The sequence below is a fragment of the Carassius gibelio genome, chromosome A18 (genome assembly GCF_023724105.1).
Source record: "Carassius gibelio isolate Cgi1373 ecotype wild population from Czech Republic chromosome A18, carGib1.2-hapl.c, whole genome shotgun sequence".
Taxonomy (NCBI): domain Eukaryota; kingdom Metazoa; phylum Chordata; class Actinopteri; order Cypriniformes; family Cyprinidae; genus Carassius; species Carassius gibelio.
The window spans coordinates 23,628,981-23,773,159 of NC_068388.1; the positions used below are offsets into that span (position 1 = coordinate 23,628,981).

A 144,179-nucleotide genomic window follows, 5' to 3' on the forward strand; every position below is an offset into this window, starting at 1 on the left:
CAAAACTCCTAGTGTTGTTTTAAGTCCAAGCTATTGCCCCACTGTTTTTTTTTTTTTTTTTTTTTTTTTTTTACAATTTGGTACAGATCCTGACTTTATAAATTCTGTCCAGTTCCATGAGGTACAATGACAATTATGCCATTTACTGAACATTACTTTTTTTTTTAGTAGGCTATTTAATTCCATCGCTTACCAACTTGTCGCAATGTTTGTAAAATATCTCCATCTGCTGGACAAAGCTTAGCATTACAGCAAAGATGACTTTCACGAATCTCAGAGAAAAACCAAAGAGACTTTCTTCAAGCATTTCAGTAATATTTATATACTACTGTAGTTTTACCCTTTTTTCGTTTTGTTACATTTTAGGATTTTTTTTTTTTTTTTTGCAATTAGCTTATTATTAAACTAAATGAAAATTTGTTAAAACAGTATTTTAAAATGTATAATATTACATTAAGTTTAGTAAATAATTACCCTGCCATTTGACATAACATTGCAGTCATTTACAGATTTGATAATCATTTGGTTTAACTGCTAAACATGGTTTAACTGCTAACTGTAAAACATCACATATGCTTGACCATACTATAAATAAATCGAAACTGTGATGTTTGAAATCATGTCCTTTCCCAACACAACCACAGCAGATAAGCAACGGCAAAGAAAGCAAACATACTCTAACCTTGAACAGCTTTCGAGTCTCCAGTTCGTATAAAAACAACCCAATGAGCTTTACACATCACACTTTCATAATGAGGTCTTCTCGCTTATACAAAACAATGCATATTTACCCAAGTCAACTTTACTGTTAAAAAAGTCAAATAATAAATTAATACTAATAAACCCTTCCCACCCTTTAAAATCACTTGCAGGGTTAGATCAGCAAACAATGAATTCACATTTCTGAAAAAAAAAATAAAAAAATTAAGGCTTAAAATTCAGCATTTCTGCAGACTTTGGTCAACATTTGCGTCACTAAAATGAGTGAAGAATTACAATGAACAGCAACAGTCTCTAAGGGTGTGTGAAAAGTCAATCTTTTAATTTAAATACAATTTAAGCTGTAACATAAATGCTGATTAAACAAAAGTCTTACAGAACAGTACTTGTGCATTCATATATTTAGTCATATATTTTCCAATTTCATAAAGCAAGACTGAAGACATGTCTAAACAATATGGAGAACCAAACCTACAGTGGTTCCATCCAAATAAGTTTGGGGCTGTTGTATAACAAGTCTACATGTCTAATAGACAGACGCTGGCACTTTCGAATCTTTTACATTAAAACAATCATCCTAAAGTATGCCTTTGACATGTAAAAATGGAAAGAAAACAATCTGGACCATAAACTTGTAAAAAAACAGAGTGGATCTATTGTCATATATATCATCACCTCCAAGGATTTAAAAGCCAATGGGTTACAATAGAAAATATAGTGATCTGTTTACTTGTAATAAAAATCTATTGTGTGTCTACCCATAAAGGTTTAAATATACGTTCCCAATGTAAAACTTTCCTTGTTCTCTGACCAAATCCACAAAAAATATGTTATAGCATCATATGATACGACAATATTCAGCATGTCTATCTTTGGTGTTCTATTCATTCAAAGACTTAGTGGTACATAAAGCAACATAGTATCAAATCTAGAGATTGCACATCTATAACCATTGAACGGGATAATTCTTGTACAATCTACACGGAGTAAAAAACATAAAGCTATCTAATATACATGCTGTATCAAGAAGCAATCTGAAGGAAGGGCTTTTAGCACTTAGTAATATTCCTGGACTATTTAACAGTTTTATGCAGCATAGACGACAGCAAAGACAAGAGCGGGCCTGTAGTCGGTGCAGTTCTGTGATTGTAAAGGAAGCGGCGCTTCCAAACACGCTTCCCGCTGTACAATCTGCATCTGTCTGGTGGATTGAAGCACATTCTGGGAAATCACCCCACCGGATCTTTGAAATGTGTGTTTTTTTATTCTCTTCTCATAGTCAATACAACACAGTAGGTGAACCTGGTTTTGGTTTGCAGACTGGAAGTTCTCAAAGCGCTGCTGAAGAATCGATGTGGACCAACAAATCTGAAATAAGTGCTGGAGGGTTTAATACGTGGGCATCTCTGAAGAGAACAATGGCTGTGTTCTCCATGGTCTCAGCCGAAACAGAGACAGGGGAGAGAAGGAAAAGGGGGATTGAACCAGCGAAAGGCAAGAGGAGGCCGGGGTGGATGGAGGAAGAGGACCGTCTCTTCAGTGCTGACCGCCAACATCTAGAGGGCTCAGGACCGCACCTCCCTCAGAGAGAGCTTTGAGTTCTGTTGGGGAGGCATTAATATAGACAATATATTAATAAATAACATCTATATACACACACCCACAATTTCATTCAAAAGTTTGGAGATTGTAAAATTTTATATTTGTGAAAATATTCTCACCGAGGCTGCATTAAAAAAAATATATATATATAGTAAAATTTGTAATTTTCTGAAATTTCCTTACTGTTTTCTATGTGAATATATGACACAATATATTTATTCCTGTGATTTTTCAGCATCATTACTCCAGTCAGTGCCACGTAATCCTTCGGAAATCATTCTGATATGCTGATTTCTTATTATCATCAGTATTATAAACAGCGGGGCTGCATCATATTTTTGTGGAATTTTTTTTCATGAATAAATAGTATGATTTTCATATTTCTGAAATTTCCAGAAATCTTACAAATGTCACTTCTGATCAACTCAATGCATCCTATCTGAATAAAAGCGTGTTATCAAACCTGCTGCTGGCCGTTAGGGGTCTCTTTCCTTCTTCACCTTCACATCGCCCGCCAGGATGGTAGAGATCTCCCCTTGCATGAAGGCCCACGGCACGTTGGAGCCCACGAGGGGGCACTTCTCTCCACTGGGGCAGTACACCTCATTCCCTGAGCCCTGTCTGCAGATGAAGTCCCGAGTGCAGGGGAAGCAGAACTTGTGCCCGGGCACCGACGGACACTGGACGAAGTGTGTGTCCTCCAGGCGCTCGTGACAGATGGTGCAGCACAGAGGAGCTCCTCCTCCTCCTCCAGCTCCTCCTGAGCCTTCGCCTCCCATGACGGCGCTCTGGTCAGAGAGGGATGCGGTGACGGTCGTGGTCGGTCCTCCTGTGCTGCTGCCTGCTGATGGTTCTCCGTTACGTGACGCCAGCCGCCGCTGAGCACCTGTAGGTGAAGGGCTTGTGCTGTTTTGCCGCCCTGTGTTGGCTGAGTGGGCACCACTGCTGCCCGGAGCATCTTTAGGGGCTTGGGTGGCCGTGCCGACATTGTCAGCCACACTCATGAGCGCCGAGATGGGTGACGGGTCACTACCGTGTGCCCCCATGCCCTCTGAAGGCTGGCCCACGCTGGCTAGCGATGTTGCGGGCATGTGGCCGGGCAAGCCGGGATATGCGGCAAACGACCAATGCTGGCGCATCTCCTCTGAGGTCATCCTCTCGGCGCCATCCGGCTCGGGCGAGGCTTTGCGTCGGCGCACTCTTGGCTGTGTGGGACGGGCGATGTGGCAGAGCGCGGTGGGTAACATGGAGCAGCTGGGGTCCAGGTAAGGCTGCGGGAGGGATTCCGGGGCCGGAGCGTCTTTGAACGCCCGCACTCCATCGCTGAGCAGCTCCGACAGGAGGCGCCAGTCGCCCGTGCCGTGCCTTTTCTCATACTCCACGTATTTGTACCCCGAGTTAATGACCTTGCCGGTGTCTTTCTGAGAGTCGTGGAACATCTGCTTGACCAGCGCTAAGATGCTGGAGAACACGTTACCGGATCCACACGGGTACTCGATGAAGACCTTCAGCTCAAACTCAACCATCAGCTTGGCGTCAAAAGCGAACACCCTTCCCAGCAGGCCGTGGTCTTTCTTAAAACGCACATTGAACGGGGAGCAGCCGGAAAGTGTGTGCAAGGCCTCGCGCATGTGTTTGGGGCGTCCAGCCCAGTCTTCGGCGCGATTCCGGATGCTTTCAGAAAGCTCACCGAGGGCTTCGGCGGTCCTCTGCTTCTCCTTGAGCTCCTTTTCGAATTCCGGGCTCATGAAAGACGCCACACCCACATTCATCCCCATGCTCATGGCCTGTCTCTTACTGAGCTCGTTCAACATGGGGGCAGAGATGGTTAAGGGGGCGCCAGCTCGGGCGTTCAGACCCGGTACAGCAGTCAGCAGGCCGTGAGGGGCTCCGACAAGCCCTTGCGCCATTAAATTGGGTGGCACAGCCCCCACTAAAGTTCTCCTGGCGGTAGGACTCTGTCTACTCACCTCAGGCGGACCTCCGTCTTCCAGTCTGGGCAGCCCATTGGGCAGCCTGTATTCTCCTCTTCCCCGTTCATATCGCTCGGAGGGCGGTCTGCCGGTCTCCACGGGACCCTCCTTCCCCGCGGGAGCGTGTTTACCGGAGGCCTGCGGACCCGGAGATCGGCCGTCCTGCATCACATGTGTTCTCTTGAGCTGCCGCGCCGCGTCGATCAGCAGCTCGATCCGGTCCGCGCCCTCGTAGTTCACGCAGCCTCTGCACACGGCCTCGCTGAAGTCCCAGATCATCGCCCACGGCATCTTCGGCAGGTCGCAGAGGTAGCACCACTGCCGCCTGGAAGACGCCTGCGAGGAAGAGGACATGTTTGATAGGCCCTCGCGATCTTGCGTTCTCAAATCCACCGTGAATCTCTTTCACAGCCAGCCTCCGAGCGCCTGCGGTCGATGATCTCCTCGTTACGGGCGACTATAAGCAACTCCGTTGGATTTTGTGTCATTCAGAATCGAGGTGTTTGATGTTTCTGCCAAATCGTCAGGGCCGCAGAGGTTCTCCTGGAAGACTTTCCGAACGTTACGCAAGTCTGACCCGCTGAATTCTGGGAAGTGTAGTTTTGTACAACCGAACGCGCTCTTCCCTCGAAATGCTTTTGCCCAAAGAAAGTCCTTCATTTGTAAAATAATTAAGGAAGAGAGCCATCGGACATCACATAATTATTATTATTATTATTATTATTATTATTATTATTATTATTATTATTATTATTATTATTATTGAGAAGCTCACAACATATATGTAAAATAGTACTTATTTAATTATGTTTATAGCTGAAATAATTAGTATGCATTTATTTAAGCAATATTTTCTCTGATCTATATAGAATATATTACAGTATAGTATATTTATAATGTAGCTTTATTTGCTGTATCTCGAACTATAATGACTTATATTGGCACCTTCATTTATCATTAACATGTATTTCTTTATTATATTTTGATAATAAAACATCATTGTAATAATCATTGCTTAGTCAAAACACTTATAACCAGACTTGCAATATTAAATGTTAAATGTGAAAATGGCAACATGTTCTTGCAAAAGGTTTGGGGACTGCAATTCCGATTTTACAAATAGTTGACGTCACGTCCGCTATTCCCAACTGCGCGTTTCAAAAACTTCCGGTGTTATATTACAGAGATGATGACGTTCCGTTTAAATATAGCAGAGACTTTTGTGAATGTAGTTAATGCTGTTCTTCCGTTTATTTGTTTAACATTTTAATTCTGTTCATAAGGTACTTGTGATACTTTTTATAGGCTTAATGCTACCTAATTAACACAGGAAACGTCTTATTATTTTTAATATTTTATTTGAATTGTAGGATTTCGTAACTATGCTAAGTACTTATTTTAAACAGATTTGTATACGATTTTAAATCGTAAACAGGAAATGATATCACACAACAGTATGCAAATACACTGGATGAATAAATAGTTATTCAACACACAACCTTCATCTTTCTTGAAAATCTTTTTAACCTTGTAAAATCTAAATAATCATAATGTTCACAACCTGTGAAAAACGTAAAGTACACAATCTACTACATGTTTTCTGCTATCTGATTAATAGTTTATAGTTTTACTTTAACTGTAATGTTCAGGTCAAGTGTTGCAGTTCATACGTCTTTTTTATTAAACGTATTATTGGGAGATAAGGAGTAACATATATTTTTATGCATTTTATGGAAGTAGCCTGTTATATTGTGATAAAGTCACTGATTTACAATTTATCAGAATTGTATCTTATATTTTGACCACAGAAATATCAGAATCTCCACCAAATGAAAACTTACATATATATAATAATTATTTTTTTCTTTTTTTATTCTTACTATCATTTCATATAGGCTTATATTTCATTAAGTTCAGTGTAGTGAGAGTTCACTTGTGTCTCAGTGTCCAGTCCAAGGGCTGAAGTGTCCACCACAACAGCAGTAAGTATAGTTGTAGGCGTAAGAGCAAAAAATGTGTTAATACCAAAAGTTAGAGCATAATACTCAATAGAGAGGTTAACAGCTATCTGAAACCTTCCAGCAAAAAGGGGCAAAAGAATAAGGGAAAGGTTAGTCATGGAAAAAATACCCATATACAGGTGATGGTCATATAATAAGAATATCATCAAAAAGTTGATTAATTTCACTAATTCCTTTCAAAAAGTGAAACTTGTATATTATATTAATTCATTACACACATACTGATATATTTCAAATGTTTATTTCTTTTAATTTTGATGTTTATAACTGACAACTAAGGAAAATCCCAAATTCAGTATCTCAGAAAATTAGAATAATGTGAAAAAGTTGAATATTGAAGACACCTGGTGCCACACTCTAATCAGCTAATTAACTCAAAACACCTGCAAAGCCTTTAAATTGTCTCTCAGTCTAGTTCTGTAGGCTAAACAATCATGGGGAAGACTGCTGTCTTGACAGTTGTCCAAAAGACGATCATTGACACCTTGCACAAGGAGGGCAAGACACAAAAGGTCATTGCAAAAGAGGTTGGCTGTTCACAGAGCTCTGTGCCCAAGCACATTAATGAAAAGGCGAAGGGAAGGAAAAGATGTGGTAGAAAGATGTGTACAAGCATTAGGGATTACTATTAGAGGTTTTGTGTTTAAGTAAGACTGGACAGAGCATGGCCTGATATGACTACGTCCAGATGGGGAATAGGCATGAATACGTCCTGGATGAGTGGAGGAAAGAAAATAACAGGAAATGTTTCGGTTAATGATTAGAAATCAGTGCCACTATAAGACTCACGAGGCATGTGTATAGCTTGAGTGAGGCATCATTATTATATTAATCACTGGAGAATGTCTATGCAGTTAACCATTTTTTTTTTTTTTTACTAAAGTTCTAGTTAAATTTTAAGATTCTGAAGTTTAAAAAAAAAAAAAAAAACAGAGGAAGGTCTGGTTAAAGAACTGTTTTCAAAGGCACCTATCATAATTAAATAAAACAAAATTATGATGGACAAGGGCCCCTGATGAACTAAACATTAATTTATCATTTCCATTGTAACAGGAGTATTTGCCACACTAAATTATCAGTATATTATGGAGTAAATTGTACGGTTATCTGTCTGAGCAACATAAAAATATGAAGAAAAAAAACAACAATATACTCACCACTTCATCTGTGATGGTTTTGGGTCCCACCAAGTAAGGAGTAAGGGAAGGTTTATGATGGAGACCTTGACCTTTCTGTGTGCATTTATAAGCCTTGATCGTGTGTGTGTGTGTGTGTGTGTGTGTCTGTGACAAAATGTAAAGTAAATCGAATGCTGATTAAAATCATTTAACCGTATTAATTCACGTTTATTTGTATAGCACTTTTTTACTATACATATCGTTTCAAAGCAACTTTACACAAACAAACAAAAAACAAACAAAAAAACAAACAAACAAACAAACAAACACATTTTATGACCCGGGTTAATAATAATAATAATAATAATAATAATATTATGAAAAAAAAAAGTGACTGTTTTACGAGGTGGCGATTTCGTATGAATTCGTATGTTTGTCTTAAGAAAACGAGCGAATTCACAATTAAACACTGCGCTAAAACTTTATGTTGAGGGGAAATAAATAATTAAAACAAAACAAAATAAAATAAATAAAATAAACACGCAGAACGTGCGCATGCGCACATGCGTCTGGTCACCTTGGTAACGGTTTGTTGACACCGTCTTCTTTGGCGTGATGAGACTGAAACGGCTGCACATACGATACTACCCACCAGGTAACATACATATTTAACACACCATTTACCTAGTTAAGGTTTGCTGAGTGCCTGGTTTGTTGTTGCTCAGGAATATTCCTGGACTATGAGAAAGGGGGGCAGCTAAGGACGAAATCCATCGATCTGCTGAACTTGACTCCAGAGTATGACTGACAAACTAGCTCACTCACTGAACTAACGTTACTGACTGATAAACACTGATTAACTGACGACCTCTTTATGTGACAAACACTTCCCTTCTCTAGGACTGATGTGTCTGAGTTAGTGTCCGACATCAGAGCAGCTGAACCTCTCATCAGCTCATCCTGCGCTGAGCAGCTCAAAGTCCTGATCGGCAAGCTACAAGAGAAAGTCAGCCAAAAGGACGACCGCAAGTTCTACCTTTTCAGGGTAAATACTGACCAGTTTCAACACTTGCTCATTAATGGATGCTCTGCAGTGAATGGGTGCCGTCAGAATGAGAGTCCAAACAGCTGATGAAAACTTCACAACAATCCACAACTAACCCACAGCACTCCAGTCCATCAGTTAATGTCTCGTGAAGAGAAAAGCTGCATGTTTGTAAGAAACAAATCCATACTTTAGAAATATTAATTTCAAACTAGTCCTCTATCCATTTCTCTAGTAAAAAAGTTGTCTCATCTGAATCAGGAGAGAAATTGGACTTATTTTGGCCAGATGCGACAGTTAAAAGTTAAAACACCTTATGATGGGATGCATGCAGCTTTTCTTTTCACAAGACATTAACTGATGGACTGGAGTGGTGTGGATTACTTGTGGATTATTGTGAAGTTTTTATCAACAGTTTGGACTCTCATTCTGACGGTACCCATTCATTGCAGAGCATCCACTGGTGAGCAAGTGACAAAATGATTAATTTTTCCAAGTCTGTTCTGATTAAAAAACTCATCTCAATAAAAAAAAACAAAAAAAAATTGGGGTGAACTATTCCTTTAAACAGCATTTTATATTTATTATACATGTACTTTTTATGTTCCCTCTTATAATTTAGAGACATGGCATTTGTACTTTTATTAATTCATTTGTTACACAGCACGACTATTTAAAAGGACTTGTAAAGACACTACAACACTACATCATGATTTTGTCCAAACTTAGATTCTGCTGCTTTCGTTTATTACCACCACGATTATATATAAACTAAATAGTCGAATGAAATGCTTTTAAAGACATTTACTCTGATCAGCAACTCTTATATCGATATTACCCACTAGGTGGCAGCAGAGGGTAAACTGCAGTTTTTGTGCATAGTAATTATGTATGGAAATCACACAGTCATGCTTATAGATCTGAAATGAATGAATGTGGTTAAGTGCATCCCCCCTCGGAGAATTCGTCTTCTCTGTCTTCCTCTACAGGCACTCCAGGCTCACATCTTGCCCCTGACGAATGTAGCCTTCAATAAATCAGGATCGAGGTGAGTTTATCAGCCGTGCTCACATGCCTGCTCCCCCTCCCATCCGCTAATTCTGCCTCTCTCCTTTACTTTCCGTCTGTTTGCAGTTTTATAACCGGAAGCTATGACAGGACTTGTAAAATATGGGACACCGCATCTGGAGAGGAGCTGCACACTTTGGAGGGTCACAGGAACGTTGTGTATGCCATCGCTTTCAACAACCCTTACGGGTAACAGCAGGGCTCTTATGCATTTGATCACTCATGCCCTGAATCATTCAGAATGGCTTACCCTTCATCTTTTCCCAGTTTTTTTTCTTTTAAAGCCCTTTCCATCACCTGTCTGTCTCTTTCTGCAGGGTTAGGGCACTGCAGGGTAACTGGAGTTGTTATTACAATGGGACTATGTGTCACTTTGAGTCATAACAGGAGCCCTTGTCCTTTTTTCTTGCTCGCTCTCTCTTGTTTTCGCTCTCAGAGACAAGGTTGCCACTGGCTCATTTGACAAGACCTGCAAATTGTGGAGTGCTGAAACAGGAAAGTGTTTCTACACATTTAGAGGGCACACAGCAGAAATCGTACGTTTGCATTCTCACTGTTTTCTCCCTTCATTCACTCTTAGTCAGCAGTTTAAATAACAGTTCACCCCAAAATGATAATTCAGGCCTCATTTACTCACCCTCATGTCATTCAGACCCGTATGACTTTTCTTTTTCAGGACATATTTCTTGTCATGAGACACACTGAGACCAATTGACGTCATTGACTTCAAGCATGGCACAGTGTGTCTTGATATGCTTCAGTGTATCTGATTTAAGCCATTTCATTTTCAGTCTGTTCCTCCCACAAAGGCTGTGAAAGACTAGAAATATAGCATGAGTAATATGCTTTTATGTTTGTTGCCCTTTTTCAAGCTCGATAGCCCAGTCCCAATTCACTTTATATTTGCCGGGACATTCTGCAAAACTTGTGTTCCGCAGAAGAAAGGAAAACAAATAGGTTTGGAATGTCAGGAATACAGTGAAATGAACACACTACCACCCAAATGTGGGTATTTGTATGCAGACAAATACCAAGTTTTGGTTCCCATTGACTTCTGTTGTATTTTCTGTCCATTCAATGGATGTCAATGGGAACTGAACCTCTTTGGTTACCAAAATATCTTCTTTTAAGTTCCACAGAAGAAAAAGAAAGTCGTGAGAGTTTAAAATGATACGAGGGTGAGTAAATTATGACAGAATGGTCATATCTCGGAGAACTGTACCATTAAGACATCTAGGACTGAAATGCTGTCCCTCAGGAGCAATAATGCATGCTTGATTTGACACTTTAAAAAAAAAAAGAATAGTTTGTTTGTTTGAATGTTTTTATTTGTTTGTAGTATTTTAAAAAGAAGTACAGTAGGCGGGACTTTTAAAACACAATTTAGGGGGCGTAAATCGGATTTCAAAAGACAATAGTGTAAATGGAAAGTTATCTGAGACCGTAACTAAAGTGGACCAAAATGAGATCCAATCCACCTTCAAGGCCACTGAGAGCGTGATTGCTTAGAACACATTTGTCTAACTGAAAAATAAATGGTTGGTGAGCAAAGCCATTCAGCTCATTAGGCTACATTTATCCAAACTTAGCGTCCCATCTCTTAAGGGGCACCGAATTAAGTATGTTGTACAAATAATGTCTAGAGGTTTGAATTAGGATGCCAGATGGGACAGAACCCTGTGCATTTATATTGTGCTTTTGGAATTTGGTTGATTAATCTCAAATACTGTCTCTGTTTTCTGTGTGTGCCTGCTATTAGGTCTGCTTGGCCTTCAACCCTCAGAGTACCCTGGTTGCTACAGGCAGCATGGACACTACGGCTAAATTATGGGATGTTGAGAGTGGGAAAGAGGTGTCCACATTGGCAGTACGTCTCACCCTGTGGTTTCTCTGCATTATTGTTCATCATCTTGCTTCATCATTTTCCCCCTCGTGTGCTCATCTCCTACAGGATTTTTAATGATTTCTCTCCAGTGATCAGTGAAAATTCATCCATGCATGTATTTAATAATAGATTTGGCATCAAATCTGTCATTACGACCATTTATGGGATAATTCAAGCATTCCACTTTGTTTAGTGGAACAGCAGTGTGCTGAATACAAATGGGTGTGTCATGTGACACCGTCTGAACCGGAGCGGTATAGATGTGAGAAACTTGCATTGATTCAGTTCAGTTACTGGAGTCAGTGGCTCTTAAATATTTTAGTCACACTATCTAAAAAATTTTTTTACCATCTAAAAGAAATTCTACAGTCACCCCAAAAATCTTGTAGACACCCTGAGCAGTGTGTGTGTGTGTGTGTGTTTGTGTGCGCGTGTGTACTGTGTAATTACCCCTCTCAACCCTCTAATTATTTCTCGGTAGCACTTTATTTTACAGTCCTGTTCCCCATGTACATACTATGTACTTATTATAGTAACAACAATAACTATGTAATAACTAGGTACTTACCCCAAACCTACCCCTAAACCTAACCCTACCCCATGTAGTTACCTTGTATTACCAGAACTTTCTTAGATAAATACACTGTAAGTACACTATAAGTACATGTAAGTACATGTACTGTAATATAAAGTGCAACCTATTTCTCTATGAATCTAAATTATAAATAGCTCAGTGAGTTCTTACAGATGAATTGGGGAAATTCATATGAAGTGAAAAAGGCTGCCTTTGTATTAAAGCATCCTCTCTCCACTCACAGTGTTTCTCCGTTCAACACTTTCTCAGGGTCACTTCGCCGAGATCATCTCTCTCTCCTTTAACACAATGGGTGATCATTTGGTGACGGGGTCGTTTGACCACACTGCCATTCTGTGGGACGCTTGTTCTGGCAGGTTGGTGTATACATTAAAGTTCATGTTTTAACTTCCTTTTCACTACAATACCACAACAGCCAATTTTTAAATCTCTTCATTTCCTTGAGCTCTGATATAGACAACGCCGTAAATAGAAAACAGCAAGATCTAAATCAGTCGTATCATTCTTATATATTGTCATAATGTCCATCCCTCAATCTAAGGCAATAAGGCATTACAGACACACCAGTATGACTTTCTGTAAAGTTGCGTTGAAATGATGTGTTTTATGAAAAAAGTTTTACATTTACCAGGGTTTTATTAAACTTAATTTAAGGCTTTTTTAAGACAAAGTAAAGAAAGTTTAGGCACCAACTTGAAAACATTAATATGTTCTCTAAATAGAATTGTCTAGGGAGCTCAAAACGAGTTGCGTAAGCAACAGTTTGAAAATACAGGTTTTGAAACAATCTCAGTTACTCTTTAATTCATTAAAATCACACACACACACACACACACACACAAACACACACACACACACGCACACACACACAAACACACACACACACACACACACAAACACACCACACACAAAACTTTACTAGAATACGGAAATAAATTTTACCATACCTTCTGATCACACACACATGTTAAAATGCTGTCCTTCCTCTGTATTTTTGTCTTGTTATCCAGTGCAAATGCTTAAAGTTTCTTTAATTAAGATACACTGAGAAGCAAAATAGCAAGATACAAAGTCTTGTTTCATACCTCATGAGAGATATTTGTCTTAGTTTATAGCATAAACTCACTTAATTGTATGGGATTTCTCAGAAAGCAAGTCAACTATCTTCAATTTGAATTTGATTCTATTTCAGTTTGAAGTAAATATATATCTTAATTTAAGGTTGATTAGAGAAAAATACATTTAATACCACAACTTTCCTGCTCTGATTTAAGGCCTTTTTAAGTCTTTAATTTGTGCAAATTAGAAGCCCTGGTTAAATGTGACTTGACGTCCCACAGTGTGTACTTTGTCTGTCTCTTGTAGCAAAGTTCAGGTTCTCACAGGTCACCGAGGAGAAATCAGTTGTGTTCAGTTCAACTGGGACTGTTCCCTCATCGTCACGGCCTCTCTGGATAAAACCTGCAAGGTTTCTGTCTCTCTTCACTCTGTAATTCTCATTCTGTCTTGTGTAAGAGCCTCTTAAATTATGATTTTCCCCCTGAGGTCCATTTATGATAATTTTAGTTTTTCCCTTCCCAGTTTATGTCAGTTGCATTAGAAGCAGTGTGATAGCAAGATGCTGAATCAAATTAATTTGGTTATAAATTCATATTTATGTAGCAAGCAATCTGGAGCAATATGTTTTTGCAAGTTCTGAAACTGTTTACATGGTACACGACTGAAAAATGAAGAACAATTCTATTTTTCATGATGTGACCTCTTTAATGTTACGTTTCTTTTGCATTCAGTGTTATATGACAGATTGTGTGTGTGTGTAGGTGTGGGCTGCAGACAGTGGTCAGTGTCTGGCTTCTCTCTTGGGTCATAATGATGAAGTGTTGGATGTGTGTTTTAACTACACTGGTCAGCTGATCGCTACGGCCTCTGCTGATGGTGAGACAATCTGATTCAGACTCACATTATCTATCATATATTTGACAAAACCAGTCATAAGAGTCAATTATGTCAGTTGAATAAATAAGCTTTCCATTGATGCATTGTTGTTTGTTAGGATGGGACAGTACTTGGCTGAGATACAACTATTTGTATGTTATAAAATAAGACCTTTTCATTTTTATTTTTTTATTATTATATATTTTTTATTTATAATTTTTTGTTTTCATGCATTACTGTATAATTCCATTACCATATAATGAAACTAATATGACAGTTTACCCCTACGATTAAAGATGATAGCAGACATTCTGAAATATAATTAGAAATATTAGTTTTACATTTCTCTTCTTTGCCTGGAGGACAGCTTAAAGTCATGACAGATCTTTTTTATTGTGACGTTGATCCGGGTGCAATGGATTATTAAAAAAGAAAAGGAAAGTAGAGCGGGGACATGGTGACGTTCGGTGGTTGTTGATTGGATTTAGTTGCAGTTGATTGCGGAGGGGCTGGTTTAAGTGGACTAAATGATTGGAAAGAGAAGTCTTTTGTTTTCACCAGAAGATTTACTTGTGATATTTTGATTAAAAATGACAAGGTCATTTTTGTTAATATAACTGAAACATGTATCGCTGTGAGGTCTTTAACATGCATTCACAGAATCACAGAGTTCTGCACATGACATGCAGGAACAAAAAGAACTGGTTCCCACTCCTGGTGAATTCATGGCCATGATTTACTAATCGGTTCTTTAGATTTAGTTTAGATTAAGTCGTGGCCAAATTTGACTGTTTCTGTGATGGAACAAATGTAATAACCACAAGTAAACCAGTCGTGTGAACAAATTCTTAATCCGTGGCCATATTATCTATATTTTTTCTCCCATCTCACGTGCGGGGCTCTGTACAAGACAGATTTCATGCCAACTTGAAACACAACGTGACACATCTTACCCCACTCACATCTAGTCTCACATGTTGTTGTGAGATGGATCTATAATCGAGTCTGATCATGGGTTTTTGTGCGCAGGTACATCAAGAGTGTTCAGCGCAGAAACCTTCCAATGTTTGTGTCAGTTAGAGGGCCATAAAGGAGAGATATCTAAGGTAAGAATCCTCCATCCTCTGTCACTCCAGCCTCAGATTTAATAATCCTCTCATATCTCTTCGTCTAAGTCTCTTTCTTACCGTTCCCTGTCTAGATCCCTTCCTGTTTATATCCACCTGTTGTGCCCTCTTGCCTCCTTCCCCGTATCCTTCCTGTCATACATCATCATTTCTGCATATTCATACATCCGTTTGCATTCTGATTGCGCTCTTCATCTATTCTTTTCTCAGTCCTATCCTTAAAGCATCTTGCCTTAATATCCTCTCCTTTTTTTTCCATCCCCCTCCTGACCGTCATCATCAGAATATTTCCATTTCCTGTATGAATGTGATAACTCAAGTACGCACATGCACACTCAGTTCCTCAGCGCTATAATAAACGCCTGTCATATCAACACGGGTCAGATTCAGTTCAGCTGTCTTTCTCCCATTCTTCTCATGCGTGTTGAAGTAGGATGTCCCATATGCAAAACAAAAAGTAATTGTTTCATGATAGAATATGATGTATCGCCGTCCTGACACATTACCATGACAAAAGGCAGAAATATCATTTGCTTTTCACTTTCTCGCCCTAGGTGTGTTTTAATCCGCAGGGGAGCCGTGTTTTGACGGCGAGTGTGGATAAGACGGCTCGTGTGTGGTGTGTGAACACGGGAGTGTGTTTGCAGGCGCTGGAGGGACACTCTGATGAGATCTTCTCCTGCGCTTTCAACTACGAGGGAGACACCATCATTACAGGCAATTACACCCACCTGCGTAACACTCAATAATGCACAGAAGTAATCATTCTTCAGTAATTTCATGCCTTGTTGTCAATCTTTCTTCAGGCAGTAAAGACAACACCTGCAGGATCTGGCACTGAGAGAGCGGCCTGAACTCCCGCACCGCTTTTGATTAAGATATTGTGTGCATTCTTGTAACACTGCCATAGTATTTCAATTCACAGAGAACATGGAAGTGTGGAGGACATTGTGGTGACCCTTTACTTGAAGCCTTATGCATTATAAAGGTATTCATGATACATGTTGTGAATGATGCATTATATCTTTCATGAATGACTGGAAGTAAATTTAATGCATTATTAAATGCATTATAATATTGTCAGAGTCTAAAATTGGTCGTTTGTCAAATTTTAATGCATAATTATTTTTATAGGTGTAGTGATAAATAGATAAGTATTATAATTTATTATACCTGTGATTATTCATGAGATCATCCAATGTATTGTAATTAATGCATTAAAATACTTTTATAATGCATTATATAAAGTGCTTCAAGTAAAGTGTTCCCAACATTGTTTGCTGTTAAGTTTAATACAAGCCAAATACAAGTTTAACTCATGCTGTCAGTTATCACAAGAAGTGATTTTGATTCATATAAAAATAAACCAAAAATTATAATATTTTATGGAAGTCAATGGGAGAACTGTTACTCCAAGTCTTTCAATTTAAGTGCATTTTTTTTTTTTACTTGTACAAACCTGGTCAATTATTCAATATTAAGGCTTACTGTATTAAATCACAATTTTCTAGTGTATTTTTCCTGGAAAATCTCCTTTTTAGGTTAAAAGAATAGTTCACCCAAATATGAAAATTTGCTAAACATTAACTCACCCTGAAGACATCCACGATATAGATGAGTTTGTTTCTTCATAAGGACATATTTGGAGAAATGTTGCATTCCATCACTTGCTCAATGGATGCTCTGCAGTGAATGGGTGCCGTCAGAATGAGAGTCCATAAAAATGTCACAATAACTCACAAGACTCTGATACATTAATTAAGTGAAGAGCTGTGTGTTTGTAAGAAACAAATCCATCATTAATGTGTTTTAACTTTAAACCATCACTTCAAACTCATCTACTGAGGGTGAGTAAATGTTCATGTTTGGGTGCACTATTCCTTTAACAGCTGCCTGAATGTGTATATAATCAAATGTATTCAAACAATGAAATCGTTCAAATAAAGGCTGTTGACATCAAACTCACTGTGCGCAAATTTTATTTTGAAAAGATAAATACATTCAGGTATATCGAGACAGACTGGATACAGTTGTGTGCCTTCAACGCTGATATTAAAACACATTACTATTATGTTAATATGTGGAGAAAACCATAACGCCACCAGATTTCACATTTACACGTCAACTTTTACGTGACAAAACTGTACTTGTACTTTACATACTCTATACTCTTATACTGGAACTTTAACAGTGGTCTGGTGAGACTTTTAGTGCTGTGATCCTGTCTGTCTGCATGTCTTTGCGATCATAAAACACAAAAACTGAAATTTCCATTTGCAGCCGAAAGGAACAGTAGCTCACAGTCTAGACTATTTACATCTAGCCAAAATAAACTCTCTTAAATAACAGTAGTCACACAAAACTAAACATAGACTTCAGTCTCAGAGCTACAATAAAATGACCGAACGTGTTCGCCAATGTAAACTTAAAACAACAAACTGTGTTTGGAATGGGATCTCACTATATTTGACTTTAAATACAAACATTTACATATCTTTAAATCCCTACACCAGAGCTCGCACGTCCACTATTCTTGATAAAAACTCATGTTGTGCATTCGAAACGGGTTTGTTGTAGAGTAAAAATCCGCAAGCTAAAAACGTCAAGGCTGATTGGTCGGTTTAAAGCATGTTCATCTAACCAGCGCAGGCTGGTGACCGGTGGATCTAACGTTGCGTGCGCGTAAAGACAGGAACATGCGTAATTTAAAGGGAAATGTCCTTAAATCACTATCTATGTGAATGTGCATCTCTAGCACAAAGTTATGGACAAGGCATTTCTTCCTACAATACATCCCATAATTCCTGTGAACTAGCAAAGACATATACAAGTGTGACAGAGATGGAGGTCTAGGAATAAAGGTTTATGAAAGCTCAGCTGTGAATTTTAAGGAAACCAAATGTGGATGTGCTGGTGGTCAGAGAGGGCAAGTTGGGAACTAAGGAAGCCTCATGCTAGGGATCTCGGGTTCAGGAGCCGTTGTAAACCTTGCTATCCTGTGATAAACAAGCGTTTCACAGCTGAGCTCTAGAAAAACGTGCTGATGTACAGTCATGGCGGTGGCTGTGGAGGAGTCTGTGGGATCTAATAGTCAATAAACTGTTTGGTTGTGTGAGGGTCTATTTGCAGCTCAAATGGGATTGGTGTTTGGTGTTTTCACAGACTATATACGTGTGCTAGCTCAGGACGGCTATGTGGCATCTCCAGCTCCTGGTGCATCGATGGGTGGCGCTCTAGCGCTTGGTCTTCAGTATCCAGTCGAACAGACTGGGCACGGGTCGTCCTCTGTGCTCCAGGTCCTGGTGGAGCTGACAGAACTGAGCCACAGCGCTGAACAAGTCACCGACACGCCAAGCCTTCTGACCTGCCAACTGCACCACTCTGTGGAGCTGAGAAACAAACACACGCTGTTCAGTTCTTCACCAGCCATGAGCATCTTTATCAACAGTCACTGCAGTTATACCAGTGTTGTTTTACTCTCCTTGATATTTTAAATTCGATTTTATTTTTGACTTTATTTTAGTTAAAGTATTGTTTTGTTATGGACCATACATGTTAGCACTAACATACATGCATATTTATGCATATGCATGTAACAACTAATTGCCAAAGCCATGCAGAACAAATAAAGGAAAACACACTACGTATATGGACAAAACTATAGAGACACCTGACCATTACACCAACAATAATTTTAAGGTGGACATCGATTGCAAAATTCACTTTTACATGGTGTTTTCATATAAATGTACCTTTGCAGTGTGTGGAAACAACCAACTTACAATGATAAAAATCCATTTAGTTTTTTTTTTTACCCCCCAAAATCTAAATTATGTAGCCAATTAGATTTCCTGAGCAGTATGATATCATATTGCTCAGGCCCCGCCCATGACTGTCTCGTTTTAGCATATTTCCATATGCTGTGCATTGTGCACCATTTTCTCCACACTCGAGCAGCTGTAGTGACAACATCTCATTCATTCTTTCTCTAAAAACAGTGTACTTTGTGCACTGTTAAAATGTTTTTAAATTGTATAATGCAACATTGTAGTCACATGACCTTACTGCATTCATGTTCATTAGTAACATGAGAATAATGGCCCAGATGGATTACATGGTTTTATTTATTCATCTTGTTGTTAGAATTTTCTGTTTTGATTCTGCAGGATGGATTTAAATATTGTAAAATGTAAGCAGTGTTTACTCAGTTAACCACAGCTCAGATTATTAAAATCTTATTGCTAGCTCTCACTAAAATCAAATTATAATCATAAATATTTAACCATGGAGAGCCTGGAGAACTTTATGAATGAGAAGTGCTGTGCTTGGACCTGGTTAGTTATTCTGACCAATGCATGACCTCCGTTTGTCCTCACCTTAGCGAGGTTGTGCTCCTGAGTCTTTCTGAAGTAGAGCGCCGGCACGCCGAGCTCAGACGCAGCGATCCACTGCAGCGCCGCTCTCAGCTCTCCATCCACACACTCCGAATCCAGGTCAAAGTTCAGCACCAGGAGCTCGCGCTGACAGCTGCTGCCGGCTGTGGACAGACCCGACGTCACTTCTGTCAGACAAAACCAGACCGCTCACTTTCAGCCACTTCTGTGCATGCTACTCTTTAGATTTCTGTAGATCTAATATTTTGCAAGCAGAATTGACTGGAAAACATTTGCTGGTGTAAAAATGCGTAGCTTCAACAGGCATTTTTAATTTTTTAATTTTAACCCTCTGGTGCTATGTGGTAATTTCTGACTGATTTGTAAAAATATAATAATAATAAATTAACATCCTTGGCATGGTACGAAAGTTTTGGCACTTGCTATGTGAACACACCAAGAAATTTGATTGTTGAAAAATTGACAGCACTGGAAAATAACGGGAAGTCAGTTTCATCTAGTGGAAATATTACTTTTAATGGTACTGCATCCAAACAATTAGAAATAAATGAGACTTTTCAGATATCAACCTAAAATTTGGAACACATCTAGTTAAATTTATGGCTTTAATTTACTCAGTTTTAGAGTAAAACGTTTTGGAAAATGTCTTATTGTGCATTTTTCACAAGTATATTTTATTATTTTGTATAAAGGCTAATATGAATCAGGTTTTTAGTCACATTTCAGTAACAATGTTATTAACAATCATTGCTTATCTTATGGCACGAGCCAGTGATGAGCTGTCATCAGATGATTGATGATCTCATATGCAACTTCTTTTTCGTTTTTCGATATTTATATATTTATATCCTGATATGATATATTTATATCCTGAGAGTTTATTTAAACTATAATGTTACATTATGGTGCACTAATGAGTTAAAAAATATAACTTGCATTGTAAAATAGCAACATATTAGTATTTTAGAATCATTAAGATTTAAAGATTATTATAGGTTTTATTAACAGTTTGCTGTAGTTTTCATTTTTTTTATTTTTCATGTATATTTTAAGATTTGCTTGTTTTATTAATTTTGTTTTAAATGTTTTTTGTTTTTATTAATTTGTATTTTTTTTTTTAGTTCATCGCCATCTTTAAAACCAACAAAAATAAAAATTATAAAAAATAAAAACACAAACTGTTAATAAAAACTAAAAGTGACAAAATACTAGTCTTAGTATTTCCTTTTATTACAAAATTACAATTTTGTAATGGTTTTATTTTGGTTAAGCACATAACATCATAATGTACATAACGTCTTGATTGTAGACTCTGAATTTAATAAAATTATGGTATGTTTCATGGTAAGTATTGGCAATTATACAATAGTATCACTAGCTAATAGAACTGATGTCAGATCATGTTGTGATGAAATTACATTTACGGTACACCCCTAGTCCTTATGCATTTCAAATTCAAATTATAAAGGCACATTTTAGGGCAAGTTGAGGACTTTAAGTTTTTCTGTAAGATCCACTGTTCTATATGAATGTGGATCAGTGTGAATGATGAAGAGCTCAAGTGGGGCTTATTCTTCCTCCCACTTTTCTCGAGCTCCAACATTTTTCTTGGTTTTCAGCTTATCTCTTTAAATGCAATTCAATCTGTTCTTTCTTTTTTATTCGCCTTAGTAATATTTATTTCATCATGATATCTCTATCATCAAAACATAAAGATCTGTTCCTAAACGATTCTGTCCTCTGTTTTCTTGCATCTTCCCATCCTAACACCCTCTCCTCATCCCTCCATCCCTCTCCCAGCAGGATGATGCTTTGCTGTCAGCTCCTGTGTCTGAACGTCTCTTTTGTTCTCCTGCATGTGAATGAGTCATTTGTGAGGTGTGAGTTTGTGCTGGCAATACAAAAGTCTCTTTCTCTTTCTCTCTCTCGACTCGAGAGCGTCTGTCCGTCTGCCAAAGACTAGAAGCACACTGAGCGATGAGGGGCAGAGGGCAAGCAGTGCTGCTGCAGTAAGACTGTACGCTGACTCAAGAGACGAGAGCACATGTGCTGTAGATGTTACTCAGATAGAGAGGTCAAAGATTAAAGGCCACTCAAATAAACAGCAGAGAGGGAAATGCAGAAAGGTCACGAGCAAGATCAACTGAATCACAACAGGGCTGTACAGAACCACATTTGAAACACTATTTTAGGCCATTTGTATGTGTGAGGTAAGTTTCATTTCTGGCACTTAGAAAATCGACATAGAATAGTCTAATGCTTTGCTTTTGCCAAATCCTGAGTGCTCAAAGAGCTGTGGCGCACAATTTTAGGCAGAGCCTAAGAAACAGAGCAGTAGAAACTGAGATGATCAAAAAAAAAAAAAAAAAAAAAAAAAGGATATATATTACTCCTGTAATAATTTATAGCACACCAGTAAGACACAATCCACTATTAGGCTATTTAGATCAGAGGTTGACTTAGGTGGGTTTTCCAGGGGTCTATTCTTAGACCATTAGAAATAATGTTAATAAATTAGGCTAGAAAGTAATATTAGTTCCCCAATACATAACAAATAAAACAATTCTGACCTTACTCTTTTGTGCATGTTACAATTTGACTTTTAAATAAAAGGCTTTTCCCTACAAACCAATCTTTTTAAATTCAGTTCGGTGATGTTCAGTCTTTATGGATCCATACACTACACATTTTTAACCATATTTTCTACTATTACACTCATTTTGTTACGTTAATATACATACTCTTATCTGAATTTAACATGCAGAGCAGATGTAAGTGATCAATGTCTTGAAAAGTTTCAACATTATATAGCCCTTTGATTTTTCAAACCCTGCAATGTAAGGCTGCACGACTTAGAACTGCAAGCTGTCTGATAAAAATTGCTATTTAAAAAGCTATTAAAACACCCTTCAAGTTTCCTTGTTTGTAGGAGCACATAACATGACATCAACAATAATAATTATTAATATTCTATAACTAATCAAATTAATCTTACTATCCTATAGGGGTGTAACGGTACGTGTATTCGTACCGGATCGTTTAGGTACAGGGCTTTCGGTACGGTGCACGTGTGTACCGAATGACCGTATGCAATATTTTGTACGCGGAACATAGGTACATTTTCGTGTTTCCAAACGAACATATTAAGTGGCGGAAGTCTCCGTGTTCAGCGCAGGCGGCAAGGAAGTCGACCGGAAGTTGAAGTCGGCTGCGAGCTGCCATCTTGTAGCAGAACTTCACTTGCGTTAGCATCCCATTGACTCCCATTCATTTTGGCGTCACTTTGACAGCGAATAACTTTACATCTGAGCCGTTTAAAGACTCCGTTTGTCCATTATTTATTTCTAAAGATACACAACATTGTATAAAGGGCTCCATTACCTTCTATGTTACATTATGGCCCCGTAGAAACAGTTTTTGTAAAAAATAGGCTAACGATTGCGTCATAACCACTCGGCTCTCTGTCACATTACCGTACAGACAGGAGGAGAAGCTCGCAGGCAATTAACTTAATATGGCGTACTGGCGTTACATTTTAAAATACCATACAAAATAATTAATCAGAATACTTACTCCTGCTCACTCACGACAAAGAACTCCCCGCTCAAGCTCGCCGTTTCTGCAAGATTTCTTTTACTGTCTATGGTTCAGCGCAAATCCCACCCTGCAGCTGATTCTAAGGCCGGCGACACACTGGCTGTGTGGCGTGAGCCTACGTTTCTGCTGCGTGCCAGTTGCGTTTTCTGTGTCTTTACACACCAGAATCGTGCCTGACGCGGCACTGGCGTGCTGCTCCTTTTGTAGGTGACATAGAGGGAGACCGCCAACAGACCAGGATCCTGTCTTCACGACAACAATATCTATACTTCATGTTGAGCATAAATATAAAGCCTATTGATAAAGGACACCGTCAACAGTATTGATGGCAAAATAGACTACGTATGTTTGACAGGTGCAATATGCCAGTGTGTCACCGGCCTAATGTTTTCAAGAGGCATCACGCGAGTGTGAACATCACTACAACTAGGAAAAAAAACGATTGTAATTCAAACGCAGCTCCCATTGGCATTCAAACAGACCTTTGCTCTTAATTCTGATCGGTCCAACGCAATAACGAAATCTGAGCATCTAAAAACTGAAACTGTTGATGCTGCACTTTACACTTGGGAAAAGTTTTATATATATATATATATATATATATTACCAATCCCAGCATGTAGGCCTGCTCATATTTAATATGTATATATATATATATATATATATATATATATAATATATACATATAATATATATATATATACATATTAAATATGAGCAGGCCTACAAGCTGGGATTGGTAATGCTGCACTGTAATCACAGTTATTTATTTATATTTTTCATTATATTTTATTATATGATATTGGTTTGAGACTGAGAGTATTTTATTTAGTGGATAACTTTGCAGCAGTATTTTATTTCTTATTCTTTTTTTATTTTATATATATTTTATTAGAAAAGTATATAAAAAAAAAGTGTAAACAAATTGTTAAAAAAATTTATAGTAATAAACAACCTGCAGTTTAATGTTTGCATTTCTTTCCCTTACTGTACCGAAAATGAACCGAACCGTGACTTTAAAACCGAGGTAAGTACTGAACCGTGATTTTTGCGTACCGTTACACCCCTACTATCCTAACATTTGATTTGTCATTAAAAAGTATTTAAGGAAAACAATAATATAATTTTTTGTTTGTTTGTTTGTTTACAGTGTACAATTACAATGCTAATATTTATGGCCCTGTCTTCATTTTCAAATATCAAACATTCAAGCTTCTTTTTGGCAGAAAACTGCAGGGAGCTTTTAAAGCTTCTCTTTGTTGACAACTGCTCAAGTGTTTCTCAAGCATGGGGAGATGGTTGGCACATGTTGTGTTCCCAAAGACATGTTAAATGACCCAAACTCAGAGCGGATGCAGAGATGGGTTCATGTGGAGCAGCATTTACTGTGAACCGAGCCACTCAGAGATGCAGCAAACACCTGCAGATCACGACCTGCTCATGTGTAAAGGAACACAGTAGCACATATATTGATCGAATTCATTCACAGCCTTTGCATGATGTTGGTTTTATTTTGACTAATCTCGCAGGCTATTGCAATTTACAGTCCAATATGTTAACTCTAGAAGAGGCTGAAAGCCTAGTGCATTTGAATAATTACATTCAGTAACTCCCAAAATCAAGGTCTATCCTATCTTACATTTGCATGAAGAACAACTAAAGTTGAAAAAGTATCTCATCGAGGGCACCAAGTGAGCCTCTGGTGCCCCCTAAAAATCTAAAAATCCTCATTCACAGAGAAATAACATGAAGTTCACTCTCGAGAAGAACATGTAGCATTTATATAAAAGATCAGACTGACAGAAAATGAGAAATGCGAACTGAATACATTAGCGCAGAAGTGTGAAGAGCAGTGATTTCCTTTCAACTCCAAACACAGTTGTGAAGTTCCAGCCATGAATGATCTTGCATTCAGATGTGTACGTGTGCATGCAGAGGGTTGTAAGAGGACGTGTCACTCACCGTCCGTCTGATCCTGACAGTGTGATGCCTTCCTCTCTCTGTCCTCGCTGCAAACAGACACACTATCATTATCACGCTGTACAGAGCAATGCTGGCCTTGTTCCAGACGCCTCATGGAGCCTTTCAGGGGCCACTCATCTAATAAGAGCTCAAAATAGTAAATGACTGAAGGCTTTTGGCGACAAAGCCCATTACAACTGCCCATGTTTGAGACGGTTCCCAGACACGTCAAACTGAGCACATTTACATACTTGCAGAAGAAGATATCGCTCTAGTATGACAGAATGTGATCCAAGTTTGACCCAAATTTCTTGTGCTCTAACTGTGGCCATAACCTCTGGAGGGGAGCTGCAGACGTAAGGATTTGGACAGCACTCTGGGATATGGATGAGTGCTTAACAGCCATTAGCTCTGCTGCTCTGAGCAAGTTTCTCGAAGTGTGCCGCAGTTAGCGTGTTGCTGTTGGATACCTGATTAGGTTGCTGGAGATGGAGTAGTCTAGAAAGCCCTCCAGGTCTGCCAATCCCAGACTAGAAGCGCTGCTGTTCCCATTTCTGAAACACACAGATATGCACATAAAAAGATAAATGTGTAGCAGGACACTACCAGTCAAAGGTTTGGAATAATTATGACTTTTTAATGTTTTTGAATGCTTTTTTATGCTCATCATAGTTGCACTGATTTGATAAAAACAACAACAAAAAAAAACAATAATATTGTGAAATACTTTTACAGTTTAAAAGAGCTGTTTTCTATTTGAATATATTTTAAATGGTATTCTTGCAAGGGCAAAGCTGAATTTTCAGCATCATTACTCCAGTGTTCAGTGTCCTTCAGAAATCATTCTAATATATGACCTGGAGCACAACAGTCTTAAGGTGCTGGGGTATATTTTCAGCAATAGCCAAAAATAAATTGTATGGGTCAAAATTATAGATCAAGTAAAGTCAAGTCACCTTTATTTATGTAGCGCTTTAAACAATATACATTGCGTCAAAGCAACTGAACAACATTCATTAGGAAAAAAGTGTGTCAATAATGTAAAAATGCATGTTTTATTCCAAAAATCATTGGGATATTAAGTAAAGATCATGATCCATGAAGATATGTTGTAAATTTTCTACTATAAATATATTCAAACTTATTTTTTTATTAGTAATATGCATTGCTAAGAACTTCATTTGGACAACTTTAAACGTTATTTTCAGAACTTTAGGTTTTTTTTTTTACCCTCAAATTCCAGGTTTTCAAATAGTTGTATCTCAGCCAAATATTGCCCAATCCTAATAAACCATACATTAATAATGTATTAATAATGCTAATTTATATCAATGTTGAAAACAGTTTAAAATCCCACCGGTCACAATCGTGACCGTAAAAAAGGTTTTCATTTATAAAGCTCTAAAAACCTTTGTATTCCTGCAAATATGGAAAAAAAGGTCTCAATGAAATATGTGAAGTCACATGATTAATGCAAACTGTCACATGACCAGAGCAGTTAAAATCCGGTTTGTACCATAATAAGCTCCAAAGCGAAAGGCTAGTAAAATATGTTAACATAAGTATATGACAAAGATTTTTTGTCATCTTTAAGGTGTCTAGTATTAATATATTCATTGACAATAATTCAGTTTTGTTGATTGATGTCACAGAATGAGTAAACATGTGGATGGTCACAATATTGACTGGTGGTATAACAGTGGATGTAGGTATACAATATAAATCCAGTTACAGTTGTTGGTGAAGGTTGCACTAAAATGTTGCAATGAAAAAATATTGCACTAAATTAAGAGTTCACATGTTACAAATAAGTTACAGTGCTGATGTTGTAATACTGGTAGCACTAATAAACAACTAATGGTTGTATTTTTTAATAGTATTCTTAACAGTGTTGTATATGTTTTTTCATGCATAATAATAACCCTAGAATGTGATCAAACTGTTTAAATTAGCTGGGCTAAGATATATAACTATTTTTTTTGTGACAGCAGAGATGTGTTAAGTCAGTATGCCCACTATCCCACCGGCCACAGCTGTGACTGACCATGAAACACAATTTTCCACGGACTTTAAAAAAAAAAATTATATATTATAAAAATTATATATACACCTACACACACACACACACAAATTAATATTCTTTAATGAAAGTTCAAAAGAACATATCAGTTTAATGCATCCTTGCTATATAAGAGTATTGCTTACCTCAAACTTTTGAATGGATTCAACATTGATAATAATCAGAAATGTTTCTTGAGCATTAAATCAGCATTTAAGAGTGATGTCTGAAGGATCATGTGACACTGAAGACTGGAGTAATGATGCTGAAAACTCAGCAGTGCATCACAGGAAATAATACATTTTTTAAATATATTCAAATAGAAAACTTTTTTTATTATTATAATAATGTTCCACAATATTAAGTTTTTTATTGATCAAATAAATGCAGCATTGGCTTCTTTCAGCAACATTAAAAAGCATTAAAAAGTGTTCCAAATTTTGACTGGTGCTCTTTCTCTTTCTATGTTTCCTCTTGTTGGACCTTTAAGGCTGTGAACAATGCAGAAGCTACAAGTTTTCTCAGCGATGATCACCAAGCCGTGGACAGCAGCGGATCTTGGAGTGGAGCGAGTAGACATGAACATTAGCATGAGATTCATTAGCATGGACATCACCAGCAAGTCAATGCCAGCTGATGACTATGAACGTGAGACACCTGTGCCAATACCAGCAACAGCCGGGAGAACAAGCAGAGAATAAGCTTTCCCCCTGACAGGGCAGAAAGACAATGAAGTGGGGGTTAAAGCCAGATGGAGGCGAATGGCCGGATACCCAGACTCGGGTAAGTGAGGATGGCGTTGAGTTGGCGCAGGTTGGGAAGCGTTGGTGAGTGTGGCAGGCTGGGCATGATTCAATCAGCAAGAGGGACTCGCACACCCATTACATCCTTTTCATTCTAGAGTCAACAGGATGTGACATATGACACCTGCCTGTCAGTGTGGGGCACATCCTGTCAGGACTTTAAGCACTGGCTGCTGTGTCTTTAGATGAAAGCTCTGCTCCAGACTCCAGTCATGCTGTCAGAGCCGTTTACTCACACAGCTGTGCTGGACTAGACTCACAAATGGAATCACTCTCACTTCTGAGAGTTACACTAGCTCAGGCACTGGCTTAGGGTGTGTTTATATATGTGTGTGTGTGTGTGTGTGTGTATGGAAGGAAATAGTCCGATGTGAAAACAAAAGGGTCATTCCTGTTATGCAGAACATTTTCATGTCTCTATCTTATATACTTTAACACATAGCATAACATTTAATATATAAATAAAAACATAAATTTGAATAATATTTTTTTATTTTTAAACTTTTCATTATTTTTTTTGTCATTTTATTGTGTTTTTGTCATTTTTATGTGTTTACATAGTTTTTATTCAAATGTATTTCACTTTAATTGGAGTAAGTACATTAAGTTAAACTAAATGTAAACGAGAACTGCTGCCTTTGCAACTATCTGAAATAAAAATACTTTTTTTTTTTTGTATATTTTATTTTATTTCAGTTAATGCTTATTTAATGTCAAGTAACAAAAATATTTTTTAGTTAACCACACTAACCCTGGTTTAAATTGATTGCTTTTCTTACTTGAGTAGATATTGCCATTTTCCCCATATACTGTAAATAACTATTTATTGACATATATCAGATGTTTCATAATTTTTTTATTTATTTTTTTTACTTCTCCAATCAAAAGGTTTCAAATAAATCATTTACAGGCATGGTTTATTCCCAATATTGTTTTTTCTATGTCCTCAACTTTGCTTCCACTTTTGTAATAATTTCTTAATGACATTATCTTCTACAAAGCGACATTATATTTTGTGGAAAAACAACACATAACACTTGATTATAATTTATTAGCAAAGGATTTGATTCCGGTTAATTAAACAATCCATATATTTGTTTCAATTACTACATAACACAATCAGGGCTTCAAAAGATGGTTAAGAAAACAATCCAAATGTACAAAGCTTCATGTAAGCTAACTATAAATCAACTATATTTGCACCCTTTTGTTCTGTTAGATATCTTTAATTCATTTTCTTGCCACTGTGTATATAATTACATTAAAATGAATCAACTTCTTCGGTGTAAGTAGAGCACTACTGATAATCTGGTATAAACTATAAATCACAACACCAGGATATTCATTTTCTAAAACTAACTGAACTCAAAAAGTGTCGCATAACAGTAATGACAGCAACATCTAGTAAGAATTTTTTGTTATATTTATTACAATACTGTATGTGCATGTCTCGACAAGCCATCAAATCTCATTCTGTATCACTATGTCTGTGCATTTGAGTGATCAACAGGAATTAAGGGCAACAGCTACAGACTTTAAAGATAACATCATTATGTGAGTGTCTGGCTGATGACTAATCACACAAGCCACATCACATTAATATCAATTAAGATATGTCAAAACTGTTATATTAGTTATACAGTGAGGGCAAAGTTAGTGCTTTAACACTTAGCTCTCATCAGAGATCTAATTAAATCAATTGCTAATGTAAAGATGAGAGAAGCAGGCTCGCATATGGGTGCTACACTGCGCTCTGGACATGCCCAGCACTGTCAAGACTTGCATCTAGCACATGTAGCTTAATGGAAAGCCAAATGGAGAAGCACACTGTCCAGCAAGGCATGATGGTCTACCGGAAGACTGACCCCTCGCTTAGCTGGATAAAGCTACTGGTGGTCTCCTCCTGGGGGTCATCTTCAGGGACAATTTGGGCCCAGCTGCCTGAGCCACTTTCCTCACTGCTAGCGCTGAGAGAGCGTCGCTCCACCTCCACACCTGCAGAGGGCGCTGTGGCCACTGAGGAGGCCCTGTCTTTGTCACTGCTTAGGGGGTAAAGACGACACATGGCAAACCTGCAGTGTCACAATGAGCCAGTAATTCTACTTGATGACTGATCCTGAGGCAGCAGCTGATGATCTTTTCTATGTAAAAATGCTCTTTATTTTTAATTTGCTAACTTTGCCCCAAAGTGTCTATCGCTGCCCAGAGCCTGGGTCAAGAAAAGTAAAAATCAAGGGAACATAGGTAAAACCTATTTTTCCAATTTATTAATAAATTTTTTAGCAGTGTAGAAAATTGTCGGTAAAAATTGGTGATCCAGTGGAGAACCACTTTGCAGAGATCTGCTATTTGGATATATAAACACCGTGTATGACCACACATGAAGCAAAATGTTTTATCTGTGTTAATCTGCTGAAAACGTCTAAAAAAGAAGTCATGAATTGAGAATTCTTCATGATCTAGAAGAGGTCACTGTACTTTAGGAAAACACTAAGTTTCGAAACATGCTTTTTAGTCCACAAAACAGCTTTTATTGAAACTAAGCTGCCAGAACTACTCATTTTGTAATTCCTTTTCTTCATTATGTAATAAAGGTTAATACATCAGCACAAGATTGCCTTGACAGGCACAAACCAAAGCCTACTTCATCATTCTCACTTTGGTCCACCCACTGGCATGGAAAATTTAGGGTAGAATACAATAATAAAAAAATACAATTCATGACATCTTTAACATTTGTGCATTCTTTCTCTCGCCCCCCCCCCCAACTTTACTCTTACACACATTTTGCTGATAAGAATTAAGACTTAACCTCTGAAAGAATAAAGGTTGTGGGTGCTTTTATGTAGACTTACCTGTTTTTGTTTGCTGTTTCATTCTCTTTGCCACTGTGTGGCTGGATCTGATGGGGTGCTTCTGTGTGGTGGAGCTCAATCCTCCCCCTGTCTTCTGAGGCCTCTTCTCTTTGATCTGGTTCAATGTGGATCAAGGGTACCTCCCTCTGTCCACGCCATGCTTGCCTCACACAGGACGAACTGTGAGAGCTACCACTATTTTCTTGATGCTCTATACTTGGCCGGTTTCCACTATTTTCACGACGAGAATGTTTAAAGCCATGTCTCCTTTCTCCAACTGGAACCTGTGGCTTACAAGCAGTCACAATGGCATCCTGCTGGCCTCCAAGCAGGAATTTGCCACTCTCTACGATGTCTGCCGCTAGACGGTTAGCAAAGAGCTGAACATGTGGTTGGAGGTCTGCTGAATCGAGCTCAATACTGTCCTCGGAGGGCTCCGCAATGATCTTATTCTTGCGCATTAGAGACTCGATAGAGCTGGCCCAGGTTTCATGAATTAGCATGTCTGTGATTTGGTCCGTTTGGCCACGCTTATACAAGCATGAATCTGACTTGCAGAGTCCTGTTGATGACACAGAGTTGGTTGGATAGATGTTGAGCGAGTCCCTGTGTACATTTCTTGCAAAACCATCAAATGAATTGGCCTTGATGGGTGAATTTACACTTAGTCTGGAATCTGAGGATCTCCTGTCAGGAACAGACGACTGACGGATACAAAATGGGGTTCTGGGAGACGGGGGTAATAGGTTATTACTCCACTCTTTGGTCTTGGTCAGACTGTAGTCCATGTTCTCTTTGTCCATGTCTCTCAGCATGAAGCGATAAAACTCCTCAGTGATACTCTCAGTACTGGACTGCTTAGAGAGACAAGATGATGTGCGCACATTGAGGTGTCCATTTTTTTTACTGGCAGCTTGCTGAACAGCTGCTGCAAGGATGTTGCTGGCATTTTTCCCAGCATAGTAGTCCAGTAGAAGGTCAAACTCTCGACCTTCTGTCTCCATCTGGTTAAACATAAACTGAGAGAACTCATCCGTAATGCTCTCACAACTGGACTGCTTGGAGATGGAGCTACCTCTGCTTAAATTATTCCCAAGCCGGTTTCCCGGTCCCAAAGTGTTTGAAGTTCGAGAGGGATCTGCATCCTCCTCTGGAATGCTCTCATAGCTCGATGGTTTCCCCCTGCTGCTCCACCTTTCACACTGTAGGCGGCTGCGAGATGACTGTTCAGATTTGGAAGTGTCAACCACACTCAGTTCTGGACAGTTCATTATCCTGGCTGTTACCTCTGATGCAAAGAGTGCAAATGGATCAGAGGTGGTAGGTTCGTCTAGATTGACTGTTTCGTCCACGACGCGGTTGACCAGGCGCTCCATGAGTTCAGGCTGTTCTTCGGTTTTACGTTTGATTTCACTGAGACGTGGAGGTCTGTGTTTCTTGGTGACTGCGGTGCCATTTTGTGCCTCTTTCCGGCGGAGGGCTACGGCTGTGCGGCAGGGCAAAAGCAGTCCCTCATGACCTTCCAATCCACCCTTTAAAGCGCAGAACCACGGCTGCTTTCCACTCGAGTTCTCCAGGCATATCGCTGCCAGCTCTGTAGCCATGGAGACCACTGTGGTCGCCAAGTCTTCAGCAAAGCATGTGACAGGAGTTTTGGACTCACATGAATCCATTTGAAGTGCCACAAGTGCTCCTGAAGAGGGTGATAAAGACTGCTTCCTGGTCTCAGTCTCTCCTCCTGCCCTCCCTCGTGTAATGTGAAGTGGAGAGCTTTCAGCTGAAGGGAGCACAGAGTCTGTGTTCTTGTCAGTCTTGCCCAGCTGCCATTGCAGGTCAAATTGCTCTTTGACCAGAGGTGCAGTCACTCTGTTCAGAGTAAGTCTGTAAGGTTCTTTCTGTTTTAGCTCATTTTCTCTCTCATCCTGTACATACTTATGCTCTCTCTCTCTTTTCCCTATGAGTGCAGACAACGTCTCCACACTGCTTTGCCTTTCCCCATGATTATAAGCCTGGCTATATTTTGAAATGTCATTTATTTTCATTGATGTTACACATAAGACATCAAAGAGCAATTTATCCACACAATCCAAGAGGAAACCTTCAATGTTTGGGGCATCTTTTCCTGGACCCTCAAGCTCTTTTCTCTTCTCAGCCTTCTCAAGGGCATACTGAAAGATATGATCTGATATTTCCTGGGTAAAATGATCAAGATCCTGTTGCTCCTGATAGAGCCTTCTTGAATTTGTGATGCCATCCACTATTTTGTTATGTGTGGTCTCAAGGAAGTTTGCAACACTTGAGTAACTTTGTCTGTGGGTGAGTACTGCCGAAGCTTCCCTGAGGAGAACTTCAGCGACATTGGCTCTGAAGGACTCAACACTGGTACCCTCTGCAATACTACAGTGGAGAGGAACTGCAGTTGAAGCTTGGGCAACTGACAGAAGTCCCATAGAGGCAGAGTACATGTCTGTCGAGTCGTCATTATCCCCAGAGTCTTCTGCAAGATCTACTGCGGCTACGGCACCAACAACCTGAGACATTCCACATACTGCGGAGGAAAACAAATACTCTCCTTGTTCGGTCTCACTCTCTTCTTCTTCATTCTCACACTCATCATCTTCTCCTGACTCCAGTGTGAGTTGTTCTGTGACCTGAGGGGTGGTAATGGTACCAATGACACTCGCAGCACATGCCAAAGCTATTTCTACTGGCTTAGTGGCATGCCCAATTGCTGAGTTGTGCTTGGGGTGACTTCCATGCTTCATTTTGGCATCGTTTACTCTATCATGCTCTGATGTTCCATGTGACTGAGTTTCTGGCCACTCTGTTACCTCCTCACTGTTGTCAGGACTCTGTACAATCACGATTTTAGGAAGTTCAAAAGAGCAGGCTCGAGCCCTCAGTGGCTCTTCACTGGAGTGGCTTACTTCACTTGAGTGCTGCGAGGTGGTGGACACACTCACAGCTGCCTCTGTGACAAAAGAAGGTTCATCTTGTGACAAATGAATAAAAGCATCCTGCAGGACTGACTCAGCCAGATTGGTGGCATAGTGACCGGCTGACTCACTAGTGTGATGATTTACTTTTTTTGGGGTAGCAGGTGGGCCTCTTGAGGAGGCAGAATATGTTCTCGAAAGCCTTTGGGAGTTGGAAGAGTTGCAGAGGGTCTCAGAGTCCTCACTATCCTCTCTCTCTATTTCACTCCTCCTTCGAGCGTGGGCTGCTCTTAACACCTTAACCGACTCGGGCATGATAGAAATCTCAGGATCTGCAGAAAGAAAGACATGTGGCAGGGTTGATGAGGAATATGGTGGGGGATACAAAGAGAGAGAGGAAATAGATTAAAATGGTCTCTGAAAATGGTTTTATAATCCAACACAAAAAGTCAAATTTAATGCACATGTAAATGAAGCCCATTCACAAGCCAAGTCAGAAATTAGTCTTACAAAAAGAAAGACAAGATATGAGGAAGAGTGAGTGAAAATAAAGGACAAAACTGAGAAAGGGCGTAAAAAGTATCAAGATCTATCCGCTCCTGTCGCTTGCTATGTTCAATGTATATAGTGAGGGTCCAGTCAGAGCTATTCATAGCACAATGTTGTATTTGTATCAGTTTTTCCTTTTCCATAATCAAGACAATACAAATGCAGATCCCTTTCTTGGCAGATCTGATTATGAATATTATATTGTCTTTGAGGAGAGCATAACCCTCACTCAGTGTTACTTCTAATTTCATATGAGAGATTAATTATAGATTAGCCCAGCAGAGCCCAGTGTGTCTTGTCTCTTTAATATTAGACTTGGGGTGAGTATGGACGCATGTAGACATTCATGGGTTAGGCTTACTGTTAGAGGCCAAAGCAGTAGCACAGAATAATGCAAGACAAACAAGCTTTCCGATATGCACAATGGAAATGCACAAGACATTTTGGGGACAGTGCTTCTTTGTTGGAGAATCATCCATGGCATATTCCCAAAAACAACCTTCATAAAATGTTTTGGTATTCTTCCCATTTGTTTCTCTTTTCGTTTCACACACATACTCATTAACATAGACTGAAGTGAATTAATTGTTTCACTGCTGTATGTTCTTGTGCATCCATGCTGTTGCTTGGTTACTTTGTATCTAAACAAGTATAGCAGATTGCAGTTCTGATTAAGATTATAACCAGTGCAACCTAGACAGAAGTCCGGATCCAAATTATTTCCAAAGGCAAAACTAAAGACTTTATTAATATGCTATTTATGGAATGAAATTTATGTGACATGCCCAAATTGTTTTGAAAACCATAATCTCATTGGTAGCGACTAGGGCTAAATCCTGTTACTAAACTAAGCAATAGCCTCGGGGTGGAAACACTCCCATACAGTCCTCCAAATAGGGCCACTCTTATCGAAGCAGGCTCACAGATACCAAGAAAACGTAAATGGCTGAATGCTCTTTCAGCCATAATTCAAGCAATTTTCCATCTCTATTCACAAGGTGGACTGGAGGAAAAATGCAGTGAAAGTTGAGTTTTCTCATTACATACGCACAACAAGGATATAGAAAATACCATTCAGAAGATAAGATATGGAATTTTAATGAGATTGCTGACTGGATTTCTGGATAGAACTGGATTTCTGGGTTGACTGGGAGATGGATACCATTTCTGAATGGATCCTCCTCGCTGTCTTCCCCAAGCTGTTCAGAGGCAGTGAGGAAGTCTTCTTCTATGGATGACACAGAGCGGTTGGTGTCATCTTCAGCAGCCCGCTGACCAGCCAATCGGCCATGCCTCTGCCTCTCTTGCCCTGACTGTAGTCCAATCAGGAATTTGTTGATCTCAAAAATGACACTGTTGGTTTGGGCTGGGCGGCGGCCACAGGAACAATGCACCAGACAGACATCCACTGTTCTCTGGCTCTGAGATACACACATAAACACAAACACAGGTCAACCAGGCAGACTGTAAGCTGTAAAATTATGTCAGTTGTTCTGGTCTGTATTCATATCTTACCTGTGGGTGGCTGGGGTCATGCTGGCAGGAGTCCGGTGACTCTAGGCTGCTGAGAAGCAGAATTTCATTTTCTTTGGGTTGCTGAACTCCGAGAGACTCAATTAACTGTGGCAGCTCTGGGCACACTGAGGCTAGTTTCTGTGGGGAAATGTACGCTTATATTCAAGTCACATAAATGTGGGTCTTTGCTTGCATTATCTTGGTAATTTGTGTTGTTTCTAATTTCCCTTTTAATTAGATGAAACATTGTTTATGTCGTACGCTAATGAAATGATGTTAGACATGTTTGTTATTAACTTTAAATGAATTAGAAATGGGAGGATGGAGGGGGTAGATATTTATTTGGATATTGATGAAATGTCAACTGGTAATGTTTATTGCTTACAATATTGCAGATGTTTCCATTCAAAACAACCTATGTTTTTTATAGCAGTATATGCATGCAAGGAGAATCTCCCACCTTAACATAGCTTTCGTCATGCTGATCAGGAGTATGTCTGTCCAGGTTTACGAAGCAAATCTGGGAAGAGAGAAGCTGAGCTTAGAGAAAAAAAACAGAAAAGTAAAGTACAAACACACAACAGCAGCACTGGAAATCTTCTCATCTCCCGCGGCTTTCGAATGTCATGCTCCATTCCGCATTTTCATCTCTTTCATTTACAACATGCCAAATCTTCTGCAGCGTTGCCTGAAAGTTACATATTTGCTATGAATGCAGTGAATAATGTCTCAGGTCCACAGATTTTCAACCAGTTTTGTTTTGCTACAAAGTCAGTAGTATATGAAAATGAAAAATGTGTATTGTTTTCTCAATGTTACCAGCACATTTGTCTGCTAAAGTTCACCGGATGACACAAAAATGTGTAATTTTATGTCAAATGGTGCACTTTTGACAGCTCCAGGCTTTTGATAAACTTACACATCAAACATCTGCATTTTTGTATACCAGATAATTGTATACCAGATCAAGATAAAAAAAAAAAATCAAGATAAAAAAAAATCTACTGCATAGACAGTCAAGTTTGATTTAAAGCCCATCTTGCCAGCGGTGAATTACCCAGTAAAATGTTAGTCTTATCCTCTCACAAAGCTACCGTTGGGCTTCAGAAGACTTAAAGTGTACATGTCACACAGACCATTTCATGGCAATTTTAAGTTGATCACTATGAACTGCCATCAAAATGACTGTCACTTCCACTAACAAAAAAGCATACAGGTTTAGAATGGCAAAAGGTTGAGTAACTAAGACATTGCATATAAAAAGATTTGTCTCCTTTTTCGCTCATGTTTACACAGCTTGAACAGCACTTAATATCATTTATTTATCACTCTTTACTGTTAAACAAGGCTTTCAGGCTCTCTTTTTTTCTTCTGTGTTCATCTCACATCACTCTATTCACTTGACATAATTTTGATTTTGAGAGTTTTAAATGGTTCTTCAACGTGGGGACACACTGACTCTTCCACATACACACACTCACACATACCATGATGACTCATAGATGTCTTAAAAGCATATCATGTTGCTAGACACATTTATTTCAAATGTGTCCTTGTGGATGTGTGTGTGTGTGTGCGCTCTTCTTTAACTCTTAATTTAAAACACTTAAGATCACATTAGTGACAAATGTCTTTGGAATCTGTACGTTTCTCTGAGCAAGGATGGATTTCACCCTCAGGTACAACAGATGTAGCAATTCATCTCTCTTATTCCAGCTGCTGGCTCTTAATGCAACAGTAAATGACCTAAAGCATCCATAAGGGTTTATATACTAAGTGTATAAAGTATGTTAATAGTTCTGGCCTGATGACTGCATCTGCTATTGAAAGATAGACAATAACAGCAAGAGAGAGAGAGAGAGAGAGAGAGAGAGAGAGAGAGAGAGAGTAACCTGCCACAATAACTGTCATATTCACATAAGAACGGATCTTGCGCTGGAGGTTTGGAGCGTCTCAGCTGTCAGGTGGCACTATTAATGTATTGTGGTGCTGATAGGTGGCTCAGTTACTGCTTTTTTCTGACACACAGGTCTAAATAAACAAATAAATAAAAAAACACAATGTGCATTCTTAAAATAAATCTAATTAGATGTTGTTGTTGTTTTTTTTAAGGTGATATGCATTGTGCTTGCAAAAGATGCTACCACAATATTAAGGTGCCGGTTTGCGATTATTCTGTATGGTTGCTAAGATGACTTTGTTAGGCGACTGTTAGGGTGTTCTGAGTAGTTGCTAGGTACCATTTTTAGAGAGGTAATTAGCTTGTTTATGATACAGCAAGTGACACAATGGTTGCTGTTTGTCATTAACATGCAATGTAAAATAAAGCTTGTTTTTAAAAATAAAATTGAGGAAATATCATGTTTGGAAAAAATATTTATGACTGGTTATGTTATAAATTTAAACAAATAAGGTCATTTTGTACTGTACCCAATTTAGTTAAACATGATGTACTAAAAAAGTAAAACTGAATAACTATTATTATTTTTTTATCAAAAACTATATTAACAATGGCAAAAACACGCAAATGAATTACTTAAACTTTAACAATAATTAAAACCAAAATGGAAAATATAAACATAAAAACAAACTCAGAATATTAAAACACGGTTGAGATGCATGCTTCAGGTGAATATAGTGATGTTATGGTGATGACTTTAGTATATTAAATGAAATGAAATTATAAAAGGAATGGAGGAGGTGAGACCAAGCAGGAGTTAAGGGAACACATAAACATTTTCCAAATCCCCTAGAGTTAAACAGTTGAGTTTCACCATTTTCGAATCCATTCAGCCAATCTCGGGGTCTGGCGGTAACACTTTTAGCTTAGCTTAGCATATATCATTGAATCTGATTAGACCGTTAACATCTCGCACAAAAATGACCAAATACTTTCTATTTTTTTTTTCCTATTTAACACTTGACTCTTCTGCAGTTACATCGTGAACTAAGACCAACAGAAAATTAAAAGTTTTGATTTTCTAGGCTGATATGTCTAGGAACTATACTCTCATTCTGGCGTAATAATCAAGGAGCTTTGCTGCCATACCATGGGTGCAGGAGTAGCAGTGGTATTACACAGTGCCTGAAAATAGTCCCCAGCAACTTTGCTATTGCTGCAACTACACAAACTATAGCTGGGGACTATTTTCAGGCAAAGCTCCTTGATTATTACGCCAGAATGAGAGTATAGTTTCTACCAACCTAGAAAATTGCAACTTTTTCATTTTCCGTTGAACTTACATTGTAACTACAATAGAGAAAAAAATGGTAAAACTCAACTGTTTAACTCTAAGGGAGCTGGAAAATTAGCCTAATTTCAAAAAGTGTCCCTTTAACAGCTGAGCCTGAGTTAGACTCTCACTATTTGAATCTCAGTAATACAATATAGAACACAATCCTCCCCCTTGCTCATTCTTGTACTCTTGCACATTACGTCTGATCGCCCATCTGTCCGTCTGGATTTCTGTACCACACTATAACATTAATTTACTTCAGTGTATTTAAGCACTACATACTGGATGCTCTCTCTCTCACGCACACACCAGATATTTGTTTGTGTATCATGGTGAGAACTTTCCTTTGACGACTTCTGTTCCTACTGTGCTAATGATATTTTCACCCAGGCTCATTGGAAAAATTAGCCTCTACCAACATTTCAGCAAAACTCCAACAACATACCTATGCATTCAATTGACTGCAGTTTCCAGATTAAATGAACACTAGAGACAGTTAAAATTCAAAATTTTTTATTCCTTTTAACCCAAATTATGATTGATTTTCATGTGGTTCCTTGCTAAGTAAACTTGCTCAGTAGCTCACCTGGTAACTGATGTGGAGCACTTGGGTAAAAGTCACGATAAACAGTGATTTTTAAAGTAAAGTAAAGTGACATTCAGCCAAGTATGGTGACCCATACTCAGAATTCGTGCTCTGCATTTAACCCATCCGAAGTACACACAGAGCAGTGAACACACACACACACTGTGAACACACACCAGGAGCTGTGGGAAGCCATTTATGCTTCGGCGCCCGGGGAGCAGTTGGGGGTTCAATGCCTTTCTCAAGGGCACCTACGTCGTGGTATTGCCGGCCCGAGATTCGAACCCACAACCTTAGGAGTCAAACTCTCTAACCACTAGGCCACGACTTCCCCGTAATGATAAAAGTGAACAAATACTTGAAGAAGAAAGCTAAAATGGCATGGTTGCTTTAGCCATTGTGTTTTTATCTTAAATTTGCTTTATCACAGTTAGGTGGTACTTTATTTTTATGTTATTTTTATTTTATTTTTTTATACATTTTTATTTATAGTTTTATTTTTTTTTTAAACACAAAAACAAGAAAAACAAAACAGAAAAGCAACGGAATAAAACAGCAATATATATATATATATATATATATATATATATATATATATATATATATATATATATATAAATATAAAAAAAAAACAATCCCCTCCCCACAAAGCAATATATTAAAAAATCATAAAGATAAAGATAAACAATAATAAACATAGATTTACATCTAGTCTGGGGTCATATCAAGTTGGGTCAGGATGTTCAGAAAAGGAGTCCAAATAAGTTCAAAGTCATCTAGTTTTCCTCTAATAGAATGTCGAATTTTTTCCGGTGTGCAGTACGACAGGAGTTCGTTAGCCCAATGTTTTTGGCTGGGGGGGTGACATTCTTCCAATCCTTCAGGATACACTTCTTGGCAGCTGTTGCTGCTAGTAACACAAAATGCTTCATATTTGAGTTCACCTTCAGTAAGGTTACATCCCCCAGTAACCAAATCCTAGGGTCGGCATCCAGAACCTGTCCACAAACCCGAGAGGTTACTGCGATGATGTGAGTCCAGTATGGCTTCAAACGAGTACAACTCCATAGCATGTGAGATGGTGCATCTTTGACATTGATCAGATGTCATTTCCTAATTTATTTAACCTATATGGCGTAAAATATGTTCTATGGTAAATATTGAATTGAATTTGTCTGTGTTTAGAGGACACCAATTTTGTTTGTGCCAATTCCAATAATCTGTTCCAATTCTCCTCTGCGTAAGTGCACTCAAGATCAGACTCCCACCTTATTTTATTTTTATGTTATTTTAACATTATTCACTGGACATTTAATTCCCGAACTGTCACAATACTTACAACAACCAGTGTCATCATAATACTTTGCCACATTCACATTCACTGAATTAAACAGAACACATTTTAGTGCCACTCACTGGACATTTTACTAACACTGAAAATGTGCATAAAAGCAACAACCAATGAGCCGTTCAGTATCTTTATGTTTTCAGTAAGATGCAAAAAAAAAAAAAACTGTAAAATAAAACAAAAAACAACAACAACAACTATGCCTTGTTTTCCTCTATAGTTATTTGAGTTTTTTTCATACCCTACTGGGAAATGTAATCTGCCTTAATTTAGGATATACTGATCCAAATTCCAAAATATATTTATGTTTTGATGTGATAAGAACTTAAATATATGTAGAACTATACAGGAATCTAATAACCTACTCCACATAAGATAGTTTCGGGCTGTCAGTGTAAAATCCCAGTATAAATAAAGTTATTACCAGGCCCAGATGAAATCTGCTGACTTTTTTTATTGTGCATTTTATAGGCTGACTCTGGCAGAAAATCTGTGTGATTCTATGGAATGGATTTATATGTTGTAATACGTGATAAACATAGTTGATTACTTCACTCCTTTACAGCGGCAAGTATAATCAAACTGTCAAGAATACTTTATAAACAAACACATTAGGAATGGGAGAAGCATAAAACTTTGAGAAAGGTGCAAGATTCAAACCTGTGAAAATCAGCAGGGATTTCTGTGGGTGCAATCATGCCCTGTTAAAGCCACAAAGACTACAAATCGAGTAGTTTGAAATGCTTCTCACATCCTGGTGATTTGCTGTAATACTACATCCCAATCATAGTGCACCAGACTGCGACTAAACGGTCGCATTTTGAAAGATCTGTTACAAACCTGAACAGGAACACCAAATGACTCGGTACTTAAGCAAACATTAACAACTCCGACAGTCCAGACAGGATTTATGGGGCAGACAGGAGAAAACATAGATTAGAAAGGGTTTCAAAACACCATTTTTACCCCGAATTTACTATGCATTTGTAGTTAAACTGTTTTGACAGAGTACAAATTCAGTGAACCTGAAGACCTTGATTTGACCTTGTTTAGGTTTGCTTTATTGGGACTGAAGCTAAACTCGACTTTATATTACCATGGCTGTTGTATTTATTTGAGTACAAATATCAGTATTTGTTAAACTATATTTATATCTAACTATAGAAATAATGATCAGTGCATGGTTTAAACTTTAAAGCTGCAGTCGGTAACATTTGACGCTCTAGCAGTTAATAAACAGAACTACTTGCGTCTTGCGGAAGAACATCGTAGCCGGAAGTACTTCTCTCTGTTTATGTTTATGAAGAATCACAAAGGTACTGGGTTACTCCGCCGCGGTATCCCTGAAGCAATCTAAAATAGTCCGAATATAAACACTTATTATAGGTGCACCCTAGTGATTCAGGACAAGCTAAAAACACGGTTTGGAAAATGGATTCATGGTGTACTCGCTTATTATATACATTTTGTATACTTTGAACACAAAAAAAAGTTACGGACCGCAGCTCTGATTGGTTGTTTCTTAGCGGGAACTGCAAGCAAGCAGTTCTGTTTATTAACTGCTAGAGCGTCAAAAGTTAACGACTGCAGCTTTAAAGGATGCTTATAATTTTTTTTTTTTTTTACAAATACCATGGTTAAAACAATGCAAAACTGTGGTATATTTTCAATGAGGGTAAGAACAAAGTAGAACGATGAACTTAAAAGCCTCACGGTTATTTGTCCTGTGTAATATATGTGCTGTTCTAATGAACTGATGAAATCACTGGCTCTGTTTGCCTTCAGAAACTTCAAGCTGTGACTGAACTTCAATAATTAAGATACCGATGAAGCTAAAACATTATCTGTTAAAAAGTCCCAAACTCAGTCAGCCCGCTGACAGAATAATTTATTTTTCAATCCTATATAAATTATTTGCTAATTAAAATCTCAAAACCACTGCATATTAATGGGTCTACTGGATGAAATATGTGAACGCAATGGAAATTTCATTATTATTATTGACTTCTGTTCTTAAAATTATCATTGTATCATTTCAAGCCTAAAAATATTAGGTTTGTTTTGTCACATGGTATGACAACCCTAGTTCAGACGATCTGTCACTGTCTCACATATGCACACGCAGAATGAGTCCTCAAAATTGCTGGGTTACAGAGGTCAACTCACAACTTTGAACATTTCACTCTTCACTGGAGTGGGAGACGGCAAGACAGATGGGAGAGAGAGGAAAGAGGAGGGAGGCCGAGAAAGAGTGGGGGAGGAATTTGTGAGAATGAGATATCGAGACAGGGATGGAAGGAAAGAGATGGCTGAGCGTCGTCCTTGTCAAGGACAAACTCATTTCACCCATTATCATCAGAGGGGAGACGGCAGACACTTGCCACCATGGCTAAAAATTACCTCCGCTGGGACGCGCTGCCACCTCGCTGCTCGCTACACCACTGAGAGAGAGAGAGAGAGAGAGAGAGAGGGAGAGGGAGAGGGAAATGAAAATAATGGAAAGGGATGGAGAGAAGCGGATAAAAGAACAAAGCTGGGGATCATGGGAGTGGAAAGATGTTGTTTTGAGATGTTGCCATATTGCACTACTAGAACAGAGCATACGTACTCTTTATCATTTCCGACTGAGTGGGTTCACACACAGATCTGCGCTTTCACATCCACTGAGGCTCTAAATGGGGCATGGAAGGAGTGAAAAAGCAGACACACGGACACACACTCATGTCCAATGGCAAACCTGTGATGTGTCCTGTCATTTGAAGTTATCAGGGCCCTTGACAGACACGTGCGTCACAGAGAGCTCAGGTTCTCCTGGTTTTGACATATGTGTGTGTGTGTGTGTGTGTGAGCGTCACCCAGAGGCCTCAAGCCTTGGTTTGCTAGGCGCGCAGTGAGGAAGCAAATACATCGGTGCCTGTGGTTATGACCACGCATGGCTGTCACATCCTGAAGGCGAGATCTGCCAGCAACCATTAACCAGTTAAAGCCCTTTCTTAAAATACTTGGACACTTAGTTGACATTCTGGAACAGATATCACTGTGCATTTTTTTTTTTTTTTTGCAGGAATATTTGTAGCATACACTGTGTTATATATGAAAATACATATTTCAGAAAAATGAAAGAATTCTAAAGAATTCTGATCTGAGGACAACTGAGGATATTTCTAATCAAAACATCAAAAATGTCAATTCTCAAATCCATCTGCGCCTTAAAGGGCTAAATATCATAAATCAATGTATCTTTCAGAACACTTCCTCTGCAGTTCCGAAAAAAAAACTGCAAACACATCAAATAAATGAACACACTGACATTTAAATACATTTCAGTGCAGAATCTTTAATGAATCGGTCACAATGTAATACAGGCTGGTGAAGTATGGTGTAGTGGCAAATATATTGGACCTCATTTTGAAAGGTCATCAATGGAGAAAGATGCTTTATGGGTCTAGATGGTGTAGTTACAGCACCTACTACTTGCAGATATTAACAACCTGTTAAATTATAAATGGACAGAGAGAAGATGGAGTGTGTCATAGACCTAAATTATGTCTGGTTTTGAAGCAAAAATACCTTTTACTGACATTAGAATCAGGCCTTAAAGAAAAGAAATTATATATATATATATATATATATATATATATATATATATATATATATATATATATATATATATATATATATATATATATATATATATATGAGAAATGAACTGTGACCAACACAGGAGGAGACCTAAAGCTCAGCTAGTCTGTTTCACAATCTCCTAGATCATCTGTTACTGACTTATATAATGATAGGTGTCGTTTCAGCCCAGCTTTAAGGGTCAGATAAGAGTTTCAAATAAGTCCTTTCATATCACTGACTTTAAGAAAGAGGTTATACAGATACACATGGTCTCTGTCATGTCACACTACACACAGTGCCCTCCACACAAACCCTCTGTCTGTCTCTCAGGGCCTTACATAACTTCCTTGGCGCTGTACAAGCCTTCTGCTGCAATGAGACCAGATGACATGAGAGACAAGAAGAGAAGGGATGAGAATAGATGAAACAAGATGGGATGAGAGACAAGAAGAGATGAGACAAGACAGGAAGAGATGAGAACAGGTGAGAAGATGTGGGAAGAGACTAAAAGAGTCAAACAGAAGCAAAAAGAGAAAAGACATGATGACGTGAAGTGAGAAAAGATGAGGCAAGAAGACATGAGAAAAAAGGCGAGGAGACACAAAGAAGAGGCAGGAAAATATGAGCTGAGAAAAAACAACAGATGAAAAAAGATTAAAAGAGAAGAAAGACAAGAGGTGCAGAGAAAAAAATAAGTCAAGGTGATTAGAGAGACAAGAAGACATGAGTAAAGTTGAGACAAGGTGACAAGATCAGAAAAGAAGAGACAAGAAACAGACCAGATGAAAAGAGATGAGAAAACTTGAAACAAGCTGAGTCAAGAGGGGAAAGGAAGAGAGACAATAAGACACTAGAAGAGAACACGAGACAAGGCAATGAGACATGAAGAGAGACATGAAGACACAAAAAGAGGACATGAGACAGGTGAGGAGACGAGAAGAGAGACAAAAAAAGCACAAGAAGAGGACACAAGACAGGTCAAGGAGACAAGAAGAGACAAGACGAGGAGACGAGAAGAGATGAGATGAGAAGAGAAGGGTGAAGATAAGACATTGTGAGATGAAAAAGAGTCAAGAGACAAGAAGACACCTGAGAAGAGACGAGGCGAGTCAAGGAGATGTGGAGACAGAAGAGACAATAGATAATAAGAAAAGAGACAATGATGTGGAGTCGAGAAGAGATGAGAAACAAATGAAAAGACAAAAAGACAAAAAGACAAGACAAGTTGAAGAGACGAGAAAAGACAAGTTGCGAAGAAGAGACGAGATGAGAAGAGGCAAGAAATGAAAATGAAAGGACAGAAAAGGTTAGAGCAGACGAAACAATAAGAGAGGTGAGGAGACAAACAAGATGAGAAGAGAGGACAAGAGACAAGACAAGTCAAGAAGACAGAAGATGAGAGGAGATGGAATGAGAGGATATGAGACAAAGGGAAGAGACGATAAGAAACTCTAGAGAACTTCTACAAACAAATAGAGGAACACACACACATTCTCTATCGTCTTAGCTATTGCCCACAACTGCACACTCACAAAAAAAAAAAAAAAAAAAAACAGTTGTTTAATTACAGACCAAACTATCAATTATGTCATTCTGTTTGGACGGTAACATGACAAAGCCTCCTGACTAACCCCTGCGTCTCAACCAAACCCACATCATCAATTACAACATGCATCACAATCAAACTAAATTTAATCTGAGAGGATCATTTCTGGGAGGGTTTATGCTAGTGGATTATTTTCTGTTCTACTGTACCAATGAAATGCATGTATATTTAATCCCACAATACTGGAGGCTTCTTAACTCATTTAACTCAGTCCTTCTCTTGAGAAACACACCGAACACCAGGCTGCTCCAGAGGGACTGGCTGTGCAATTACCATTCTGTCCTTTTCCTTTACTTGAAACTGTCTGCTAAACGACAGCTAATAATCTAAATTAGAATGAATGCCAAATTAATTTCTCACATGCAGTTTTTGTGGATGGATGATTCCTCCATGTCCAGCAGAGATCAAAGCACAAGTTAATTGCTTTACAGAGTGTGAAGACGAGAGAAAAACATTAGATTACAGAAAATCTAATGTCTAGTGGTTTCTCATCTAAAAGAAAACAGAGGATGAGAGGATGAAGACAAGGGAGAAGAGCTAGAAAACTTCATGAATGAAACAAAAAGCTTTTGAGTGCATTCACATGTATGAGCTTACATTTAATGAAGTGACAATGTGTGAGGTCATGTTAACACCTTAAACTGTTCAATTATCAAGGAAAGGTCATGAATGGTTTAAACAAAACCCCTCAATGCTCTTAAACTGTTACCTGTTAGCCTACGGAAAATCCCTATCAGTGGTAAAAACAGTAATATTGTGAAATAATTTTGACAAATTAAAATAGGTGTATTTCAGTTGCACATATTTTATAATGTTATTTATTTCTGTGAGGACAGGAAAGATCTTCTGCTCAAGAAACATTTCTCATTATTATCAATGTTGAAAATTCTTCATATTATTTGTGGAAACTGTGATACATTTTTTTAGGATTCTTTGATGAATAGGAAGTTCAAAAGAGATTTATTTTCAAAACAGAAATCTTTTGTAACATTAAATACTGGTTTCACAGACAGGGCTTAGACTAAACCTGGATCAGGCCACAGTTCAATTTGGACATTTAAGTCATTTTAATTAACATACCTGAGAAAAAACATTACTTGTGTGCATCTTGAGACAAAACAAGGGCACTGATATATTTCAAGATCAGTCTCTTTCAGTTAAAACCGCTCTGATTTACACTTTAGTCTGGAACTAGGCTTAAGTCTTGTCTGGGAAACCAGGGGGCAAATGTCTTTAATTGAATACCTCCTTGCTGAATTTAATAAGTATTAATTTCTTTAAAAAAAATATTGAATGGTAATGTATATGCTTATTATTTGATGTCAGGACCAGAGAAAAATACCATGATTTCTGCATTTTGGTTTTCTTGCAGTTATGATCAGCTCTGACCATATAAATCACACAGAAACATAAGGCAGTACAATAAAGCTGATCCAGTATTTACTCTAGTGTTTGACATGTTGTTAAATTCCCCTTCATCTGATTGAAAGATACTGTATATTTTTCTAATTTATATGGTTAAAGAAGAACCTATGCTATGTATAAACAAGTTAAAATGTTTAATGTGAAAGTTACTTTTTAAATGACATTTATCAGGCTAGAGAAAATATATTTTATATGCATGTATAACTTTTTCCAGTGTCATTCTCATGAAAGCCATAAGGCCATGTCTCTGCATTTTCACCAAAAAAATGGAGTGATTACAGGACGTCTGATGGGCTGTGGAGGATATACAGCTGATTACTGATAATGGCAGTGAAAGCAGCTGTGTGGACGTGACACAATGGGCTGTGGCTTTGATAAACTGCACAGCTGTCATTATACTTTACAATGGCTTTATATGTTCCCTATTCAATTCAAGTATGAAACTTTTTTCAAACACCTTGAAGAATTTAATCGTTAACCATGAGTCTTAGTCAAATCATTAATGATAAGTTAGTTCACCCAAACATTTATTTCCACACCCATAAGACTTTTGTTCATCTATAAATGAAGATTATTTTAATGAAACTTGAGAGGTTTCTGTCCCTGTCCCTTGAAAGTCCATTCTGCGAAACTCTGACGCTTCATGAAGACGTCGTAAAAGAAATCCATATGAATTGATTGGTTTAATCAGAGTCTTTCAGAGAAAGGACACACAATTGCTTTAAACGATGAACAGATTTAATTTAGCCGTTTATTCAGATATAAATATCGATCACTGCACATTTATAGAGCAACTAATATGGCAAATGAAAGCTGAATTGTGAGATGAATGAGGGTTTGTTCTCGTTTCTCACGCAAGCACGTTTGAGACTCATGGGTGTAGAACGACATCAGCGTGAATAATTAAAGAAAGAATTGTAATTTTTGGGCAAACTATCTTTTTAATAATAGATCACATTTAGAGACATTTGAGTAAATACTAAGAAGAAAAATTGTTGTTATTAGTGATACATACATATAGCATAATTATGGATTTTTGAAAATTACCTTTCATGAGTGAATTCAATCTAAAAGTGCAACGTGTATAAACTTATTGTCTCTCAAAAGACAATGAATCATTGAATTGAGTCGTTTTTAAAACTAATCCCAAGCCATTTTCATGTTGACTGTTGGCTGCTTTTGAATCGTTGAGCAAATAAGGTAAAACAATAAATGCATATTATAAGACAATGAAGTGTTTTTTTGACCTTGCATGCATTTCAGCCTGTTGTTGGGGACTCCCAAACCCAAAATATAGGGGCACTTTAAACAATTTCAAATATCAAAATTCAACGTTTCATGTTTAAAACAAAACATTATTTATGCATTTGTAACTCTGAGCTCCATCATAAACATCGGTGTAAATACATCTAAATACATGCTGCTTCAAATGCAGATTCCATATTTGTTTGAAATGCTTTCTTATGTTGGAATGAAAGAGTCTTACCCAAAGATAGAAAATGGAGGAAAGAGTTAAAACTGAACACAATCTTGCTGCTCAAACTGTGTAGAACCATTTTTATTTTAAATATTTTTTTACTCCTTTTCTATTTTGCATTTACTTTTACTTTCAATACTTAAGTTTAATATATAAAAAAAATATTTTCATACTTAAGTACAATAAGCATCGCATACTTTAAAACTTTTACTCAAGTTATATTCTATACAGTGACTTTAACTTCTATCAAAGTCATTTTCTAGTAAGATATCTATACTTTTACTTAAGCTTGGCTTTCAGTTACTTTATACAGAACTGTTAACATTTTTTTTTTTTTACTAAAAATACATAAAACAACACTTAATTTTAACATTTAATAAACTCAAGTGATGATCAACATTATGTCAACAGAACTCATCAAAAGAATGTTTGCAAACCAAAAAAAAAAATATATATATATATATATATATTATTAATAATAATAATAACTCACAACCATGCATGTCTTTAAGTATGTGGTATATATATGTGTCTCCTTTATTTCTTAGGCGTGTGTCTTTCTCACGTTCTCTCTCTCTACTTGAGTGAAGCGTTTGCACTCAGCGCTGGCATTAGTATCTCAGTGCCAGCTGGTGTGTGTGGGTTTGATTCCCATGCAGAGCTTTTGTGTTAAAGGAACATCATGTGTGACATCAGCACAGTCCTGATGAAACCTGTTCTGACCGCACCTGAGCCTGCGGGCAGAGGAGTCACAATCTGACCACTGAAGCACACTGATACAGAACATTTCAAGCGATTTTCTGCCATCACAAATTACAGGTTGTGGTTTCCTGGCTACAGAACTAGTGGTCATCAACCCAACCTTGAGTAATTAAAATTTGACTGGGTTTTATTTCAAGGTGAGATTTTTTTTTTTTTACTGTAATACAATCCAACATAATGTTCTTCTAACAAATGTCTTAAAAACTGCCTTAGTAGGAGGAGTCACTTTATTTATTTATCTTACCTTCACAAGAATACTCTTAAACAAGTTGCTAATATAAAGTTGTTTTATTCACTTTACTTAGATGCTCAAGCATCTGTTCTTTCCAAATGTTGTCCAAAATTAAGTCATCTGAACAAAGATTTTTATCTTTTAAAATGTGTAAGCTATTCCATTGCATTTTCACATTTGTTAGAAGTATGTTGCAAGTTCTATTTTTTTATAACAAAAAACAACTTGGTGCACCTTAAAGTATAAACCAATGCAATGTTTTTACTTGCGCGTTGTAGAAATGCAAAATGATTCTGAGAATTTCTGAAAAAAGTCACAAATGTGACATAAACAATTGCAGTTACCTTTATTATTATGTGGCAAAAAAAAATAAATAAAAAAATACCCAGAATTCCGAGAGAGAGAGAGAGAGAGAAAAGGTCAAAATTGTGAGGGAAAAAGTCTGAATTGTAACAAGTTGCAAATACCTTTTAAAATAAATATTTTTTAATTCAGTGGCTTCCACAGTTAGCTGTAAGTTAGCTGTCAGAATCCATATTTTTACTAACATTTGTTGATTCCACCATGTTTGAGATTTTTGCATATAGGTAAATGTTTAAACTTTGGTGTTTAATATGTTTTTCTATCAGGATAATTTGTTTGCCTCAAGTTTTAAAAATGTTGTGTAGTGGGCTTTGAAAATAAATCATAATGACGAAAGAACAAAGTCTGTAGCTCCTTGCATTGCTAAATGCTAAACAATCTTTAGCTGCCTTGACAATAATTTAAGTTCATTGAATTCAAACAACTGCTTTCGTAAAATGATTCACTGTTTCAATGAAAACTCAGATCAAACAATGAATCAAAATTAGTTTGCATTTCCCAAACTAAATTTATTATTTTAACTGGTTGAATTCTAGCAAAATGCTCCAGACCACACAAAAATGAAGCAAAGACTTGCAAAACTGAACATTCCTGCCGTTGAATTTCCATAAAATTAGCACTGTGCAGATTATCAGACAAGTAGCGTTTCATCCCCAAGGAGCAGAAATGCTTGCGTAATCATGGCATAATGTTATGCATAGTGAGATGGGTGCAGATCCATCATTTACATGAGAGAAGAAACTTGTCATTAAAGTAAAGTGAGGTATAAAATCTGTCATTAGACTCTAATTATCCCATCCTAAAGTTAGTGCAGCTAAATGTATTCTCTCAGTTCAGAGAATTGCTGCATACATTATTCAGCCACAGCCAACATCATCCCACATTATCAGCCCAATCAAGAGCACATTTATCAGCCACCAGACTTCCACACAGTAACACACACAATCTTAATCACATGTATGGACATACGCGTGTAGATGAGAGCATGTGATACGTGAGAGAGACTCACTGTGGGGCAGCCGCTGTCATGCTGGTCCTCCAGGAACCCAATTCTGCAGAGCACCTTATCGTTCTTCAGCCAGTACTCCGACGAATCCAGAACACTGTTACTGCACAAAACCTGACACAAACACACACTTCTTTCAGACTAAGGCACAACAGTAAAAAAACTTACATTTTGATACTAGATACATCTGTATCGGGTGAACCTCTCATATACTGTATCATTTTTAAGATGCTGTAGGAATCATAAATTGTAAGAAGTTGCATGTGTGATCAGATTTCATAAAGAAAGGTCCATAGAACCATTAAGATTTCTGAGTCTTGTGCATGTGTATGTAAAGGCTTTTCCACATTTTTTGGACTGGATTGAATTGAAAAGTCATATTTAGCTGGCAAGTTAAAAACTACGGAGTATTGAGATTTATTTGTTTATTTATTTATTTTTAATATATTTTAACAATCCAAATAACAATATTATTTCTTAAACGGGTTTTTGATTTTACTAAACAATTTTAATTCTATAAAGCAGATGACATGCACATGACATACTGGTCATTAATCACAAATTTATTACCAAATCAAATACAAGCAAAATTAAAAATGTCTGCACCAAATAATCCCTTACTTTACAGAAATATTGTTTTTAAATAATAATAATAATAATAATAAAACAATTTATCATAATTATGAATCAAATGAAATACAGACTATATATATATATATATATATATATATATATATATATATATATATATATATATTAAAAAACAAACATTTTTCTTAATCTTTTCAACTCTTCAGGCTTCCTGACAGAACGATCTTCCATTTATCTGCACATTTTAGAGTTTCAATTACAGTATCTGGATATTTTTAAACACAAACTTATTTAGATGTTTCCATTTTAAATGAATGAATTATTCATTTCCCTGATTTGATCTGAAACAGCACTCCCAGTCCTCCATTTAAATTCTCAGGCACAATGTTAATGTGTTAGTTTGAGTAAGCAGCTCTTCGCCGTTGGGACTCTGGGACTCTTCGGGACGCATTAGCATTTACACTCCAAATGTGAAGTGGCCACGTGTATCACACACAATCACCTCTGAATGTGCTTTGACTTCCTGAAAGTCATGTATACCTGTATTTAACACTTATTACTGATCCGTTCGCCCAAGATAAATTATATTACTAGGATTACTATGAATCCATTCTGTCCAAATGACCCCAGAACTAAACTACATTTAATTACTAGTATAGAATACAGTGCATAATTGCTGCAGCATATGATCACACATTTTATTTCTTTTCCGTCTCTTAACTCTAAGCATACTAACTTATCAGGGCAAGCAAGCCATGACTATGGTGATTAGCAAATTGTTATAATCATTTACATATGAATATTTAATATATACTTCTGGCAATCATGCTGTCACTAGAGTGTAACATACCAACTTCACAGTCAAGTAACCATGTCAGTAATGGACTATTATATATTATTAATGAAAAGTTGAGTGTGTGGCCTGTCAATGAACCCTGCTGAACATGTAATATTTCATAAAGTGAAAGTATATGTGTTGGTCATGTGCTCAACTTATGCTTATTTCATTCAAGCACAAACAGATGGAAACTGAAAATGTTTGCTAAAAATAAAAACCTCTAATTGAATGAGCACTTCTACTGGTATGTGAGACACCCCTCTTTAAACAAACACAAACCCTCTTCTGTTAGCACGTAACCTTCAGTTTGATTCATTATCAGTGTGACTGTAAGCATTGATTATCTCAATGTGTATTTAAGTGTGTGTGTGTGCACACGTTTAATTAGAGTTTGTGAGTATGTGTTTTTCTATGTGTGCGCACATGTGTGTATTTTCTCTGCCCTTGCTGTGTGTGCCATCTGGACCGACTGTTTTCCTGGCAGAGTCCACCATATGACAGGGATGCTGGGACAGTTGCGTCACGGTTCACTGTGGTTAAACTACTGACAGAGCTAATATGCCATTACAGGAATGGGTAACCTTCGGCAGATGGGTAATCATTAGCACACGAGGGATAAGCGCAAGAGAGATGAATATGTATTTCTTTTATTTGGTAGTTACATTTAGGAATGTAGTTAATCACATTCCGAGAAACTTCAGGTCAGGCATAGCCCAAAACAAAGTTAAAGAAAAAAATTGTGCAAAACAGAAGCAACATCATTTAAAAGTAGCAATTATTTAATAACAGCAACAACCACAACAACTATTATTATTAGTAGTAGAACATAAAAATAATATAATAATGTAAAGAAATATACAAAATTATGCAATTATTTATTATTATTATCAAATCGTTACATTACATTATATATTAACATTATATAATAATAATAAATTATAAAAAGATAATGCATAGTTTTTAAATGTATCTAGCTTCCTGTCTATTTTTAACATATATACTTACTTTAATAATAATAATTATTATTATTATAAAAAAACCGTCATGTTTGATGTTGTTGCTTTTTTTTATGTATGTTTTAATTTATGTATTTATTTATGTCCAAAAGCAGAAGAAAAAAAATCAATTCTACATAGCGACTATGGGGATCTTAACTATGGGGAAAAAATTTAGAAAACCGTCACCTCATACCAGTCAGTTTGTTGACACCTTGGCTATTCCCATCAATAATGACCCTTCCACCTCAATCTCACAACAGCTCCTATGAGAGCTACAAAACTGATTAGTACAGTGTCACACTATTGTAACTTCCTCTTCCCGTGATCCAGCATCTGCTCCCACAGGAGTCGTTTTCCTTTAACACCAATCCACTAATAAAGCACTTGGCTGATTGAGACAAAAGTTAAAAGAGCTAGAAGACAAGGGAGATACTGGACTAATCATGCTGCTTGTTCTGTCACACTCCCGGTTTCTCTCAGTCTCTCTCTCTCTGTCCTTTCTCTTGCTCACGCTGGCAGAGCATCAGCTAATGTAACCTGACTTGTAGTGCAGCTGCCTACAGAGTAAAAAGTGCTGATGGCAAAAAGCCACAGTCTCTGTTCCCTGGACAGGTGGGAGAGTCAGCCAATCAGTAAGGCTTCATGTTAATCATACTGTGATTGGAGCTTGAGATTCTCGCTAGTGCTCAACCACAAGAGTTCACATGGTGAACATGGTGCCTTGCGCCAGAAACCTACTGCACACCAACTAAACAGAGCCCTGCACGGGCCTCAGATTTAGTGTCCGACAGCTTATTTGAATTATCAGCCCGACCTGAGTCCGCCTTTTTCAGTTATGTATGTAATGGCAGAGTGATTATATTTTGTTTTGTTTTTATTAGTTTATTTCGAAAAACTTTTGGAGCATTTTTTGTTCATTAAATATAAGTTTTAGTTTTTTAAAGTAATGACCAAGCGGCCAGCCGCCAGCGGCAGCCAGTAAGCTGATCATATATGTTTGATCAATTTAGCCTTCTCAAATCATCAACGACTTGCCTAAAATAAAATCCATAAATATAAAACAGTTCAAGCATATAAGAATGTTTAAGCATTAAACCTAGAAAAATGTGCGCTATATCCAATAGTTTGTGTGGAGAGTGGAAGCTATGCATGCTTTGCAGGACATGGAGGTGCCAGCAGTCACTTGCATGTTTTCAGTGGAAACGCCATAATTTCTGCTCATAAGGTAAGAGTAATTCATAATTCGTAACTGTAAAGGGTCTGATTTTATTTTTGTTCACTCACAATATCAACAAAACGTTGTGCTTTTATAAAATAAAGAAAACAAACATGATGCGCTTTCTTCTGTCTAGTCACAAAAATGAACCGAAACTCAACGAATACATGCCTCACAGATGATGAATCTATCTATAGAAAGCTTTAATTTAGTACTTAACGAAATAAAACATATCAAAAACAAAAACTTTTATTATAATCATAATCCGTATAGATGCAGTTCTTAATGTCATGTCTAATGAGGAGATGGCGAGCACTGCACATGACCAATTGCAAATTTTTTGTCGTGGAAATCAAATTAAAACTCTTTCCAAATGCAGCTTTTCCAGAAGCATTGGAAACTTCTGATAACTCTCCATGCTCCAACTTCTCCTGATGCTCTGCATGGTCAACTGTCACTTGTATGTTAATGCGTGCGTATATGCATTGCGTATTGTATAGGCAATGTGTAATTTTTATAATAACCTATAATCATTATAACAGTATGTCATACAGTAGCCTATGTACTCTCTGTGCATATTTGGGCACAATAAAAGGAGAGAAGCTAAATGAGCCTGAGCCTGAGCCCGATCTGTAAAAAATAAAATAAAATTGGCCCGAGCCCGGCCTGAATGGACTCAGCATGTCGGGCCCCGTCGGGCTTGCAGACCTCTACAACGAAATAACTTTCATGTAGCTGGAAGCATTTGCACTCATGGTTTTAACACACACACCTTTCTGCAGGCGGAGACAGAGGACCCAAGGGTGCTCTCAGACTTGACTTCCTGTGTGTCCGCGGACTCAGACCCCTCAAACATGGTAGATGATTGGAAATTACTGTGGAAAAAGAGAGAGACAACAACTGAATCCACCATCAATTCAAAAGAGTGCATTAGTGTCTCTCCACTTTTTCAGCTGGATTGATTCCAGAAGTATTTCTTTTTTTTCATTTATTTCTTCCATCAGGATTTAAAAAAAAGTCTTTGTTAAAGCATTATAAGTCATGAAACAAGCCAACCAGCTATGAGGTAATTCTAAAAATCACTAGCTCTTATTCGAAGCAAGAAAGTATTGGAAAGTAAATTGAAAATTGGACAAAAAGACAAAGGTACAAGACTTAATGGCTTTAATGAGGGAAGAAACTACAATCCCATTAAGCAAATGACAATCAATTATGAACAAATATAACATTATTCGTTTGAAACTGATGATTATATCTACAGAAACTGTATATTTTAAGTTTTTTATAATTTTTTTTTGCTCGCCATGAATTGTCTGTACAACATCACGGGTAACATATATAGTTTTCCACCACAACTTCAGCTTTTAAATCGATAGTTCACCCAAAAATGAAAATTATCATAATTTAATCACCCTCATGTCATTCTCAGGTTTCTTTCTTCTGCTGAACACACACACACACACACACACAGACACACAAAATTGAAAATAAGATATTTTGATGAATTTATTTTGGTAGCCAAACAGTTAACGATAGCCACTGACTTCCACACTCTCAGAAATAAAGATACAACAGCTGCCACTGGGGCAGTAGCTTTTCAAAAGGTACATGTTTGTACAAAAAAGGTTTATTTTGGTACACTAAGGTACATATAAGTACTTAAAGTGTACGTATTAGAACCTAATAGGTACAAACATGTTCCTTTTGAAAAGGTACCGCCCCAGTGACAGCTTTTGAGCCTTTATTTCTGAGAGTGCATGGTATTTTTTCCATATTACAGTATGTAAGACAATGGCTACCATCAACAGTTTGGTTACCAAAATTCTTTAATATATTTCTTTTGTGTTCAACATATAGGTTTAAAACAACATGAGGGTGAGTAAATGATGACAGAACTTTCAGTTTTAGGTCAACTTTAAACAATTATCTTCAAAATAAGTTGAAATAATATGAATGCATGGCTTCAACAATAGCATATATCATTGTTAACCAACCTCAGAACTCCCAGTAAGTCTATCTTTAATGAAAGTTTTATAAGTTATTGCTAAAAATCATTTTCCCTATTGACAAAAATGTATGTTTTCACATCCAGTACCCGAATGTTGCACTCTATAACAAACATTCTTATTTGCTTCTTACTGAGAAAACATGAAGTTCTAGAATGGGTTAAAAACTTTCAGAAGTTGGAAGTCTGGATGCCTGAATAAAATGAATTAGATGACATTTGTAGATAAAGACAGAGTGAAAGTAAGGAAAATAAAATAACATGGACTGTTTAATTAATTTTGTCAGGATTATTTGTCTATCGGGGATACATTAAGCAAGGATGAAACACCACGGCCAGTCCTCTGAGGTGAAAGAAGTACAACATTATGCAGATTATACAAAGTGCAGTGATGGTTTTCTGCTCCAGAGCATTTCTTTCTGAGCTCCATATTCTCCCTGAACACAGACAAATTAACCTCTTTTGTTTATATTATAAATGAACCAGCATTATATTCATACATTTCTCTGCAGAGTGTGTGTGCTCTCCATTATTATGGCAGCAGCGGTTGGTCCCTGGTCAGGGTTAATTGTGGGATCACGACTGAATTGCATGTGAAAGCAGTTTAGAGGGATAGTTTACTCAGAAATATAGATTCTGCCACCATGTACTCACCCTCATGCTGTTCCAAACCCATGCCGCTTTATTTTCTCTCAATTGTGAAACGCTAAATGAGATTTTGGCCTGCTCTTTTCCTTTCAAATGGACAGTGATTAAAGGGTTAGTTCACCCAATAATCAAAATTATGTCATTAATAACTCACCCTCATGTCGTTCCAAACCCGTGAGAACTCCGTTTATCTGAGCTGATAATTAAATTAAATCATCATAAAATGTGATCAATCAAATGAACATTTGTGACCTTTGGAAGCCACAGAATTTAAGACTACAGGAATACAGTTTTACTACATGAAAGCATCTAAAAGTTTTAGTAGATACTTTCACAGAGGGGTCAAAATGACATGACAGTAAATGATGAACTGATGTCAGTGTGAACTAAATGTGAGTCAAAATTTTAGCTCTTCTTTATCTATAACCAAAGATTTCAAAAGTCCATCTAGAGCCACCTCTAATGGACTGTAAAACACATTAGCGATGGTCAACTACCTACAAAATCAATTAGTTGGTGGTTTATATGAATGATACCGGATTTCCAAGGAGCATATAGACTTCATTTTGAAAACACTTTGAGAGCAACAGAATGGAAGAGACATGTTTTTCGACGTCTGGATTACTTTTAACAGATTTAAAACACAACACTCATGGCAGAACGCTGAAAAACAGCTTGAGACATGATGCATGTGATATGACATCCGTCTGAATCTGCACGGCTGTAACACTTTTCAGAGAGGGTTACAAACCGTGCAAACTGTCTAACAGCTGAAACACAGCATGCTGTGAGGAAGCTAAAAATGTCAAAATAAGAAAAAAAAAATTAAACCAGTTACTAGTCGACTATTTGTTTTTGTTCCTTTTTTTTTATTTCATGCCATTGTCTTTTCTCTCACTTATCTGATTGTGTACTGAAGCCATCCCCGAGAAAGGACTGGCTCTGCTGGGCTTTCCTCAAGGTCATAAAGGTTAGATAGCAAACGACATATGCTTCAGGAAGGCAAACACTGGAGCATCTGAAGGCCTATCTGTGTGATTATAAGGTGTTGTCTCGGGATGTCAGCCTATATTCATCCAAAATGTCTATGAATACCTTTCGGCCTCAATCAAGGATTACCTGAGAGCCTTGAGGGATCTTTTAGCACTAAACACTCAAAATAGCTGCAACTACAAGCAGCTGTGTTGCCGTAGTGTGAAGTTTGGCTGATGAAAAGGAGAGAAACATACTTCAGTTCCCTTCCATCAAAACTTTGGCAGATCAAAAGCCAGGGCTGCCATGTTAATGAAAAAATACTGTTCTTTCGTAGTTATTCTTAGTTAATTATGGTCAATAATTGTTCGCTTTTGGCCATGTGACTCAATAATTGTGTTTGACTTCCATGAAAAGCCATATTGTCTGTCACCAGACGCAAGATGCAACCACAGACACAATCAATCACAAATCACAGCCAATCAGAAGAGTGCATGGGAGGAGCCAAAACTGCTGTCTTGGAGTCACAGCGAAAATAGTTTACTTCATATATATATATATATATATATATATATATATATATATATATATATATATATATATATATATATTATTATTTAATTTTTTTTACAACAGGTACACAGTGACTGACGCAGTCTTTGTCATGGAATACACTTGTTTGGTCACAGTTTGAATGTTCTTGTTTCCTATAGGTTATTTTCAAGATCTTAAGTAGGTTTTTCATTGGCATCTTCATTGTTTTCTCAAAAACACAATCATGTACAAACATGCTGCTCACATATTCTTATAGCCCAGTTTTTGCTGATTAAAGTGATATAAGCTGAAACTGAAAAAAGAACAAATGTCAGGGCATGACAAAACTTCTCCAGGCCCCAGAAATACCCTTAGACCTCAGAGGGTTAAAGTCATGCAAATAAATATACCTAAATGCAAATTATAATATTTTAATATTGTACAAAACAAACATGCAACAGAGACACTCAGTGAGGTGTTACAGAAACAAGAAAACACAAAATAAAATCTATTATTAACATGGTAAAGTAACAGGTCAACATCTAGTTAGGACACGGTGGAAAGCTTCATCTATACTTTTTGCCATTGCTGATTTTTTTCATCATCACTATGAAATACATTTCAGCAGATGTATGGAATAACATTTAGTTTGATAATAATGAACGTAACTTTATAAAACTGAACCTAACTTTTTCAGAAACTATCAAACATATGCCATTACAAAAGAAGATAAACACAATGAAAATGAAAAAAATTAACGCAGTTGCACAAATGTAACAGGCTCTTCAAATATGCTTCATTTTTGTTAATTTTTTTCAAAGATTCGTTTTCGCTGATCGCAGATTTTGAATGCATTGCCACAGATTTCGCTTTTGCTTCGCAGTTTTTCATGTGGACTTTTGACACAAACCTCTCGTGAGGGCGGGGTTAACGGTGATCTAAGGTGATTGGATAGTGAGCTTTTGATGGACAGGTGCTCTCTGACCGGGAAGTATAGACGTCACTCAGTGGCGCACGCCGCGCATATTGAAAGCTCTCGTGGTGATTTAATCTGGTCTCTACCCCAAAAATTATTTTTCACAGACAAAGTGCAAGACATTTATTTTAAGCTGTACACTTATTTTGGTCATGTCACTGCACTCAGAAACTTTGGGACGACATTGGTGTGTTTGTCAAGTGTAATATTTTGCCAGGCTTCTCAGTACATATGAAAAACATTATATTTGGGTATTATGACTCTGACACCACAAACGAAAATATCAGTTTTGTTATTAATTAAATTTTTTTTCCTAAACAAATTTCACATTGACAAATGCAAATTCTCCAACTGTAAACCTTCTCTGTTTTTCTAAAATAAATGGAAAACCATTTGAATGTAATCTCAGTATCTACTAATAAGAAAGCTATAAGGACTGTTAGAATTTGCTCAGCCTTTGATCATTGTAAATTTGTTTAGATTTTGGCCCTCTTTCCTTTGGTTCTATTTTATTTTTTTTGTGGTTGATATTATGTGATGTATGTTTATACTTTTGTGTGTTTTTGTTCTCTGCATTAAAGCTGCAGTAGGTAACTTTTGTAAAAGTATATATTTTTTACATATTTGTTAAACCTGTCATTATGTCCTGACAGTAGAATATGAGACAGATAATCTGTGAAAAAATCAAGCTCCTCTGGCTCCTCCCAGTGTCCTATTGCCATTTGCAGAAATACATCGCTCCCGTTAAGAAACAACCAATCAGAGCTGCGGTCCGTTACTTTGTTTGTGTTCAAAATGTAGAAAAATTTATATAATAAGCGAGTACACCATGAATCCATTTTCCAAACCGTGTTTTTAGCTTGTCCTGAATCACTATAATAAGTGTTTATATTCGGACTATTTTAGATTGCTTCGGGGATACCGCGGCGGAGTAACCCAGCACCTTTGTGATTCTTCATAGACATAAACAGAGAGAAGTAGTTCTGGCTATGATGTTCTTCCGCAAGACGCAAGCAGTTCTGTTTATTAACCGCTAGAGCGTCAAAAGTTATCTACCGCAGCTTTAATAAAAAAAAGAAAAAGAAAAAAATATTTCGCCGTGATTTGTATGCAATACGTCGTGCTTTGTATTACTTTATATGTAAATAATATTTGACCTTCGATCATCTCAGCGTGTAAAGATGAGCTCTCAGGAGGAGATATGGAGCGGCATCGTCTTCCTCCTCCGCTTGTTCTTCAAGGGCAGCTTGAAGTAAGCTTGTGTTATTGAAGTAACCAATAACATCGATACATCGATACAAGTTTTTAATGTTACAATGTGCAACAGTTGTTGCAGGTAATTATTGTCATTCAGTAACACAGGCTTACTTCAAGCTGCCTTGAAGGACAAGAGCTCATCTTTACAGACTGAGACGATCGAAGGTCAAATATTATTTACATATTTAGTAATACAATTCACAGCGAGAGCTTTACAATATGCGCGCCACTCTCTGGCGCCACTGAGTGATGTACTCAGTCTGTACTCTGTACTTCCCGGTCAGAGAGCACCTGTCCATCAAAAGCTCACTATCCAATAAGAGTAGATTACCGTTAACCCCGCCCTCACGAGAGGTTTGTGGCAAAACTCCAAACGAAAAACTGCGAAGCAAAAGCGAAATCTGTGGCAATGCATTCAGAATCCACGATCAGCGAAAACGAATCTTTGAAAAATATTAACAAAAATGAAACATTTTTGAAGAGCCTGTTACATTTGTGCAACTGTGTTATTTTTAATATTGTTATTTTTTCATTTTCATTGTGTTTTTCTTCTTTTGTAATGGCATATTTTTGATAGTTTCTGAAAAAGTTACGTTCAGTTTTATAAAGTTTTGTTCATTTTTATTGAAGCAAATGTAATTCATACCATGAGATGATATTGATAAATTCCTGGAATATTCAGAGAGGCGCAAGTGAATTTCCCTTGTGAAGTACAGATTCTTTAGTCTAATGGTGAGTCTGCATTTTCTCCTTTAGAGGCTGTTCATACAGAGTTGCATTTTTCCATTCGACTGCACTGCTTTTAAAAAGTTAAAAAAAGAAAGAAAATGTAAACGCATGCTAGATGGACATCTTTAACCATTGAACTCACGTCTGACACAATTGAGACCTTGCATTTTTTTTCTCATTTTTGTCTTATGTTTTAAACGCAAAAAAGCATTTTAAAATGCAAAAAAAATTAAAAAATAAAAAACAAACACACATTCTGTGTGAACTGCCTTTTAGTGTTTGCCTTGATACTGATGGGTCTCTGTTTGATTGCACATAAATATATCTAATACAATGTCCCAAATTAGTTATATATGAAGAAAATGTCCCTTCAAGTGGTATCTTTTCCCAAAAATGTAATGTTAAACCATTACCATTTGCAGCATTTGCAAAACAGCAGACAGTGTAGCTCCTGTCAGATTGAACTCTTTCCCCTTCTAATGCAATGGGTTATGACACAAACCCATAAACGCCATTTGACAGCTATCAAATGCACCACATCTCGTGAGCGCTTTGCAGCTGAACGAAAAAAAGATGTTAAAAATCCTCAAATTATCCCTTGAGGACATGATCGCAGCTGCCTGATGTGTTTGCATGTGTCGTGGGCCTGAGCTAAACTGAAGCTCCAGTCTTTATGGAAATCGTGTCGATGATTACGTGAAGGGTCGTTATTATTTATCAGCAAAAAAGCATGCTGGAAACATTTCATACCCGGTGGACAGTAATGGCGTGTAAAGTAAAACATATACTACCATTTGAGTTTTGCTCATGATGACCTGTCAAAAGCACATTAAATTTTCTCAGTCTGTTAATCACAGCTTTGGGAAGTGAATGCAAATGCTGTTTTAAGTCCTGTTTACACCATCAGTGAACTCAGTTTTCAATAAGAGAAGGTGACTTCCAGTGGCATGAAAATCAGTGACCTCCGGCACCAGGATGTAGGCACATGACAAGGCCGAGAAAAGTTTAACTTCATGCAAATGCAGAGATATGATCATGTACTTCCGGATCTCATGTGACTCATGTGAGTTTACGTTTAATTTCACAGTAAAATTGCTTACAAAAATAGGCAGTTTTTTCCTCCATAAATTATCGACACTTTAAAAAATACATTCAAAGCAATAATAAATGAATAAAAATATCAGTTGAATTAATGCAACTCGTTTGCTAACTTCCGCTATTGACACCAATCCCTTGATTTTGATAAGCATCTGCAGAATGAACAATGAATGTAATTGCCCACATTTCTGCAACCATTAAAGGCGAGCCTCCAAATACATATCAACAAACCTGAATATACAAAATGATTGACAGGCAGTAAACCCTTCTGATTGGCTATGCAAGGGCGGGCCGCTCACCTTTTCTCTTTTATTCTGTTTGCAAAGACAGCACGATTATTTCACGACATAACCTATATTTGAGTTATATTTGTCCGTTTGAATTAACAATTTACATGTGGTATTCAAATGCTTAAAGCACTTTTAAGTCCATCAGTTCGGTCATTTTACCAAACAAATTTAAGCTTAGGACGTAGCCTACTTACACAAAAGCAACGTTTTAAAGTCAAGTTGTTGATGAACGCTTCCGAGATTAGTTTCGTGCAGCTGTGACCGTCCACAGTTCATCCTCAAATTATGGAGGTGAAAGGAGAACCGCTGTTTTACGCGCTTCCCACAACTCAAAATCAGTGACAAGCGAGCCCAGATATCAATCACGGTGAAACCGGTGGAATATTCCGCGAAGAAAAAGAGATAACAATACAAAAGGGAGCGCGTTTCCCCAAAGCCAGCGCGCGAACAGATGCGCAATAAATGAGCGTGCACTGCGCGACGTCACGAGCCACCTGAGATAAATAGGTTATTTTATCTACAAAGACCCCTTATCTTGAGTTATTTTCTGCGCACAGTCGTTGAGAGACATGAACATTTATTCTACTACATTGTCTTTGACATTTATTCTGGTGGAGTGAGCGAACTCGTAGCTCAATAAACAGCATGGCGCGCAATGCACTGGAATCTAAACAAACAGTCTGTGAGTAAACATTCTAATGCTAGCAAATCAAACTAATTCAGATGCACATTCCATGCCACATCTTGCAGCTTGTGCACTTTTTCACGTCTTGCACATGGAGCGCGCGCACACGAGCGCCCGCACAATTATTGTTTAGTGATTTTAGTCTTTTGTGTGTCGTTTCAGTACCAATGAGTTTAATTTTAATACCCAAAAACGTTAAATTGTGTAGCTAAGACGCATGTTAAAGGATAAAATCGGTTCTCAGATTTGTTATATTAAGCACAGTGTCTCGTGCTGCATGATTTATGATGAAAAGGTTCAAATGCGCACACTTACCCCAATATTTTCAGATGGCACTGGGATTCTGACGCTCCTCCACGAAACAAAAGAGCACTAAATAGCCTATATTATCCTGCGTGCCAAGAAGCCAAAGCGCTGTGGCGCGTGCCGGTCCCCCTGTCATCACATCCAATCCGTCAGTGCAGCGGAGGAATCTCCAGCGCTCGCGCCGCGCTCTGCTGTTAGTTAATAGACTCGCGCGCGGGACCTGCGCACAGACTGGAGTGAATGCCAGATAAGGCTGGGGAGCAGTCAGGCATTATCAAAACAGCGGGGGAACTCTACGTCACTGCGGGTTCCTTTGATAAACAGAACGCGGTAACACGACTTTGCTCACAAAAGACAGGTAAACAGTAAATTAATACAGATTTGCATAAGAATAAACGACAGCTTATGAAACAATGTCTTAAATTTATTCATTTAGCAGACGCTTTTATCCAAAGCAACTTACAGTGCATTCAGGCTATCAATTTTTACCTATCATGTGTTCTCGGGGATTCCAACCCCCAAGAGTTCGCTTGATAGCGCAGTGCTCTACCAATTGAGCTACATAAACACTTTCTTAAATGGAATATGTAACATTATGTACAGACTGACATCAGAGCATATAGGAAATTGTCTGGATAGAATATAAACAATGGGGTTTTATGGGCAACAAATACTTTTACCATTTTAAAAGTAAAAATTTTAAGTTTAAAGCGGTCATCGGATGCTACATGCTCTTTTACAAGTTATTTGAACTGAAATGTGTGTTGGCAGCATGTGTACACAACCACAATATAATGATAAAAATCCAAAAAGTGTTTTTATTGTTTCATTTTTCTTAATCTCTTTAAATAATTTCCCCTTTCTCAAATATACTATAGTTTGATTGACAGTAGTGCTGGACTGAACTGGTTTCTTACCCAAGCTCCACCCCTGAGTGACTGTCATCAGTCCACAATTGGTTCACCACCAGAGCAAATGCTGGCTAGAATGTCTCCTAAGTGATTGAGGCGTTTTTGAAGGAAATGCCTCCCTGATCTACCAATAACATCATATAGGTAAGTATAGGTATGAGTAGGAGTATAAGGTTTTTTCAGAATCTTTGCTAATCGCCTTTCATAATAATGTTAATTAGCAAGTTTCACGATGAATTCAGCTGAGAATGGCTGGAAGAGAGGGGCGGGGTCAGCAGAGCTCATTTGCATTTAAAGGGAAATTCTTCAAAATGCCTTGCTCTGAAAACAGCTGTTTTTGAGAGATTAAAAAGGGTGTTGTTTTACACTGAGATATTTTAAACCAAACTATGTTACATACCTTCCATTAAGACCCTAAAACAGGGGTGTCAAACGCAGTTCCTGAAGGGCTGAAGCCCTGCAGTGTTTTATTCCAACCCTGCTCCAACAACCCTGCTCCAACCCTGATGCAACCCATCATGAACACCTCTCCAATCAAGCACTCTCAACATTCACACCTCCTGCATCCCCCCTCTCCCCCACACCTGCAATTCAGATCAGCGAGGATGCGGTGCGCCAGGTCTTCCGGAAGCAGAAAAGGAAAAAAGCACCAGGCCCAGATTGTGTTACACCAGCCTGTCTGAAATCCAGTGCTGACCAGCTGGCCCCCATCTTCACACGGATTTTCAACAGATCGCTGGAGCTGTGCGAAGTCCCTTCATGCTTCAAACACTCCACCATCATCCCCATCCCTAAGAAAACCAAAATTACAGGACTAAATGACTACAGGCCTGTGGCTCTAACGTCTGTAGTCATGAAGTCATTTGAGAAACTGGTGCTGGGCCACCTGAAGGACATCACTGGGCCCTTGCTGGATCCTCTTCAGTTTGCCTACAGAGCAAACAGGTCTGTGGACGATGCAGTAAACATCGGACTGCATTATGTTCTGCAACACCTAGACAGACCGGGGACTTATGTGAGGATCCTGTTTGTGGACTTCAGCTCGGCCTTCAACACGATCATCCCAAACCTCCTCCTGCCCAAACTAAATCAGCTCTCCGTGCCCACCTCCATCTGTCAGTGGATCAACAGCTTCCTGACAGACAGGCAGCAGCTAGTGAGGTTGGGAAAATACACATCCAGCACCCGTACAATCAGCACCGGAGCTCCCCAGGGCTGCGTTCTCTCCCCACTGCTCTTCTCCCTGTACACTAATGATTGCACATCTAATGACCCCTCTGTCAAGCTCCTGAAGTTTGCAGACGACACCACACTCATCGGCCTCATTAAGGACGGTGACGAGTCTGCTTACAGACAGGAGGTAAAAGAGCTGGCTGTCTGGTGCACTCTCAACAACCTGGAGCTTAACAGGCTCAAAACACTGGAGATGATTGTGGACTTCAGGAGAAACCCCACTGCACTCCCCCCACTCACCATCATGAACAGCACTGTGACTGCAGTGGAGTCATTCAGGTTCCTGGGAACCACCATCTCTCAGGACCTGAAGTGGGACATTCACATTGACTCCATCGTGAAAAAGGCCCAGCAGAGGTTGTACTTTCTCCGCCAGCTGAGGAAGTTTAACCTGCCACAGGAGCTGCTGAAACAGTTCTACTCCACCATCATCGAATCCATCCTCTGCACTTCAGTAACTGTCTGGTTCAGCTCAGCTTCTAAATCTGACCTCAGAAGACTACAGAGGGTAGTCCGGACTGCTGAGCGAATCATCGGTTCAACTCTCCCATCTATTCAAGAACTGTACTTATCCAGAGTGAGCAAAAGGGCCAGTAAAATCACTCTGGACCCCTCACATCCAGCACACTCCCTCTTTGAACTGTTGCCATCTGGTCGACGCTACAGAGCACTGAGCACTAGAACGACCAGACACAGGAACTGTTTCTTCCCTCAGGCAATCTATCTTATGAACAGCTGATAATAACTGTGAACACACTACACTTTATATTTATATACACATACACTTATTTATCTAACACACATACTTAGTATACACTTACATTTTGCACATAATACACATGTACATACATAACTGCATTTTGTAATATACCTGCCTACAATTGTAAATTTGTATATTGTCATTCACTATCTACTTATTTGTATTTTTTATTCTTTTATTATGTGTTTTATGTTCTGTCGCTGTCATTCTGTTGTACTGTGGAGCTTCACGAAAACAAATTCCTCGTATGTGTAAACATACCTGGCAATAAAGCTCATTTGGATTCTGATTCTGAACACGCATACCATGTAGTTATCAAATAAGCCTGAAGGACTTGATTAGTTGGATCAGATGTGTTTAATTAGAGTTGAATCTAAACTCTACAGGGCTCCGGCCCTCAAGGAATTGAGTTTGATACCCCTGCCCTAAAGAATCATATCAACTTGTGGAAAATGGAGACTGTACCTACTAATGATCAAACGTTTCTAGAATGATTTTTCTATATTCTTAAGGCTCTTATGATCACCAAGGCTTCATTTGTTTGATGAAAAACAAAAAATTGAGATATCATGACATATTTTTAACATGTGACATTTTAACATTTTTCTATTTCAATATCTTTTAAAATGTAATTTATTCCAGTGATGATAAAGTTAAAGATAATTTGACTTTTATTGGTGTTCAGTTATTTATAATGGTTTTTATTGGCCTATACTGTCAATGTAGTTTTTGAAAAAGTTTTTGATGCTTAGCTTTTTTTGGAAGCCATGATACTTTTTTCAGTATTATTTGATGAATATTACGTTCAAAACAAATAAGTAAAAAAAAAAAAAACTATTATATTTTATATCACAACTGTTTTCAACATTGATAATAAAAAGAGATGTTTTTACATATCAGCTGTTTGTACTTTCATTGTGACGGCACCCATTCACTGCAGAGCATCCACTGGTGAGCAAGTGATGAAATGCTTAATCTCTCTAAGTCTGTTCCCATGAAGAAACAAACTCATCTATATCTTTATAAATATTCAGAAGATTTTTTTTTATTTTTGCGTGAACTATTCCTATACTCTGCAATAAAAGCTGCCGGAAAATCTGTCTCTTTAGGGATGCGCTATTATGACATTACTGGTGACAGTTTTATTTTCTAATATAAATTACGCAGAAGGCATAGAAGCAGCAGATGTTTTATCAGAGCCTCTACTGACATCATTCTGAACACATCTGGTTTGATTTACTGATAAGAGTGTTATTGGCCAAACACTGAAACAGCATGTTGCAGATTGAAGAATATTTGGAATTTAAATGCATTTTCACTGAAAAAAAAAAGCACTAGTTTATGAAAGAGGACAAATAAAAGAAATGATCTTGTTCTATTAGTGCAGTCACAAGTGAAACTTGTCAAGTTAGATAATAAAAAGCGAAAGTGACTCGAACATGTAAGGTCATATGTAGTTATTTTTAAAGTATTATCGATTGATTCCACAGCTTATGTATATTTAATATGATCTGTATATATTAATATTCATTTAAAATAAATGCTTTACAATAATTGTTCAACTAAAATTGCTATACACTGTAGTGACCTTTAATTTGGAGGAAAAGAAACTGGGGGAGTGACTTTTTTGCATCAGATGTGTGTCATTTTGCTCACATCTGATTGGCCCAATTTGAATTTGAGATCTATTACCCAGAACATAACCTGCCCTGGAGCAAGTTACTATGGCAATGAATGCTGCTGAAAGCCAAGCCACTTTCATGGTACCTAAAACTCCCAGGATTTGTGCTAAATAAACTTAACCCGCTAACCCGGCTTTGTGGTAAAGGCAGCAGACGGTGTGACTCTGACCTCTCTCTCTCTCGCTCTCATCCATCTGTTTAACATGAATTATCTAGAACTGTCCCTGCTGGGCTCATGATGGCAACTGACAGCTGTCACTGTGACTTTGATGAGAGCAGAGAGAGCCGGCCTGAGGGTTACAACATGTACACACAATCCTGCGTCATCTTTATAAATTTTTCTTTTCTCATTAAGTAGAAATTTCAGTAGGTATGTACCAAAGCTCATTGTTATACTGGTATGATATAGACTTTTTTGTCAAATCGGATATAAGCCTGATAGAGGTCTGATACTCTGCATTCAACCCCTACTTATGTGTAAATATTTATATATAGTAACAAAATGTATTGTTCATAAGATTTTACGTACATTGAAAGTCTCATACAGTACTTATTTGTTTTTATAAAAATGTTGTTGTGTTTAAGATTTTCACAAGAATCACTGTTAATTTGAATGTTGAACAAGAGTATTAATTTCTTCCTCTTCTTCTTCTTCTTTTTGTAATAATAGTTTATCACTGTTTAAAAAAAAACTGTTTTCAACATTGATAATAATAAGAAATGTTTCTTGAGCAGCAAATCAGAATATTAGAATGATTTCTGAAGGATCATGTGACACTGAAGACTGGAGGAATGATGCTGAAAATACAGATTTTATCACAGGAAAAAAATACATTTTTTTAAATAAATTAAGATAGAAAACAGCTATTTAAAACTGTAATAATATTTCACAATATTACTGTTTTCAGTTTTGATAAAAATAAATGCAGTCTTGATCAGCATAAGAGACTTCTAGCAGTATGTACACACACACACACACACACACACACACACACACACTTGTGCTAACTTCTGCAGTTAGCAAGTTAATGAGGTTGTGATATTCTAAACTGATCAAAAACAGTACTGGTATTTCATCATGAAAAAGTATTGGACTGGACATTACAAAGTGTTATCAAGACTTTTGCCACGATGATGTGTAGATGATAAAGTGAGGAGCAAAATAACACTGACGGCAAAACAATACTAAACAGCTTCAGCCTAAAAACTTCAGGAAATCAGTCAAGACAGAGATGAGAAGCACTTGAGCTATTTCCCAAAACGAAAGACTGTAAAGGAGCCTGCTTTGATGAAATAAGTGAAAACGAGACACTCAGAAAAGAGAGAAAGATAGAGGTCTATGGAAATCAACCAAGAGTATCCACTGTACACAGAGACAGAAGAAAATAAATGCAAGTACAGCCATATAGGAGAAGAGACAGAGGAGGAGGACATTAGAAAGACGGGATGTGACACCGACTGAGATATTTATGGGATATAGGTGGCATGGCTATAAGCACCTATGGGACTCTTGGGAAAGGGCAGGCCGTGTGACGTATATGCAGATGAGTACTGTTTTATGACGAGCGTACAAACCCAGCCTGCATTGGAGTTATGCAAATTTAATGTGTCACTTTAATGATATGCTAATTCCCAGTGTTTTCTTAATGCCATAAAGACAGGAGTCTGTCATCTAATTAGGAGGGACGCATATGAGTGTGTTTACAGATGCAGGAGATGCAATGGTGTGTGTGTGTGTGTGTGTCTGTGTGTGTGTGTGTGTATTACGATACAGCTGGAGAACGAAATTCAATTGACAGATATTTCCACCTAATCCCACAGACAGATAAGCAGGGCCTTTTATCACATCATCAAAGACAGCGAGTGCCCTTTGTCAAGAGGACATCCAGCACACACCTCTCTCCAATAGAGTACGAGCACAAACAGCAGAGTTATTGGAGGAGGCACACAAGGTTTGGCCCACGTGGGTGTAATTAGTGTTAATGGGATAGTTGATCAGTATAATTACTGAGAGTCTGGCTGCTGTTATTCTAATCGTGGGGATTTATAAGTGCGTATGTGTCCCCTGCACATCAGCTCCCTCTCGTAATTCACATGGTACCTGCATTGCTGATTATGATAATCACACGCCACTGCTTTATTTTTAACTCAAACGCACATGTGAGATAGCACTGTTGAAAATTATTTTTGAAGTTATAAATTACAAGATTTCTGGAGTATGTTTTTGAAAAGAACACTGTACAAATTGTCATGTGCTATCTACTTAAAAAAATATGGTGACAATATTACACTCAATATTTTTGAATAGTTTTTAAGGCTTGATCTCTTTAATGAAATTTACCTGTATAATGTAAAATCTGATAAATTATTGAATCTATGATGCAATGAATTAAATTTTATTAGTGAAATGTGCTCATTTATTTTAAAGGTCCCATTGAATGCAAAAATCACTTTTATAAGGTGTTTGAACACAGTTCAGTGTGGCCGCAGTGAGTGAAAACAACCAGTTTATAATGGTAAAAATCAATTCACTCATTGTATTATAATCCCAATAATTCATAAACAGTCTCTTCACACAGGCAGTTACAGTTTTCTTTCTACAATGAAAACAACATGTGCGTTCGACTTCATGAGCACTACACAAACCAATCGCAATCTGACTTGAAGCAGTGCATGCTGGTTCGAAATTTTGTCCGACTTGAGACCATAGACAGTAAAAGAAATGGACACAACGACCCCATTGGATTCAATGGAGATAAGTGAAGTCAATTAGAAGCACTCACTTCCTTGGGGTCGGGCGTACTGCGCAGACTCAAACTGAGCTTGATGACGTAGATCTCACGAGAGCAACCTGTAAGTCTTCTAATTGCTGTGCCAAGAGAAATCTGAATCACCCACCGAATCTTGCAGAGAAGGCGAGTGTGAACAGGAACAAATTTTGGTAAGTATTCTGATAAATTATCTCCCTTGACTTTATGCCTCCACGTACCCCAATAGCCTCATAGACAGTAAAAGATAGCCTGCGAGCTTCTCCTTCTGTCCATACGGTAATTTCTCTACTGTGCGACAGAGAGTCGCTGGTTATGAGACAGTATTTTTTAACCGTATTTTGGAATTTCTACTTCAAAAATTTTAATTTTATTGAATGTGTTACTTGATGCTTCTTCATAAATATTTGTGAAATTTACTAGCAATTTCTAAGTCAAAATAGTTTCAAAGTAAATCTTACATCAATTTTCAATTGACATCAACTTTAATACATATTCATTTAAAATCTCTCCCTCCACTGTAGCTCTCAAATATTTATTTACATTCAGATATGGCATATCAATATTCGTTGTCTCAGGTCCTTTAAATCTTCACTCCTTTTCATTCATACATGAATTCATGATCTAGAACCTGTATATTGCTAAGAAACAAACACCTTTTTATATATTTGTATTATTTATATCTCATTTCCTATATCTGTTAATGTTTGTGTATATTTGTTTGTTTTGTGTGTGTGTGTAGTCATCCAAACCAGAGGGATTACTCAGGTTTGTAATTAGTCCAACGGATGCTTCAGACAACTTAATTATGTTCCTTAATTTACATGCAGACCAAATGGAATACCAGGTGTTTGGCCTCCTCAATTCAATTAACGCTCCTTAATGCCAGTCGACCTGCATGGCAGGGCAATACGTGCAACAATTATGGATCAGGATTAGAGCTGAGGCATAGCTGACTGGCATATCAGAGGACATTATCATATACAAAAGAGGCATAATTTACTGTTAATAATAATGATGCACAGACGGCCACAATCATTCCTGGAATATAGAAGCAGTTCTAATGATCTGTGCAAATGGGACTGAATTGCACATCATTATAATGGGAGTAAAAACAACACCACGAGGCTGACACAACAGCGGGAAAATTTGTTTAAGAGACAAAAGGATAGTTCACCCAAAAATGAAAACTTACTGTTAATTTACTTGCCCTCAGGCCATCCATTCCTCAACAGAAACTTAAAGATGATTTTTAGATGGAGCCTTAGGCTACGTCCACACGAAGCCAGAGCTTTCCCTGTCCAATCTTTTTTTCCCCTTGTCTCAAGGGAAATATCTTCATCCACAAGAAAACACAAAAATGACACAAAATTATGTAGTATAGACGGTTTCATCGGGCGCACGCGCCTGGACCTAAGTTAACTTCCGGTCTGTGTTATATCGGTCTGGCTGCAGTGCCTTCTACAAACACAGTTAAAGTCAAGGTGATGAGTAAACTGAAGTTGGGCTCGCCACAATTTTAAAACTGATCGATTTTCAAAAAGGCTTCATTAAATAAACACGAGTAACATAACATTACGTAACGTACTGCACGTTTAATATTAATAATAATTCCTTACATTTATGTTTAAATATCAAAACGAGGCACAGTTTTTTTTATATCGCTGTATTTCTGAAGTAGGACTTGCATGTTATATGCCTGATAAAGCAGCGTGTGAGCGTACCAGCTCTGCTTTGTTTACAGCTGTTACTGGGGAAACCTCTATTTCTCGCGCTTTATGTCTATGCTTTAAAACATCTCCTGCTGGCAAAGAATGAATTTGCATTTTCATTAAGTCCGCCTGATCCACGCAGCAAACATATTTTGTTTGTTATCAAAAAATATCTACTCTAGAGGGACTTGACTGATTCTATTTGGAGTCTACCGGAAGTTAAGTTAGGTCCACAAAAGCGTTCACGCGCATTAACGTTTGTTTATGTTGATGCCGTTGAAACCGTCTATACATGCCAGACCAGCATGTGGCGCTGTAATTCTGCCACAGAGATACACAAAAACTGGAGAAGACTTCAACTATATACGGTATACAAACGAACATGGAACAATACATGCGCCCTTAGATCAGTTGGATGTGTACAGGAGGTAAAAACTTTATAAATACTGTTCGTTTTCTTACACAAACAGCTCATTCGTGTCTCAGGTCATCAATGTGTACTCACAATGGGGAATTGTTTAATTCGGACTCCTCTGTGCCGGCTCTTTGAGGTGGTGACCATAGACCTGCATTATATGAGTCGCAGACAAGAACGGTTTGTCCTAAAAATATCAAAATGGGAACTACTGCAGAAACAAAGACACCTATATCTTGGATGTCCTTGAGGTAAGATAAAACATACCAAAATTTAATTTGAAGGTTAACTATCCCTTTAAGAAAGCGAAACAATGGCTCTGTGCAAGAAACTGAACATTATTTACAACATTATTACCTGTAATCCAGAGCCTCAGTCAAACTCAGAAATCTGATTCTTTTCAAACTGGTTCGTTTTTAATAAAACTGATTCAAATAACTGATTCACCAGTTCATTTACCTAAAAACACAATGACATAATGTATACACAATTATATTATTAAAATACCCAATGATGGTTGGAAACATGGAAGTTTTACAGGTTTAAAACAGGAACAAACTAATCTTCATCAGCTCAGTTTTTTCCATAAACAGAAACCATAAAAACTTTAATTTTGCCCCTTTCATTAAGGTGCTCTGTTCATACATGCACAAATCAACAGCCCACCGATCTTCAGTCCAAATCAGAACTGTCTGCTCAGCTCATTGACTGTTGGAGGAACTGGAGCACACAATGAGCTGAAAACCAGCAGCCTAGGATCATCTGCACAGGTATTTTGGCTTGTTTCCAGTCTGAGTTACAGTCAGCATCTGAAAGTGAGTTTTGATTGAGTAACTGATTTGTGTTGCTCAAGCTGCAAACTGTTTCAGACGGTTCGGTTCAGTTAATTTCTATTGATTCAGATCACTGAAAAGAACTGGTTCTAAAGAATGATTAACTCTCGAACCAGACATCACTGCAGACGCTCTGGATTGAAAGTAATAATGTTGTAAATAAGGTTCAGTTTCTTGCACAGACCTATTGTTTCGCTTCACAAGACCTCAATGTTTCATCAGGAGCTATGGGTATATGTTGCAGTTTTTGTTTCTCAAGTTACCAGTAGCGCTTGACTTGCATTTTATGAATCACCAGAGACCACAGTTTCAGCTAAAAATCAACGATTTTCTATAAAAAAATTCACATCTATAGTGAAATATACTGTTATTCTTCAACTAAATGCTTTACTAGTTGGCACTGCAACAGTTCTGAGATGCCAGCTCCTGTGGTCCTGCTGGCTAGTGTGAGAACGCACTAGATTACACTGGCACAGACTGCACACCCACACCTATATCAGTGTTCCACAGGAAGACACAGAGACTGCATAATGTTAAAGCAAAAACACACTTGAAGCTTTAAAATCAGCATGAATTTTATTTATCTAAATGCATGCATTTGATGAACAGTTTATCCATGCATTTGGTTTATTTGTACAGGAATAGGTGACCTGTGGGGTGGTGATGCTGAAAATTACCCCACCCTCAGGTCTGAGTTTGTTTCTTCATGGGACAGATTTGGAGAAATTAAGCATTACATCAAATGCTTACCAGTGGATCCTCTGCAGTGAATGAGTGCTGTCAGAACGAGAGTCTTTGGCTTCACAAGACATTAACTGATGGACTGGAGTGGTGTAGATTACTTGTGGATTATTGTGATGTCTTTATCAGCTGTTTCTGATGGCACCTATTCACTGCAAATAATCCATTGATGAGCAAGTAATGCTAAATTTCTCCAAATCTAATCCCATGAAGAAACAACATTTTATTTGTAAACCTGGCTATTATTTTCTTATTTATGCAGTGATAAAATCACCTCTGTAAAAACCTTTTCACTTAATATGTCAACAAAATAATTTTTTACCAGGCTTTATTCTATTATCAGATTTCTGTTCTGGAAATGTGCATATCTGCATATGCCTCTTTTGCACATTTAAAAATAAAATATCAGAAGACTAACATAACAAATGTTTGCTATTTTTTATGTAATCAACCCACTGGGCACACAAGCAGTGTCTTGTCTTAATTATTTGAGCACATAATTTGTAATCCAAATATCATATCTTGATCTTTCAGTGAAATGGAACACTTGACTTCTCTGTGTGCTGGACTTCTCCAATCACTTTATACTTTTTGCACACTGCTGTTCTCACACATTAGGTTTGCTGTTGGATCAAGTGTAGTTGGCACTGCCCCATGCTTCAACAACCGTCCCTCTCTGAGGCAAGGTAATAAGGGAATGAGGGAAATCAATGGAGTGTCCTTTATGGACACCACAGAGCTCAAGCAACTACGTATGTCTTTTAATGGATCACATATAGTGTGCTAACGACTCTCATAAGAGACATTCCAATGCAAAGCCTGCATTACACTGTGACAGGTCCACAAAACAATCCGTGCTGAAATGTGCTGTACAAACAATTAAGGTCGGGCTGAAACGATTGGGGATCTTGTTAAAAATAAACTTCAGGCTCTCTTTCATAATGTTGGGATGCTCTGGAAGGATATGCAGTGTGGCAAAACACAGCCAACAGCATGCGTTAGTTTTTTTTAGTTGTTCTAGTATTTAGAAATAACAGTTTCTTCTGCCTTAATCCCTCACATTGAATTCTATAGTAGTAGATCAATGTTCTATAGATGATCAATTGTAATATGTAAAGTCTCATCACCTCTCCAAGGACTAATTCACATAATGAACATGTCAGTTCACTGTAAAATAATCAACCTGCTACTGACATTTGGCAGATATATAAAATCAATCATATCCACGAACATTCAATCACAATTACACACATAAAAACAACTGCTGCCATTTCAAGCATTAGAGAAAACCTTTACTGACTAAAATATGAGAAACATTACATATCTGAAAGATTTAAATCCATAATACACACACACACACATATAAAAAACCTTACTATATCATCATATTATTTACTACATTAATTATGTGCATTTAAGCAATAATGACTCTGAATGATTGAAAAAGAGGAGAAGAAACACTTAATGAAGGAGAGAGAGAGAGAGAGATAGATGTTTGACCACAATAATGCAACACTGTTATGCTGAAGTTGCAATCACACAAACGTGTCTGTCTGTATCAAAGTTGATCGATTCTTATCAATAATAAAACAGGGTCCAGACCTGAGCTGATATTCACTGAGAGTGTCAATTAACTGTGTGCCAGTAGAAAAGTAAAACTCAACTGGATCTGTCAATTTCTTTTAGGCCTCATTAGCAAACAGAAATGAATTATGTATGATTGCCTTTTAAATCAATTATAAATTAAACACTGGAATGAAAACAGCAGGTAACCGGGATCAAATGAGCAGAAAGAGAGCGGGGAAAGTGAGAGATTTAGTTTCTGTCATGGCACAAATGGCCTCCATAGGAACTCCAATGAAAAAAATTACCACCTTTATACTCTTATGTGGCTTTAATGGTTTTAGCTAATAATAGAACTGGAATCTTCATCTCATGTGAGTGCACATCAGGTTTTATGAAGGTCAATTTAAGACATTTAAAGAAGAACATTTAAAGACTGGGAACAGAATATGCCAGTGTGTTCTCTGAATCTAATTGTCTAAGGAGCAGAACATGAGCTGCATTAGCAAAAAAACACAAAATTTAGCAGATTGATCCATTAATTCATAAAAAAACCTTCTGATCACACTGCAAAAAATATTTTTTTATTCATCAATATTTTTTTTCCTGTTTTCCAGTGCAAATGTCTAAAGTTTCTTAAATCATGATTACATTAAGCACCAAAATGACAAGTTAATAAGTCTTTTTTTTTCTGAGAAACTGATCATGGTTAAAACTATAATATCTACCAATGTATAAGAAAAACAAATTTACATAAGTTATTGACAGATATTTATTTTTGGTTTTAGCTTTACCTTACTTTACTCTGTGGAATTCTCAGAAAACAAGTCTTTAACTACAGTATTTTTATTTTGCACTTCAAGTAAATATACAGTATATTTTGATTTAAATAAATAGTTCACCTACAAATTTTTATTCTATCCTAATTAACTCACCCTCATGTTGTTCCAAACCTTTATGAGATTCTTTCTGATGTTGAACACAAAATAAGACATTTTAAACCAAACAGTTGACGTTGCCATTGACTTCCATAGTTTTTTATTTTTATACTGGAAATCAATGGCTGCCGTCAACTTTAGTTTTGTGTAAAATTTGTCTTTATGGGGAAAACATGACTTAGTGCACTTGTAAGACCAGTGTTTCTCTCTTCTAATATATCATTTGATGTCTCACCTCATAAGTTGAGAGCACTGATGTTAACAGACAATGATCAGCAGATGTCACACAGGGCCAAGCAGGAGTGAGTCTAAAAATAGCACATCAATTTCTACTGTACCCACATTGCCTTTACTTCCTCCCTGAACTCCCTCTTTGATCCAAGTGCATGTCCCTCGCTGGCCTGATCCTGGGCTTTAGGGCCCTCTATCATTTATTAAAATGGCATGCAGGTTGCTGTGCCAGTAGGGGAAACTCTTTACCTGGTGATCTGGCAGCATGAAATTATCCAAACCACAAAAAAAAGCCAATAAAGTAATATGAAAGTAATCTCTTCTTGTTGTTGTTTATTTGTGTTGGAGTTTACCATTGTGTGTTTTTGTGTAAAACCGCTTATACGATGCCCATTGTGTTCATTTTGCATGGTTGACAGTTAGAGTCCCTGCTCTATGTCTCTCTCTCTCTTTACTTGCCAAAGCCTGACTGCGAGTAAAGCATGCAAGCATTACTGTTGCGGATTAAAATTCAAATTGTGTTTCATGAGTTTATCTTGCTGACCAGAGAGAGAACAAGAAACAGAGAGCGAGAGAAAGTGAGGGAGGAGAGGAAGAATCAGTGCTGTGAACAGCAACAACAAGCACAGAGTAGATTTGAGACAAAAAAAATGTAAAAAAGCAGAGGGTATGTTAAGGTTTAATGTGCATCCACGTTTTTTTTCACTGCCACTAGTCTTGATTTGACTAGTCTGGAAACTGCAGTGAATTGTATGTACTTTAAAGGTAAGTGTTTTTAGAGTTTTGAGAAAATTTAGGTAATGGCAAAGTTTTTACAATGAGCCTATGTTGCAATTATGGTATTACGTTTTGCTTGGCCTCAAGTAACATCCTTGAAAAAAGAAATTTGGCTGAGTAAGTTATTACAATTTGAAGAAACATCACAAATTCTTTTGTTTACCATTAATGATCTCTCAGAGCATCTTTACCCTCTCCAGACTCTATCTGTTGACCAGGAATCAGGCCAGCAGACCACTCAAAGTATTAATCGACAGTCAGCGCAGGCCAGCACAAATGACCTCTGCAGGATCTGCCAGACATCTGACCGCCTCCTGCCAAAGCTCTTGTTGGAGCATCATGAGCAAGAGTCGACGTTTCTTTGTGTTTGCTTGTATGCGTGTGTGTTTGTATGCGTGGTAGTGTTCGCAAAACTAAACCCCAGCTAATATCATTACCAGTCATGCTGCTCCAATATAACCCCACTATGGAGACATAAAAGACCTCAATCAATTCAGGTCTAGACGCTACTGGCCAATCAATAAACACATAACATCACAGATAAAATGGAAAACACAAAGACTAGCTTCAAGCCTACACGGCGAGGGCCAAAGAATTACAAAGGAGGAGGAGAAGAGGAAAACTGAGAGGGGGATTTGGCGAGTCCTGCGGGCTCCATTTGTTTGTTGTAATCAGGTCTGATGATCTCAGATACACATCTGCTGGAGTCTCAAACATGGCTGGATGGTATAGAGCAAAATAATAGCATCCCATAATCAAATAAGCACTTGTTGTGCAAACAGCAGGGGCGCCGTAGGACGGTATGCTACAAAAGAAGGTAAAATTTGAAGCAGTTTCTGAAAAAAAAAAATAATAATAATTTAGCTATTAAAAACACTACAACACAGCAAGATGGTCATTATATAATGCACTCTATAGGAGCTAGGAAGCAATTTCAGACACAGCTTTGAATACCCTTTCATTGGTACACACCTGTGGACTCTCGACACAGACTTTCAAACTTTAGCTTAAGTTCACAGCAGAGTGCAGTCTAATAATGTTCACTCAGTGTGGATTTATTTGCTGCATTATGCAGATTCACTTCCTGACCCCCTCCATGCATGTACATGTGACTGAGCTAACGCAGCGGACATAAGGCTGATTACACACATGCACAAAGTCCTCCAAACACTCATATCCATGAGCACACACTAATGAGAGCATCTCTTCATTACTTTTCTGACCCCAATCAGAGTGAAGATTGGCCCCCTCCCCCGACCCTCATTAATTATCTATACACACACACTTATATTTTGTCCTTTGCATCCCATTCACAAACTCTTGCAGCCTTCAGGACCGTCATTGCATTATAGAAATATATAGAATATAGAAAGTCTTGCAAGTTGGCAGCAACATAAGTGATCTCATCTTTTCCCAACATACAAACACTTCTGATGAAGCAACATAAATGAATTCATAATATGGCATTTAGAGACAGAACACTTGAGATTTGTCTTATGCTTGATTACAGAAACGAATACGAAACATTCTGCCTCCCACCCATCCTACTACACAACAACATATACATTATTTATTTAATTGCAGCCATCTCTCAAACTGAAGGCTGCAGTTACATACACGGATGCATTGGCATATATACGATAAAAAACAACTTGTTCTTTTACACCTGCACACTCAGCACCCAGTCAGCCACTACAGGTTCTACTGTCCCCCACCCGCCACTGTCTATGGCATATCTCTGCGGCACACAGAAGTGCTGGCCTTTTCATTCTCATCTCTCTCTCTCTCTGCACCCACTCCGCTATTACACCTCTACCATGATGGGTGGCCATAGACAGTAAAAAAAATGAACACAGCGACCCCATTGGAACTCAATTGAGACAAGTGAAGCCCATTTTTAGCTATTTTTAGTTTCTGACACGCAGACTCAAACTAAGCTTGATGACATCAGCAACCTGTCTGACAGATGTAAACCTTCTAGTAGCTGTGCGTGCAAACTGCCATCGTTAATCTTGCAGAAACGGCGAGCGTGAGTGAGCAGGAGTAAGTATTCTGATTAATTATTTTGTATAGTATTTTAAAATGTAACGCCAGTACGCTATATAAAGTTAATTGCCTGCGAGCTTCTCCCCCTGTCTGTATGGTAATTTCTCTGCTGTGCAACAGAGAGTCGAGTGGTTATGACGCAATCGTTAGCCTATTTTTACAAAAACTGATTCTACGGGGCCATAATGTAACATAGAAGGTAATGGAGCCCTTTATACATTGTTGTTTATCTTTAGAAATAAATAATGGACAAATGGAGTCTTTAAACGCCTTAGATGTAAAGTTATTCGCTGTCAAAGTGACGCCAAAATGAATGGGAGGTCAATGGGATGCTAACGCAAGTGAAGTTCTGCTACAAGATGGCGGCACGCGGCCGACTTCAACTTCCGGTCGACTTCCTTCCCGCCTGTGGGTGGCGGCAGTTTAATGCATTAATGTCTAAGGATAAAAACTGCTTCACTGCCCCCTTAAGGTATAGAGGGGAACAACACGGTGTCGCGGTTGGTAAATCGTGATCTCTGGGTTTTGCACTGTGGTGAAGTCTGTGTGTTTCGCGTCTGCACTGATTAGTTTGTGGGCGTCTCCATTAATTGTCATCAGCAGCAGCTGTCACTCATGGTTAATTAAACATAATCCACGAGTGAAGTGGGGTTCCAACACAGTCACATTGTGGAGTGAAAGTTGTCATGAGTCTTGTCTGGTTTCTGCTTGTCCTGTTGTCCCTGTTTCTGTCTTTCAGAAGGAGAACATGGTATTGCCAAACGTGCCCACATAGTATCTGGACCTGAAGGAGGTGTTCAGTAAGTCTCGTGCTGCATCTCTTCCTCCGCATCGTCCCTACGACTGTGCCATAGATTTAGTGCCAGGTAAGTCTCCACCTAAAGGCAAGTTATTCTCTCTTTCCATTCCTGAGAGGGAGGCCATGGAGAAATAAATTTCTGATTCCTTAGCTTCTGAGTTCATCCGTCCTTCCTCTTCTCCAGCGGGGGCGGGATTCTTTTTTGTGGGTAAGAAGGATGGTTCTCTGCGACCTTGTATTGATTACCGAGAGCTGAACAACATTACGATAAAGAACACTTATCCATTGCCACTCATGTCTTCAGCTTTCAAGAGGTTACAGGGAGCATCCGTATTCACAAAATTGGATTTACGTAATGCTCATCATTTGGTCCGCATCAGTAAGGGGGATGAATGGAAAACCGCCTTTAATACCCCCAGAGGGCACTTTAAATACTTGGTGATGCCGTTCGGGTATTCCAACTCGCCAGGGGTTTTCCAAGCACTCATGAATAACGTGTTGAGAGATATGGTAGATCAGTTTATATATGTTTACCTGGATGACGTACTGATTTTTTCTTAATCTCTCCAGGAACACGTTCAACACGTCAGACGAGTGCTCCAGAGGTTACTTGAGAAAGGGTTTTTTGTCAAGGCGGAGAAATGCGTATTCCATGCACAGACTGTCCCCTTCCTAGGGTATATCGTCTCATCCGAGGGAATACGTATGGACCCTGACAAGGTTAAGGCTGTGATAGATTGGCCATCTCCAGATTCCCGTAAGGCCCTACAGCGATTTCTGGGGTTCACCAATTTCTATCGCCGTTTCATTCGCAATTTCAGCCAACTAGCCTCACCTCTGACAGCTTTGACCTCTCCCAGTACTCCGTTCAGGTGGTCGGACGCAGCTGAGACTGCGTTCACTAACCTCAAAAGCCGCTTTGTTTCGGTTCCCATCCTTGTGGCCCATGATCCCACACGGCAGTTCGTGGTGGAGGTCGACGCGTCAGAGGTGGGGGTAGGAGCAGTGCTGTCCCAATGTGCTGTCTCGGACGATAAGGTACATCCTTGCGCGTTTTTTTCCCCATCGATTATTGCTTGCTGAACGCAATTATGACATTGGTAACAGAGAGTTGTTGGCCGTCAAATTAGCTTCAGAGGAGTGGCATCATTGGCTGGAAGGCTCAGGGGTACCTTTCATTGTTTGGACCGATCATAAGAATTTAGAGTACATTAGAACTGCCAAAAGACTCAATTCCAGGCAGGCTCGGTGGGCACTTTTTTTCGGTCGCATTGATTTTACTTTATCATACCGCCCGGGTTCCAAAAATGTCAAACCGGATTCTTTATCATGTCTTTTTGTTTCCTCCGCCCGCCCGGTGACTCCCGAGTGTATTTTACCTGAGAAATTAGTGGTCTCAGCACTCGTATGGGAGGTCGAGTCGAAGGCCAAGACGGCCTTACAAGGGGTAACGCCTCCGCCCGGTTGTCCACCAAACCGTTTATTTGTGCCGGAGGAGTTTAGGTCCAAAGTCGTCCAGTGGGGTCATTGTTCTAACGTGGCTTGTCACCCAGGGATAAGTCAAACTAATGGGTTGGTTAAACAACGATTCTGGTGGCCACGTATGGCTCGTGACATCCGCGATTTAGTTTTGGCTTGCTCAGTTTGCGCCAGTGGTAAGTCATCTAACTGACCTCCTGCTAGGCTCCTTCAACCGCTGTCTGTCCCTTCGAGACCCTGGTCCCACATCGCACTAGATTTTGTTACTGCCCTCCCACCCTCTAATGGCATGATGGTTGGTTTGACCGTAGTGGACCGGTTCTCGAAGGCGGTGCATTTCATTCTCTTGCCCAAATTACCTACAGCCAAGGAGACAGCGGACACCGTCCTAGATCATGTCTTTCGGCTTCATGGCCTACCAGTAGACGTGGTTTCTGACAGGGGATCTCAATTTATATCCAAATTTTGGAAAGAGTTTTGTAAATTGCTGGGAGAGTCAGTTAGCTTGTCTCCGCGTTATCATCCCCAAAGTAGCGGACAATCTGAGCGAGCCAACCAAGATTTAGAGAGGATGTTTGGTCTCCAAGAATCCTTCTTCCTGGAGTCAACAACTCTCTATGGTGGAGTACGCTCACAATTCATTACCAGTGTCAGCTACGGGCCTTTCTCCATTTCAGTGCAGTTTAGGTTACAAGCCACCAGTCTTTCCCAGACTGGATCTGAAGTCGCGGTCCCCTCCGCTCACGCATTTGTCCAGAGGTGCCACCGCACCTGGACCAGAGCCCGCGAGACTCTGCTCTGGGTGAGGCAGTGGGGCCAAGGCCGATCGCCACCGGTCAAAGCCTCCCGTTTACGTTGTGGGTCAAAAGGTGTGGCTTTCAGTATCTAATAAATTAGCTCCCAAATTTATTGGCCCGTTTACTATCATCAAGATCATTAGTCCGGTGACAGTCCGCATCAAACTACCTCCAGTGTACAGGAGGACACACCCCGCCTTTCATGTGTCCAAAATTAAACCCGTGTTTTATGCACGTATTAATCCGCTTACTCCGGTTCCCCCGTCGCCGCGTCTCGTAGATGGGGAACCAACTTATTCAGTTAATCATATTCTGGACTCGAGACGGAGGGGACGAGGATTCCAGTACCTGGTGTACTGGGGAGGTTACGGTCTGGAGGAGAGGAGTTGGGTACCTGCTAGGGACATATTGGATCACTCCCTTATTGATGATTACAATCAGCAGGTAGGCCCTTCTGGGAACTCCAAGAGGAGTTCTTAGACCGGGGGGGGGGGGTTGGTTGCACTTTGTGGTGAAGTCTGTGTGTTTTGTGACTCATTACACACTCCCTATATATTGGCTTGTCTCATGTCTTGTGTTTGTGAGAACGTTGTTTTATGTCTGAACCCTTGTCTTTTGTTTCTGTGTTGTTTGCGTTGGATGTCCGTGTCTTCTCCCGGAACCTCATACACTCTCTGCACTTTCACAAAGCATCAAGCCTTACCTTCGGCTTTATTCCCCGCAGTTCCTGTGCCATCCTCTCCTGCTGCCTTCTCACCATCATCATCTGGATTACTCACTGTCTCCCCACCTTTTTGGACTGTCGTCTTCCCAGCATTGTTTTTGTACTCTTGTTTGTTTGTCTAATTCTCATTAAATTGTTAAACTCGCAATTGTTTCCTGCTCCTCCTTCACCCAGTTGTCACACACGGCAGATGGGTTATGATAAATGTAACATTGTATGTGACTGAATCAACCAGGGTATTAACCAGAGCAACTTTCAAACATAATTTCTCCATCTTATTTGGTTGCAAATGACTTCCTGACCAGCATACGAGACCTCATATAGAAATATACATATACTTTATACCTTTCAAAAGTTTGGGATCTGTCAGATTTTTTATTGTTTTTGAATTTTTTTATGTTTATTCTGCTCACCCAGGATGTATTTATTTGCTATAAAAAAGATGAAGTATTATTGCAATTTTAAATAACACATTTTTTATATGAATATACTGTAAAATGTAATTTATATCAGTGATCAAAACATTGCTCCAGTCTTTAGTGCCACATGATCCTTCAGAAATCATTCTTATATACTAATCTGCTGATCAAGAAAAAAAATCTATCCATCCATCCATCCATCCATCCATCCATCCATCCATCCATCCATCCATCCATCCATCCATCCATCCATCTATCTATCTATCTATCTATCTATCTATCTATCTATCTATCTATCTATCTATCTATCTATCTATCTATCTATCTATCTATCTATCCAGCTATCTATCTATCAGCCCATCATCAATGTATGGTATCTTGTATGAAAAAAAGCATAAACATTTATTCTATCAGACGCCAAACACGAGATTTAATCTAAATTTTTTACGAATTTCTTAATGTAGCTTGTTACTTCAGTGGTTTTTAAAGCAGGCATGAAGCAGACGGATCCAATGAGGGTTTTATGCGATTAAATTTGCCAATTTAAATCAGTGTGAGCTCACGCAAACATCCAAAAACTGGATAAAGTAATGAACAGCACAGAACCCAGAAACAGATAGCTGAGATTAATCCAGCACAGAAATGACTATTTACAGACAAAGCCTTTTAGCAGGAATTAAAATACATTAATATCTACACTCTGTGAATGAGAACATGTTTGTGGGAACAGTGGGGAAGGAGATTATTCACTTGATTATAACAGCGACTCAAAGAGAAATTCTCTGTAGACTCTCGCCTTGCTGCCACTATTTCCTAATGTCACAGAGGAATATAATCAAGATTTTTTGCGGGTTTTTAAAGAGCAGACATTTTATCGTGGTTAATAAATATGGATGAAAAGATTAAGAGGCAAAACGGGAGCAATGTTACACAGAAACAATTAAAAACACTCATTAGAAGGATTATTCCAGTGAGAGGATGCACCTCAAGCACATTTTAATATACCATAACATAATCATCTTGAACATAAAAATAACATTTATCATGAACGTACTTCTCTGTGAAGTTTCGGAGGACATTGAGCAGGTTAGCCAGCATGTTTGCCTCTCTTCTCGTCTTTTCTGTTGGTTAGGATGTGGGTTGATCTGAAAAGAATGAAAAAAAGGAAGATGGTATACAGACTGAATTGTTCACTGTGAGAATATTACCTCTTTCTGGGGTCTCTGATTGCATTAAATTGTAATTTAAAACTTAATATACAACTCTGATAATTATTTCAAGCATTTGTTTTATTAGCATAATAGGCATGCATGATAATGGTTGAACAGTTGATCAAAATTGTTTTGCTCAGAAATAATAATAAAAAATTATTAATCAGAATTATTGTCTTTTTTTATGCAAGAGAACATCAACTCTCATGGTTTGCTGGAATGACGATGTAAAAATAAAACAGAATGGCTGTATTATATTTTTTATATGAGCAGAATATAATATACCACTTAACTGCAGTTTCCATTTGTGTGTTTTTTTTTTTTTTTGTAGAATTATGTAGTAGACATAATTTATGTCTACTACATAATTCTATGTAGTAATTCATAATTAGACATAGACAATTCATAATTAGACATAATTTCATAAATGTATACATTTATAAAAAAAAAAAAAAAAACTCTGATTAAGGGATTAATTATCCTCTTGAAATCTGGCAGCTGCACGATTAAAGCTAGTTACCAATGCAAGATAAAACAAACGCACAATAAAATGAAACATTTTCAGGATAAATAACCACTGGGTGAATATCGAAGATGATTTTGCTCGAGAGAAGCCGAAATTGTCATTGTGGCGAGGGGGGCGTGGTTTAGCGGAATCCGCAACGGGAGAGAGACGGAGGGAGCAGAGCGAGGCGTAAGTAGGTCAAATGCAATTAACGAACACGTGTGTTTGATTGCAGTAATTGGCGTGGAGAGACCGGATATAAGCCGAGTCACCGCAGAGAGAAGGAGAGAGAGACACGCTGGGACCTCGTTCTGCACTAGGGAAGCTACAACAGTGCTTTAAAGTTATTGAAGTTATTGACCGTGTTTAAGCAATCGTTTGCTGTCTACGCCCAGAGGGCATCGTGTTTTTCTTATTTTGTATTACTGAATAAACGAGTGTCCCAGCAACAAGCCGACCCCTGCCTTCTTCCTTCCTATTGAGACTGTGTTGAACCTTGTTACAGTCATATTGATTAAAATATGATTCTTCATGAAGCTCTATGATGTCTATTTGTATACTGAAAAAAAGATAGCTGTAGGACTTATTTTTTTTTTATAAATTTCCCAAATAATTACAAAGAAGTGACAAGTAACATATCAAACTTGAAATCTTGAACTAGAAAGACTAAAATAGTATTGTACACAAAATCTTGTATAGACACTACTTTCACTCAGAAATCACAATTAATCAATGCATTACAAAAAATTCTGCAAGTAACCCCATCCATCCATCCATCCATCCTGCTTATTCCAGGTAGGGTCGCAGGGGCAGCAGTCCGAGCAGAAATGCCCAGACTTCCCTCTCCCTAGACACTTCCTCCAGCTTCCAGGGGGATACCGAGGCGTTCCCAGGCCAGCCAATGTGGAGGAGCAGCGTTTCTACTCTGAGCTCCTCACCCTATCTCTAAGGGAGCGCCCAGCCACCCTGCTGAGAAAGCTTATTTTGGCCTCCTGTATCCGGGATCTTGTCCTTTTGGTCACAGCTCATGACCATAGGTGAGAGTAGGAGATCGACCGGTAAATTGAGAGCTTTGCCTTGCAGCTCAGCTCCTTCTATACCACGACAGACAGGTACATGCACCGCATCATTGCAGAAGCTGCACCTATCCGCCTGTCATCCTTCCCTCATCCCCGAACAAGACTCCAAGATACTTGAACTCCTCCACTTGAGGCAGGAGCTCTCCACCAACCTGAACGGGACATGCCACCCTATTCTGGCTGAGAACCATGGCCTTAGACTAAGAGGTGCTGATTCTCAATACCAGGCGCTTCACACTCGGCTGCAAACCGTCCCAGTGCATGCTGAAGATCCTGGCATGATGAAGACAACATGACAACATCATCTAAAAAATGCAAAGATGAAATCATGTGGTCCCCAAAACGGACACCCTCCAGCCCCTGGCTGCACCTAGAAATTCATCGACCTCCGGCCTAGGGTGTCCTGGTGCCATGTGCACTGGTGGACAGCCTTATGCTTGAACATGGTGTTCGTTATGGACAAACTGTGACTTGCACAGAAGTCCAATAACAGAACACCACTCAGGTTCAGATCAGGGGGGCCATTCCTCCCAATCACGCCCCTCCAGGTATCAGTGTTGCTGCCCACGTGAGTGTTGAAGTCCCCCAGTAGAACTGCAAGTAACAGTGAATTAAATGTAATGTTTTGAACTGGAGAGACTGAAACAGTATTTTCTGGTAAAACGAAAAGTCATATTTACAGTGTACTGTGGGTAAAAAGATCTATTTTCTCTCTACTGATCCACAAATAAACAGTATAATGGGGTCATCTCTCATGTAGCGAGGCTGTGCTCTGCGTTGTGTATGTGTGAACTGGTGGGTTTGGATGTGAGAGAGTGTTGTGCGTGTGAAACAGATGGCCCCCGCTAAGCGCTGTGCTTTCCCTGGCGTCATATGACAGGTGCTGCACTGCTGCTTTACAGCAGAAAACACATACCTTCACAAACGCCCCCACTTTATGTGTGTGTGCTAAAATTTATTAGTATTTTACCACCACAAAAAACCAAGCAATTGCATTCCCTCCCTCCTTCGAGCTAAAAGCACATCAACCATTGTTTTGTTAGTCCAACTATATCGAAATAACAATTATTGTAATATTATTCAAATATAAAAAACAAGGCTTTGTCATTTATTTACACTTGCATTCTTCATCTAATGACTTAAGAAAAAATTTGAATTATGGTGATCAGCCGCCTCTCATTTGCTGTGGTGCGTTTTGGAAATTTCTAGGGAGTGAACGTTTCAGTGCACAGTGATGTTTCTGATAATACAACAGGTTTAAAATGTCTGACTCCTCGGATAGTGAACTTACTACTGAGCTGACTGAAACATACCCTTATCTTCAAACTGTATCGTCCTGCAAATCACTCTGGGTAATGGTGGAATGGTTCAGGCAGTTTGTGGCAGACAGATCTAGCACAGTTTTGATTTAATGTGTTGTTCTCCTACGAACACCTGAGTCGCTTTTCCAACAACAGCATCAGTGTTTATCTGAGGGGAGACAAAGAGAGAACATGATTGACAGAACTGGAAAGCGATAATATTCATCATTCATTAAAGTCCAGTCTAGAGACACAGTGTGTAATCCATTAACACTCTACACTTCAATTGCTGACACGTGTACATGTGTGTGTGTGCACCGAGTGTGCTTGAAGCCCAGAGTGCCTCTATCCATCTTAAGCTGATGGAAAGATGGGTGAAATATTGATTTTCCTGTTCATACTTTAGTGGAGTACAGATAACCAGCTGAATCTGCTGAATTTTGCGTAAAGCACAACACAACTTACAGATGCACAATGTCACACAACTAATCGAATTTCTTCTTCAGTCATATTCTCCAGAGGGGATGTTTCAATATACATGCTGAAACAATTTGCAATGAAATGGTAATGATAATATATATATATATATATATATATATATATATATATATATATATATATATATATATATATATATATATATATATATTTCCACATTCTCTACCTGACTGCCCGAAGCATGGAGTTGAATGGCATTACACAGCATTACCAACAGCATTTATCTCACCTCCCCAGCTCTCACATTCATTATCACACACACACACACACACACACACACACACACACAAACACACTTAAAAAGTTTTAAAGTTTAGAAACTTTCTGTAATGGAACAGTATGAACCCTTGGCCTTCTTATACACACTTACATAATGATAAACACTTACTGGAAGAGTTTTATAGTGTGAATTTGACTGATTTTGAAGATTACAGAGTGTAATAACTGAGTGTATTCTTATAAAATAACTATGCAGTTGCCAAGGCTTAAAGTATGATAGTTGCCAGAATGTTGCTATGCAGTTGCGAAGGATGCTAAGATGTTGTGGGTAGTTGTCAAGGTGTTGCTATGCAGTTTCTAAGGATGCTATGATGTTGTGGGTGGTTTCCAGGGCATTGCTATTCAGCTGTTATGGATGTTACGATTTTAAGTGTGGCTGTTCTGCAGGTGCTAAGCTCTGCAGAGTATTTTATAAATGTGTTGCTCTGCAGATGCTAGGGCATTCTGAATGGTTGCTAGGTGGTTACCCACAAGATTCTGATCTACATATTAGACCTTCAGTTGGAGATAAATCTACAGTATGGTGTTTTATCAACTGCCAAGCAAAATGTCTTAAATCAGATCACTAATACCACTCGTCATCCTCAACAAGCTCAGTACTTAGGGTTAGGGGTTTAGAAAAGAGCTTTGCCAAGCACCATAATTATAACTGAGGCACACAACAACAGCATCAGAAGTACATATATGAAGAGAGGAGATGTGAGTCACGAAAAACAGATAAGAAGAATCTTCCGGGAGAAGAGATGCAGCGCTCAGCTGATGCAAGTTTAAGTGTGTGTTTGTGTCATTTATAAAAGCAGGCTTGTTTCATAAGAACATTCACCACAGCAAAAGACAATTTGGTCTGCAGAAGTGACCACATGTAATGAACTCATTAATGATTACAATTACTCACAGTCAGAATAGCAGTGTAACCACAGGGATTATTAGAGCCGACAGCATGACAACGTGCAAAGAGCAATTACACACTAGCACATACATACATATGTTTACAGACATATTACATGACAGAAATAATCAAGGAGTGAAATATATTGTACACATGCACACTGATTGATGTTCTTTCATTGCATTGATTTTAATATTTCTGTGTAAAAAAAAAAAAACACTTTAGCACAGCAGCATGTGAAGCCATAGGCTTTTTTCTAGTGCCGCTTTTAAGAAATCTAAGATAAACGCAAATCTTGACATGAAAAAACGCCTCTTTCTGAAAAAAAATAAAAAAATAAAAAATCAATTGGACAATTTAACAGCTGAGACATGATATCTCCAGCTGATATCCTCAAACCTCAGAAGAAAAAAACAACATAAAACTTAAGATACATGTTGAAGGCTGGCAAAGAAAAAAAGAAACATTTCTCTAGTGGGTCTGGATATCTGTTTCATAACCTTTGAAAATTCACAGGCTCACACATTAAATATTTGATGTTGTGCATGCAAGTGTGTGCACTTTGTTTACTTGGATCTGACACATAAAAGGAGTATGTGTATCTACTGTCTTCTTGACTGCAGAAGTCAATATGTGTGTGTGTGTGTGTGTGCTGAATTCAGACAGTAATCTGGTATGTGCATGTGTGTGTGTGTGTGTGTGTGTGTGTGTGTGTGTGTGTGTGTGTGTGTTTGTCAGTTTCAGAGACGTGGAAGATCTGAAGATTGAATTATTGATCTCAACTCTTTATAGATGGTCAAATCGATAGTTTTAGAAAATGTAAGCTGATGCGTTTATGTCTCCTTAAAGTGATAGTTCACGCAAAAAAACAAAAAACATTTTGTCATCATTCACTCATGTCATTCTAAACCCATGAGACTTTTGTTCACCACCGAAACAAAGATAAAGATATTTTTAATGAAACCGGAGAGATTTCTGTCCCTAATGTGTGTGTATATACAGTAACATGCAAAATTCTTAGGCCACTAGTATTTTCACAAAAAAAAAAATATATATTTTTTAAGTCAGTTATTTCTTTATTTTGCTGTAGTGTGTCAGTAGGAAATATCAGTTTACATTTCCAAACATTATTTTTGCCATTAAATGTAATAATCAGTGATATTTTGTTTGCAGAAGGAGTCTGACAGCAGCCAGTGCTCCACACAGAGATCTGATCTGATCATCATCAGTCTGTCTGGAATAACATGAAGAAACTGAGACAGATTCAATCCAGAAGAACTGTGACAATGTTTCCAGAACACTCCAGGAAACCTGCAAAGCTACCTAAAAAAAAAACAATGTGAAATTTTTTATATACATATACATTATGCAATGACAGTTTTATGTTAATTCACTGTGACTTCATAATTTTTCAAGCTTAATTTAGCAAGTTTTGTCCAGGAATCTTCAAACTGCCTTTCTACAACAATTTTATAAAAAAATGTCTTATAGAAATCAAATCAAATAATGATAAGGAAATGTTAAAAACGGCTGATTTTGATTCTGAAAAGTGCACTCTTCACAATATCACAAAATCAACATGCTGGCATAATAAAAGTGAAACTAACCACAGTAGAGGTAGCTACAATATTAACTAGCCTGACATAGAAAGAGCAGTATGGTCACAAGCTACTGTGAACACAGGAGGAAGGAGGGACAGTAAGTGGAGGTGTTAATGCAATTTTGATCCACACAGCAGTCCTCCAGAGAGGCAGATGGGACAGGGGAGACCTGTTCCATAATTTCTTGTTCCTGTATGACTCACAGGCCAAACAGCAGGTGTGTTCTGTCAGCGGAAGCGACATGTCCTATCCTGTGTGTGTGTGCGTGCGTGTGTATTACACACATGTTCCATCACCCTCTGCTCTTATCTCAAGCGTGTACTCTGTGGCAAAGCGGTTGGTTACAAGAGCAGCAGGCAGTTATTAGATGAAGGCGTTATTTTAGATAAGCTGTGTTATGATAGAGGAAGGGTGGGCTTATAAAACAGTTTGTGATGGAAAAAAAAAATATTATATTGATTATGTATATTTATGCCAGTCTGTGAGTGCATGTGCCTTGGGCTACTAGAACATGATCTTTCTTGGCTCGAGACCTATATTTTGAAAAATCCACGACCTTTTGAACAGCTAAACAAGAATACAAACATTAAAACAATCACATACGCACATAAGATCTCAGGTTTACATTTGGGAATGTAAAAAGCAATCAATACAAAATTCTGTCTAATGCAGAAGAAACTAAATCTGCTCTGACCACATTTGTCTTGTTGATTTGAACTGGTTAGGAACCTCTAATATGGTAAGTCTTTGACATATAAAGTATTAAGCCAAACTGTGGAATCTGAGCATTCTCTATCAGTGGAAACTACCCTTCATCTGAGCTTCAGCCCTCTCGCTCTTCTTATGAACTTAGACTAGCTGTTGTTGAATGCTTTGACTTTGATCCTCCTCCATTCCTTTTTTTATTTTTTTATTTTTTGCCTTGGGTAAATGTAAGTGTTATTGTGATTTCTTAGTCTCCTACAACCAGCTACACCATTTTCCTTACATCAAACCAGCTTCTGATGCTGCTTCTCTTTCATCTTATACAGCTCTGCTCTTTAGACAGACAGACAGACAGACAGACAGACAGACAGACAGACAGACAGATAGATAGATAGATAGATAGATAGATAGATAGATAGATAGATAGATAGATAGGCAGACAAACAGACAGACAGACAGACAGACAGACAGACAGACAGACAGACAGACAGATAGATAGATAGATAGATAGATAGATAGATAGATAGATAGATAGACAGACAGACAGACAGACAGATAGATAGATAGATAGATAGATAGGCAGACAAACAGACAGACAGACAGACAGATAGATAGATAGATAGATAGATAGACAGACAGACAGACAGACAGACAGACAGATAGATAGATAGATAGATAGATAGGCAGACAAACAGACAGACAGACAGACAGATAGATAGATAGATAGATAGGCAGACAGATAGATAGATAGATAGATAGATAGATAGATAGATAGATAGATAGATAGATAGATAGATAGATAGATAGATAGATAGATAGGCAGAAAGGCAGAAAGGCAGACAGATAGATAGACAGATAGATATATATAGATAGACAGACAGACAGACAGACAGATAGATAGATAGATAGATAGATAGATAGATAGATAGATAGATAGATAGATAGATAGATAGATAGATAGACAGATAGACAGACAGACAGACAGACAGACAGACAGATAGACAGACAGAACGATAGAAGTTTTGTCTCGTCGCCCTGGGGCGTAACATTTCCACCAAATTAATGCCACATATTCTAATAATTCAACAGCCCTCTGTCAATTATTCTGGACATATAGCAAAGCCAAGGCCATTGAAGATGGGGAAGATTCTGGCTTTCTCACCTAGACTATTATTATTTGTCATAACAATAATAATAATACATTAATAATAATAATAATAATAATAATAATAATAAAAATTTATATTTGGGACTTTTTTATTATCAGTATCAGCAAGTAAGTTTTTCTGTTAAGCCAGCATTTGTTAGTATAATAATACAAAAAAATAAAAAATAAAAAAATCTCTCATCCACCATCCTGTCGCACACATTCAGGTAGATTCAGTTTCTCATCTTTGTCCGTCTGTTTAGTTTTTGTCGGATTGATTTATTAATTATTGTGTTTACTCATTAGCTGACTGCTTGACTGCCCAGACAGGCCTGTTTTGAGAGCTCTGCAGCAGGGTCCCTTCGTTAAGCCTCGTTAGACTCGTTAACAGTCATTACAGTGCTCTTAATTGCTCCATCCCAGCGCCAGTCCACAGTGTACCATATCCCTCTAGAGCAGACAAGAACCCTCTTTTAAAACACACACGCACCAAATCTCACATGCTATTTTAAGTACTATACTTTTCTTTCTCTGCCATTTTTTATCCCCTCATACCCTTTTCATTCTCCGAATAATCTTTGAACTGTACTTGAATATTTTCAGCTTGAAAACTGATTGAGAAGCAAGAAATGATAAGGTCAGAACAAATGTATGAGTGTATGTTTGAAAGTATAGAATAAACAGAAAATATTCAGGCACACTCATGTGATGTGATGTTTACTTTAAGTGTCTAAGGTCATTTATGTTTATTACTTCAGAAATGCACTTAAGAGAGATATTGTATGGGTCAAGACTTTGCCACCAGGCCAAGATTAATTTTCTACATCTGTCAGCTTCCATTAAGATCCAGCTGCATCACACACACACACACACACACACGCACACACACACACACACACACACACACACACACACACACACACACACACACGCACACACACACACACGCACACACACACACACGCACACACACACACCTTTGTGCTGTCTGGTCTGACAACAAGCAGGGCGAGCCACACGATGCTAATGACATGTTTACATATCAGGGTTGACTTCCTCTCACTCTCGCTGACCCTGTGAGGGTGTGTTGATCAGTTCACATGTAAATTCTTCTGTAAAACATGCATTAATAGCCATCTCACATAACTTCCTTTAGTTGATGTTTTGACTCTGCTCCATTCAATATATTGCTTATGTGACCCTGGACCACAAAACCAGTCATAATTGTACATTTTTCTAAATAAATAAGCTTTCCATTTATGTATGGTTTGTTATGATAGGACAATATTTGGCTGAGATACAACTATTTGAAAACCTGGAATCCGAGGGTGCAAAATAAATCAAAATATTGAGAAAATAACCTTTAAAGTTGTCTAAATTAAGTTCTGAGCAATGCATATTACTAATCAAAAATGACGTTTTAATATGTTTATGGTTGGAAATTGACTAAATATCTTCATGCAACATGAACTTTACTTAATTTCCTAATGATTTTTGGCATAAAAGAAAAATCTATCATTTTTACCCATAGGCTACAATGTTTTTTTGTCTATTGCTACAAATATACCCCAGCGACTAAAGACTGGTTTTTGTGCTCCAGTGTCACATACATAGACTGTTTACAGCTAGTCCAAGCTGGTTTAAGAGGTTGACCAACGCACTTGATCACCATGGACTTTAAGATCTCATGACCCATCACAACAAGACGTACTCCTAATAATCACAGTCAGACGTGGCGACTCAGTATAAAGGCACTTCATCTGAAAGCATATCTTGATGAAACTTCTTCTAAAATGATTCTAAAAAAACTACTAACCCACACTACTGTTCTAATTTTGGAGTCAATCATATTCAAATGATTTTTGAAGATCATGTGACACTGAAGACTGGAGTAATGATGCTGAAAATACAGCTGCAGATCACAGAAATACATTTTACAATGAAACATTTTAGAATAGACGGTATTTACATAGAAAACAGCTATGTTACATTTTTCACAATACTACAGTTTTAACTGTATTTTTGACATAATGAAACCAAACTTGAGAATTCCGAAACCTCTTACTGACCTAAAAACTGTGAACAGTAGTGTATGTCTATTTATTTATTTTCATTCCACATGTAGCTTGCTTTTATGAATAATAATATAAACTCTCTTTTTCCCCCCTGATGACTATATGCTCATATATCTTTGCTCCAAAGTCTGGTACTGTAGCTTCACAATGTAGCTTATTGTGGCCAGTAACTACCCACTGAGACAGCAAGAGAGTGTATGATGGCCGTGTTAAACCACCAAACACATGTCAGTTGTTAGGTGTTGTTTTTATGTGTTTGTGGGTTGAAACAGATTATAGCACAATAATAGAAAAAATGATTCACCAGTCTTCAAATTGGTTGCACAGGAAAAAACTGAGGAAAAGACACATAAACAAGACGCAATGTGCAGAAATCTAAGTTTACTTGCTGAGTGTAAACCATGTCGGAAAATAATATCTTTTAAAGATTTGATGCCACTAACCTGACAAATGTTGAGAGATCCAATGATTAGTTATTCCTCAAAGCTCTCCTGGAAGCTGCCTATAAGATTTAAACTGTGGAGATTTATTTTAGTTTTGTATGCAATATGCATAAGACGGTCTGCAAATAGGCAGTGGGTCTAAAAAAATAATCTAAGCACCGAACAGGTTTTCTGATCGACATGTTGCCTGTGAAGTGATGTCAACACGTTCTTAATTGGAGACTCCTATGTAAGAGCGGTTGGCTTTTTAAAACACTAGATACTCCCACTGGCTAATGCGGAGCAGAACTGACTTTTAATGGCTTAGAAAACACTGAAATGGCCAAATGAAGCTGAGAGGTCTCCCTCTACTATAGCCGATGATCAAAAGCTTGGTTTAACCCTGCTAAACACCCACCAGACTGTCTGTCCTCCATGCTAGCACACATAACAATAACCCAGGTGAGTTTCATTTCCATGTAAGCAGCAGGCAGTTTAGCTCCAGTCCACTGCCTGAAATAGCTTCAGCCTCCCTGGAGACCTGACTCACACTCACCCAAGCCTAACATTTGTGTGAGGACAGACTCTTAGCAAATCAGCTGAACTCTTCGCTGTATGCTGTGGGGTCTGAGATGAACCAGTGTCTGGAACAGTAAATTCATCCGAGACCCTGAATGTTTAAAGTAATCTAAATGCAGTCAACATCATTACAAATGAATCAGCAGACAAACCGTGTGCATTCCGCCTGTACGTCCTGCCATTTTAATGGCTGACAAACTGCACACTGCCAATCATCATCCCAGCAAGACCCAGTTTATTAGAATCATGCAACTGTTGTGCAATCCTCTTGAGGAAACAAAAATAATAGAACAAATTTCATGCAATGCTCTGGAGACGAGAAGACAGACACCAGTATAAATAAGCAAACTACAGTTATATTTAACTGGTGGGTTTTAGTCATACAAAGAGACCACCCAAGACATTTTTCTTGCATTTATAGCTGCACTATTAAATAAAGAGATGAGGGAGTTTGTTGCTTTTTTGCACTACGTGTGTAAAATAGTTTGTATATAGGCTTGTGAATGAGTTTTGTAGACAGATTTAAATTCTGCAAAATTTTGTGCCATTAAAAAATGTAAAAGTTGATTAAAATAATAAAATACAATTCTAAAATTTACTTATTTATTTATTTGGACCATGGACACCAAGAAAAAAATGGTGTAGCATTCATTTTCACATTCTCAAATTGCTAATAAATTTCACAATCAATTGCAAAGAAATGATAAGCAACATTGAATGAAACTTTAAATTTGAAAGTGAAAAAACTGAAATGGTATTTTTTTCTAAAACATACTCAAATAATATTTGTTTGAAAAACTACTTCAATTCAAGCCACTTATTTCAGAAGCTTTGAAAGCCACAAGACAAGACATATCAGAATCAATGATTCAGAACACCAGTAAGACTTTAAGATATTTAAATGATGTATGTTTGTCACATTGTAATATTTTTATTATTTTATTTCTATTTCTATAAAAAAATGCATTCATGCATATTAGAGTTCCATACTTCATTCACATTTGAATATTCTTTACATGTACTCTGCATAAAGTATTTAGAAATAAAAAGTAAGAAAATACAAAGAAGATTATAGCCAGAATCTATCTGAAAAAAGTTTTCTACTGTCTGCTGTTTTGTTTCTATTTCTAATTCATTTTACGTTGCCTTCAAGTAAATCAGCTAGTTTTAATGTTTTCTCTGACCTTTCCAAACAAATCATCAGATATTATTTTCAGGTCAGAATGCCTTTCATTATCTACTGTTTTTTAGAAAGATTTATTGTATTATAGATCAAAAATGCATTTTTGTCCTGGTATGAAGAACTGTGTCCTTTAAAGCAGCTTTTGTGTCATAAACTAGAATATATTTTTAAGAAAGAGAATTACTTCCCAATATGTTCCCAACATTTATTTGGTCTCTCAGAACATAAATGGCTCGTGACAGATACTGCCTGTTCCGACTCAAGTGCACTTCTGACCTCACATCTACACAAGTGCACATCCGTGAGCTTGTTTGCTTCTTTCATCACAGAGCTTTCAGTCAAGCAGAGAAAATCAGAGGAGACTGTGAAGTTGTGATCATGGAATGGAAGTTAATTTCAGCCCAAAGCCTGCTTAATTGCGTGAATGTATTTGTATTTGAGGACGGATGGATGGACCATAAGATACTTATAGAAGAGAGGAAAAAGGAAAGGAGAGAATGGCAAACAAAGATGCATATAAGGTATGAACAAGAGAGTTTGAGGGAAAATGGTATGCTTGAAATCATGCAGCTATATTTAAACATCTACATTTCATAAAATTGTCAGGGGCACGATGTAAAATCAAAGCATTTTATCAAGTTTCGGAGCAGGGTTTCCTTTTTTTATTTTTGCTTTTGCTTCAGTATGTCGATAAATATAATAAGAGGAGAGAGAAAGTGACCTATAAGGAAAATCAAAATCTAGTCTTCATCTGCACACACACACACACACACACACACTGAGGCAGAGAGATGCAAACATATGCTGACAGCTGTAGCTTCCTGAATGATGGCCAGTCTGACAGAGCAGTAAATTCAGCTGTCAGATGACAACCTTCAAACCTGTGTGCTGAATATACCACAATGACTGATATAGAGATATATATGTGTGAATATGAAAGCGATTTATGCATCTGTGGATAAAGTGTATAGTTTTGACAGCTCAATCCATAACGCAGATGAACATGCATCTATTACACTATAATAAGACATAAATAAACACATTCTAACTGCACTTCTGAAGTGTCTGTAAACATAATAGTAAAATGTATGCTATAACAGGGATAAATGGCTCTTAGAGGCAAAGAGCATCTGTTCTGAGTGTCTAGATGTCAGTGAGTCGGGCTGTTTTCACACATGGTTCGATTGTTTGGTCTGTACTTGGACCAAGATCGATTCTATCTCTCTACTGCTGCTCCTTCTGTTCTCTTTTCACATTCGTTTATTTCAGCACGTTTCTGAATATCAGTTTGTTTCTGTGATTTAGAATGGACTAGTTTATAACTGCAAACCTTAATGGACTCGGGAGACCACTTTGTCCACGCATTCAATTTGTATGTGAAATAAATAAATAAAAAAAGCAGAAAAATATATGAATTAATACAAAATAAAAATAAAATATATACAAAGTCTACTAAATAAAAGCATTGAAATAATCCAATCTTGCGGAAATTAAAGCATGCATAACAATTTCCAGATCCTTGGTAGAAAGGATAGGTTTCAATTTAAATAACTTATTAACAAAAAAAAAAAAGATGCTTTCACAACACTGTCTACTTGGCGATTAAAACAGATATCGGAGTCAAAAATTGCTCCTACAGTTTTTTTTTTTTTTTTTTTTTAGTTTAGGTCTAGTCTTTGTGTGAAGCTGTCACTTTAGTTTTTATTCGTTTTAATCACATTCATACTCTTTTTAGTCTAGTCAAGTTTTAGTCGACTAAAACTGAGCATTTTAGTTAGAATTATCCATGACTATTTTCGTCTAGTTTTAGTCAACGGAAACTGATGACATTAAGTCTAGTTTTAGTCAATGACAATTTTATTTTAGTCTCTTTTTAATAAAACAATTCTATTTAACCCAGTCAGTATAGTATAAGTACTTAGTAGCATAGACTAAACCAAAATGTATTTTAGCCAAACCCATTTCTAACAAGATTAACGTTATCTTATTATATAATTGTTACCTTGTAGACTCAAGAATAAATCCATTCTAGACACGAAGATGCTCTGTTGCTTGAATTTACAACATTTAATTTAGCAACCAAACATGTTAGAAGTACACGCATCGCTCCCTTTCTCTGTGTCAGAATTAACTTTGCTTGTTGTCGTCTTCTAAATAATGCTGCGAGTGGTGCTTGAGGAAGTGACATCACCGCAGTGCGACCTGATGCAGCCCCTGAAGTGAGACACAGGAAACAGAAATACTGCAAAAAAATAATAATAACCTGACTAAATGAGACAAAATAACGTTATAACATTTTGTTTCGTGTCATTTTGGTCAAAATAAAAAAAGTGGAAACATTTTAGCATAGTTTTTATTTTGTAAACCACATTTAGTCTCGTTTTTATTCATCAACAATATAACATTTAATTATAGTCATCATCAGATGATCAGCATTTACATTGCGTCTCATCTCATTTTCGTCACGTGATAAAGATTCGTCGACGATGATATTTAGTCATAATTTTAGTTGACGAAAGCAACTCTAGCTACAGTAAATTCTTCGCAAAACCATGCATGGACCATAATTCTCAACCACTTCTTTTTCAGGGAGTCTCTTTCCAAACATAATAAACTCAATCTTTTCCTCATTCAATTGTAAGGAATTATTTATCAACCATCCCTTTACCTGAGTCAAACTGTAGAAAAAAAAAGCAAATGATGTTCAGTCATCAAACTGAAGTGGAAGGTATTGTAAATCATCCGCATACAAATGATAATTTATATTGTATTACCTAAAATCGACCCCAAAGGAAATGTGTATAATGAAAACAGGGTTGGACCGAGAATTGATCCTTGTGGTACACATGTCCTGTCCTGCAAATAAGAAGAAACTCCTTTAAAGGCAACACAAATTATTCGTACATGGTCTCTGAGGCGTTCTATTAAAATGTTATGATCTATTTTATCGAAAGCTGCGCTCAAATCTGACTGCATTAAGGCAACCCCTTTCCCAGAGTCAATACTTAATAAAATATAATTTGTAACTTTTTAATAATGCCGATTCAGTATTACTGAAAAGTATTAGTTATAAAATTATTCAGTAATGAAATCAACAAGCTGATTATGCTCAACCTTCTCCAAGATCTTATTCATAAAATGCGATTTAGAGAATACTTAAAGTCTGATGGTACCATCCCATAAAATAAACTACTATTAATGAACTACTATTAATAATCGACAGAATAAAAATCTATATAATAATAAACAACAACATTATTATTATTTATTTATTTGTATTGTGCAGAGTCATGCTTTAAGTTGGTTGTTTTAAAATAGCATTAAGGGTGCTATTTTGAATTTTTTTATTTAATAAAGGGAAAAAAAGGATCTTGCAATCTAGTTATTCACCGAGTAGGATTGAGGGCAAAAATAGAGGAAAGTGTAACATCCGTTGAGTCTGGGCTATTTTTGGATGACTGAGTCACAGTCGGCGTACAAACTACAAGGTGGCAATGTGTTTAGTGATTCAGAGGTGTTGGGTACATTGAGTGTGTGCGTGAATGTGTGGATATGAATGCTTTTGGGATTGAAAATGCATGTGTGTACTATGCTTGGCTGGCAGGAGTAAGCTTGTTTTATTTGGGAGTAAGCTGATTCTTAACGTGCAGTGCTTAGATGTGTGTGTGTGTGTGTGTCTATAAATATTAGCAGCCCTTGCACAGAGATGCTGTAGGGTTTGCAGCTCTGTCTTTGATGTTCAGCTCTTCTCTGATGGAAAGAAACAGGCATGTGTATCCAAATGTGTGAAGCATGTGTCTGATATTTAATGAGAAACTCTGATTAAGACACACCGTACCTCAGCTGCTCTTTTAGCATACGCACATAGAGGCATGATGGATCGGCTGAGAGTGTGTAACAGATGGAGACACCTACAGAGAGAATAAGCGGGAAAAAATTACCGTCTCAAATTCCAATCTCTTGGTTTAATACATGTACTTATGTTGAGAGATTCACTGTTTGAATGATTCAAGGAGATTTTCATATGAACCACAAGACCCCAAAAGATCAATGTGCTTGCATACTAATTACACAACGAGAGGTCCATGTGAGGTTTGAAACGTGACTCACACACACAGTGCTCCCTTCAGTTCTGATAAAGCTCAGCTGTGAAAGTCTCTGGCTGCACACTTTCATTATACATGATTTTTTTTGCGAGATGCGGAAGTCAAATGTGCATTTTCACTTCATCATTCCCTGCATGCTAAACAGCTTGTTTATTAACCAGAGAACAAGGTTACGGCTACATATGAGGTTGAGTATGAATGTTTAGGCATGAATATGTCAGGACAACTCAACTGTGAGTGTCGTTCTGCAATCATGAATCCAACATAGCTGGAAAAACTGTGCAAATGTCTGTCAAAACATGCAAAATATTATACAGCATTCTATAAAACAAACTATAAGGAATGAAGGTGTATAGATCTTAGAGATGCAAGTCCAAAAGAGACTGTAAAGAATAGACATACAGGTGGTTATGCTAGTTTGAGCCAAGTTTGAGCCAGTCCCGGTGCCCAAACATTTTTAACAGGGGGGTTATCCCTTCTGTTCAGGGGATCATATAGCATGAGTGTCAGAGGGCGTTTGGTATCGATATAATTTAATTTAACCTATAAAACAAAGTGATTAGTATTACCAATCATTGTCACTATTCACAAAGAGGAAAAATGTATTATGATTTTGCAGTGGTTCAAACTTTAAGCAAACATTTTTTTTTTAAGTCTCCATTAAAATGAGATGAAGTTATAAACAAAATTACGCATTATATAATAAATAAAATAACACCAACCTGTTGTCTGTGGCGCTAACGCTAACTACATTTAATCCTTTCAGAGTATCTTTCCATTAATGCAGGGGCATGGGAAGTTTTAGCTTATTTGGTGTTCGCGATAGGGCCTATTTAGTATTTACACTAAAATTTAGTATTTTAAGTGATATACTAATTAATTTATTTAATTAATTTATTTCAAGCCCCCCTTTGATGCCTGGCCTGGTTTGAGCATCTCGGTCTGCTTGACACAGCAATACTGGATCAACCAATGGTGTGAGTTTGGGGGCGAGAATATTTGCCTGTCCAACCAATATCAAAAAAGGAGGAGCATTTAAGAAATCCATTTGAAAACCACTAAAAACCAAAAATCATTTTCATAACTGTTGCAATTTTATTTGGTGACAGAAAATATAATTACAAGAGACAATTCAGCTTTAACGTAAAACAAAAATTACTTAAAAAAGTATAAGTATAAATCAGTGTTTTGGGACTAGTTAAAGGGTCAAGGCCAGAAGACCTCAAAGTCCGGCCAGGGGAGTGTGCATGTAATAGATCCTGGATATAAGAGGGTGCCTGATCATGCAGGACTCTATACAGTAAGTAGTGACCAACATTTTTAAATGCACTCTAAAACCAATGGGAAAACCAATGCAGGGCCTTAAGCACGGGAGTAATGTGCGACCTCCTGCTGCTCCTAGTCAAAAGCCTTGCAGCCGCATTCTGTACAACCTGTAATCTATCCATAGAGGATTTGTTCAAATAAGTGGACAGAACATTGCAATAGTCTAACCATTGAGATAAATGCATGAACAAACATCTCCATCTCTTTTTTTTTTCTTGAAACCATACATCTAATCTTAGCAATGTTCCTAAGATGGAAAAAACATGACTGGTCAAACACATAGACCTGTCAAAAAAGACACCCAGATTTCTTATATCACTGCTATAAGAGGATGATAAACGCCCAATAGTCTGCATAATCTTAGAAGTAATGTTTTCAGGGGCAAAAATCATCACCCTATAGCTTTATTGTTATTTAGTTGCAGAAAATTGTCTGACATCTGTTTATTAATGGAGGTCAAACAATTATGCAGAAGGGACAGTTTCTCTAGTTTATCAGTACTAAAAAATATATAATTGGATGTCATCGGCATAACAAGATATTTTAAAACTATTAAAAACTTCCCAAGAGGAAGCATATACAGACTAAACAGCAGAGGGCCAAGCACAGAACCTTGTGGAACACCACAGGACAGAGGAACAGGTTCTGACGTGTAAGTTCCTATGGACAATGAAAAACTACAAAACAAAGCTTACATTTTAATATTTATTAAATACTGAGATTTTTTATACCAAATTGATATGTTAATTTGTAAATAATAATAAAATAAGAAAAAAGTGAATTTAAGACATCTGAGTAGTTTTGAATATTCTTTGTTCTTAAGCTTGCAGTATAACGTCAACACCACATCAATACGACTGACTGATTGCTGATGATGATGACCTTTATGACTGTTTCTCAACATTTTGCTCAATGTGAGGCAGCTTGTTTTTAATGAGGAAACAAAGCCTCGATAAAGGCATGAGGGTTTGATTCTGCAGCTCATGAGAGTGAGAACGACTGCTAATTACTGCATGAGGCTTTTCTGCAAATGATGGAGCTGGTGTCAAGAAAATGTTCTCTTTTTTTCTTTTTTTAACACACATACAAAAGGCAGACTCTCTCACACAAACAAAATAAACTGGCATCTCCAGCACAACAAAACTATTATGTATACAGAGCTGAGATGTTTACAATACCTGAGGTAAAACCCCAAAAGTACAAACAGGAAGACTCAAATGCCATGCTGATAAAATAGCTTTCTAGAAACAGAGGGAACATTAAGTGACAGTAACTTAGCGAAAATAGTCTTAAATGTTGTCCATATGAGGCAGGACGCTGAGGGACCCGAAATGGCAGGACGCAGAAAAACAAGTTCACCACGATAGATTGATGGAGGCTAACAGCTCTCTTTTTTTAAGATCCTGATCAGACTGAATAATGAGTTACAGGATGTTAACAGGCAATTCAGAAAACATACAATAATATCCTGTTAAGAGAAAGATGTTCAAACCCAGACTCCCTATTAAGGTTGCAAAAATTAAGAACATTTTCAGTTAATTTCAGAAAAAATCCAGAAATTATGGAAACTTTAATATTTTTGGAAAATCTTTCACCCGTTTGCAACCCTACTCCCTACATAGGAAGCATACTAGGTATTTACCCCTCACTCAGTATTATACTCAAACACTGAGTGAGAAAATCATTTGAAGTGTGCATAATTAGATTTTTTACTATCTTATTAAAATAATTATTTTCAGCAATAGATTATTATTTAAAAATATATATAAATTCCCATTTATCTCTAGTTCGCCCACTTTGTTTGTAAAGAACATGCGATGCTCCCTTAGAATTTGGTTTACAAGACTTCTGGACGTAATATGTCCACATTTCTATGAAAGAAAATAAATGCTATCGCTAAAGCACTCTTTTCATCTTTTTTAAACACACAAAGCAGCTGACAGAAGGAATCAAGTTTTTATCTTCAGAAATCTGACTAATCACCATGCAAGTGAAACCTCACCGTCTGTGAATTAGACACTGTGCAATTACAGCCAGTTATTTTTGAAGCAGACTCAAGCGTTTGATTAACATCAGAACAGAGAGAGAGAAAGAGGACCAACTGACGTGGTGGACGCTGACTTGCAATACACATCCCAGAAAAATGGAAGGAGAACAGTTCTCATTTGGCAGAGGCTTCACATCAGAAATACACCAGGGGGGTGGAGGGGCTGGGGTATGGTGGAGTTGGGGGGATTGAAGATATCTGCTCCCGAGGGGAGATTGGGAAAATCAGGTAGCCTTCACTCCCATCTGCTTATGTTTTTCTGTCTTATTTCTTCTCTTTTTATCTATCCTTCTCCCTTCTCTCTTTAATCTTACATATCACACTTTTATTTTTCATACTAGGCCTTTTTTAACCAGTGGATAAATTGAAATGTTCAGCAAATAAGAGATAAAATATAGGGATCAAACAGAAGTCAAACAGGACCCTGCACCGAAAGCTACCCCTTAAAAAAACTTTGTTTACTTTATTTTTATACCAGTTTTACAAATGAGGTTTTGTCAGGTTTAGCTCACTTTTGAGTACAAATTTGTCCCCAAAATATGGTTAAGTAGGTACACACATACACAAACAGAGACACACTGCATAAAACCTACTCCCGAGAGAGCTTATGATGGCAAAAAGTCAGAAACTCTCCTCCATCCCCCAGTCCTCATATATAACCTTTCCATGCTTTTCTGTTGCATCTTCCACAGAAGCATTTTTGCCCTTGCTGTCTGAGCCACTTGACGCTATGTGTGTGTGTGTGCGTGTGCTCAAGTATGAGAGATAGAGCAAAGAATATTTCCTGCTGTTCTGAATCAAGACGGATGTAAAGGTTTGAAAGCATAAAGAGCAAAGGCTTCCATCGCTGATGGCAAAGGCATACACATTTCCAAACACTTAATTTACTTCCAAGCTGCTTAGCAGCGAGGGAAATATTGGCTGCGCATTGAACAGTCTTTGGAGAGACATGTTCTGCTGTGGTCAGGCTAAATCTGTTATCATCAATCCTGCCCTTCAAGAACAGGTGTGGGTTTTGCCCTTTTTTGTGAGTATCCTCTAATAATGCCTGTGGTCAGGACTTGTGTTGGGACCTTATAAGGGCTTAAAAACCCTTCTTGCTCTCAGCTGTACAACAACACACCCCCAGCACCAATAATTCAATTCTGTGCCTGAGGTGCATTTTGTTCCCCGAACACCTCATTTTTCTCCTTAAAGGGACAGTTCACCCAAAAATTACAATTCTGTCATCATTTACTCCAAAACTGCCATAGAGTTCCAAAACTGTATGACTTACTTTCTTCTCTGTGACATAAAAATATACTTTTTTTAAACACTGTATTTTCTGTATATTCACTGTACAGTACTCTACAGTCTCCAGACTCATGGCATTCTGGGCACCGATATTTTCATAACGTTCATAAAAAATGAATCACTGTCTGGCCAACTGAGACTTCGGTATGGAGATAAAGGTTATGATTTTTTCAGCAGTGTTACTGCATATTGCAAGTGTTTATTAGCAGTTTGTTATTTGCTTTTGGGATCTGAGTCCCAGAAATTGGTGGAGTGTGATCTCATACTTAATAAACAGACAGATTTTTGCATCAGTACATTGCTAACAGCATTATACTCTAATAAAAATAAAACACATAGCACAAATTAAATGACAAGACAAGGCAAAGTGCTAAACAATGAATAAAAATCAACTGTCATTATAGCAATCAGTCTCCCCATGCCATACAGTTTGCAGCCTGCCCAACTTATAAATATGAAATAAGAAGGAGTTCACGTCCAATTTCTGATTAGGAAACTCATATTTACAATAATTTCAGATAGCAGCATAAATGTGGTGCTACTCTGAAAAAGGTCATATAGGAGTGGGCAATGTGACCAAAATACACAATATGAGTAATTTTATTTCACGGTAACAATATAAATTACATAGCCTAATTATTTTTACTTTAAATTAGGTCTTTATGATATCAGTGTTTTTGATACCACAGAAATTTCATAATTCTTGTCATAACTAATACTAGCCTAAATAATAATAATAATAATAAAACTGAAGCTCGCAAAAGACAAGTGAACTGTCAGTTATTAGAAAAGAATAAGAAACTAATTACTATCAATAGGACAAAAGACAAAACAAAAAACTACAGTAGAACAAATCAATAAGAAATACTACATACATTGTATAAAGTAATGAAATGTATAAAAACACTGTCACTTAACAAAAAAACTAAACTGCATACTCTTCACTGTGTATTTTATTAAAGTGATAATAAAAGTGATTTAGTCAAGAGCAGTGAGAGATTTTCTCTCTTTTGTTGTTTGATTAACATGAATGACAGTCAGCAGGAACATTAGACTGCTGTCACTTTAAGAGCTGCCCGGATCCGATATACTGTTACACGTTTTCTTTCCCAGCTGTTTGCTTTCACTTAAGACCTACTGTGTTTGAGTATACTTGCAAAGACAGGCATTTTGACAAATACAAGTGTGTGTATTTAACTGTTCAAAGCCTATAAAGTAGCAAAAATAACTGGTGATTGTGTTTCAACAGCTTAAAACCACAATGCTTAAAAACGGCAAACGATATGTTTTTCGTGACCACCCAGCACAGCAATATCATGTGAGCGTGTAACTCTCATAGAGACTATAGTCTAAAATCTCTACCGTGTTACATCGCCCAACACTAGGTCTATAATTTATGGATCTCAGTACCTAATTCGAATCTTCCAAGACAAGTGTTTTGATAAGTTAAAGTGAGAAGAAAGATTCGGAGTAAAAGGAAAGTCTCTGTGTGTAGGAACAAATGACTGAACAGGAAAAGAAATCAATTACATTGACAAGAGAGGCCATAGTGACACATGAATCTTTATGGTTTCAATTAACATCAAATATTCCTCAAATTAACAACACCGATCACCTAGTTAACAAACCAGGAAAAGGTCACTGTGTAATTGATAACAGGAGACTCTAAAGATACAGACTGACTATTTAAAATGTGGAAGCAATGAAGGCGGCTAATGTTCCACACTGTGATCAAGCTCAGACATCAGCTTCCAACCATTTCTAAAGTTTACCTTCATTTAAAAACTTACTAAACCATGGTAGGGCCTCTCTCTCAGACTGTTGATTTCATTTCCAACATCAAATGGAATAAATCCAACACTGAGCGAATCAAAGGGAACACGAAAAAGCCCTTAATAAAAGAAAAACTACATTTTCTATCCGACATTTCACACAAAATCAATCAAAACCTGATTACTGCGTTTGTAACTGGGCTAGATGTCACACTTTTTACTCCATTTTTGAAAGTCACTTTCTGTAAAAACACATTAAAGACTTTTGACAAAAAAAGCTATTGAACATTTCCTTTATAGCACAAGAAAACGACACAGTACATTGACACAGCATGTGGCTGGCCTTTTGTGACAACACCAGGGAATAAAGTCAGTTGTCACAATGGAACCTACCATTAAACCTACAATATAACTCTAAACTGGGAATCGATTATAAAGGACAAAAACTCATTAAATCCTTTTAGTTTATAGGTACTTAAGAGGTGTTTGAAACCATCCTACAAAACCACTGCTAGGGGGAAGAAAAAAGCATTTGTGTAACTGGCGTTCTGACTCAAACATCATACTGTAGTTACTAAAATACTCCTTGTGACGATTCTCTCAAAGGAATCTCCAATATACAAAACAATTCCCATTCACAAACATTGTTATAGAGGATTATTGTATTATGTATTAGATCTTGTAGCTTATTAAACATTTATCATATCCGGTAAAGCCATTTATCCCTGTCCTAACTTGATGTGGAACTGAAATCAAGAGAAAGTTTATGTGAAAGTCAATCTGGACAAGACCTGTGATGCACTTGCAGCAAAAACCAGATTTCAGAGATACTAGTTGGGAAAGCATGGAAGATTGCATTGGTCTTAAAACACTACACCAACTATAATTATCTTGGCAAGGAAAGAAGAGCTTTTGGAAGTTTCAAAATATTATGAAGAAGTTTAAAAATCATGACACGAGATAAATATGTTAATAAAAATATGGGGAAAAACTCATTATAGCACTAATAATCAGAGATGAACAGGGAGTGACATTCGTACAGGCCTGTTAAATTTTACTGTGACCTCAATCAAGCTAATTGATCTAGTTATAAATGTTCTTGTCAATCAAATGTCAATTGAGTCACGTCCCTAAAGTGCATGTGTGCTTCTACTAATTGACAAAATCGAGTCTATAATTATGACTTTAATACAACCCCAAAATTACAATTAGACAAATTAGTGAAATTTCCATATTCAACACTGTTGACGCATAACAAATTCATCTGGGCTTCAAAAACAATTAAACATTTGTAAAAGCATAAATGTGCCCAGAGCCTAGATTCTGTTGCATTGGGACTTAGTGAAACAATTTAAAGAAATTAATTGTGACAAAATAAATAAAATGAAATGGATACATTTTCCAGAGTCTAAAAACTGAGAAAACAAAATCCAGCCTGGTTATCAGGAGAGCAGAAGTTATGTAGTGCTGAATAAAAGAAAAATAAGTCAAACACATTTTCTGTTCTGCTGGCCAAAACAGCAATCAGTCAGAGAGATGGTGAATAATATGAAAATACCAACTATATTGGAATGAAAATATATTTATGTTCCATCCAACTCAGACAGAACACTTTTTTATTGACACTTCCCATTTTTCAGAAATATTTCTTTTCATATCAAAATATTACTTTCTCATGTAAATGTAAATTTGATATGGCCTGATCTGAAATGTTATTTCTGAATTTAAAAATTCGTCAGTGGTATTGTTTTCTGACAGCTATGCCACTGAGGAGTTAATAAACTGGAAGGTTAAAGGTCAGCTGATGCCAATGTCTGCATATTTGACAGAGACACTAAGATGAAAGTGTGTGTGCACATGCATAAGTGATTTAAAAGTGTGTTCCTTAAGAATGAAGAATGGCAACACACTCTTCAGAATATGGCAGTAGTGTCATTAAAAACAAACAAACACACAAGAGACTTTTTCCTACAAAGGACGGATCGACAGTCAAATAAATACTAAACACGTCATTAAAAGCCATCATATTGGCAACAGTATTAGAGAATATTTTTTTTTCCCTTCGAAAAAAAACTATGTAACCATTCTTATAAATATTTTATAACAGTATTATTTAGGGCCGGGACTCGATTAAAAAAAATAATCTAATTAATTAGAGGCTTTGAAATTAATTAATCGAAATTAATCACATTTTAATCGCATATAAATATTTGACCTGAGAACAGTGAGAAGTAGTTTTTTTTCACATGGATTTATAGAATACCATTGAATAATGACTGAATACATAAGCTTAAGCAACAAAATATTGTTTATTTTTGTTTAACCAAGTCTACCAGACCAGTGCAATTTTTGCCATTAAGTGTAGCAATAGCATATTTAGAAACAATTTAGAAATAGTACATTTCAGAAATTCAGGAAGCTTATAGGTGCTGGAACCTTCTGTAAAGTGTTTTTTAAGTAATACACAATACTGTCAATTACATTCAGAACATTGGAAACCCTGACTATTAGAAAACATCTCTCTGTTGCTTCAGAGGCCATAACATACTAAGTCCAACTCTCAATAACCTTGGCTAAAACAATAAAGAGTTCAACATAAACTGTTGCACCAACAAAATAATACATAGTTCAACATAAAGTGTAAAGTCCACGCTAGCTGCTATATGTTTTGCGTTGAGGTGATACTTGAGGCTCGATGTGCTGCAGTGATATGCGAACGCTAGTTGGTGCTCCAGTATAATCGGTCCCGCCGAAACTCATCCAGTGAGAAACGTTCCGCGGTGCAAAAATAAGTTATTAAAAATGCGGGAATTTTTTTTCTGTAATTAATTAATCTTAGTTAACGCGTTATTTTTTGTGCAATTAATTAATCTCAATTAACGCGTTAAAGTCCCGGCCCTAGTATTATTGTATCTTTAAAGTTGAATGGAGTATAAAGTATAATATGAAGTGTATAAATTAGTGGTGGGCCTTTATCGGCGTGAGACTTTTATCAGGCGATAAAAAAAATATTGCCGTTTATCTATTCTCAAATTTGGGTCGGGAGCTGGGTCTATACTAGGCGAGCTTTGATGACTTTCACCTTGATGTTTTAGCGCGGATGTATACCTAGCCGAATCTGTAGGGGGCGAGAACGAGTCTTAAAACCTGTGTTTAATACCCCACAGATATACCCCACAATACCCCACAGATCATTTATCACATCATTTTGAAAATGCCTATTTTGGGCCCTATCATACAATTGCGCAATGTGGCACAAGGCATGGCTACTTTTTGCTAGTTTCAGCCCGATGCAGTTTTCATTTCCCTGTCCTGCACCGCATTGTATAAATATCAAATGCATTTGTGCCCATTTGTGGGCCCATGGGCATGCTGGTCTAAAAAAGAGGTGTGTTCAGGTGCATTGTTGGTGCGCTGCTATTCTGAGGAACTGAAAATAGATTGTCCCATAGACCAACTCAAACCTGGTCTAAAGTCTGGCACAATATTTCTTTGCTTATATAGCTTTGTACATGCTTGTATCTTTAAACGCAAATGAGCTGCTTCTTCCCACCCCCTATTCCAGGAATAGGGCTGTGCCTTTACAGGTCGTACCTCAGATACTTAAAAAAAAAAAAAAAAAAAAATAGAAACACATCTTTTTAGTTTTGATTATTAAATATATCGCACTGAAATCGTTTTAAAGCAATATCAGTTTGAACTTCTGATATACGGTTTTCTGAGCGCAGAGAAAGGCCGTTCATTGCATGTGAGCACTAAACTAAGTTCTCTTTCATGTCTCATTACACTTTAACTCAAATACACACAGGTTTATGTTAAAAACACAAGTTGAAAAAAAAACAGTTGGTTATGTCTGTGAAGGTTAACAGCTGGGAAATAAATTGCATGTTTATATTAGATCTGTATATTAAGTAACAACAGCGCAGACGTGCAAATTAATGGACTGTGATATTATAATATAATACCCTTCCTACGTCACAGGGGAGAGAAATCTGAGCAGCTCATTTTCTCACATGCTTGCAGAGAAAGGCTTACAAAACCAGACTTACCCGGTTCTTGTTTTTCATGTTTTCTTTGTTAGATGCACCGGACACTCAATTATAGCACTTAAAAATGGTAAGGGTCAGATTTTTAACTGATGAGCCCTTTAAACACATTTAAAATCATGTTGCAAGAATCTGAATAATATAAATTTGCAATTTGCCGACTTGCACACAAAATCATGTTTTCCTTGGAATTTGCTTTCATTTTTACATTTTGTGCAACATTTTTTTTACTTTGGTTTGTAAATTTTGGTTTCATACTCATTTTTTTGTGACTACAATACTTTTGCTGGAAGATTTATCTCATATGCACACACACACACACACACACACACACACACACACACACACACACACACACACAATTTAAAGCTGCCCTGTAGGTATGAGCTAATCCCAGTGAAATGGGGAAATAAAAGGCCAATTCTTTCTTCATTCAGCCTGTTGTGACAAGCAGGGGCATGCCTACATGGTGACCAGGGGTGGCATAGTGCCCCCCCCCCCCCCCCCCCCCCGAAATGTCTTGCGATAGGCTTGTTTTTAGTAAATTTCTAACTGCATCTAGCAGTGGCGGATCCTGGAATGTGTAGGCAGCTGCCTAGGGCAGCTTTCTTCTCCTCTTTATACTTAATTTAAGGCGGTTTCTATAGCGTGATCTTAATGACAATTTCAAGAGTGCATAATATTATGTGATCCATGTATGCATGAGCACGAATCTTCACTCGCAAGTGGATTTCCTTCACTCACGCAAAGCTGGACATTTGGCACTAAATGGAAGCAAGCTGATTATAGTCAGCCTTCTCGTTATTTATTTTTCTCAATACTTATTTTAGTTAACTGCTTAAATTGTAAATATGCATTTAATTATTTTATTTAGTGCATTTGTATTTTGATGTTTTTGTATATCAAGCATATAGACCAGGTTTCAATAATAATTGCTCTAGTATTAATGCACATTTTCACATATTTTGTCCCATCTATGGCTATGGTTATCACCATGTCAAACACTGCTACTTCGAGAGAGAATGCCACATAAATATGCAGATGTCATTCCCTTAACTTTGCAATGTGTGTGGCTGAGAAAAAAAAAGTTCTACATTTTAAATGGATTGCATAGAAAGCTTGCAAAGAGTGCTCATCACTACTAAAAAGCTCTTTGTCACTCTTTTGTTCATCGCGATCTCACAAAGGTCTGTTACCAGTGAATCTCAAACTGTGCAATAAATATATAATTTACATTGTGTAGGCCTATACACTCTGCAAAAATTCAATTACATTTTTTAATGTATTCAATTTTTACTTCGCATTTCACTAGAAAGTCTAAATTACCACTTTCAGTCAACAGATCAGAATTATTATTCCAGAGCCAAAAAAATAAACAAAGTTCTAAAAAAAAAAATTCTAAAATCACCAACTTAAGGACGAACCACAGAAATGAATGTGAAAAATGTAAAAAATATGTGATGCAAGTGGTGTTATAAATGTTAGCCTATAACATTTTATCACACGTGTTGGTGTGTTAAGCAAAGAGCATGACGAAGGAGATATCCAAATAGTTATTTTAATAATCCACAGGAGCGAAAGGGCACAACAAACACAAATACAAATGATCAATAGCGGACAAAAGGAATAATGGAGAACACAGACTTTTAAATACTGGGAACGTTTCCAGGGAGAACAGAAAAAGGTGTGGAGTAATCAATTAACCAAACAAGAAAAAGAACATTACCAAATAAGGAAACTCAGTAAGAACAGGAGAACAGAAGTCCATAACTGTGACACATTTAAGGTCTTTATGAAGCTGTGTCAGAGAGAAACTGCTGTTTTTGACAAGAAGATGCCATGCAATAGACATTCACAGACACACAATCTCAAAAAATACGGTTCTTGAGGTTCAAGGTGGTGAGATGAGAAAGCAGTAGGTACTGCAGATTATTTGAAATTGAAATAATATATATGTATACACACACTTCCAATATGCTTTCAAGAATTCCAATTCTGAAATTCGTGAGGGCTGCACTTACACATCTCATTACCACTGGATGTAGTTGTGGTTGTATAATTGCGGGAAGAATGGGAAACAAAAAGAGGAAGGCGAGACATGTGAGAGAAAGACTGAGACAGAGATTGTATTGGTGATGGAGAAGGCCATGGTCTCAGTCAATCAGTGAGCCTCAATTACTTAATAATGTCTCATTATTGAGCCCTGATTAACTCTCATCCATCTCCTGATATCACTGCAAGGACGCGCAAAGGACGAGAGGCTTTCATTCCCTTTTCCTGCTATTTTCGCCCAGTTTTTGCCCACAATTACTCACTCATTTCATTGCTTTCAGTCGTCTCACTCTATCTATTAGTCTTTTCCTGCATTCATTCATCTCACTTGTCAGTATGTCATTTTTGGTCTAAGAAGGTCTGCCTGTAGGAAAGTGAATTTAAAGAGACATGCACTGAAATGGGTGATGAAATGGGTCTTCTTCAAGCATGTGGTGGAAATGTTACGCCCCTTACCATACTGTGATGCCGTGTCCCAGTGGGATGAGACAAAACCAATAAAACCCATTACAAACGGTATTTGTTGCATCCAGCGGGGACATAATTACGAATTATAATCACTTATACTGTCATTGCGTTGCGAATCAAAGTCACACCTTGTTTCTTTGCATGAACATTTGGGCAGTGTTATGCAAATCTTCCCACATCGTGACTTAGACATGTGGGGGCGTGTTTAAATGAGGCATTTTAGAAAGAATATCTCTTTGCAACTTTCGGGATCTTATCTATTCACAAACAGCTTGTGACACTCCAAAGAAAAAAGAAAACTTGAAATTGCATCATATGATCCCTTTAATTCACACTCTTGGTCTCATCAGATTCTTTACAGAAAAACAAAGAAAACTGTTTCTGTTATTTTTGATCAAAATGTAATAACCTGCTCTTCCTCTGAAAGATGACCCAGACTATTCAGATTTTGCTATTTACAATTATTATACAAATATAGCTATTTTAGTTTACCAAACTCCCAATCCAATTGATTCCTGATGGATAAAATCAAAACCCATGGTACAATCTTGCTGACTGACTGGGAAACACCAGATTACAAAACAGAATGTTGTGAATGAAGTTCCGCACTGACTTTAAATTGCTGTATAAATGCGTCCTCACCTCAGAGAAGTAACATTTTCCATCGGGTGTCATTTTGTGTGAAAGTGCTTGAGCTGGTTGCTTGTGTTCGGATCAATGGAAACAAGCATGAAAGTCAACACTTGACCACAATGACTCTGTCAGCTTATGGTCGTGCTACTGTGGCAACGTCAGTATCCATAGTGACACTGATATCTGCCAGTAGACGGCTGATCTATAACATCCCTCTAAACAGATACCTTTCTAATTAAATGCCATTGATTGGATCTCACCTCTCCACCTGTCTCATTTAACTTCCCTATCTTTCACTCACACAAATATACACAAAGAGTGAAAGAAAGCCAAATAATGAAAGTTTCCACATAAACGGAAAACACTATCCTTTCGTAATGAAGATCTAAAAGGCTAGGCACTCAATTACATCTCCAAAAAATCTTCTAAAGGATCTGATTTGCTTTCTATGCACCAGATTTACAGTATAATTACATCAAAGACAGCAGGATACGCACAGATAAGACAGAACTGAACACCCCCACATGCTGTATTGATTCTGAACTACTTCTTTAAAGTACAAAAGACAGCGTCACACCAAAAGACTCCTGGCTATCTGTTTCAGCAGGATTCCACTTAAATAATGAATTTGAGTTTTTTTGAAGAAAGGAGCCAAAACCTTCTCTGACAGGTAAAAGAACATTCTCACATCTCACGCTGGTAAAACCAGAGAATAGCTACTGTCATTCACTCAACCAGTGACATTGTAGATGCCCTTATGTTTCCTCCAAAAATGTGAAATACATTCGGTGCATGAACACACACACAGTGGTTTGAGGCCATTTGAGATGAGCTCTACGGAAACTGAAATTGCAGTGGCCCGTGTCACTCAGTTGGTCTCTGCTGCTGAATATTAATGGGTGTATGCTAACTACCATCCTTTCACCTAATAACACAAACACTGAAATAGCTCCGCTGGGAAAAGGCAAGAAATGGTAAAGAGCATTTCAATTTCAAAAAACTGATACAGATAACAAGATGACACACTTGTCCATTTCACCTTTTTTCATTGCTGTTTTTATCAGTAAAACATACTTTATGAGATTGTGAAAAAAGAGCAACATGATGAAGTTATGATGTACATATGCTGTGCATTGAATAGCCCAATTCTCTTAAACTTCACTTTCTGCTCCATAAATTGCCAGTTCAATGCTTTTGAGCTTTTATTGTCTTTCACACAAGCTGATTCCACTGCATAGCACTGTTTTCACTCTCGTTCTCTTTTCTGATTATTAACTGTATGTTTATTCAGCAATTCACTGTGCTTGTATTTAAATGCAGGTATTTTTTTACATAAAAGTGGTTTTGAAGTGCCATTATTCATAAGCTCCTAATTTTATTTTTGGGGTTCGCTAGAATACATTTACATGATTTAAAGTTCAAAATATATATATATTTTTACATTTTTCTCATATTGTCCATTGCTGCAGCACTTCTATTCACACTCTGCCTGAAACACTAAATCACATACTTAGTATAGTATGTGAACAGAGCAGTGAAATAATGCAAATGATGCATGACATTGAGAACATTACATCATTTCTAATGGTCATTAATTAATTACTTGTTCACAAGAAGTGCTTATTCAGAGAGTATTTGTGAGTGAAAAAAAAAAGAAAAAATGTTAGAAAACAAATATACAGTACATATCCTATTATTTTAAAAAAGCTTGAGGTCTGCTGTCATTAAAGAGATAGTTCACCTAAAAATGAAAATTGCCCCATGATTTACTCACCCTCGACTCATCCTAGGTGTATGACGTTCATTCAGATGAATACAACTGGAGTTATATAAAAAATGTCCTAGCTCTTCCAAGCTTTATAATGGCAGTGAATGGGGGTTGAGATTTTGAAGCCCAGAAAAGTGCATCCATCCATCATAAAAGTGCTCCACATGACTCCGGGGGGCTAATGACGGCCTTCTGTTGCCACAGAAAATACTTTCATACAGTATTAACACATCAGAGCATGTAGCAAAATCGGAATCGTTAAGAGACTTTGATTTGTAATACAGAATCAGTAATCTTGTAATTTGTGCACAAGATTTTTATCAACTAAACACTAATGCAAGCTTGTCTAATAAACAAACAAATATACATTTAGTTTAGTTAGTTTTTGTTAGTTAGTTTAGTTACGTTTAGTTAAATGAGCAATACTTGCATTTCCTTGGCCTGGAATGAGCGTCTACAGGCAAAATCTTGATGGTTTGGAGGTTCGGTTGTGTAGGAGTTGCAATCACATTCTTCCGGTTTTGAAGAGTGATGAATTCCAAAGATGTCCTGACTCGATGGTGATTGGTTGTTTCTTCCGAGTGGAAAGTGAAAAGAGCTAAGAGAGATAAACTGAGATCCTAAGATATTGGTGACCCATACTCAGAATTTGTGCTCTGCATTTAACCCATCCAAAGTGCACACACACAGAGCAGTGGGCAGCCATTTATGCTGCGGCGCCCGGGGAGCAGTTGGGGGTTCGATGCCTTGCTCAAGGGCACCTAAGTCGTGGTATTGAAGGTTCCTGCCAGCCCGGGACTCAAACTCACAACCTTTCGATTGGGAGTCCGACTCTCTAACCATTAGGCCACGACTTCCCATATTGATTCAAGAGAAGAATCTTCAAGATTCTTAGAATGTACCAACATATCATATACAGTCTCGTTTAGATCATCAGAAGACAAATTCATAGATACTAAACATGTTAAGATTACATATAGGTAAAATTACATGAATGAGTTCTATCACAAAAAGACAATATACAAGAACAGTAACAACATACACAATGACCTGTAGTAGATTTTCAATTAATTAATTAAAGAAGAGTCAATTTTTATAGCAGTATGTTTCAGTTCAAGTTCAAGTTCAAGTCTGCTTTATTGTCAATTTCCACATGTACAGTACATACATGCAGAGAATCGAAATTGCGTTACTCTCAGACCCCGGTGCATACAGTTAACATTTACATTAAAGCCTAAAAAATAACTAGATCAAATATAAAAATGTAGAAACAACTATACAATAAGGGAATGATATAAAAAAAAGACATATAATAAAATTAAAAATAAAGTTAAATAAAGCAGCGCAAGGCAAATGACAGATATAGTGCAAATCAATGAAGTGAACAACAGTGCAGTTAAAAGATTTTTTTAGTGCAAAAAAAAAATCACTTATTAAAAATATCTTATTAAGTCTGATTAAAGTGACAAGTGACCAAGAGCAGTTATTTTATTTAACCGACTGGTGAGGTAGTGGAATGACATCAGTTCCATGCCGAATGAGGTAGTGAGCAGGACAATGCTTGCACAAGTGACTAGTGCATGCCATCATATAATAATATAATAATTAATCTGTGTGGAGGGGGGGGTTCATAGTTCAATGGTGCCTGGGGAAGAAGAGGGGAGGGGGGGCAGGTTCGGGAGGGAGTTAAGCTTCCTGACAGCCTGGTGGATGAAGCTGTCCTTCAGTCTGCTGGTCCTGGCCTGGAGACTCCGCAGTCTCCTCCCTGATGGTAGCAGGCTGAAGAAGCTGTGTGATGGGTGAGTGGGATCACCTGTGATGCAGAGGGCTTTGCGGGTGAGACGTGTTCCATATATGTCCTGGAGGGAGGGGAGAGAGACACCAATGATCTTCTCAGCTGCTCTCACTATGCGTTGCAGAGTCTTTCGGCAGGACGCGTTGCAGGCGCCATACCACACAGTGATGCAGCTCGACAGGATGCTCTCGATGGTGCCTCTGTAGAATGTGTACATGATGGGGGGTGGGGCTCTGGCTCTCCTCAGTTTGCGGAGGAAGTAGAGACGCTGTTGTGATTTCTTGGCCAGTGCTGCTGTGTTTTCAGTCCAGGAGAGGTCCTCTGTGATGTGCACACCCAGGAACTTGGTGCTGCTCACTCTCTCCACAGTCGCACCGTTGATGGTCAGAGGAACGTGCTGAGTGTGTGCTCTCCTGAAGTCTACAACAATCTCCTTTGTCTTCTCCACATTCAGAGACAGATTGTTGTCACTGCACCACTTGGCCAGGCGGCTCACCTCACTCCTGTAATTTGTCTCATCTTTGTTGCTAATGAGACCCACCACAGTCGTGTCATCCGCAAACTTAATGAAGAGGTTGGAGCTGTGTGACGGTGTGCAGTCATGGGTCAGCAGAGTGAAGAGGAGGGGGCTCAGCACACATCCTTGGGGGGCCCCAGTGTTCAGTGTGATGGTGCTGGATGTGTTACTGCCGACCCGTACTGCCTGAGGTCTTCCAGTCAGAAAGTCCAACAGCCAGTTGCACAGTGAAGTGTTGAGCCCCAGCTGAATCAGTTTGTAGATGAGCTGTTGAGGGATGATCGTGTTGAATGCTGAACTGAAGTCTATGAACAACATTCTGACATATGAGTCCTTTTTGTCCAGATGGGTGAGTGCTGAGTGGACGGCAGTGGAGATGGCATCATCGGTCGACCGGTTGGACCGATATGCAAACTGGAAGGGGTCCAGGGAGGGGGGGAGGGCAGACTTGATGTGGTGCATGACTAGCCGTTCAAAGCACTTCATGAGGATGGGAGTAAGTGCAACAGGACGGTAGTCATTGAAGCAGGATGGAGATGGCTTCTTTGGGACTGGGATGATGGTAGTGGTTTTAAAGCATGTGGGAACAACAGCCTGACTCAGTGATATGTTGAAAATGTCTGTGAAGACATCAGTGAGTTCTGCTGCACAGACTTTCAGTACACGCCCAGGGATGTTGTCAGGACCCGGAGCTTTGCGTGCATTGATCCTGCTGAAGGATCTCCTCACGCTGTCTGGGGTCAGCGTCATCACCTGGTCGCCGGGAGGAGGTGGAGTCTTCTGTGCAGTGGTGCTGTTTTGTTGCTCAAAGCGAGCGAAGAAGGTGTTCAGCTCGTTCAGCAGAGAGATGTTGTTGTCACAGGTCCGTGGTGGGGGCTTGTAGTCCGTAATGGTCTGTATCCCCTGCCACAGGTTCCTAGTGTCTCTGCTGTTGCTGAATTGATGGGCTATCCTCCTGGAGTGCTGTCTCTTCGCCTCTCTGATGCCACGGGACAGGTTGGCCCTAGCTGTTCTTAGGCCCACCTCATCTCCAGCTCTGAAGGCAGCATTCCGTGACTTCAGGAGTCTGTAGACCTCCCCTGTCATCCATGGCTTCTGGTTGGCCCGGACAGTGATGGTTTTTGTGACCGTTACATCATCAATACACTTATTGATGTAGGCAGTGACAGTCTCTGAGTACTCCTGGAGGTCAGTGGTGTTATTGCATGTGGCAGCCTGTTTAAACATGTCCCAGTCAGTTGTGTTGAAGCAGTCCTGAAGAACATCTGAGGATCCTTCTGGCCACACTTTAATCTGTTTGTAAACTGGTTTGGCGACTTTAATGAGCGGTCTGTATGCAGGCATTAGCATAACAGTGATGTGGTCTGAAGCTCCGAGGTGGGGGAGGGGGAGGGCTTTGTAAGCTCCTCTCTGTGTGGTGTAAACAAAGTCCAAAATGTTATTACCTCGTGTTGGAAAGTTGATGTGCTGGTGTATTTTTGGAAACACACTCTTAAGGTCAGCATGGTTGAAATCCCCAGCTATGATGAGAAAAGCATCGGGGTGTGCTGTCTGCTGCTCACTGATGTGCTGGTACAGTTCATTTAGTGCGTCGTTCCTGTTGCAGCTGTTGTTTGGGGGAATGTAAACTGAGATGAGCAGTATAGCAGTATATTCCCTCGGCAGATAGAACGGCCGGCACTTAATAATCATAAACTCCACCAGGGGTGAGCAGTGTTTGCAGATCACAACAGTATCGCGGCACCACGCGTCATTGATGTAAACACAAAGCCCGCCGCCGCGGGTTTTTCCTCCCGCGACGAGAGCTCTGTCCGCTCGATAGCACGTCAGCTGGTCGAGCTGAATAGCGCCATCTGGAACGCTGTTGCTGAGCCATGTTTCCGTGAACACAAAAACACAACAGTCTCTTACAGTCCTCTGAGTTGAGCGTAATAATCGGATGTAGTCCAGTTTATTATCCAACGAGCGTACGTTAGCCAGTACGATGGTGGGGATAGATGGCTTGTGTGGGTTAGCCGTTAGCCTAGCCCGGATACCTCCGCGCTTCCCCCTCTTCTGCTTCCTCTCACACCGCTTGTGGCGCCTCCGCTGTGGGCGAGATGCAGTAGTGGGGGTCGGTGATGGTGAAGGCCTCCGTAGCAGATCGAGATCCCGCAGCTGTTCCATGTGCGCGGAGTTTAACTGTAAAAATGCGGTCCTGCCGACATCGAGCAGAAACTCGCGACTGTATTTGCGCTTACAGACAGGTAGACGTGACGACAACGTACAAAAACACTGCGACTCACAAGACAAAAAACACGAAAACACCGTTCTGTCGGGACAGAGAGAAGCCGCTGCGTGTGGACGCGCCGCCATCTTAAGTAAGAGAGAACTTAGCAGGAGGAAGATTCTCTCCACATACTTTTAGGATGTAAAAGTTATCTTGTCTGGCTGAGGTGTCTTTGTTAACATGTTAACCAAGGGTCTGGAGTCGTTTCGCAGACATCCTGTCACCTAGTATATTTAGAGGGGTCTGTGATCATTTGTTAATCTAACGAATAATTAATTTGTTAATTGGTTCTGATTGGTTCAAATGCTACATTTTAGATATGGATTTTTCTTCCTTTTTTTTTACACAAATTATTGCTTCAGAAGGCCTTCATTAACCCTCCGGAGCAGTGTGGAGTATTTTTATGATGGATGGATGAATTTTGGGGTTTCAAAATCTCCATTCACTGCCATATAATGCCAATTGTATTCGCCTGAAAGAAGAAAGTCATATATACCAATGATGGATTGAGGGAAAGTAAATCATGGGGTAATTTAAATTTTTTTGGTGAACCATCCCTTTAAGTAAATGGTCCAAAATCTGCTTTTACTGTATGGAAAATATCTAATTTTGTGTTCCATGGAAGAAAAACTCTGGTTTAAAAAAACAACATGCACAATGACAGATTTTTCTTTTTCAGGTGAGCCATTTCTTTAAAAGTTACTTTCATTGGTGCAATTCTGAGGAAAGACTGAGGAAGTCCAATTGCATAATATTTTTGACTTCTAAATTGAAAGATTTTTTATGAAGCAGATTTTGTGGTTTGTAAGACAAAATGAAATGAAATTGCTTTACCTTGTACTTTTTTCTCAAAACATATGAGGAGCTCTTTTCACACACACACACACACACACACCATGAGAGAGAGAGAGAGAGAGAGAGAGAATCGCTGCTTATTATAACCAATACATATACATGTTTAATTTCAGATTGTCTCTCTGTCTTTCCTGCTGTGCATTGCTCACAAATGTTTTAAATCGACGCGTAGGCAAAATGAGCAATGCAGGCTGATTAAATGAAAAAGCAATATTTTGTGTCTCTTGTCCAGATGTTTGCTAGGTAGTCTTCTAGTAAAATGATATTGTGAAGCTTGTGAGGCATTGGCTTAAACAGACTCTGGCTTATAGGATGAACACAAATCTATTTTCTCATATGTTGCAGGAGGCTTACACTCCTCATCCTATTATAACTGGAAAGAGTGAATTATCTATTCTGACACGCTGACATCACTGCATCTTTTCTGAATCCACCCTGAGCAGCCAGACTTTGGACATAAAGTCTGGTCCAGTGTGCAGTTTATTTGGATTATTTACTGTACTGAGTACCCTAAGAATAAAACAATACAAGAACTCTTAACGGATGAGTTTCCTCAAAAATATAAAGCAGCACAGCTGATTTCAACACTTTTAACAATACAAAATGTTTCCTGAGCAGCAAATCAGAATATTAGAATGATTTCTGAAGATCATGTGACACTGAAGACTGGAGAAATTATCCTGAAAATACAGCTTTGGATCACAGGAAAAAGTTACATGTTAAAACATATACATAAAGTATTTCAAAAACACTAAAACTGGCTTTAAATTTTTGGCTGGTAGTGTAAGTAGTAATTTAATTTAATAGATAATGTAAAAGGATAGAATTTAATATTTCACCAAAGTGCTCATTAGTACTGTAGCTTGAAAACGCAAATTTTATTAGATGTTTCCTGGCAAACTAATACAAACCTGTGCAAAGTCAGCCAATCAGAGTTTGCCAAATTAAAGTGCTTTCCATTGTGCATCAGGCATCAGCTGTGAAGGGTCTGTGGGTGGTGGGCTGTCATGATGTCTGAGGCTGAGACTTGTCTCCTGTATTTCACTGCTGCCCTTTTATGGCTCAACTGACCTGGATTTAGGTAACTCTTTGGCTATTAGGGGCCACAGAAAAGCCAACTGGGCAGAGAACAGATGTATGGACCTCACAGAAGAGCAAGCACCCCGGTTTGGTGATTGGACGCAGTAAAGCATGAAGACATGCTCTGAGCAGGACATTAAAGAGAGGAGGACAAACCTAGAGCTCCATTTTCCATTTCATCAAATGAAAAACAGATCTCCCTATGTCTTTAGTCTGAACAGGCTGATATCTCTCTATCTTTCACCCTCTTAAAGGGACAGGTCACCGGAGAATGAACCTCCTGACATTATTTACTCATTTACTGTAGTTCCTGTAGCTCAATTGGTAGAGCACTGCCCTATCAAGCACAAGGTTGGGGGTTCGATTCCCTGGGAACACATGATAGGTTAAAATTGATAGCCTGAATGCACTGTAAGTTGCTTTGGATAAAAGCGTCTGTTAAATGCATAAAGTTAATTTAAAATGTAACAGTTCATTCATTTTTTATTACTAAAAATAGAAAACTAAACACTATAATACTATTTCATATAGAATTTATCTTCTTTATTTAACAGATTTGTTTAATAATTTACTGAGACTGTAAACTAATGAAGATGGAAATTGGGAGCACTGTCAAAATAAAAGTCTTGTGCACTGTCAAACTAAAGGTTATTTGCTTCCAACACATTGGCCAAACTGAAAAACTTCCTGACTAATGCTGATGATTATCAGCCTTGCCGATATTTCTGTCAACCATTAATTCTAAAACCAGATGACTTTATTTTTGTGAAATACAAAAATACCGTATTTTCCGGACTATAAGTCTACTTATACTCAGGTGCGAATTATAGTCCAAAAAAATAAAAAAATAAAAAATGGCAAAAAAAATACTGTAAATGTATCTTTAAATGGAACATTTAATTAGCACATTTTAATATGATAGATTCATATTATAAAAAAATTAATGGTTATTTGATGTATCTCTTATTTGCTGTTACATTCAAAACTCATTTGCTTATGCACAGGGCCGTGCACAGACCTTTTGAGGGGCATGTGCTGAAACTGAAAAAGGGCACCCCCCTCCCTTTTTTTATATCAAGATTATTTAGTAAGCCTGCATAAAAGGAAGAAATGGTAAAATCTTCATGACAAATTCAATAACACAAAATAATAGTCTCAAAAGCTTTAGATTTATTCACGCTTAATAACAACAATAATAATAATATTAGATAATTCGATAATATAGATAAACATAAATATTTGTAGGGTCCTGTGTTTGTGAATTGAACTTGTGTACTCCCTCTTTTTTAAATTGCATTTATAGAGAAAAAAAAATACTTGGCTCATACATAAAAATGTTAACCAAATAATACAAATTAGATTATAAAACCAAATAGAAACCAAAACCTTTTTTTATTGAACTTTATGCACTTTTTTATGAACTTTGCAAAGAAAAAAATTATATATATTCTCTTTTTTAGCTATTCTGTTTGGTTTTATAAACTATTTTGTATTATTTGGTTAACATGATTATGAATGACATTGAGAAGAGGGGAAGGTGAGCAATGAGTCAAGTATTTTTGACAAACTTTTTTGCAATATAATTTAAGTAATTATGTCCAACTCTATTCCAGATTATAAAAAAACTATAGCCATACCGTTACTATAACATATCCAACATGTATCCGCCTATGATGGCAAATGCTAGCCCTCTCTCTCAGGCGACATCCCACATGTCTCAGTCAGTCAGACAGACATCCAATAAATAAAATATGAGCCTTTAAGATTATATAAGATTACTATAAGATTTACACAAGCTCGTTTTAAGAACTTGCATTTGCGAAATATTAGTAAAACAGACAGACAGACTTAAGGGTGACCAATAGCATTGATAAAAAAAAAAAAAAAAAAAAAACACCACTAAAAAAAGGGCACTTCGGAGTGTAAGGGCAAAAAGGGCATGTGCTCTGCACAGGTTGAGCCCTAACTGTGCACGTACCTGCTTATGCATTCATTCAATTATTGTGGCTATATGGTGGTAGATGCAACATGAGAATGATGACATTTAATGGCTGTGGATGTAAATTAGATTTGTAAGCTACAGTGGAGATTGAGATTTTTTGTGACTTAAAGCTGCAGAAGGTAACTTTTGTAAATATATTTTTTTTACATATTTGTTAAACCTGTCATTATGTCCTGACAGTAGAATATGAGACGGATAATCTGTGAAAAAAAATCAAGCTCCTCTGGCTCCTCCCAGTGTCCTATTGCCATTTGCAGTTACGGACCGCTCTCGGTAAGAAACAACCAATCAGAGCTGCGGTCCGTAACTTTGTTTGTGTTCAAAATGTAGAACAATGTATATAATAAGCGAGTACACCATGAATCCATTTTCCAAACCGTGTTTTTAGCTTGTCCTGAATCACTAGGGTGCACCTATAATAAGTGTTTATATTCGGACTATTTTAGATTGCTTCAGGGGTACCGCGGCGGAGTAACCCAGTACCTTTGTGATTCTTCATAGACATAAACAGAGAGAAGTAGTTCCGGCTACAATGTTCTTCCACAAGACGCAAGCAGTTCTGTTTATTAACCGCTAGAGCGTCAAAAGTTCCCTACCGCAGCTTTAAAGTAGATTTCATCATATGATTTTTAATACATTGCAAACCACTTTTTGTGAAACTTACTGTATGCTACTTTTTAGATTGACGGTGTCGGTCCCCTCTAGTCCCAAGCTTTAGACAAAGCTAATTCAGGATGTTTTTTTCTGCAGAGGACATAGTAAAGGAGAGGAGAGGAGAGAAACAGTGGATGAAGACTAGAGGTGCTAATAAAACAAGAAGGGACAGAGGATAGTTGGACTGGATGGGCCATCTGTGCACAGATGATAAGACTGGGTCTGCCACCACAGGCCTCTCTCTCGTCCTGCCGAACACATGCACTCTGATCCAGTAGCTTGTGACTTTCACTCGCTCCACTCAGTGACTGTTCTCACCCTTCTCTGCTCACAATCCATAATTACCAAAATGTTGAAACATACACTATTGGTCAAACGTTTGGAATAATTAAGATATATTTTTTAATATAAAAAAAGGCTTTTATGATTACAAAGGCTGCATTTATTTAATAAAAATAAAATAAAAACAGAAATATTACAAATTGTTACAAAATGTAAAGCTGAATTTTCAGCACTAATACTCCAGTCTTCAGTGTCACATGATTCATCAGAAATCATTCTAATATGATGATATGCTGCTCAAGAAACATTTTGTGTTATTATCAATTTTGAAAACACTGACATCAGCGCTGCTTAATATTTTTGTAATCTGTGATAGACCAGCATTCAAAAGTATCTTGTAATATATATTACAAGAGATTTCTATTTCAAATACATCCTGTTCTTTTGTGAAAGTGAAGTGACATACAGCCAAGTATGGTGACCCATACGCAGAATTTATTCTCTGCATTTCACCCGTCCAAAGTGTGTGTGCTCACACACACACAGCAGTGGGCAGCAGTTGGGGGTTCGGTGCCTTGCTCAAGGGCACCTCAGTCTTGGTATTGCAGGCCTGAGACTCAAACCCACAACAAACACAAAAACAAAACACAAACTCTCTAACCACTAGGCCACGACTTCCCCATATTTGTATTTGAACTATCTATTAATCTATCTATTCATCAAAGATAACTGGAGAAAAAAAACCCATAAATATATCCATAAAAATATTAAGCAGAAAAAGCACAACATCAACAACAAAAACTTATTAATAACACCAATAACCAATTGAAATATTTAGAATGATTTCTGAAAGATCATGTGACACTGAAGACTGGAGTAATGATGCTGAAAATTCAGCTTTGACTCACAGGAATAAATTACATTTTAAAATATATTGAAAACATTTTTATTGTAATAATAATATTTCAACTTTTACTGTATTTTTCATCAAATAAATGAATTGAGTGTAAAAGAAACATAAAAAAAACTTATTCAATTTATTATCTTAATTATTCCAAACTTTATCAATTAAAATTCTTTTAAAATTTGCTCAGCCTCATGACCGTTACGGCTATCTTTATTCTACTGGTTTTACAAAACTGGAAAATACAGAGTGAGAATGACCCATTTTACTGAGACAATAAAGACGCACACACACACACACACACACACACAACAAAAAACAATCCAACTTGAAAACAACGTGTGGGAGGGAAAAACTCTTTTTGTTAGATAAAATTACTGGCATGGGGGATCTTTTGGCCGTTCTGATTGGTTGATCATTTCAACCCTCTGAATGTGCTCACTAATTATCTTGTCTAACTGCCTCACAGTACCATGGCGACCCTAAACCCCACAATGCAGCGTCGCCATCACAACACCCGGCAGGAAAAGCACCTCCTATTGGCACAGGCACGCAAACTGACTCGCTTGGCATGGCAGGCTTTTGCCCTTTAAATCTGCCCACATATTTTATAGCAAGTTTTGTGTTTAGCGGTGCAATATTAATGAAGGTTTTTTCTGAACCTTACCTCTGTGAAATGGCCATTTGGAAAGCGAATGCATACACAAAGTTAATGTTAAAGAAAAGCAACCCTTTGGAGAAAGAGATTCCAATAGAGTAAACCAATAGTGGGGCTTGAGATGTGTAGTTAAACGCTCTCAAATACAGTAGCACAACAGAAATCATAGCCTGCTCTCCTCTCTCTGGATAACAGGATTAGCCTCTCTGTGCTCTCACAAAACACTCTTTCAAACAGAGACTGGCACACACAAATATATTTAATACAACAAAAGTAAATAATAGTTGTGGAATACGTGGATGAGGGTTTCCCTTGACCAGGGCTCTGTTGTCAAGTGGCAAATAGCAAAAACAGCCATGAATGGTCGCCAGGGTTTAATTATACCGTTGTTAAGTTGTTCTGATGGTTTCCAGAATGCTGCTATACTGTAATATTGATATCAGTGATGCACCATAATAAAAAAATGTCTTTTTTTTCCCAAAAGTTTCGAGTTGCAGAAATTACCAAAAATGCACACTTAAAAATGGTTTTGTATGAGTGAATTCTTTGTACTCACATTGGGTGAGTAGTCGTAAATATTCTGTCTTCTTTAATCAGATTAGCTCCTTTATGTTTATTCACTGTATTATATCTGTCCTCTAAAGCTGTCTTTGTGTCTCGTTGCATGTAACTAAACGAACACACCTGATAACTAGGGTGATTAAACACTGTCTGTCATGTGATGTGCCATAGATCTTCCATCAGTTCATCACATTCACATCAGGTTCAAAGACGTAAGTTAGAATTTTAGTAAAATCATGGTAACTACAATATTTACCATGCTTTTACCACAGTAACTGTAGTTAAAGTTAAAGAACAGTACGACACTTACCATGCGTTTACCACTTTAAATAAGAATAAGCAATACAGTGTGCATATTTGATTAATGATAATGTAAAATGCAACTATTAAATGCTAGTTCATGTTAGCTCAAGTCCATCATTTTTTACAGATACAACTTGATTTTTAACAATGTACTAATGTCGAAACTAACTGAGAATTATAAATTTTTTAGACATATTTTTCATTAGCTGGGTTTTCATCCAAAGTTGTGAATTTAACTTATGCGCAAAATTGGAATATCACATAAAATATTTGCGAATAAGCATTTCCATCGAGTGAGTCAAAGAGAACCAAAATGTCACTTCCTGATAAACTGGCAATAAATATCACTAAGAAAAGTAGGAGAAGCCACTGTATTAAATAATTTTCATATATAATAATGATTTGCATCTCAGAGCAAGCAGACCAAACACAATACATGTGGTCAGTGCTTTCAGGTGTGGATGCTGCAGTAATACTTTAACAGCAATATATATACAGAAATACTTTAAGAGCAGACTTTTCTCGGGCATTTAAGGATGACATAACATTTCAACTGCTGTGCAATTAGATTGGTCCACTGGTTGGTCAGGGTATGCCATCCCAGCATAACACAAAGTCACAAGACTTTTTTGATGTGCATGGAGGAATTAATTCGCAAATGCATTTCCATCTCCCATCATTTGCACAAGTCAACAACCAGCATAAAAACGTTTTTGAAAATTAAAGGATTTTTTACGTTGCATCACTCGTTTCTTAGGAGATACGTCAAAAGGCATAAAACATGGTGATGGGAACATAGCTAGTTCATGTAACTAAAGTTAACAAATGGAACCTCATTCTAAAGAGTCACTGATATTCTGTATTTACTACCCCCTTCCTCCTCATTTTACTGTATTATCACAGTCAAGAGACACTGGAGATACTGAACGACGTCCAGCATGTGTTTCTGCATTTGTCTAGTTCCTATAGTTTGGATTTATGGCAGCAGAGAAAAGCACATTCTCCTAAAATTGAATGTATCTGTTATCTGTCTCGCAATACTTACAACACAAAGAAATGTAATAATCTTTACTTTTATAAACTTACAGTACCAATTGGACCCCAATATTTGATTTTCTTCTTTCCCATTTCTGTTTGACCTTTATTTTGCTCTCAATTATATCCAGATTTTTCGCTATGTTGCACTTCCCTTTGTTCAGTCTCTCATTCATTCACTGAGCATCATCTGAACTCAACACTCTCATCTCTCTCATCCGCACACACACACACACACACACACACACTCTTTCCCCCAATATAAAAACGTCTGAACTATTGAATTGCATTGCTGGAAGGTCTGTGCTGCTCAGGAGACTGCAATAATTGAGTTTTGAGTTATTTCATTTTAGCAGACATTTTATTTTAAATACAAGTGGGATAACTGTTGAACTACAATATCAAAACAGAGCATTTATGGATAGCATAACACCTTTCATTGTTTCTCGTTTAATTCAGAAATTCATCAGATTGCAGAAATAAACAGCATTTTTCATTTCCATTGAGGCACTGCTGTCTGAGAAACAACTGAGAGATCTTAGTTGTGGTGTTTAATTCATGAGACTCAAGTTTGTCTCATGGCAGCATAAATTCTATTCATTAGTACAGAATATAATGTGGATGTGAATGTAATATTCCCTCCTCCTGATATCAATATAAGCAGGTTTGAGAGAAAGCATCTATGAAGAATTAGTATTTGCTCCACTGCTGGATGAGTGAGTCAGGTCAATGTAAAGCTATAAGGCTAATCCTGTTAGCCCTGGAGTTAGGGTTTACAGCAGAAAGGGCACATCAAAATACAGAAAACACATCCAACACAAGTGACACAGCCAGTATGCAATCTGACATCACACACACTGTTGATAGTATGTCAGCTCGTGTAAGTTAAAACTAGCATGTATAGGTCTGAATAAGTACAGCAGTGGCCACTGGAGCTTTAATAAATGACTTTGGCTTACTGTGTGCGGATACAAAGTGTATGGCATCTGTTGATTTCGAGGTGAATGGAAACAGCCCAGAAAACAAGGGGAATTAAATTATAAATAACACAGTTTTTCCTCCGGTTCTTATTTACACACACACACACACACACACACACACACACACACACACACACACACACACACACACACACACACACACACACACACACACACACACACATATATATATAGTTTCAGGCAGCTCTTCTTGGTTTAATCTATTGAAAGATGTCATTTCAACCACTCTTATTCTTCCTGTGTTTGTGTGTGTGTGTGTGTGTATATATATATACACACACACTTACACACACACATGCACATATAGGCACACACATAGTTTTTGACTATGTAATTTATTCCTGTGTTGACAAAGTTAAATAATAATTAAAATTCGTTACATTTATATAGCGCTTTTCTGGGTACTCAAAGTGCTTTACATGAAAGGGGGAATCTCCTCATCCACCACCAGTGTGCAGCATCCACCTGGATGATGCGACGGCAGCCATATTGCTCCAGAACGCCCACCACACACCCGCTTACTGGTGGAGAGGAGATGGAGTGATGAAACCAATAAGCAGATATGGGGATTGATAGGAGGCCATGATGGTCAGAGGCCAATGGGGAAATCTGGCCAGGATGGCGGGGTTACACCCCTAATCTTTTGGTGTTTAAATGACCACAGAGAGTCAGGACCTCAGTTGAACATCTCATCCGAAGGACAGTGCTTGTTGACAGTATAGTGTCCCCTTCACTAGGACCCACACAGACCACAGGGTGAGCATCCCCTGCTGGCCTCAGAGAACCTCTTCAAGCAGCAACCTAGTTTTCTCAGGAGGTCTCCCATCCAGGCTCAGCCCTGCTTAGCTTCAGTGGGCAATGGGGCTTGGGAGTCTTCAGTGTCACATGATCTTCAGAAATCATCATTAAACATGTATCATTATTGTTAATGTTGCGCTGCTCATTATTATTTTTTTTTTTTTTTGTGGAAACAATGACACACTTTTTGTGTTCCTATGGCTCAGTGGTAGAGCATTGTGTTAGCAGCGCAAAAGGTTGTAGGTTTGATTCCCAGGGAATGCATGTTAGGTAAAAAATTTTAAAAAGCGTCTGCTAAATATATTTATTTAATTTTAAATTGTATTTTATTTTAAAATATCTAAGATAATTTTAAATTTAATAAAAAAATTCAAAAGAACAGCATTTCTTTTAAATATAAATATTTTGTAACATTCTTGTTTTTGCTTAACTGAATGCATTCTAACAAAAAAAAAATCATGTTTTTCAGAAACATAATTTTTTTTTTATATATATATATATTTTTAAATATGTAATGCAACTCACATTCATACAGTTCTAAGTCTCCAAATACTTTTGGGGACCAAAGAACAGACAATAGCCATTTTACAAACAATTTGTGTGAGTGCATAAAAAAATACTCTGCATGGCTGATCAAAGAGCTACAATCCTTCTGTAAACAATGCAAAGCTTTTGTTCTGAAAACTATTATGTACTAAACACAAACAAGCACAGTTACGGTAACTGTATCATCATGGCACGTGAGTGTCTTACACATCTAAAGTCAATAACTTGAAGAATCCCAGCTGAGGAAATCCAGTATTACTGAACAATGCCAACACAATACTTCAGTCACACTATTCAGACTGACTCACAATACACACACTTCTGCATTGTCACACAAAATTCTCTGAACACCCTTCCTATTCAAATCTCTCAATGAAACACAAAGACTGTAAATAACCTCCCACACACACCTAGCAGCAGGTAATGAGCAGAACCAGACTGTCACTTACATCAAACCCAACTCCTTCTCTTCAGCTCATCGGGACAAACCGACTGTTTTTTTCTTCAAGTCATCCAGGATCGTTTGCTTTCGTCTTCTCCTCCTCTCTCCTTCTTCTTCACTCTCTCTCTGTCATTGTTTTTAAGCACAGGTTGTGCTCTTACTGCAGTGTGTTTGTGTGCACGTGCAGCATATAGTGTGTTAACTACGTCTCACAGCAGTACTGATGACATAATTCATGTCTTTTTTAATTGTTTCGCATGCAAATCATCAGTTTTCCTGTCATTGCGGCATGTGTTGTGCTTCGGTTGCGATACGGTTGTGTGTGTGTGTGTGTGTGTGTGTGTGTAATGCAGATCTAATCCCTTTGAGGAGGTGAGAGAGCAGCTGCTTAGCAGCGGGACTCCATAGGGAATGAAAGACTAATGTTTCAGCTCAACACACACACACACAGTGCAAATGATGCTGACATATACTTCATCTGAACTCCATCATATTATGCAATAAACATCAACTACATATTTAACCTCATCCTAAACACTCCTCTTCCACACAGAAAAGAGCACTCACATAAACTTGTGTAAGTGGATTAGAGTGTCAAAGTAGGACACAGTTTCAAGCTCTTAGCTACAAACGTCCTTGACACTGCCATCATTATGAGCACGCAAAACAAGCTCAAGACCTCACACACAATCAATACACTGGACGGCTCGCACACACACGTCTTGACCCACTTTACCTGACTCGGTGATGACTGTGGTTTGTAAAATCGTAGGTTTCCTGTACGTGATTCACAGAGGGTGTGTGAAAAACCAAAGTGATATCAATAGCAAGCAAAGCAGAGCTTAAGCAAAGCAAAGATTTGAGCGTGAGGTCAAGTGATTACAGAGATTCAAGATTCAAGTTTTGACTGAATTGATTATTTAGAGGCCTTACAAAAATGTGCTTATCAAATTTGATATGAAGTAGGCCAGACTTTGTAGGGTGACAGTTAACAAACACAGCAAAAACAACAACAACAACAACAAAAAAAACATTTTCTGTCTTCAAGTCGCAGTTCGCTCCAAAATAAAGGTTCTATCATTATTCACTCACCATAATTGTACATGGAGCACAAAATGAGATAATTCGATTAATATAATTCATTGTGACTAATGATTTTGTGTCACCCAAACATATTCTGGAACAACATGAGATTGAGGTTGACATTTTTCATTTTGGGGTGAAACTTACTTTTAAATGAGGTCTGTTTCTTACACAAAGCCAAAGTGAGACTTCAGAAGACTTTGAATTTAGTGCTAAAGTCATACTATCCAATTTGTAGCAAAGCAGTGGATGCAGACATGTGCGAGTCTTCTGGTGTCATTCGCTTACAGTTATTTTAGCTGTACTAAAACAGTATATTATACTTCTTGATATTTCAAACTAGTATTTGTTTTTATATTATTTTAATATATGATCATAATCATAAACACACCAGTTTGTGGCACAAATAGTTTTACGACTCACTGCACTTTTTTGTTATTATTTAGCAGCTGATGAATCAGAAACAAGCTAAGGTTAATATTGTTTATCAAGAGTTTTTGTTTTTGCTCTGATCAATAAAAATCTTTGTGAAAAGGTGGAGTGAAAATAAGAATGAGCGAGGGACAAATGGAAAGAAACACTGGAGGATGAGGAGAAAAAGAGAAAACGCATCTTGACAGTTATTGAAAACGTTCATTATTTCACCTCAGCACCTGCCAAGGTTTGTTCATCCATCAGACGCACAGTCACACAGAAGAAACAAGGCACTGAAGGGGCCAAAGAAACCATATATTCTGTGTAAGAATACAATATTTAAAGGCAGATGAAGGGGCTGATGGGAAGGATCTCATGTCTGTGGATGAACGAAAAGACCTGTCCCTCCGCTAATGGCACCGCTCAGGTGTGAAATGAATCCCCTGACCTTTCCTACACACACTCACAAATACAAACACACACAAAACTCAAGCTGTCTTTCAATCTCTACACAGCTGAAATTCTCCTGAAGGAAAACCAATCCCAACAGGAGGCCATTCATTTATCCGTTAAAAGTTTCTCTTTCTGTCAATCTAGCCCTTCTTCATTCTAACACAACCTCTTCCTCTACAATCCATTCACAAGTTTTTAACTGGAAAACTGTGTATTTTATCTCTCACAAGCAGACACTGGACATGCAATCTACTTCAGTCCATTCTGAAATCCTCATGCTTTATAAGATACATCAGTCATTGAACTCTAAAATCAGGATTTTAATAATATTGTATCACCATACAGCAATTCTGTGATAAAAGAAAACTAAAAGAAGAAAAAAAAAAACTTCTGGAATCAAGGGCGCTGAAAAAAATGGTGGGGCACAGTTCCACATCGCTCTCAAAAAATGTGAATCAAATCATCTGTTACTGGTTGACCAAACAGACCCCGACACAAACTCAAATCATTGCTATTGAGTTCATCTTGCAGTGTAAGGTTGCTTACGCTGTCACAGTGTCAGATTTTTTTTCTTTTCATATTAAGCTAAGATGGATGGGATACAGTATTTTGGCATCAAAATAAATGACACACTGTTCCATTAAGAATAACTGTATATCTGTGCATGTGTGTGTTTTGGTGACTGTGTTTTCTGAAACTTCTATTTTCCGCTCTCATGCTTCTAAATGAAGTCATAAGAGTTTTCACTGTGGGCTGAATGCACCAAACAGCAAAATATGAACACACTGTCATCATTTACACACCCTAATCCTCATGTTGTTCCAAAACCATATGGCATGCTTTCTTCATTAGAACACAAAACAAAAACAACTTTAGCAGAATGTGCAAGCTGCCCTTTTCCACATTTATATTGTGAAAAAAAGCAGCTTGCACATTCTGTTAAAGCTGCACTGCGATCAATCACAACTCAAAGCATCCAGGAAACAATGATGTACAACATGTTTAAAGCAACCAGTGATAGAATGAATTTTCTGTATTTTCACATTTTTATGGTACTTTTTTAGTTCTTTAGGTTGGAAAACCCTGGTTTTATATTACATAAAACACAAATGAGGAGAGAGAATGAATTTTTGTAGTTGATGTTAACTACACACACAGAGAGAGTTCAGTGATGGACAGTCCGGTCAGTAAGATTGGAAGCAGTGTCTGGAGCCCGTCTGGTAGTTCTGAGAGCCAGACATAAACACAAACATTGTTAATCAAGTTCGGGAATGTACCAATGAAATTGAATTGTACCTAAATTTTCCTGCGTTTCTGTTCTTGATCACTGTTTTTAACTGTTTTTAAAGAAGTAGTTCACTTCCAGAACTAAAATTTACAGACAATTTACTAACCCCCTTGTCATTGAAGATGTCCATGTCTTTCTTTCTTTGTAAAGAAATAATAATAATTATTATTATTTTGAGCAAAACATTTCAGGATTTCTCTCCATATAGGTGACTTATGGATTTTTTACTTCCAAAATGCAGTTTAAATGAAGCCTAAAAGGGCCCCCAGCCGAGTAAGACGGGTCTTATCTAGTGAACCAATCGATTATTTCCTAAAAAGAAAATGATATAATATTTAACCTCAAACAGGACTGCATTTGTGAACACTTCACAACTCTGTGATTCAAAATAAACAAAATAAAGATGAAATATTTCATGTGATGTACTATTTCTAGTTCACTTATCAAACAGTAAAATTAAATATTTTACCCTAAAAAAGGTCCAATGCTTTCAATGCAGTACTAGATGCAGAGGTATAAAATACTTGAGTAATTTTATTTGATTACTGTACTTAAGTATTATTTTGGGGGATTTAGACTTTACTCAAGTACAATTTAAACTGACTACTTTTACTTTTACTTGATTACATTTCTGGAGAAAAAAACAGTACTTTTTACTCCTTACATTTTTATTTAATCTTGCAAATTACATTATATTTTTATTTTATCTTATGCACATTAAATATGGTAAACAGAAGCTCAAACGTGTGCACTTGACTTGAGAACTAATGATCATTGTTTTCATGCATCAAACACACATTTCTACTTCAGTTATGACTTTCATCAGGCAAATGTCTGATTTAAAAAGTTCACCATCAAATCTGAGGAAGCATAGTGAGGTAGCAAAGTTGTGCCCCCTTAGGACTGTCAGTGAATATTTTTTAGTTTGACAGTTCACCCAAAAATGAAAATTGTCTCACCATTTACTGAACCTCTGTCATCACATATTTTTATGACTTTCTTTCTTCACATGAACACAAGCAAAGATTTTTAGTCCATATAATGCAAAGGGACAGGCCACTTCAGAAACCACACAAAGTGAACATGACAGTCAAGATTAAAATATTGGTATTTGTATTTTTCTTACATATGCCTGTTGTTTCACTTAAGCAGACAGTGAATCATTAACAGGGGTTGCATGAGTTACTCATACACATACACCCATACACTTTCGTAATATAAAGAGATTTTTTTTTTTTTCCTAAAACTCTTATTTTGCGTTCATCTGAAAAATGAAAGTCATTTAGGATGGCGTGAGGGTGAAAATGATGGAGTTTCCTTTTAATCCCTTTCCCTGTATTTTTCTTTTTTTTTTTTTTTTTTTTTTGGTGTTCCGCTGTGTTTCATTATAATTGTTGTTGTTGAACTAAATATACATGTTTTACCTGTGCCTTCGCATTTTTTCATTTTCTCCCTTTAACCATTATTTTGTGTATCTCTCAGAAATAAAGTACTTTAATACTTGAGTACAAATTAAAGTGGTTTTTTATCTTTACTCAAGTATGTTTTTGACCAGATACTTGAGTTACATTTTGGAGTACTTTTTACACCTCTGTTTATGTTTAGAATGGGAGGTGAAAAAAAAGAAGAAAAAAAAAGAAGAGGGTGTCACCATATAAGTACAGTAAAGCCATATATTGACTATAAAAGTATTTCAACTCAAGTATATCCCATTCAACGATTTTTGAAGACAATTTTTATTTAAAAAATACTGTTCGGAAAATGTCCTACCGTGTAAAGCTGCTCGTGCAGGTGTTTCATGAAGACCATCTTCAGCGCTGGCAAACGCTAGATGCATTCGAAGGGTTGTTTGAATATCTGTTTCATTCAGCAATCCTTTTGTTACTTTTCTAAAGTGAGATACCGTTTCAAACGATTCGACGTGTAAGTGAACTGTTTGTATGATTCAGACTGAATCGCAAAACTGATTCAGGAAATGACTCACTGAAAAAAAAGGAAAACGAGTTGCTAAATCTGATCTAAAACAGAGCACATATTCTGTCAGAGCACATGTCAGGTCCTAACATTTGTAAGGTTTATCTGTAATTTTTTAACTTTTTGTAATTTCAAAGTTCTTTTGTTGGCTGACATGGAGCTCATGCTCAAGAGCTGTTAAAGCAGAACAGGCACAAACACATCTGAAATTCATGTTCATAACTTTGCATTCAAACTTTTGTAGACCCTTTATTGTTTACAGCTTTATAACTATTGATTAAGAAGACGGTTCTTAAATCTCCTCTCCTCACACTGCATCCTGTGGCACAGAAGCAAAAAAAAAAAAAAAAAAAAAAACACATAATAATTGTTTCCTTTTACCAACAATGTCTTTTGAAATTTGTTATTGAACTCAAGATTTTCAGGAACGTTCCGCAAAGAATGGAGAAACAAAAGAACGTAATAAAGAATTGAAATTAGTTTCGCTCTTTTCTGCCGTGCTGTTTCTCAGGATGAAGCCCCAGTGATGGAGAAAAGTTTCAGGTGCTCAGTGAAGCTTTGAGAATCGATAATCTGGAGGGACAGAGGAAGTGTAGTACACGGCGAGTATGTGCTTTCATCTGCTCTCAGAGTAAAAGGTTACTGATGTCATCTGTAGGTGTGTGTCTATGTGTGAATATGTCAGTGGTTGTGTGTGTATGATTCAGCAGATGTTTGTTCTGTCTCAGTGGGCTGTGAAGACCAGAGTCTGTCCTGTTCATCTCTGTCAACCAAAGACACATTTACTTTAGGTGCCTCAATCAACAGCTTTACATTTAACCTCTTCTTTGTGTGATGTGTTTGAGTGTTTCCTATTTTCTTTCCATTATGTGCAAACGTGACTTTTGCTATCATTCATATAGGATTAGTGATTTAAATAAATAAATAAACTTACCAGTAATGAACTTGGTTCCAAAATAGAGGCCACTAACCACAACATCTGAAACAAATCCAACTCTACTAACATGATCTCAGGATCATTTTATTTTTATTTCTTCACATCAAACGTGGTTCTGTATCACCTACATTTATTTATGTTTGCACAGGCAATATAAAGTAGAATTGTGAGTGAGAATAAATTGCAAGTCTGAGTCTGAATGGTGAGATAAAAATAACAATTAGGCTACCTTAGTTATTTTTAATTCCATGGGGAAGACAAAAACAATTGTGAGATGTAAACTCATAACTACAAGAAAAAAGTCAGAATTCTGAGTTTGTATTTCATAAATCTGACTTTTTCTTTAGAGTTGAGAGAAAAAAATTATACTTTATGTATTTATTTATTTATTTTTTGCTTTTTTTGTTTGTTTGTTTCTGTGATGGAAACTGAGATCATATGCAGCACATCCAAATTCAAACCACATAGCAGTCCCAAGACACCACTTACATTTTCTCGTTTTTTTGCACGACTTGACACCAGGTGTGAACGCTTATCCCTGGTGGGTTATAATGAACTAAGGGTCTGTGAGATTGAAATGGCAGTGTGCTGTTGGGGAGTTGAGCTGTAATCAAATAAAAAGGTCAAGTGAGTGTTTCAGATTCGCACGCAGGAAGGAAAACAACGAGAAAAGTTTGTAACCTTAAGCCCATTCTAATACCAATGAACACAAAGGTTAGCATAGCACAACTCTTTCAAGTGTTTACCAATCAGCTATTGCTTTAAGGCGCCTCTATTATATCTGCTCGTAATTTGATTCCACGTGACAGGAAAAGGCCATTCATAGTGTCCTTGAAACAAGACCTTCACTGCATCACATCATGCATCACACATGAAAGCATCCTATCAGGGTCACAGCTTCATTAGCCTTTAGTGTTTTCAACAGAAGCTTGCGCTAAAAAGCACAATCTGCTGGGATTAGACAAGGCATGATTACCTTTTAGTATTTATTTTCTAAATGACTTCGGATCCATTCACACCGAATGTGATTTTGCGATAAAAATAGAGATGCATGGTGTTGAGATGCTTTTTGAAAAGTTCAACTCAAGTGTCACATTTTTATGCATGAGATGCTGCAAAGGACACTATGGCTAAAGTCAAAGCTGTTTAGCACAAGTTTACATATAGAAAAACTATGGTTAAAGGATTCGTTGCATATCAGATATTTTAAAGAAATGATATGGTAAATGGGAGTTCAAACCATATTTCTTTACTCTTTTGATAGACACTGTGACATTGATTAGTTTTACATCTTTGAAACATGCTCGTTTTGAATAGCAATAGCTTTCAAGATTGGCATTGTGATTGATTTGCTTCTCAGAAAGCTCCTCTCGTCACTGTAAAGTGATTTATTAAACGACTAATAATTATTGGCGTCCAAAGGTCAGATGCAAAAGCACAGCTGAGGAATCTATGCTTTCACGCTCGCAGAACAAGCAGTAGATCTGTGACACTTATTAAAAGTTAGTTTAAGCCAGAAAATAAGGTGTTCATTTTAATGTGTGCTTTGTATATTAGCACAACGGGGGTCTTGAACATTTTCCAGGTCGTGGACCCAAGAGGAAAATCTCATAAAATGGAGTAGCTTGTTGAATTTGAAAGAAATAGTTCACCCCAAAAAATGGCAATTTGCTGAAAAATGACTCACCCTCAGGACATCCGAGATGTATATGAGCTGGTTTCTTCATAGTAACAGAGAAAGGTAGAATTACTTCACTTGCTCATTAAAGGATGCTCTGTAGTGAATGGGTGCCGTCAGAATGAGAGTCCAAACAGCTGATAAAAACATCACTATAATCCAAGTAATTCACACCACTCCGGCTCATCAGTTAATGTCTCGTGAAGAGAAAAAAAACAATTATATATATGTGTGTGTGTGTGTGTGTGTGTGTATGCAGTTTCTAGAATTTTAGAAGTCTAGTTTCTTTCTCGTTATAGGAAAAATGCATGCATAGTTATTTTAGGAGACTCTAGAGAGTCATGTTGTTTTATTTTGCCGCACATTCTGTATTTATCTTAGTCTTTAGAAGTCAGCTCTATCTTTATCACAGGCTGTCTGCGGTGTCGGCCCTTAGTAATGAAAGGGGTCACACATTTATCAAAAAATATCTTCAGAAACGTACCTTACATCTATGTGCCGCCCACCCATGTCATCTCTACACAGACTAAACACATCAGATGTGAAGACAGCCTTCGTAGCAGTAAATCAAGAACAAGAATCAAAGTCCACATCTCGTCTGATCTCAGGTACACACAATGAGAAAAATCAATACAAACCTGAAGTGTTTTTAAAGTAAGGCTCCTGGGTTCACAACAGAAGGTAGATTAGGAACAGATGACTAAGGCATCATTCGCAGTTATACAGTTATATGTTGACATATTGATTGACTGCAGGTGAAAATGAGTCTGTATGGCTAAATCTCACATGTTTACATGATGGATTGAATGCTTTGTGCATTGTCACTTTTAAAATAAAGAATAGTGTAAAGTCAGTTGATCATGTGACCAAAGTTAACGGTCAGGTGGGCTCCCACCTGAATAAAGATCCCACTTTCTTTGCATGTATTAGCATTGCATTATGAACTCAAGGTGAAGTGAGCTTTAGCATCTGAAGACACGTTTGTTTTGCTGGACTCTGAATCATATTCTGACCACATTATTATTTATGAGAAGTCTGTTCTAGTCAAGTGCAGTTCTCTATTTTCTCAGCAACACTGTCGCTTGTTTCTCACAGGAATGTATTAATGCATTTCAAATCAGAATTTGACATTCATGTAACGATGTTCCAAGGGCATGCAGGGATTTTATACTTGATTCAGAGGAGGCAGGAAATACATGTGTAAGGTTCTGAGGGTCAGATGATGTGCCGAATTAAATTAAGCAAATGTGCTTGCTTTGTTTGTGTGCACAAGGATGCGATGGGAGTTTTTGACAGATGCACAGATGTATCAAACATTGAAAAGTGTGGAAGAAACATGTAAAGAACAAAACTTGATGTGAATTGCATTCAAAACAAACTCCTATCAGGCTTTACAGGGTTAATCTGCAGTTGAATTAATTTAACTGATGTGTTTATAAGTGTCAATATCAGCCTGTGTTTGGAATGAATCAGTCGGCTGGATTAACGACACTTGATCTTTACAACCTGAGAAAAACAAGAGAGCTAATCCATCCATTCGGACATCACTGACGCCTTATCAGAGCTTCCATTAAAAGCCCCTGCATGATGTTATCTGCATTAAAAATCCTTTGATAATGCTACATAGCATTTCATTACCCACGTTGCACCTCTCTCTCTGATATGAGTTTGTGTGGGGATTAAAGTGAATGTGGTGCAGACCTTCATTCGTGTGATAACGCCACCTCACACTGCTCACAGATCAGCAGCGGACGCATTAGCTTTGACTTGGAGGATGTGATAATACAGGTCACAGTGCTCCTCTGGTGTGATAGGAGATCCAGCAGTGTTCTTAGAGATGAACCGGGCAGGGGGTTCTCTTGATGCCTTTTGATTTTCTTTCAGATATCAGGATTCAACCTTTGCTGCTTTCTAAAAGCTCAATTAGAGATGGCAGATATGCTGAGATGCTAGAGCTTAATCTGACAAGAATCACCAACGGCCTCGGATCGGCTGGACGGACGGTGCAGATGTCTGCTACTGATTTCCAGCTCGTTTTGACTAGTACCATCATGCCCTGCTCAACACTGAGGCTCTTTTCCAGAAATGATTCCATTTTTTAAAAAGAAAGGAATTTTGGAATGTGTGTTCTTCTTCTATTGTTATCTGATTCCCAAACAATAAACTGAGTCAATTCTTTATAGAATGAGTCGGTTCTTTTTAGTGATTCAAAACGATTCCCTGATGAATGACTCTTATAATCTTGCTCTTTTAGGTGAATCAAAAACAGT

The 144,179-nt window shown here is 37.8% G+C and overlaps 3 protein-coding genes across 5 annotated transcripts; 1 reads left to right on the forward strand and 2 right to left on the reverse strand.

Annotated features, from left to right (window-relative positions):
* Nucleotides 1–1,021: 1,021 nt before the first annotated feature.
* On the reverse strand, nucleotides 1,022–4,890 carry LOC127934253 (interferon regulatory factor 2-binding protein 1-like). Its single transcript, XM_052531517.1, has 2 exons — nucleotides 2,786–4,890; nucleotides 1,022–2,321 (listed from the first exon to the last, which is right to left on the reverse strand). The coding sequence occupies exon 1, from the start codon at nucleotides 4,647–4,649 to the stop codon at nucleotides 2,799–2,801; it is 1,851 nt and encodes a 616-aa protein (XP_052387477.1). The 5' UTR covers nucleotides 4,650–4,890; the 3' UTR covers nucleotides 1,022–2,321; nucleotides 2,786–2,798.
* A 146-nt stretch (nucleotides 4,891–5,036) lies between these two features.
* Nucleotides 5,037–17,045, forward strand: LOC127934254 (dynein assembly factor with WDR repeat domains 1-like). The gene is made up of 13 exons (XM_052531518.1): nucleotides 5,037–8,089; nucleotides 8,160–8,232; nucleotides 8,335–8,479; nucleotides 9,469–9,527; nucleotides 9,614–9,736; nucleotides 9,984–10,083; nucleotides 11,307–11,414; nucleotides 12,277–12,383; nucleotides 13,393–13,495; nucleotides 13,848–13,962; nucleotides 14,992–15,068; nucleotides 15,644–15,806; nucleotides 15,896–17,045. Exons 1-13 carry the CDS (start codon nucleotides 8,050–8,052, stop codon nucleotides 15,928–15,930), a joined length of 1,248 nt encoding a protein of 415 aa, XP_052387478.1. The 5' UTR covers nucleotides 5,037–8,049; the 3' UTR covers nucleotides 15,931–17,045.
* A 6-nt stretch (nucleotides 17,046–17,051) lies between these two features.
* Nucleotides 17,052–64,821, reverse strand: LOC127934252 (A-kinase anchor protein SPHKAP-like). Of its 3 annotated transcripts, none has more exons than XM_052531515.1 (12): nucleotides 64,577–64,821; nucleotides 55,840–55,942; nucleotides 51,428–51,538; nucleotides 36,220–36,279; nucleotides 35,760–35,897; nucleotides 35,407–35,665; nucleotides 30,760–34,027; nucleotides 29,770–29,946; nucleotides 25,513–25,596; nucleotides 25,043–25,089; nucleotides 19,466–19,626; nucleotides 17,052–18,478 (listed from the first exon to the last, which is right to left on the reverse strand). In XM_052531515.1, exons 2-12 carry the CDS (start codon nucleotides 55,921–55,923, stop codon nucleotides 18,323–18,325), a joined length of 4,545 nt encoding a protein of 1,514 aa, XP_052387475.1. In that variant the 5' UTR covers nucleotides 55,924–55,942; nucleotides 64,577–64,821; the 3' UTR covers nucleotides 17,052–18,322. The 3 variants fall into 3 exon arrangements, with proteins under 3 accessions (XP_052387475.1, XP_052387474.1, XP_052387476.1); XM_052531514.1 differs by having other exon boundaries at nucleotides 19,466–19,650; XM_052531516.1 differs by lacking the exon at nucleotides 29,770–29,946 and having other exon boundaries at nucleotides 19,466–19,650; nucleotides 64,577–64,819.
* Between the last annotated feature and the right edge of the window lie 79,358 nt (nucleotides 64,822–144,179).

Bases quoted from the DNA above. Each gene is read 5' to 3' on its own strand.
- LOC127934253 (XM_052531517.1), bottom strand. From the start codon at position 4,649: ATGTCCTCTTCCTCGCAGGCGTCTTCCAGGCGGCAGTGGTGCTACCTC.
- LOC127934254 (XM_052531518.1), top strand. From the start codon at position 8,050: ATGAGACTGAAACGGCTGCACATACGATACTACCCACCAG. The intron at 8,090-8,159 runs GTAACATACATA...GTTGTTGCTCAG, and splicing joins CATACGATACTACCCACCAG to GAATATTCCTGGACTATGAG. The intron at 11,415-12,276 runs GTACGTCTCACC...ACACTTTCTCAG, and splicing joins AAGAGGTGTCCACATTGGCA to GGTCACTTCGCCGAGATCAT.
- LOC127934252 (XM_052531514.1), bottom strand. From the start codon at position 55,923: ATGTTTGAGGGGTCTGAGTCCGCGGACACACAGGAAGTCAAGTCTGAG. The intron at 51,539-55,839 runs GTGTGTGTGTTA...TGTTTGTGTCAG, and splicing joins CTGTCTCCGCCTGCAGAAAG to GTTTTGTGCAGTAACAGTGT. The intron at 35,666-35,759 runs GTAAGATATGAA...TGTGTATCTCAG, and splicing joins ATGACCCCAGCCACCCACAG to AGCCAGAGAACAGTGGATGT.